Source organism: Pongo abelii, chromosome 6 (genome assembly GCF_028885655.2).
Source record: "Pongo abelii isolate AG06213 chromosome 6, NHGRI_mPonAbe1-v2.0_pri, whole genome shotgun sequence".
Classification (NCBI taxonomy): Eukaryota; Metazoa; Chordata; class Mammalia; order Primates; family Hominidae; genus Pongo; species Pongo abelii.
The window spans coordinates 72678329-72792686 of record NC_071991.2 but is presented as its reverse complement, the minus strand read 5'-3'; the positions used below and the strand labels follow the sequence as shown (position 1 = coordinate 72792686).

The 114358-nt window shown below is 36.8% G+C and overlaps 1 protein-coding gene and 2 pseudogenes across 6 annotated transcripts; all 3 read left to right on the top strand.

Moving 5' to 3' along the window:
- Positions 1 to 39453: 39453 nt before the first annotated feature.
- Positions 39454 to 40773, top strand: LOC100442179 (lupus La protein-like; annotated as a pseudogene).
- A 23114-nt stretch (positions 40774 to 63887) lies between these two features.
- C6H7orf78 (chromosome 6 C7orf78 homolog) lies at positions 63888 to 110720 on the top strand. Of its 6 annotated transcripts, XR_008527057.1 has the most exons (8): positions 63888 to 64115; positions 91454 to 91909; positions 94286 to 94370; positions 95592 to 95734; positions 97707 to 97786; positions 106821 to 107146; positions 107692 to 107834; positions 110503 to 110720. XR_008527057.1 is itself a non-coding variant. In XM_054559435.2 (7 exons), the coding sequence occupies exons 1-7, from the start codon at positions 64050 to 64052 to the stop codon at positions 106854 to 106856; spliced, it is 915 nt and encodes a 304-aa protein (XP_054415410.1). In that variant the 5' UTR covers positions 63896 to 64049; the 3' UTR covers positions 106857 to 108051. The 6 variants fall into 6 exon arrangements, 4 of the variants coding, with proteins under 4 accessions (XP_054415412.1, XP_054415410.1, XP_054415411.1 ...); XM_054559435.2 differs by lacking the exon at positions 110503 to 110720 and adding an exon at positions 105066 to 105114 and having other exon boundaries at positions 63896 to 64115; positions 106821 to 108051; XR_008527058.1 differs by lacking the exon at positions 91454 to 91909 and having other exon boundaries at positions 63911 to 64115.
- LOC134761704 (PC4 and SFRS1-interacting protein-like) lies at positions 65516 to 68950 on the top strand (annotated as a pseudogene).
- Positions 110721 to 114358: the final 3638 nt, after the last annotated feature.

The following is a 114358-nucleotide window of genomic DNA, read 5'->3' as shown; positions in this document are numbered from 1 at the left end:
CTGCAGCCTGGGCAACAGGAGTAAAACTCCATCTCAAAAAAAAAAAGAAAAAAGGTTTAATTGACTCACAGATCCACATGGCTGGGGAGGCCTCAGGAAACTAACAATCGTGGTGGAAAGTGAAAGGAAAGCAAGGCATGTCTTACATGGTGGCAGGAGAGACAGAGAGTGAAAGGGGAACTGCCAAACACTTTTAAGCCATCAGATCTTGTGAGAATTCACTCACTATCACGAGAATAGCAAGGGGAAAACTGCCTCTATGATCCAATAACCTCCCACCAGGTCCCTCCTTCAACACGTGGAGATTACAATTCAAGATGAGATTTGGGTGGGGACACAAAGCCAAACCATATCACCAGGTAACCAATTATTGCCAGAAGATATAATTTGCCTTCTATTATCAGATGCTGATTTCCCAAGGAAGGTGATCACACTTCCCAAAACACTCTCCTGTCACCTTAGGCCTCAGGGAAGAAAGATAGGAGGAGGAAATAAATATTAATGTTGCAACAATAGGATCTCTTTTCCTCTGCCTCTATGACAGGTTTCAGAAATGGAAGACAGAGGACACTTTATACAAACACATGTGGTTAATAATGATCTATATACTGGTGATTGCAAAAGCTTGTTCAGTGCTAACCACTACACTGAGTCAAGACCTATAAATCCAAATGCTTATTGAGCAGCTGCCTCGTAAACCTCAGGAAACCAATGTGTTCCCTCAGGACTTCTACACCATTCACACACCCACTTCAACATTTCTTTTCATGATCTCCTATTTCAGAAATCATTCCTTTATTTCCACTGAAACAGAAGCCTGGAAGACATCTTTGACCCTCTCTACTTCATTCCTGTAGCCATTCAGCTTTTAAAACATGTCCTTTTCCCTAATATCACTGCAGTCGATTCACTTTTTTGCCTTCTCTGACAATACATTATTGTATATCACTATTGCATCTCACCAGGGTGATGAGGACACTAACTCGCCTTCTTCTCTTTATTTGTGCTCTCTCACCTCTTTAAGCTCTTTCAGTGGCTCCACAGATAACCTACAGGAGTCTACAGTGTTGGCTACTCTTTAACCTTATTTCTTTTTAAGTCTCCTACTCCAATACAGCCCTCCAGTCACAGTAAACAACTTGAGATTATGGACACTGACCAATCCCTCTTGCATTTCCTCACAATATTGGATCTCTGGTCTCAAGTATTTCTCGTCTTCACCTCTACCTGGCTTTCTCCTATCTAAGCTTAAGCCTCAGCTGTAACATCTTATTCTCCTTAGAATTTTCTTAACCCACTAAGAAGGATTCTCACGGCAATTATCCTTAACATTCTCACAACTCTTTTACCCACTGCATTAAAAATCCCCCTTTTCCCATCTAATCCACCAAACTGCGAGGTCTGTGAAGATGACTGTTTCTGAGTCAACGTTATCCCCAGGGTTGGCTGAATGCCTGAGACACCATTGATACTCAACACAAACTTGCCTGATTTAATTGAATCTAGCAAAACTATGAATTTTACTTATGTGGAATGATAGGTCCGTGTCCTCAGCGGACAAAATTATTCAGCAGATTCAAAAGGGAGCTAGGAATAAAGTCCAGGCCAGAGCTCCAGCAGTCAGAGCTGCCTGTGTGGCACCAGCTGCGAGACCTGGCTTCAGATGCATGAGGGCGCCAAACTGCCTGCTAAAAAGCGGAACTGCTTTGTCCTCTCAGTTAAATTGTTCCCTTCAAATACTTACTAAACAAAGAGAAAATCTAGTTAATACATATGATCTTTCCAAATTGGCTCTAATTGCCTCTAGGCACTGTTAGGCATAGAAAATTTTCTATAGTTAAATGCATTTTCAAGAGTCCGGTTGTTTCAAGTCACGGTGTAGTCTATTCCAGACTACACTTTCTCAGCATTGCACTATTTTAGTAATACCACCTGGTCATGTAAAATCTCAATTATGGTTTCAGTAGTAGTGGAAAAATTAATTCTATTAAAATAGTTAGATGATCTAATTCTGAAGGGTTCAGTTAGAGCTTAAGTATACATGAATATATGAAGAAGAGTTAAGTAAATATGAAGGTATGATGTTTTGTGGAAATAAAACAACATTTTAAAGTCACTTTCCTATAATATCTATAAAATTTGTGCTAATTAAATCTTAATAAGTTTGCTATGATGTGGGTGGGGAGTACTGAACATGCCAGATGGTTAAATATATCAAAAATATGAAACACATATTTCAAAATAATGGAGGGTAGCTATTCCCCTGAGCTTATAAATTATATTAGAAAGCAATAATTACTTTAAAATTAGGTGTAAATAGCCTTAAATACATAGGGGAGTTTGGAAAGCAAGAAATAAAACTTCTCGAATAATTGGAAACATGAATTATCTCATAAACTATATTGGGATAAATGTCTAAACATTTGAGAAGGAAATAATGCTGAATTTCTAATTTATTTCTTACACAAAACAGAGCAAGATCAAAACCTCAAATATAAAAAAGTAAAATAATAAAAATAACACAAAGAAATTTTTTTTAAGTATTAGATTCAGAAGATTTTTCCAAGTCAAAAATTAAGCCCGAGCCAGGTACGGTTGGTCACACATATAATCCCAAAATTTTGGGAGGTTGAGGTGGGAGGCTTGCTTGAGGCCAAGAGTTCCAAGACCAGCCTAGGCAACACAGTGAAACCTCATCTCCTCAAAAAACAAAACAAAACAAAACAAAAAATTAGCCAAGTGTGATGGTGCACACCTGTAGTTCCAGCTATTTAGGAGGGTGAGGTAAATATTCCAGGCTTGAGCCTGGAAGTTGAGGCTGCAGTGAGCTGAGATTGTGCCACTGCACTTCAACCTGGACATCAAAGTGAGACCCTGTCTAAAAAATAAAGAAATAAAATAAAGTCCAAAGTCCAAAAGAGAATATTGTCACTGTGCAAAATTTGGAAACATTTAAATATCAAACAAAATCATAAATAATATTAAAAAGGTCACAAAGAAAAAACAAAATAAGAAACAAACGCTTGCAAAATGTCTATTCCCCAAAATTCACCTATGAATTTAGAGCTAATCTAATAAAAATACTAGTAAGTTCAACTGAGGATGTATTTATAGTTTATTTTTTTGTTTGTTATTTTTGTGTGTGTTGTGTATTGTTTTGAAGCCAATCAGTATTAAGGTAAAAATGAAGTTATTTTAATAGATTCCTTATTGCAATTCATAGCATATAGAAACTGTTTCTAATGTTTTAGATGTCTCCACCTGGTCATGTAAAACTTCAATTATGGTTTAAACAGTAGTGGGTCAGTTAATTAAATTAAAATACAATAGTTACATGACTTAATTTTAATAAGTTCCTGGAATTGATATTATATATTCAAAAATTAGATTAAAGCTATCTATATTTTGGAAACTATTTTAGGAATTAAAATAATATAAAATTTCAAATGTACCATCAAGTAACACATTCAACTAAAAGACATGAATCAGAATTATTTTAAAGAGAGAAAACACATCAGATGTCCTGTTCTACCTGTGGATGTTCAGGGGTTTGCTGCTTTAAACCTAAATCAAACCTGCACATCTCCCTGCTTTCCTGAGCCCTCACAGCTCACCCCCCCTACTGCCTTGGGGTTTTGAGGATGCAGGGGATGCCCTGACCCTCTAGGGCCACTGCCCTGGGCTGCATACAGAATAGTAGGCTCTAAGAGGTCACCTGCAAAAAGCTGGATTTCAGACTCTAACTCAGCCATTTTTGCTTATTATGATCATTTGATTTTCTTAGATCATTGAGCTTTCTCTCAGTTGACAGAGTTGCCAAACAACTCTCTTGAGCTATTTTTTCAACTTTGATGAAGGAAATGGTGTTTTCCAATTGTTACTGCAAGTCTTTGGCCATCATTCTGCAGAAGTCAACGTTTATATATTTGCATATACCTCGGGACGTTTCTATTTCTAAGCAGTTAATTCCCTTCTCTATTGATTTTCTGCAAAATTGCATTTCATGTTCTTGATGTAGTTCAAGCAGCGTCTGGTGCTTTAGCTAAAGCTTTTGAATCTAGCTTTCAAACTGTGTATTGTCAACACTGTGTTTACTCTGCTTAGAGAATTTTGACTTGAACTACAAGTGCTTCCTACATTTGATTTTATTCACATAACCTTTTAAATATTCTTTTTTTTCTCTCAAGTTTTTTTTAAAGGAAACATTTAACAGTATTGATGAGTTTCTTCATGTTGGCTTGAGACTGATACTCTTGGTCTTCATTTTCTGACTTACTATTTTAGTCTGGTTCCTTTTGTCTCATTCATATAATCTTCTCTTCAGACTTTAGCACAGTTTAGACAGAGATTTTAACTAGCTCTACTTATTATTTACAACCTGTTCTCTTATGTGCTAAGGTTTGCAAGCATTTCTTTCTGCTCCTTCAGTTCTTACACTCTTTCTTGTCATTCACATGCAGGGAACAAGCACCTTTAGGCTTTCCTGTAACTGGACATTTTTATCAAAGTTATTAGTTATACCCTTCTGATGTTGTTCTACATACAGGCTTCGGAGATGCATATATTGTTGGCCTTAATCATGGGACTGGTAGAATTTTGATGTCTCTTTGAGTGACTATATCTGTCCTTGAAAATGAGCCATCATCACTCTATTAAATGACATTTTAGAGGCCTTTCCCGCTTGTTCTTTGTCAAGGTCTACTGTATCTTCCAGTGAAAATGTGGACCTGTTCACATCTTTATTAAGTGCTGACAAACACAAAATTTCGAAAGTTCAGAGGACTAGTCTCCATTGCAGGTGACTTGAGGGCTTCAAAGGCATGTATATTCGGTCTAATCTTTAAACCGACATGACTGTATTCTTCAACTTGGGCAGAAAATCTTTTAGCTAGCCCTTATTCCTTCAATGTACATCAGCAATATACTATAAAAACAACCAAAGTTGCACATACCAAGATTTTCAAGGGAAGATTAATCCAGACAACATCATCAGAATACTGCAGACGCTCCAGGACTAGCCAGAAGGACATTCTTATGGTGATGGTAGGTTCTGCATGGCTCTGTGTGGGCACTGCAGCTCTGCCTCTGACCAACAACTGGTGAACTATAACTGCCTGTCTGGAATATTGTGAGCATTCTACCTCAAACCAAGCCAAGTACCTGGCACCAGCACTGACCATCAATGGAGTTGAAATTAAAAAGAAGTTTGTGTTATAAACTAGTGCTCATGAATTTTGGTCCAGTTACTGCCAAAATAGAAAGGGTTATTATTTGTATAGTACATTGTGTGGATGGAAAGAGCTGAATACAGCTAGAACAGATTAAACAGATTAGCCCATGAGCTGTGACCAGAGGCTACACCTGATCCTACAGAACCCAAGAGATCCAATCAGCACCATGTCACAACCCATGCTCCATACATGAGCTTTTCAAAGTATAATTGTAGGGCAGACTGCTGTAGTGGATTCATGTGCCCATGTCCCTGGGTAAGGCTCCTTCTTCTCTGGATTTTGAAAGTTCTGTCTACAAGATGTAGATGCCTCATCCATCCTGTTTGCTAAGATCATAGCAATTTCCCTCCTCTGGGAGGAATCACCTTCCTTCCTTTGTGTTTTGCCAGACACTGAGGAATGAAAGCCTTTAGAAAAAGTATTACCTTGCTTGGGTTTCAATTGTAAGAATTTGGGAGAAATCAGCCAGACCTGAAATGTCTTCACATTTCATGGATTTCCAGTGTTGCCAGCATGTCTCAGTACAATCCAGCAGTTCAGAGTGGGGGAGACTCTATTACCTGTGACCCAGTGACTCAAGATCCTTCCATCATTTGAATCTATCATCTTCAGCAATGGCTGTGTGAATCTCAGAGTGATCCGGGGATAGTTTCCAAACCATCTAGCCATCTTCAGATTTGGGGCTGCCTTTGGGGAGGGAGCAATCTTATTTTCTTTCTTTCAGTCACAGTCCCCAGTCCCTTTTGGCCATCACTTGAGACTTTGCTATAAACAACTACATTCACTTTTTTGCCATGAACAACTCCATTCTGCTTTTTCCTTGGAAAGAAAAGGGCTCTTCTTTTGTTTTTCTTCTTTTGTTTGTAATACGCTTTATATTTTAAAGCTGTAACTATTTTAAAAAATTAAAAAATAAAAACATTGTTCAGGCCAAAGAAACAGCACTATAAGACAACTGCCAATCAGCAACTTCTGCTGAAAAGGTTCTAGATGAGAGAATGGAGGATCAGAAATCTTCATGACTTCAGTAAGTCTGGCATAGTTTCTGTGACCTCAGTGTCTAAATGATAGTTCAATAATACAGCGATTTCTGATTTGAGATGTCTGATCTGATTGTGCAGAAATTAAGAGCTTAGACTTTACAGCTGGGAGGACCTTTCCAGAGTCCTAGTTGTGGGTCCCAATATGTCTCTGCTCCCTTATTTCTAACATAAGAGTATAAATATGTATGTCTTAGGGTTATGGTGAGGGTGAAATCGGATAGCGAATGAAAACCACTATCCCCATTCCTGCATGTAGTAATCACTTGATAAATTGAGCTATTACTAAATTTTAGATAGGAATGAAAATTTAAATGTGAGCTAGTGGGAAAATGTGAGCTACTAGGCACTGCATGCTTTTCTCCATGGGCCTAAAGAAGAAACCTCTCCAGTTTTATAGCATGAATCAGAAATATGTGCTTCGGCATTTTTTTGCAATAAATACAAATAAACAAACAAGCCCATGGATTTACATAGATCTTTCAAAAGAGGGGTGGAATAAGACTGTAGCTCTTGTTAATAACATTGTTAACACTGAACATCCAAGTGCACAAAATCATACAGGAGAGTGTCTTTGTCAGTTGACAAGTGAAACATTACACATCTTGGTTCACCCAAAAAGTCTGATGTTTGCCTCATGTAGTAGAAACTGCAGAGGTGGGCTCCCCATAGATGAAGCCTGACAGGGATCAGTTGGAAGGGACAGTGCCCCTATCATCCCTGCCCACACATCCTTAACTGTCTTATCTCCAGTGCTTGATTGTCCATGAAAATGACTGTGATTCTCAGAAGGTGTTCCTGCTACCTTCGGTCTCAGTGAGAAAGGTGGGAGGGAGAAGACTTTAATGTTGCAATAGCAGCATCCTTCTTTCTCTGCAGCATTCACAGGATTTTAGAAATGAAAGGAGAAACTTGACTCTATCCAACTTGTGTAATCAGTCACCACTTATATGATGATGATTCCAGAGCTCTCAGCTCAAACCTCTCTCCTAACTTCGTACTCATAGATTGAAATTCTTATTGAAGAGCTGCCCCCTGGCCTCTCAGACCACAATATGTCCAACCCTGGGCATATGTCCAACCCTGCACCATTCACACACCAGCTTGAAAAACTTCCCTTCATAATTTTCTATTGCAGGAATAATTCCCTCATTTCTCTTAAACTGGAAACCTTCAGGTCATCCTTGCCTCTTTTCATTGCAGCTCTCACTGCCTGGCAGTCCCCAAAACCTCTGTGCTCCCTTAACATCACTCAATTCCATTCATTTTCTTCCCTTCTGACACTGCATGGTTAGGCCACCATAGCCTCTCATCTAGTTTACAAACAGTCCAAATTCTCTTCTTGCTTTTGCCCACATTCCTGTTGAAAAGCTGCCAATTCATCCCAATTGCCCTTTGCATAAGCCCCATGCCCAAAAACTACAAGACTCTTCAGAGTGGTCCCATCTCCATTTTTGTTATTTTTTCCCACAAGAATATACCACTTTTCCCACACTCAACAACTTTCAGTTCTCTAACCTGGTCAAGCTCTTCCTCATATTTTTATATAGTGCTTCCCAGGCCAAAAGGCTTTCTGTTCCTTACCTTTTACCTGACTATCACCTACTCAGGCTTAACTCTCAGCTGACATATTAGTTTTTCCAGTGTTTTCTTGACCCACCAACAAGGACTCCCATAGCACCATATACCTAACATTTTCAGCTCTTACCTCTAACGACTGCATGAAAATTCCCCATTTCCCCATGTCTTTACTCCACTGAATAATGAGAGGTCCTTGAAGATAAAGATTATGTTTAGTCAAGATGTTATTCCCAGGGAATGGCTCAGTAACTGAGTCACTGATGACCCTAAAAAAAAAATTGGTCTGATAAAGTTGAATCTACTAAAACTCTGAATTGTGTTGATAAGGAATACAAAGGTGTGAATGGATACAGTTATTCAGTAGGTTGTAGTGGAGTTAGAAATGAGGCCCATGATTGGTCTTAGTAGACAGAGTTGCTTCTGCAACCCCCTAAGCTGAGAGACCAAGCTTAAAAACTCAGCCACTTTGTTCTCCAATTTTTTCTCTCAAATGTTTAAAACAAACAAGAGTTGGTAGTGATGAATACATTTATGAAATAGATTTTGGTCATGGTTTCACAGATGTATATATATTTCCAAATTAATCAAGTCATATACATTTTTTAAAAATCCAGCTTTTTGCATGCTAATCGTAACAAAATGGCTTTGAAAAAGGAGAAAACCTAAGTTGATATACAGTTATTGCCAAATGGCTCTATCAATTAAAAAATAATAATTAAACAAGTTCCCAAGAATTTGTCTATTGTTTTTCAACTCACACTACAATCTATTGCAGATTAAACTTGCTTAGCAGGACACAACTCAGTGGTATTATGTCTATACTATAGAATATCAGATGCTAAAAAGGTACCATAGACCATCCACCTTAATCCATTCACTTGACAGTTTAGAGAATTGTGATTCCTTCATACTCCTTTCTGTAACTGCAATGTATTGCACTGTGAGGTCAAATGTATCAGATGTCCTCATACTGCTGTTTCTTTGTTTATCCTATTTCTTCTTCCTAAGATACCTTTCCCAGGATTTCTTACTGACAAGACCCTTTAATGAATCAACAGAAATAAATCCAGTGTTAAAGAAGTTATAAATTCCACGCCAAAAGAAGTGGTCTCCACAGAGTTACATTCATTGCTCTCTATGCCCCCTTATTGTTGGACCCATTAATCTTCATTCATGCTTGCACGGTGATTGCCAAGCTGTTATTTTAATAAACTTTAACATGACTCTCTCCAACATAAAAAATGATTTATTTCTTGCAAATATATAAAAGTAATACCGACAGCTTGTGTTCAAAAAGAAATACTGTTGAACAGACAGTCCTAGAGCTATAAAGCAAATATGGCACTTTTATAAGTATTAATCTCAGTTGCACTCTGCTAAGTGAAGCTAAACAGACTTAAATGGCTACATGCTGTTTGATTCTATTTCTGTGTCATTGTTGCAATGGCAATACTATCTGGTCAGAGAACAGATGATTAGTTGCCAGGAGCTGGGAGTAGGGGATATGTTGAGTCCAAATGGGCAAAGAGGGACATTTTGGGGTAATATATGTGTATCTTGTTTGCAGAGTTAAGTACACACTGTTTATGTTTATGAACACTCTCAGAACTGTATACCAAGAGGATATATTTATTGTATGAAAATTATTGTATGTTAAAAGAAAAAACAAAAATAAATAGACAGCAGCCACACTGATGATTCATACCCATAAACCAGAATCTTACTTCTGCTTAAACTATCCAGCCCTCAAGGGTGAGGGCATCGGAGAAATTTGCTACCAATACTCTTTCTTTTGACTATGTTGCTGTAACAGAGAGATCTCTGTGGACTCAAATAGGCATTGTATAATTTTATTTCTTTTTATGTACATAGGTAATAATCTATGACATGAAAAGGTTTATGTAAAAAAATCTAACTCACAAATAACTTTATTCTTAAATTTCAGACTATAAAAAATATATCCCAAATCTCTAGAGATATAGACTAAATAAATGATAAATTCTGAGATAACACGTAACTCTAAAATTTGAGACACTCACAGAATTAAGTAAAATTAGAGAGCAGCAACTGAAATGTCAATATGTTATTTACCATCTGAAATAGCGAAGTGAGAAATGTAGTACCATGTTTTTATTTCTAATGAGTCTACAAAAGAACAGAAATAGGGGAGGGCACTAAAAAAAGAAATATATTGCTACTATAATAAAATAATATAAAAATGTGAATATTGTATAAATATATCTGTGTGTGTGTGCATCTGTGTGTTTGACATAGGAGTTTGTGGAACACAGAAGAGTGCTTGGTTTTTGTGGACATATTGCTTTAGTATTTTCTAGGTACTGAGAACTCTATTTAGTGACCAGGCTTCATCAGGGCGTGGGGCTCTGCTCTTCTTGTCTTGGTCATCATGGATGTGTATATCCCCTAAGTCTAGGCAGAAATACAACATCACTTTGAGTAATGCATCCAGTGCCCCACTTGCTGCTACTTTATAGTCATGTGGGGCACTGGATACATTACTAAAAGGTGATATTATTATGTTTCTGTCTAGACTTACCCTACATTCACTCTTTAAAATACTCTGACCATATATCTATCTTTTTCTTCCTCTTTAATTCTAAAGGAATCTGCTTCAGGTATGCCCATGTGTCTTTGGGTTTGTGTCAGGTGACAGGCAAAGGGGGATTTACTGTTCTCATCATCTTTCTCTCAAAAGTATTTTTATTTGCCCTCCAATTTTTCTGTCTCATCCAGGATTTAAAATTTCCAAAGTAAAGAGCCAGAATATACTTTAAAAAAAGTCTGTTCTCATTCTTTTAATAGTCATTTTATCAGGGATTATACAAACAACCTAAAGAAAGGAAAGATAAGGAGAAAAGAAAACAAAAATGGATTAGATTATCAAAATACTGTATTTTTAGAATTATGACAAAATGTCTAAAAACAAGCCTAAAAATAAATGTATGGTACATGAAGAAAATTCTAATGAATATAGAAAAGTCTTAATATATTTTTTTATTTATATTTATTATAATATAAAATAATAATATAAATAATATATAATATATAATAAATAAATAATTATTTATTCAATACATATATTTGAATATTATAATATTCAATATTATATTATGTTACAATACATACATTTGAATATTATAATATTCAATATTATACTATAATATATTACAATACATATTTGAATATTTCAACAAATATATAAACAGATATCCATTTGAACAGTATATAAATATATTACATACTGTGTATCATATATTATGTATTATTATATTATATTATGTATTATGATATATAATATATAACATATTATAATTATTATAATTATGATATGTATTATAATATATAAAATATATATGCAAATGTGTATTAAAAATATAAATACATGTATATGTAAGTATAAATGCATGTACAAAAATAAATAAGAAAAAGGAGAATGAAGACAGACTATATGACATATAGGACATAATAACATGACCACATATTCAAATTTTGGGAGATTTAGAAAGAGAAGAGATGATCAAAGGCATAGAAAATCTCTTTATCAAATAGAAAAACATGCTCCTAAATAAAAATTGGAGTCAATGGAGAAATTAAAGTGGAAATCAAAAGTATTTTGGAACAAATGAAAATGAAAACATGACATACCAAATTCTGTGGAATACAGCAAAAGTAATATTAAAAGAAAAGTTTATAGCAATAAATGCCTACGTCAAGAGTGGAAAGATTTCAAATAAACAACCTAACAATGTAAGAATGAGTCACACCTAAAATTAGTATAAGATAAATAATAAAGATAAGAGGAGAACTAAATGAAATAGAGACTGAAAAAATTTACCAAGAAGTGTATTTTTAAAAATTGACTTTTGGAAAAGGTAAGCAAAAACAATAAACCACTAGCTATAAAAAACAAGAGAAAAAGAGAGATGTTCCAAATAAATGAAACCAGAAACAATAAAAGGAGACTTTACAGCTGATACCAGAGAAATACAAAGTATTATTGGAGACTATTATGAACATTTATATACTAACAAATAGAAAACCTAGAGGAAATTAATAAACTCCTAGAACATGCAGCTTACAAAGGTTGAACCACGAGAAACAGAAACCCTGAATGGACCAATAACAAGTAACAGAGATTCAATCAGTAATAAAAATCTCCCAACAAAGAAAAGCCCTGGATTGCTTTACTGTTGAATTTTACCAAAATAGGAGGAAGAATTAACACCAATTCTCAAACTTTTTTTTAAAAATGGAATAGGTGGAAATTTTTTAACTCATTCTATAAGGCCAGCACTACTCTGATACCAAAACTCGACAAAAACATCACAACAATAGTAACAAAACCACAGGCCAATATCCCTAACAAACATAGATGCAAAAACCCTCAAAAAAGAATACTAGCAAACCAAATCTAACAACACATCAAAAAGATAACATAATTATCAAATGGGATTTATCCTGAGGGCACCAGGATGGTTCAACATATGCAAATCAATAAATGTGATACATTACATCAACAGAGTGAAGGACAAAAACTATATGTGTATCTCAATAGATGCATAAAAAGTATTTGTTAAAATTTAACATTCTTCAGGATGAAAACTTTCAACAAATTAGCCGTAGGAGACACTTACCTCAACATAATGAAGGCCATGTATGACAAACCAACAGCTAACATTGTACTGAATGAGGAAGAGCTGAAAGCCTTTTTTCTAAGAACTGGAACAAGAGAAAGATGCCTACTTTTACCAATCTTAATCAGCATAGTACTAGAAGTCCTAGCCAGAGCAATTAGGAGAGAGAAATACAGGGCATCCAAATAGGAAAAGAGGAAGTCAAATTGCCCCACTTTGCAGATGACATGTTCTTGTATTTTGAAAAACCTAAAGGCTCCACCACAAAATTCTTAGAACTTTTAATGAAATAAGAAAAGTTTCAGGATAGAAAATCAACCTACAAAATTCAGTAGGATTTCTATACATGAACAACAAACTAGCTGAAAAAAAAACAAGAAAGCAATTCCATCTAAAATAGCTACAAAAGTATAAAACACCTAGAATAAATTCAACCAAGGTGGTGAAAGAGTTCTACAATGAAACCTACAAAACATCAATGAAGGAAATTAAATGCTGAGCAAACAAATGATAAGGCAACCCATGCTCACAGGTTGGAATAACTGATAAAGTTAAAATGACCATGCTACCTAATACAATCTACAGATTCAGTGTAATCCCTGTCAAAATACCAGTGACACTCTTCACAGAAATAGAAAATAAAAATCTTAGTATATGTATGGAATCACAAAAAGACCCCAAATTGCCAAACTAATACTGCTCAAAAAGAACAAATAAATCTGGAGGCAGCACACTACTTGACTTTAAAATATACTATAAAGCTATAGTAACCAAAACATCATAGTATTGGTATAAAAACAGATACATCAAACAGTAGAACAGAATAGAGAACCCAGAAGTAAAACCACATGTTTATAGCCAACTGATTTTCAACAAAGGCACTGAGAACATAGATTGGAGAAAGAAATCCTCTTCAATAAATGGTGCTGGAAAACTGGACATCCTTATGCAGAAGGATGAAATGACCTCTATCTCTCATGATATATAAAAATCTACTCAAAATGAATTGAGAACCTAAATACAAGATCCAAAATTATAAAACTACTAAAAGAAAACTTGGAGAAAATGCTTCAGGACATTGGTCTGGGCAGAAATTTTATGGATAATAGGATAAGACCTCAAAATTACAGGCAACAAAAGCAAAAATAGACAAATGTAATATATCAAACTAAAAAGCTCTGTAAAGCTAAGGAAACAATCAACAGAGTGAAGAGACAACCTGTAGAATGGAAGAAAATATTTGCAAGCTATTCATCTAACAAAGGACTGATATTCAGAATATACAAGGAACTCAGATAACTCAACAGAAAAAACAAACAAAACCAAAACACAAATAATCTCACTAAAAAATGGGCAAATGATTAGTGACATGGTTTGGATGTTTGCCTCCTCCAAATCTCATGTTGAAATGTGATTCTCAATGTAAGAATGGGGCCTGGTGGGAGGTGATTGGCTCATGAGGGTGGATTCCTCATGAATGGTTTAGCATCATCCTCTTGATGATACGTGAGTTCTTGTCCAGTTAGTTCACATGAGATCTGGTTGTTTAAAAGAGTGTGCCACTTCCCCTTCACTCTCTCTTGCTCCCACTCTCACCATGTGACACATTGGCTCTCCTTCACCTTCTGCCATGATTATAAGCTTCCTAAAGCCCTCACCGGAAGCAGATGCAGGCACTATTCTTTGTGTACAGCCTGAAGAAACATGAGCCAATTAAACTTCTTTCCTTTATAAATTACCAAGTCTCAGGTATTTCTTTATAGCAATGCAAGAATGGACTAATACAGAAAATTGGTACCAAGGAGTAGGGCACTGCTATAAAGACAGGTAAAGATATGGAGGTGGCTTGGGAAATGGGTAACGAGCAGACGTTGCGAGAGTTTGAAGGTCTCAGAAGACAGGAAGACGGGGGAAAGTTTGCGACTTCTTAGAGACTGGTTAAATAATTGTGACCAAAATGCTAACAGAGATATATGGACAGTGAAGTCCAGGCTGACAAGGTCTCAGGTGGAAATGAAGAAGTTTTTGGGAACTGGAGTAAAGGTCACTTGTGTTACATGCTAGCAAATAACTTAAGTGCATTGTGTTCATGTCCTAGGGATCTGTGGAACTTTGAAGTTGTGACTGATTACTTAGGGTATCTGGTGGAATAAATTTCTAAGCAGCAAAGCATTGAAGAGGTACCCTGGCTGCTTCTAACGGCCTAGGATCAGATATAGAAGCAAATAAATGACTTAAGGTTGGAACTTATATTTAATAGGGAAACAGAGTGTAAAAGTTTGCAAAATTTGCAGCATGACCCTGTGGTAGAGAAAGAATCCAAGCAGGCTGTGGAGCAACCACTTGTTAGAGAGATTAGCATAACTAAAAAGGAGCCAGCTGTGAATATCCAAGATAATGGGGGAAAAGTCCTAAAGGCATTTTAGAAATATCTGAGGCAGCCCCTCCCATGATACTCCCAGAGGCCTAGAGGCAAATAATGGTTTGAGGGGCCAGGTTTAAGACTCTGCTTCCCTGCACAGCCTTGGGACACTGCTCCCTATATCTGAGCTGCTCTGGCTCCAGCATCGGCTCACAGGGGCCCAGGTACAGCTTGACCCAGGTACAGCTCTGGACAGTGCAAACCATAAGTCTTGGTGGTTTCCATGTAGTGTTAAGTCTGCAGATGCTCAGAATACAAGCATGAAAGAGACCTGGCAGCCTGGTAGATACTCTGCTAAGGTAGTGCCAGGGGAAATGTGGAGTTGGAATCCTCACACAAATTTCCCACTGGAGCACTGCCTAGTGGGGCTGTAAGAAGGGAGCCACTGCCCTCCAGACCCCATAATGGTAGATCTACTGGCAGCTTGTACCCTGCCCCTGGAAAAGCCACAGGCATTCCACTCCAATCCATGAGAGTAGCTATGAGCTGCTATGAGCTATGTCCAAGGAAGCCAAATGTAATTTAATCACTGCCTTAGTTGGTTTCATACTGCATGGAGCCTATTGCTCCTTTCTTTTGGCCTGTTTCTTCCTTTTGGAATGGACATGTATACCCAATGCCTGTGCAACCATTGTATCTTTGAAGTAAATAACTTGTTTTTGATTTCACAGGCTCCTAGGTAGAAGGAACTTGGTCTTGAGTCTCAGACAAGACTTTGGACTTTGGACTTTGAGTTGACACTGGAATGAGTTAAGACTTTGGGGGACTCTTGGTAAGGGATGATTGTAATTTACAATGTGAGAAGGACAGGAGATTTGGGGTGTCAGAGGTGGGATGATATGGTTTGAATGATTGTCCCTTCCAAATGTCTTGTTGAAATGTGACCTCCAATGTTGGAGGTGGGGTCTAGTTAGATCATGGAGGTGGATCCCTCATGAATGGATTGATGCCCTCCCTATTGTAATGAGTGAGTTCCTGCTCTCATGAGTGCCAGTTGTTTAAAGGAACCTGGCTCCTCTTCCTCATTGTCTCTTGCTCCTGCTCTCTTCATGTGACATGCCTGTTCCCGCTTTGCCTTTCACCATGATTGCAAGCCTCTTAATGCCCTCATCAGAAGTAGATGCTAGTGCTGTGCTTCTTGTACAGCCTGCAGAAACATGAGCCAATTAAACTTTTCTGTTTATAAACTATCCAGCCTAAGGCATTTCTTTATGGCAATGCAAATGGACTAGTACAATCAGAGTAGACATTTCTCAAAAGAAGACATACAAATAGCCAACAGATATATTTTTAAAATGCGCAACATCAGTAATCATCAGGGAAATGCAAATCAAAATCACAAGGAGCTATCATCTTACTCTAGCTAGAATGGCTATTATCAAAAAGACAAAAAAATTCTGTTGAGGACGCAGAGAAAATGGAATCCTTATACATGATTTTTTGGAATGTAAATTAGTATAACCACTACAAAAAACAGTATGAAAGCTTACCAAATAATTAAAAATAGAACTACTATATTATCCACCAATATCACTACCGAGAATTTATTCAAAATAAAGGAAATCAGTTTATCAATAGGATATCTGCACCCCCATGATTACTGCAGCACAACTCACATTAGTCAAGATATGGGACCAACCTAAGTGCCAATCAATGGATAAACAGATAAAGAAAATGTGGTATATAAACACAATAGAATACTATTCAGCCATAAAAAGTATGAAATCTTGCCATGTGCAGCTGTGTGAAAGGAACCGGAGGTCATTATGTTAACTGAAATAAGCCAGGCATGGAAAAATAAATAGTTTGTTTTCACTCATATGTGGAGCTAAAAAAGTTGACCTCACTGAGATAAAGAGTAGAAAGATATTTACCAGAGTCTGGGAAGAGTGGAGGGGATGAAAAGATATTGGTTAATGGGTACAAATGTACAGTTAGATGGAAGGAATAAGTTCTAGTGCTTGACCGCACAGTAGAGTAACTAAAGTTAATAATTTATTATGTACTTCAAAATAGCTAGAAGAGAAAATGTGAAATGTTCCCAACACAAAGTAATGTAAGTGTTTAAGGTGATGAATATCCTAAATATCCTAGTTTCATCATTATACATTGTATGCATGTATCAAAATATCATATGAACCCCCATTAATATGTACAATTATGTATCAGTAAAAAATTTAAAAACAAATATACATGTATGCTTTTGAGTGGATCTGCAGCAACATTTTTTTTTATTATACTTTAAGTTCTAGGGTACATGTGCACAACATGCAGGTTTGTTACATATTGTATACATGTGCCATGTTGGTGTGCTGCACCCATTAACTCATCGTTTACATTAGGTATTTCTGCTAATGCTATCCCTCCCCCCTTTCCCCACCCCATGACAGGCCCTGGTGTGTGATGTTCCCCACCCTGTGTCCAAGTGTTCCCATTGTTCAATTCCCACCTATGAGTGAGAACATGCGGTGTTTGGTTTTCTGTCCTTGCGATAGTTTGCTCAGAATGATGGTTTCCAGTGAAGCAACATTTTAAAAAGTCAACTCACTTAAGTTGATCTATAATATTATTACCAAGCCAGCAAAAATTCTTATAAAGAGGTTTCGCTATGACTAGAAGGAAAACTCAACCAAATGATATTGATTCATCTGCAAAATTAAGCATGTCCAAAAAAAAAGACAAAAATTCTTAAAGGGAATGAAAAATAACTATTAATAAGCATTTTTAAAACAATGAGGCGTTGATAATTTTTCAAATATAATGGAAATAAGCCTAAACACATATGGGATTTAGTAAATGATAAATGAGACATTTAAAATCTCTAGGAAAATAAATAATGCTGGATTTCAAAGCCATTTCTTATTGAAAACAGTAAGGACATCAATTTTTCTATTTTTAAATAGAAAAATAATGAAACTATGAAAACACTAGAGAAGAAGCAGTTTTTTAAAAATTCTTAAATTCAGGAGTTTCTGAGAAACAAAATTTAGAATATATCAGAGAAACATATCCTACTGCAAAAAATAGTAATTTTTTCCCACTAAGCACATCATGAGCAAATAACAAAGATTAATAAGAAAACAAACTGAAAAAAAGAATTGCAAAATATCAGTACCTAAAAATAAATTTAGGATGAAATGAACACAAACACTAGTAAGTTTAGCCAGGGGTTCTGTTTTTTGTTTTTGTGGGTTTTTCCTGTTATTTTTAGACCCAATCATTAACTATTGAAGTAAATATTGTTAGACAGAATTCTTAGTATATTTCATAGGACATAGAAATAGACATTAATGTTTCAAATATTTCCAGCTGGTCATGTTAAATTTCAACTATGCCTAAAGTAATAATGGAGTAACTTATTCATTTAAAATACTGGGCCGGGCGCAGTGGCTCACACCTGTAATCCCAGCACTTTGGGAGGCTGAGGCAGGCAGATCACGAGGTCAGAAGATCGAGACCATCCTGGCTAACACAGTGAAACCCCGTCTCTATCAAAAACACAAAAAATTAGCTGGGCGTGGTGGCGGGCGCCTTTAGTCCCAGCTACTCAGGAGGCTGAGGTAGGAGAATGGTGTGAACCCGGGAGGCAGAGCTTGCAGTGAGCCGAGATCGCACCACTGCACTCTAGCCTGGGCGACAGAGCGAGACTCTGTCTAAAAAAAAATATATGTGTATATATATATATATAAAATATACATATATTATATATTTATATATATTATATTTTGTATATATATTTTTATATATAATATACATATATTTTTTATATATACTTTATATACATATATTTTTATATATATATAAAATACTCATCCAATATAGTTCTAGGGGGTCCAGTGATAGAAAATTATCTATAAATATTTATTATATTGCAACCATCTATATTCTGGAATCACTCTTTTAGGAGTTATAATTACAACTTTGATAAAAGAAAATAAAACATTAATTTAGGAACAGTAGTTATACCAGAAAGAGACAAAGCAAATCCACTTATAGAGAAAAAAACATATGAGATATCTTTCTGTGTGTGTGGACGTTGGGGGTTTGGCTACTGTAAAACCTGAGTCAGTGCACATCATCCTGCATCCCAGAGCCCTCCCAGGTCCCCTCCCTCTTTCCTTGGGTCTTGGGCATGCAGAGGATACCCTGACTCTCACTGCTGCCATGGGCTGTAAGTGGAATTGCTGGTACAAAAGGGCCTCTTGGCAAATGCTGGTTTCTGAGCTCTGATTCAGCCAATTTTTGCCTGTTTTCACCATTTTCTGTCTTTGGCTCATAGAGGTGGAACACTCACAGGGTTCACTGAACTTTCTCTCAGTCATTGAGCTTTCTAGATCATTGAGCTTTCTATTGATAGAGCCAAGCAACTTCCATCAGATTTTTTCTCATAGAAGAAAATCCACCTTTGACAGAAGTGGTACTTTCCAATTGTTTCTACAGGTCTTTGTCTGTCTTACTATAGTCATCAAGCTTTTGATGTATAAGGCTGATCTTTTCATAACCTTTGAGACGTTTCTGTTTATTTTAAGCCAAAAGAAATTTATTCTATCATAGATCTGAAAGCCAGAAGTCAGAGATTAGGATTACTGGGCCAAAATCAAAGTTCCTACAGGGCCTCACCTCCTTCAGAAACTCTTAGGGTGAATTCCTTCACGGCCTCTTCTAGATTCTGGTGGCTGCAGGTATTCCTTGGCTGTGGCTACATTACTCCTATCAATGCTTTTGTTCAATTAGCAGAAATCTTTTGCCTAGTTCTTTTTCCCTCAAATCAGCTTTTTAATGATAAACACAATCAAAGCAGCATATTCCAGAATTCCGCTGAGAAATCTAAACAGACTTCAGCCATATGTCTGTAATTCAGACCCATCCATCAGAGCACCACACAGATGCTCAGGATTAGCTAGAAGGACATGTATGTGGCCATCAGCAGGTCCTCCCTGGCTCCAAAAGGCACCACAGCTCTGCCTTTGGCCAGTGTTTATCACTACAATGCTTGACTGGTACTCTGTGAGTGTTTTACATCAAAGCCAAACAGTGTCTGGCAACCAGGATAGACCATTAGTGGGCCTGGTAGAGAAGGGCAAGATTTTATAAACTAATGCTCTCTAACTGTGCTCTGGTACTACCAAGTAGAAAGGGCTGTTATTTGTACAGTACACTGGGGAAAGTGAAAATGATAAGGCTGATTACAGGGAGAAAAGAGTAGCCCAGGAACTGTGAATACTCTAGGCCCACCTGGCCCCATAGGAAACCAAGGGGATCCAATCAATACCTTAGGCCATTCTCCACACATGAACGCTTCATGATATAATTGCAGAGCAGGCTGAAAGTGGAAAACTTGTATTGGGTTCTTTGTTTTTCAGATTTTTCTTCTTTGCAGTCAGGAAGACTGATCCTGTCTACAAAGGTCACAGACTTATCATCAACCTAGGAGTAATCTCCCCCATTTGTGTAGTTGGACTAGATTATTAGACTCAGAGAAGAGAAAGGACACAAGAAAGATATTACCTCACAAATCTGGATGTCAATGGTAAGAACTCGAGAGAAATCAATCAGACCTAGTGTATATTCACACTTCATGGTTTTCCAGTGGAGTCAATGTGTTTCATTTCAATCCAAGCAACCTTAGATAGGAGGGATTCTCCTCTAATTGTGACCCGGTGAACCAGAAACCTTCAATCATGTGGACCTTCTACCTTCAGCACAAGAACACAGACACAAAGATTTTCCTGGGAATGGTCTGCAATTCATCATGTTGTCTTCAGAAGTGTGTTTGCGTCTAAAGAGAAAGTGAATCTTTCTTTCAATTAATTCAGCACCTCTCATATTTTTCAATATAATCGCATTGACCTAGCTTTTTTTCCTGCTATCACAAAAAGTACCACAGACTAGATAATTTATCAAAAACCAAAATTTATACTTTCACAGGTCTGGATACTGAGAAGTCCAAAATCAAGGCACTGGTACCTGATGTCTGGTGAGGGCCTTCTCGCTGTGTTCATTTTTGTTAATCATACAAAAGAGTATGTACTTGTTATAAATATTTTGGTAAACAGAAAAGTAAGGAGACAAAATTAACATGGCTTTAAACCATATTAATATTTCACCACCATTAAAATGATTGAAATGATTTTCAATTATTTTCCAATTTAATTAAGCTTACATAAAGGCATTAAAGTGTTATGTATAGAATTATTCGGATAGAAATGCCATTATTTATTTAACATTCTCCTATTAATGAATGTTTAATTCTTTTCAACTTTTTACTATTACAAATGTAAGAATGTTAAATATATTTGTACATAAAACTGTGTACATCTCTGATATGATCATTGTTATATTTCTAAAAGTGGATTTAGTAGATTAAATTTATTAATATTTTCAAAGTTTACATGATGGCAGATAGCTTTTTAAAATAAATACCAAATTGTACTTTCGTTACAAAGATAAGAAGCATCAGTCAGTACACATCCTCAAGTAGCACTGAGCATTATACATTTCCAATAATTTGATGGTTAATGAATAGTTACTAGAAAGGATGATTTAATATTTCCAGAATGCAGGACTCTCCTCTGAAACCCTTAGGTACATTCAAAGAACTTAAAGAATAGAGAATAGATACACTTTTAGGCATGTTACATAGTATTAAGATACGCACTTATTTAATATTTATTTTCTTTGGATACCTATCTAGAATTATTGGGTCCAAGGTATGCCGTTATTTTTTAAAACACATGCTTAGAATAATTATAGATATACAGATACATTGTAAAGTTAAGACAAAGTAGTCCTGTACACCCCACACCCAGTTTCCTCTATCATTAGTGTCTTACATTAGTATGGTGCATATGCCCCAATTTATAAACCAATATTGACACATTATTATATAAACAATAGTAGATATATTATTCATATTTTCTTTGTTATAATCTATAATATCCTTTGTCTGTTAGAAGATTCTATCTGGGTTACCACTTTATGTTTACATTACATTTTTTCTTCATGTCTCCTTAAGCTTCTCTTAGCTGTGATAGTTTCTCAGCTTTTTTCTCCCTTGTTTTGTTTTTATTTTTGTTTTGAAGACTCTAACAGTTTTGAAGTGTACTGGTCAGGTATTTTGTAGAATATCTCTCAGTTGGGATTTATTTGATGGTTTTCTCATGATTAGATTGGAATCAGGGGTTTGGGAGAAAAAGATTCCATAGGCACAGCTTGGGCGACAGAGCGAGACTCCATCTCAAAAAAAAAAAAAAAAATCCATAGGCAAAGAGAAACAGATGCTTTATTGTACTTAAGTAAAGTCCTGGAATTTGTGATATTTTTGGCATTAGGATATTAAATTTTGTGCATATATATATAAGGTATCATAGAAAGAAGAAAGAACACATGTTATCAGTTTCAATCAACTTTGAATCAAGTTTGGGATCTTATACTTTATAAGCTGGGTAATTTTGGACATGTTATTAATAGTTCACAACCTGTTCTTCTGGATTTTTGAAATAAGGCTCATAGTCCAATGATTATCTAGCTAGAGAGACTTTCAAGATTCCTAATTTATTGCCACATTCACTTTGTGACATCCAAATTGTTTTAAACCCATTGACACTGGTTGTACCTGATTGGACCAGGAATCCTCGACTGATTCACGTGAAGAGACCTGGCACCACAATTCTGCCCCATGGCATGTATTAGTCAGCTCAGGCTGCTATAGCAATATGCCATCACCTGGGTGGCTTAGGCAACAAAAATATATGTTCTCCCAGTTCTGGAGCCTAGAAGTTCAAGATGAAGGTGCTGACATGGTTGGGTTCTTTGGAAGGCTCTCTCTCTGGCTTCCAGAAGGCCACTTTCTTCTACGTCCTTGTATGGCAGAGATTCATTCTCTCTCTCTCTCTCTCTCTCTCTCTCTCCCTCCCTCTCTCTCTCTTCCTCTTCTTATAAGGCCTGTTCTATCAGCTTAGGGTCCCACCCTTATTTCACTCACCTAAGCTTAATTACCTGCTAAAGACTCTACTTCAGGTATAGTAACATTGGGGGTTAGGGCTTCAACTTATGAATTTTGGAGGAACACAGTTCAGTTCGTAGCAGATAGTTCCAAGACAGATTCTGATTGTCTAAACCCATTATGTCCTCACCTTTGAATTATTTGAATTCAAAAAATGAAAAATCAGCTGATTGAGGGATGAGTTTCAGCCAGGTCACTACTATTGCACTGAGAGCTACAGCGTTATACTCAAGAAGGAACAACATGAGGCAGTTTTACGCAGTGGTTAAGGCCACTTAACCTGGAATCAAAACGACTTCTTTTGAAAATTGGCTCTGCCACTTACCAACTAGGTAATTCTGGGCAAGTTAGTTAACTTGTCTTTGCCTCTGTCTCTATTTCTGTAAAATGGGGATAATAATAGTATTGCCTCATAATGTTATTGTGTGGATGAAATAGACAACACATGTGCAGCTTTAGCAAACCTGGCATGTAAAATGTGCTCAATAAAGAGTTGAGGCTTTTGTTATTGTTAGTATTGTTATTCCTCATGTGGTCTATCAATGGAATCTCATTAACTGAGCAAATTCATTTAGTGCAGCCAGAAATGAATTACACATTACTCTGTGAAATGGTCACGGACTAAAAAACTGCCTATGGCCTTTGTATACCACCCTTTCTCTTGTCTTTTGTTTTTTGTTTTTCTGGTTAACTCTTCTTCACCCACTACGAGTTATCTAATATATCACATCTAGCGAACTTACCTGTCCTCAATGGCTTCCATGGCTTCCTAATTTCAGTATTAAGAACTGAGGCTCTTGACATTGTTTGTGTTAGTTTTAATGTGACTTTAAGCATGTTACACAAAGTATCCAAGCACCATTTTCTCCTTCAGAAAATAGGAATATGTAATTGTCTGTCACTGAGACAGTATAAAATTTAAATAAATAATGTACATACAATAATAAGCATGATGCCTAGTGAGTACTCAATAATTAACAGAGATTCTTAGATTAGACACTAATCTTGCTGTGTCATTATTACCTGCACAATGATTGAAATATTCTATTCATTTGTAGGTGACATAGTAAATATGTGAATTAGAATATAAGATCTAAGATGGCAAACTACATCATCTTAGCCAAAGATCTCTAAATCTTAACTTCCCCAATTGAGCTAGAAGCATTTTGCTCTATAGGTTCTGCCTAGCTTTTGCTCTAGGCTTGTCAGTTTTTTTCTGTAAATGGTCACACAGTAAACATTTTTGGTGTTACTAGCCAGTCTTTTGCAGAGAATATTTCTCTCTGCAATGTGAAGCCAAAGCAGCTATAGGCAATCTGTGACCAAATGGGTACAGCTGTGTTCCAATACAACCTTATTTACATACATAGAACACTGTTGTATTTGGCATGCCAGCCATAGTTTGCTGACAGATTCCTTGCAGATTACACTGTAATTATCTATGACTGTTTTCCCTCATTTTCAACTATATGAACTTATTTTTCACTATATTGAAACTTCTGCCACATCTCTATTTTAGAACTTCTGTGTGTTCTAATCTGTACAATAATAAACCAGAGTAATATAATATTCCAATTATAACTGAATTAAAAATGAGTTTTTGTTAGAACTGGAGATATCTTCTTAGTGATTTTGAAGATTTTTTAATATGAAAAAATTCCAAGAAAAGTGGGTCTACTCGTTTTGTTGAAGATGGAATGAGAGTCCTGGAGCCCCACCCCCAGATTCTGGGACAGCTGCCAACTGGCAATCATACCCAGTAAGTAGGGCTGACTTAGCCAAAGAAGGTATTTCCTGGCAAAAAAAAAAAAAAAAAACAGGCAATTAGGTGAAACTAATAGAGCTTAGAATCTCTGAAGAATCTGATGGTGCATTGCCCTTGCCTACACTTCTCTGGCCTGGCAGTCCTCATAATTTATTTCCTCTATGTAGTTGTGTCATTTTGTCAGTAAAGCTTTCAGCACTTGGCACCATTAAAACCAAAATGTTAAATTTATTTTATACCAGATATTATGTTAATTTTATACATAAAACTCTACTTTGCAAACTGAGATTCAATAGTAACATCCTATTCAAAAAAACATGCTTTGGCTGGGCGCAGTGCCTCACGCCTATAATCCCAACATTTTTGGAAGCCCAGGCAGATGCATCACCTGAGGCCAGGAGTTCAAGACCAGCCTGGCCAACATGACAAAACTCTGTCTCTACTAAAAATAAAAAAAAAGTTAAAAAAAAAGAAAAAAAGAAATACAAAAATTAGTGGGGCAAGGTGGCTCCCGCCTGTAGTCCCAGCTACTCGGGAAATGGGCAGGAGAATCACTTCAACCTGGGAGGTGGAGAGTGCAGTGAACAGAGATCATGCCACTGCACCCCAGCACTCCATCTCAAACAAAACCAAACAAATAAACAAAGAAAAAAAAACATGTTTTTTTCTTACTTGCAGGTTTTATTTCTATAATTGAAAAAATAAAACTCAAGGGGGAAGGCATAAATACCAGTTAATACTGATCTTATATTCTACAATTAATTGTATGAAGCATATTAACTCACACAACTTAATACTATGCTCATTATACTACTATTAGTTAATGTTATATATTCTAGTGAATACATTATTTTTATATATTCTACATTTTAAGTTTAGTGGAAATCAGAAAACCTGATGCATTGTTTTATGCTGGTATTTTGTCTTTTTCTCCACAAGCGCCCATGTGATTTTATTAAATTCTTCTTCCTTTTTTTTTTTTTATTTTTGAGATGGAGTCCCCATCTGTCACCCAGGCTGGATGGAGTACAGTGGCGCAATCTCGACTCACTGCAACCTCCTCCTTCCGGGTTCAAGCAATTCTCCTGCCTCAGCCTCCCAAGTAACTGGGACTACAGGCATGTGCTACCATGCCCAGCTAATTTTTGTATTTTTAGTAGAGACAGGGTTTCACCATGTTGGCCAGGCTGGTCTCGAACTCCTGACCCCAAGTGATCCGCCTGCCTTGGCCTCCCAAAGTGCTGGGATTACAGGCATGAGCTATCGCTGCCTGCCTAAATTTTCTTAAGGATCCTGAGACATAGGAACAAATAATTTAAAATTTCTGCTCAGTGCCCTTAAGATCTCTTGTTTTACCCTTATAAACCATTTTCTGGTAGATTTCTTGCTCATTTGACTCCTAATTAATATGCTGTTAACTTCTCTTCTCTGTCCATTGCTCTTTTTTCACTTTGTCTACATCTTTTCTTGCATGATCCATTCTCTCCCATGGCCTATCTATTATTCTTATGCACCAAATCATAAATGTGTATCCCCAGTCCTAATCTTCTAACTGAGCCTAAGATCCATATAACCAACCTCTGACCCCAGCATGTCCAGGACTTCATATATACCACCCACAGCACACACAGTTTTCCGTGATTTGAGCTTTGTAAATTCTCAGACTCTACTCCTCACACTTCCTGTTTCACACTTACATATCATTAAAACTGAACTCCACTCCTGCCTCATTATACATTTGTGTTAACTACAGGGTATTAAAATTATATCCAACTTTATCTTACCTACTAAGCTATGAACTCATTGAGTTCAATACTTCATTAACTCCAAAGCTTTATTTATTTATGAAGATCCAATACCTAACTTGGTGTTTAATAATGATAATGAATATTGTTTGAGTTGAACCGAACTAAAATACATCAAACTCTAGCCTCCTCTGATATCCACAGTTACCTAGCTCACTGGTGGATGTTAGGGTGTGTTGGTGCAAATTGTAATACTCTATTCTTATCCATAGGTGGCAGCAAGCCCCTAAAATTAGGGGGAAAATGGGGCTGTGCATAGATAGGAGGATATCTGTATCTATCCAAAAATACTAAGCAAGGGGAAGAAAATACAATCTATTAACTTGGGAGCTCCTTAAGTGAGTGTTTCTGTCTTAATTACTCAATATCCCTAGGGTACCTACAAGACCTCATTGTCTCACTCCTTCCAGCCTTTTCTAAGTGCCATTGTGTTGGTCTCTACATCTGTTTGCTGGTAGCTGAGAACAACAATGAAGTTGATTAAATTTGGTTTTGGTAACATATTTTTCTCTGGACAAACCTCTCTCTTGGCTGTTCCTGAAGTACCTATCACCCATTCTATATGGCTTTTCCTGAATTATTTTTCATTTAATTTCTAATACATGTTAACTATTTTTTACATATTATTACATAGGATGTATTATCTATATATGTCCTATGAAGTATTTGTACCATAATACAGAATACTCTTTAAAAAAATAATGACAAAAGTTACCAAATTCTTTCCATTCTTCTATTTGCTAGGTAACCAATCCTTACCACATGGCATGCATCCTTCTCCATATTTATACACACTCATAAAAAGTGCACACACACACACACACAGGAATTTTAGGTGGTTTTGGTCCATTTTTTTAAAATGAGCTAGTGTTGTCTTAATTTGTGTAAAATAGTTTTCTACCTTAAAACAGATACTATACTTTCCTCCGGGTTCATATGTGTACATCTAACTTATTTTTAATAGATACAAAGTATTCCACAATGTGGACATGCCGCAATCTAACCAACATTTTATTCTTTATAGATAAACAAGTTAATATCAGTTTCTGAGAGCCCCCTCCCTCAGAGTTTCATCACACAGATATTTTACAATTTATCTGGAGAAATTGTCTTTAAGAAAAAAAAGAAATGGTCTTTTTCTCTCTGTGGAAATCATATATAAACAGAGACTCCAAAGCATTTTTTACTTTTAATTGTGTTGATATTGCCAAATAAGTTTCTGGAATGCAATAATAATTAATATTCCCATGAACATGATAAGGAGTAAACCCACAGCTAACATCATACTCAATGGGGAAATACTGAAAGCTTTCTCCATAACCCATTTATACCTGAGGTTGCAACTTTTTGAATTTTTGCAATCAGACCTTGACAACAACCTTGAGCAGTTGGATATAAATTATTCCCATATGCTTAGCGTTCCAATAATGGGACACTAGGCATAAATGGTTTTAAGCTCAAGAACAAAACAAGAATGTCTGCTCTCACCACTGCTATTAATTATTGTACTAGTAGTTCTAGCCAGTACAATTAGATAACAAAAGGCATCCAAATTGGAAAAGATTAAGTAAAACTATCTCTATTTATATATAACATGATCCTGCATATAGAAAATCCCAAAAAAAAATCACAAGAAAGCTATTAGAGCTAAGAAATGTGGTTAGCAATGTTGAACAATATCAATACACAAAAATAAATTGTGTTCCTATAATTTTTGCAGTGAACAATGCAAAAAGGAAATTAATAAAGCAATTCATTTACAATAGCATTTAAAGAATAATATACATATCTAGGAAATAAATTTAACCAAAATGTGCAAAACTTGTACTTGAAAACTATAAAGCATTGTTGAAACAAATTTTGAAAAAACTGAATAAATGGAGCAACAACTCATGCTCATAGGTAAGAAGACTTAATACTGTTAAAACATTAACTCTATCCAAAGTGATCTACAGGTTCAATGCAATCTCTATCCAAATTTCCACAGCTTTTTAGCAGAAGTGGAAAAGATGCTCCTCAAATTCATATGAATTGCAAGAGGCTTTGAACAACGAAAACATTTGTTAAAAACAAAACCATAGTTGACTCACACTACCTGCTTGTTATGGACTGCAGGTTTGTGTCCCCCTAAAACATTTTTTGTTGAAACCTAATCCTCAATGGTACGAAATTAAGAAGTGGGGCCTTTGGGAGGTAATTAGATTTAGATGAGATCTGCCTTTAAAAAGAGAAAGATGGCCAGGCACAGTGGCTCATGCCTGTAATCCCAGCACTTTTGAAGGCCAAGGCGGGCAGATCACCAGGTCAGGAGTTCGAGATCAGCACGGCCAATGTGGTGAAACCCCGTCTCTAGTAAAAACACAAAAATTAGCCAGGCGTGGTGGCACATGCCTGTAGTTCCAGCTACTCAGGAGGCTGAGGCAGAAGAATCGCTTGAACCTGGGAGGAGGAGTTTGCAGTGAGCCGAGATCATGCCACTGCACTCCAGCCTGGGTGACAGAGCGAGACTCTGTCTTAAAAAGAAAAAAAAAAAAAGAGAGAGAGAGAAAGAGACTAGAGTTCACTTTCTGTCCACCACATGAAAATACTGCAAGAGGATAACTATCTGTAGGCCAGGAAGAGGTCCCTCGTCAGTACTCAGCCATTCTGGCACTTTAATTTTGGACTTCTCAGCGTCCAGAAGTCTGAGAAATAAATTTCTATTGTTAAAGTCACTCAGTCTATGGTATTTTTGTCATAGCAGCCTGAATGACTAAACACTGCCCAAACCGATTAAAATGCTGGTTTTATTACAAAACTAAATAATCAAAACTGTGTGGCACTGGCATAAGGATAGACACATAAATAAATGAAATAGAATTCAGAATCCAAAAATAAACTCATACATCTATGGTCAATTGATTTTTAACAAAGACCACACATCTACAACCATCTGATCTTTGACAAACCTAAAAAAACAAGCAATAGGGAAAGGATCTCCTATTCGATAAACGCTGGGATAAGTGCTGGGAAAACTGACTAGCCATATGCAGAAAACTGAAAATGGATGCCTTTATTACACCTTATACAAAAATTAACTCAAGATGGATTAAAGACTTAAATGTAAAACCCGAAACCATAAAAACCCTAGAAGAAAAGCTAGGCAATACCACTCAGGACATAGGCATGGGCAAAGACTTCATGATCAAAATGCCAAAAGCAATTGCTACAGAAGTCAAAATTGACAGATGGGATCTAATTAAACTGAAGAGCTTCTGCACAGCAAAAGCAACTATTATCAGAGTGAACAGGCAACCTCCAGAATGGGAGAAAATTTTTTGCGATCTACCCATCTGACAAAGGTCTATTATCCATGACTTACTATAAAGACACATGCACATATATGTTTATTGCAGCACTGTTTACAATAGCAAAGTCATAGAACCAACCCAAATGCCCATCAATGACAGACTGGATAAAGAAAATGTTGTACATATACACCACGGAAGACTATGCAGCCATAAAAAGGAATGAGTTCATGTCCTTTGCAGGGACATGGATGAAACTGAAAGCCATCATCCTCAGCAAACTAACACAGGACAGAAAACCAAACACTGCATGTTTTCACTCATAAGTACGAGTTGAACAATGAGAACATATGGACACAGGGAGGGGAACAATACACACCAGGGTCTGTTGGGGGCTGGGAGACAAGAGCAGAAAACTTAGAGGGCAGGTCAACAGGTGCAGCAACCACCATGGCACACGTATACCTATGTAACAAAGCTGCAAATTCTGGACATGTATCTCAGAACTTAAAGTAAAATAAATAAATAAACAAACAAAGACACCAAGTCTAGTCAATAGGAGAAGAATAGTCATTTCAAGAAATGGTGCTGGGCAATTGAATTTCTACATGCCAAGGAATAAAGTTGAACCCCTTTCCCCATATTGTGTGCAAAAATTAACTAAAAGGTGGGCTAATTACCTAAATATAAGAGTTAAAGCTATAAAACTCATAGAATAAAATTTGGATTTGGCAATGAGTTCTTAGATATGACACCAAAAAACACAAGTAACAACAACAACAGAAAAGACAGGATGGACTTCATCAGTATTAAAAACTTTGTGACTCAATGAATATTATCAAGAAAGTGAAAAGACAATCTACAGAATGGGAAAATATATTTGGAAATTATATATATGATGAGCTTAATATCCAAAATATACAAAGAACTTCTACAACTCAACAACAAAAAACCTAATTACAAAATGGGAAAGAGCTGAAATAAACATTGTTGCAAAGAAGATATACAGATGGCCAATAAGCACATAAAAAGATCCTCAACATTGTTAGGATGTTTTTAGGAAAGATCCTATTAGGAAAACACCAATCAAAAGTGTAATTATATATAGCTATAGACATAATAGCGACCATAGCTGTATCACTTTTATTTATCATCTACCTTTCTGTCACTATGAAATTGCTTATACCTCATATTCTGTATAAATGAAGAGCTTCAATTGCTTTATATGGCTGAATAATATTCCATTAATGTATACATATTGCATTTTTAATTTAATTTTTTATTTCAAATAGCTTTTGGGGTCAAGTGGTTTTGGGTTACATGGATGAATTACAGGGTGGGAAATTCTGAGGCTGAGATTATAATGCATCCATCACCCATCACATTGTAGCCAATATGTAGTTTTTTATCCCTCACCAACTCTCCTCCATCCCCCTTCTGAGTCTCCAAAGTCCATTATATCACCCTGTATGCCTTTGCATATTCATAGCTCAGCTGTCACTTATAAGTGAGAACATACTGTGTTTGGTTTTCCATTCCTGAGTTACTTCACTTTAAATAATGGCCTATAGCTCCATCTAAGCTGCTTCAAGAGACATTATTTCATTGCTTTTTATGGCTGAGTAGTATGCCATGGTGTATATATACCACATTTTCTTTATCCACTCATTGGTCAATGGGCATTTAGGTTGGTTCCATATCTTTGCAGTTATGAATTAAGCTGCAATAAACATACACGTGCTTGTGTCTTTTTCATCTCATGACTTCCTTTCTTTTGGGTAAATACCCAATAGTGGGAATGCCAGATTGAATGGCAGGTTGACTTTTAGTTCTTTAAGTAATCGCCATACTGTTTTCCATAGAGGCTGTACTAATTTACATTCCCACCAGCGGTGTATAAGTGTCACCCTTTCACTGTATCCACACCAACATCTATTGTTTTTTGACTTTTTAATAGCAACCATTCTTGAAGGAGTAAGATGGTACCTCATTGTGGCTTAATTTGCATTTCCCTGATCATTAGTGACGTTGAGCGTTTTTTCATGTTTGCCATTTGTATATCTTCTTTTGAAAATGTCTATTGATATCATTTGCCCACTTTTTAATGAGACTATTTGTTTTTTCATGATTTGTTTGACTTTCTTATAGATTCTGGACACTAGTCGCTTGTCAGATGCATAATTTGCAAATGATTTCCTCCCATTCGGTGGCTTGCCTGTTTACTCTGATGATTTTTGTTTGTTTGTTTTTTGTTTTGTCTTTTTGCTGCGCAGAAGCTTTTTAATTAATCAGGTCTCGTTTATTTATTTTATTTTAGTTGCATTTGCTTTTGAGATTTTAGTCATGAATTCTTTGCCCAGGCCAATGTCCAGAAGGTTATCTTCTAGAATTTTTGTGGTTTCAGGTCTTAGACGGTAGGTCTTTGATCCATCTTGTGTTGATTTTTGAATAAAGTGAGAGACAGGGATTCAATTTTATTCTTCTACATGTAGCCAGTTTTTCCAGCACCATTTATTAAACAGGTTGTCTGTTCCTCAACTTATGTTTTTTTATGCTTTGTCAAAGATCAGTTGGTTGTAAGTATTTGGCTTTACTTCTGGGTTCTGTATTCTGTTTCATTGGTCTGTGTGCCTGCTTTTATATGAGTACCATGCTGTTTTGGTAGTAGCCTGCAATATTAAGGTAGGAGGCAAGACTTGACTCTGGAGGGAGGGCTCAGATACCAGACCAAAATGGAGAACTAGATAAAACAAGGCTGGGGCAGAAGCAGCTTTTCATAGCACAGGCCCATCAGTGTGCCGTGTCAGTTTACCATTGCCACATCAACACCTGGAAGTTACTGCCCCTTTCCACAGCAAAAACCCAACAACCCAGAAGTTTCCATCTTTTTCCTAGAAATTTCTGTATAAACCATCCTTTAATTTTCATATAAGTAAAACTGGGTATAAATATGAGTGCAGAGCTGCCTCTGAGCTGCTATTCTGAGCATACTGTCTATGAGGCGGCCCTGCTCCTCAAGGAGCAGTACCTCTACTGCTGCTGTACACTACCGCTTCAATAAAAGTTCAACACCACTGGCTCACCCTTGAATTCTTCCCTTGGAGAAGCCAAGAACCCTCCCAGGCTAATCCCCAGTTCTGGGGGTTGCCTGTCCTGCATCAGTATAATTTGAAGTCCAGTAATGTGAAGCCTCAAGATTTGTCCTTTTTGTTTAGGATTGCTTTGGCTATTCTAAGTTTTTCTTGGTGCCATTTGAATTTTATGATTGTTTTCTCAAATTCTATGAAAAATAATGTTAGCATTTTGATGGGAATTCCATTGAATCTGTAGATTGCTTTGGAAAGCGTGGTCATTTTCACAATATTGAGTCTTTCAATCCATGAACTTGGGGTGTGTTTTCATTTGTTTGTGTCATCTATGATTTCTTTCAGTAGTGTTTTGTAGTTTCCCTTTGTAGAAACCTTTCACTTCCTTGGATATGCATATTCCTAGGTATTTTATTTTCTTTTTGCAGCTGTCGTAAAAGGTTGAGTTCTTGATTTGATTCTCAGCTTGGGCATTGTTAGTATTCTTAATGGAATAATATTTCATTAATGTATACATATTACATTTTGTTTATTCATTCATCTGTTGATGGAAACTTGGAATGTTTTCATCTTTTGACTAATTTGAATAATGCTATAATCAACACTGGCATACAAGAATGTATATCTATATATTCATCTACCTATCTATCTAATTTGGATTCAATGAGAAAATAAGGTATGTGTGGCATGAACAGCCCCTCTCCCTAATCTTATAGTCATTTTGCTAGAGGCAACTCATTTTTTATGATCCAAGCTTTCTTTTGAGCTTGGCTGGTGATAATAATGTTATAGATCCCTCCTTGACCATGTCTTTGACTACCTCAGGGCACTTTGCTTTAGCTCACAGCTCACTTAGAAAGCTAAATTTGTGAGTTGCATTATCTAATAAATGTTGTGTTCAACATAGCTGTCCTCCTCAGTTCCATATCAGTCTTTTCCCCAAGCTCCCAAGTCTATTCCCACCACCAGAAGCAAAAAGCTAGTCTTCATCGAGGCACGTTCCACAAAATTGTTATACCAAAAGTTGGTATATCAACATCTCAGTTGTTTAACAGTTTGCCAAATTGTTATTGTCAAAGCTACTTGTTAGAAATTCAAGGAATTAAATTTTTGAGTAATCAGGCCACAAGTACCCATACTGTTACTTTTGATTTATTTTCTTTATACGTGCAGTCTATAAAAAACCTTGGTGCCTATTTTTTTTCCTAAGCTTCCCACAAAATCACAAAGCATAAAGAAATTCTCATAATAAGTAGTCTACACAACCTAGAGAGTAAAGCAGCCAGGCAGAAGAAAAAAGGAGTCGACTAAAGGTGAAGTTCAAGGATAATGATGGAGTTTGAGAATTACAGTAATAAGATGTTAATGAGCATGTGTCTTCTCTAAAGGAAGAGAGAAACATTTTATGCTGTTAAAAACCAAATAAAATCTTGTTTATATCTGCCAGTGTCTATAGTAATAATGGCTATATTTCATTCATTATATTATGTCAAAGTATCTATTTTAATTTAATTTAATTCAGTCAGTAAACATTTACTGAGACTATGGTATCCTAGGATCTTATGAATTTGAGAAATTTATGGTCTATAAAATTATGTCATAAGTTTCTTCCAGCTCCTTTTATACTGTAAAATGAGGTTCAGTAATAACATAGTATCAACATTAAGAGCAACAGCCATAGCAACAACAAAACAATTCTCAGGAAGGCTCTTCCTTAGACTATTTGGAAAAACAAATTAGAAAATTTTTTTATTTTATTAAATCAGCATTAGGTTCTTGTTTCTAATATATGCCTCAACATTGCCAAACATTTTACTAAGAAATAAATACCTAATGCAGCGATATTACCTTTCATGGGTTTACATATATAATTTGAATAGTCATAATTTTATTTCATTATTTAATGGCATTACTGTATTAGTATTGTTTACGTCATAAAATCAAAATGTTATTCCTAAAAGATACAATAAATTCCAAGAATTTTAAACTATAATGAATAAGAAGAAAATAGGTTTGTGTTTGTGTGTTTACACTTGTATGTGTGCCAATGTCAGTTTACAGCTGTAAATACTTTTTAAAAAGACAAAGCATGTAACTTATAGACCTGACATCTGATTCTCATGTGACTCACTCTGATTTATTGTGTGCCATATGGCTTATTTCACCATATTTTTAATTCTGGCATGCTATGAAACGCCTTTATTAATTATATTATAGAAAAACAGTCCCTCATTCATGTGAAAATAGAAAATATTTTGTTTCACCTACAGGCCCCACAAAAAGACTAATATTTCAACGAATAATTTTAATCTCTTCCTATCCTTTAGGTAGAAATAATAAACTTAGTCTATCCTTGGGCTTCTAAATTTTTTCCTCTTTTTAGTTAATAACTATATATTTAGAGAACATGAGGGAAACATTTTAAAATGACAACTCATTAAAGTTTAATATATCAAGAATAATATGATTTATTTTTGCCTGTCTTTATTTTCTTATTTTGTTTTGATAATAATGTCAATACATGCTTTGAAATAAGTGTTTTGGGAAGTCTGATATAAAATTCTAAAAAGCTGAAAAATATGACCAATAGTCACAGTAGCCAGAGACAACTACTCTTAACATTTTCTGTTTTTATTCACCCACTTTCTAATATTTTTGTTTGTTACATCATACTTGATCCCTCAGCATAAAAAAAAATTTGTAAACAGTGATGTTTTTGGATTTGGAGGTTGTTTGTTTGTTTGTTTGTTTGTTTGAACGTGGTAGATTCAGAGTAAGCAGACTTCTTACTGGGTGGCTGGCTCATCCAGAGCAAGCATCCCAAGAGAATGATGTGGAAGCTGAATGGCCTTTTCTGAAATCACATAGTATTTCTTTTACTGTGTTCTACTGGTGGAACTGGTTCATAAACTTGCCCAGATTCAGAGGCGGGTACAAAGACTTCCTCCTCTCAATAGAAACAGAGTCGAAGAACTTTGGTCTATGTTTTAGAACCACTATAATATGGTAAGACAAAATAAAACCCAAAGTCATAAATGACACTAATTTAATAGAAAAAAATCTATAAACGTTTCCACAGTGAAAATGTCTGTGCTGTTTCTTACCCTGTTCCTCTAAAAGAGCTCATATGATATCTTTCTTACATTTAAGTACGTGAGAATATTCATAAACTTCTCCAATAAAATTAAGTTCCACAATAGGAAATAGATTTTAGAGGTATTTTAGGAGTAAAATAGGAAAGAGAATTTAGAGGTATTTTAGGGGTAAAAATTTGGAATCTTGTCCCTCATAATTACTATGAATAACAGCCAAAATTACTAATAACTTGCTTTGTGCCACACAATGTGCAAATATATTTATTAGCATTATCTCATGTAATTTTCATAAGATATTTTAAAACACTTATAGTGAAAGTTATACTGTGGAATATTCTGCAATAAAGTAAATTGGATCTAATGTGTATTAATTTGTAGAAAAGTCCATCATATACCAAGTGAAAAAGGAAGTTTCACAGTGCATTATACAAATATTTATTTGTTTGCCACTGTAAATTAAAATATTCATGTCTGTCATTCTAAATGATGGTATTAGCTTAGAAAAATGTCTATAGGAATACTTATCAAATTGCTATAGTTGGTATCTTAAGGAGTTGGAAATGGAGTAGGAAAGGGCATTTTAATGTTTGCATAGACTTCAAATTGTTAGAATGCATATAAGTGTTTATATATTGCTTCTGAAGTAATAAAACAAATTAATGTAAAATTTTTTTTGAAGGAAAAGAATTGGGCCAAAAGAAAACTGAGAGAAGGAAACATAAAACAAAGCCAGGAGTCTAATCAGGAAGATGGCCAAGTTTTCCAAACCAATGTAAGAAGTGCTGTGGGAATCCGAAGTGTCTGTTAACAGATGACTGGACAAAGAAAATGTGGTAAACATATATATGGAATGCTGTTCAGCCACACAAAAGAATGCAATCATGTCTTCTGCAGCAACATGATGGAACTGGAAGCCATTATCTGAAATGAAACAACTCAGAAGCAGAAAAACAAATTCCACATGTTCGCCCTTATAAGTGGGGACTAGAGTGTACACGTGGGCACAGAGTGTGGAATAATAGTCGCTGGGGGCTCAGAAAGATGGGTTGGTCAGGAAGATGAGGGGTGAGAAATTACTTAATGGCTACAGTGTTCACTAATTGGGTGATGGTTACCTAAAAGCCCAGACTTCACTAACATATAATATATCCATATTACCGAACTGCACTTGTATCCCTTAAATTTATACAAAGAAAATAATAAAATGTTTTACTTGTCATTATTAAGGTTAAGAAGAGCTATTTCTTGTTTGTAATTTAATGGTTATGGTTTGGTACTTAGTTTGAAGGCTGTTAGAGCTTGATTATAATTTGTTAAAAATGGCTTAAAATATTACTACAAGCAGAAAACCCTACTCAGCCATTGGCAAGTGTATTTGGCAGTAAAATTTCTGACTATTTTCAAAGAAGAAAATTATTTATCAGAATCATTTTGGGCTTAAAATTTTTGACTTAGATTTTGGTCTAGACATGTTTAAGGACAATGCATGCTAATTCAGCTAACAGAAATAAATTTTAGTATAGCGTATATTGTTTACTATATATGCACCCAAAATGTCAATAGATTTGACTTTTAAACATCTGTTGATAAGGTGAAAAACAGCTCATAAGAAACAGTTATTCAAATTCTAAGATACACATTCAGTTAAATAACATCTTTGTTATATGTATTAAATGCACTGTATGTCATTCTCTCTCTTTTGTTTTTAATGACAGCCACTAAGGGTCATATGACAAATATATAAGGTCACTTCATATAAGGTCACTCAACCTTTTTTATTTTGGTATTTGAAAAAACTGCCTTTTGGCGAAAATACTAGCAGATCTAGCACCCTGAAATACAGGCAGTTCTTTGTGTTTATTCTGGGAAGGACCCCTGCGGAAGGGCCTGTTAGTAGCAGTTACTACTTCCTCATTGTTTCTGGGGAATCATACTGCAGTGAAATGTTCCAAAGCAGATGTTTCAGACCAAGAGACAAATGTCAAATCAAATGCAAGAACAGCCCATATGCTAACAATAATCCTTTTTCCCCAGGAGATGTCCTTAGAGATGCCTCCAGCCTAGACTGGAGGAAAAGTAGTTTAGCAGCGGCAGAACTGGACTTGAAAGAGTAGGTAATGTAGGCTGGACTGGGCGTGCTCCATTAATCATTGTGCATGTGTGTGTGTGTGTATTTGAGTACACATAAGCCAGGCTTAGTCAAACGTATCGCCATATACTTTGACAGTCTTTTCTGGGTCACAGAGCAGATTCTTCCCTGTGGTGGTGGTAGAGGTACCCACCTGAAGAAAAGGCATGTGTTTTTACTGTTAAGAAAACCAATAAGGGCCGGGCGTGGTGGCTCATGCTTGTAATCCCACCCCTTTGGGAGGCCGAGGCAGGCGGATTACTTGAGTTTGAGACCAGCCTGGCCAACATGGCGAAGCCCCGTCTCTACTAAAAATATGAAAATTAGCTGGGTGTGGTGGCACACACCTATAATCCCAGCTACTTGGGAGGCTGAGACAGGAGAATCGCTTGAACCTGAGAGGCGGAGGTTGCAGTGAGCCGAGATGGCACCACTGCACTCCAGCCTGGGCGACAAAGTGAGACTCCAACTCAAAAAAAAGAGAAAGAAACCCATTAAGAATTTAAATGTGAGATGGGAAATGAGCAAGGTTTTGACCTTGAGAGATAAGCGTTCGCTTTATCCTTGGAGAATAGGAGGGAATTGCGCCTAGACTCTGAGGTGAGAAAATGCCTGGAGCATTCCAGTGGTGGGTGAAGTGGCTTCTGTCTCAGAGAATGATGAATAGCTAGGCAGACAGCCTGCCTCTGAAGACTGAGGCAGGTGGAATTCACCCTGTAAGTTGTGTTTCTGTTTTAATCTAACACTGCAACAAATTCTAGATGTTAAAAGTCACAGCCCCTTCTCAGCTGTTCTGTGAAAAATATAAGCACACGGAGTCCTCCCTATATCAAGGCCTATGAGGCCATCAGCAGTGGTGTCTCTAGAAGAATAGCTGTGGGCATTGTTCCGGGCAACAGCCTGGAACACTGAAAAAGCTAGGAGAATGCTCAGGGCTGATTCCTAGTGGGGTTTAGAGCTGCAGTAATTACAATATAAATAAGCATTACTTTATCCTGTATCAGGGACCACAGTGGCCATATATAAATAAGGGTTCAAATATTCCAATAATGCATTTTCATACCATTTGTTAAATATTCTCACCAAAGAGAAGCTACAAAAGGACCCGCTTTGCTGGTGCGCGACGGCGTGTTTCTGTTCCTTATTGCCTCTCGCGGCGTCTGTTCGCCCCTCGCCTTCCTCAGGTTCAGGCCGAGCGCCGCGTGGGCCGCAGCCGGAGGTTGCTTGGCGGAGCGGGAGCAGGCGGTGGCCAGGCTGCCCCCACGAGAAATGTGGCAGCCTGGGGTTCCCCGCACGTGGCTGGTGCCCAGGCAGTTCAGCGGTCGCTTTGAGACGGGACTGTGGCTGCCCCCAACCTCACTGCGTCCTTTCGGTTTTTTACCTCCACCGTGTTGTAGTCTCACCGAAGGCTTGTGTCCATCTCTATAGCCACAATGGCTGAAAATGGTGATAATGAAAAGATGGCTGCCCTGGAGGCCAAAATCTGTCATCAAATTGAGTATTATCTTGGAGACCTCAGGTTGCCATGGGACAAGTTTTTAAAGGAAAAGATAAAACTGGATGAAGGCTGGGTACCTTTGGAGATAATGATAAAATTCAACAGGTTGAACCGTCTAACAGCAGACTTTAACGTAATTGTGGAAGCATTGAGCAAATCCAAGGCAGAAGTCATGGAAATCAGTGAAGATAAAACTAAAATCAGAAGGTCTCCAAGCACACCCCTACCTGAAGTGACTGATGAGTATTAAAATGATGTAAAAAACAGATCTGTTTATATTAAAGGCTTCCCTACTGATGCAACTCTTGTTGCATGAAAGAATGGTTAGAAGATAAAGGTCAAGTACTAAATATTCAGATGAGAAGAACATTGCATAAAGCATTTAAGGGATCAATTTTTGTTGTGTTTGGTAGCACTGAATCTGCTAAGAAGTTTGTAGAGACCCCTGGCCAGAAGTACAAAGACACAGACCTGCTAATACTTTTCAAGAACGACTGCTTTGCCAAAAAAAAAAAAAAAAGAGAAGAAAGAAAAAAATGAAGAAAGAAAACAAAATAAAGTGGAAGCTAAATTAAGAGTTAAACAAGAGCAAGAAGCAAAACAAAAGAAGAAGATGCTGAAATGAAATCTCTAGAAGAAAAGATTGGATGCTTGCTGAAATTTTTGGATGATTTAGGTGATAAGACTTGTAGAGAAGATTTACACATCCTTTTCTCAAATCATGGTGAAATAAAATGGATAGACTTCATCAGAGGAGCAAAAGAGGGGATAATTCTATTTAAAGAAAAAGCCAAGGAAACATTGGGTAAAGCCAAAGATGCAAGTAATGGTAACCTACAATTAAGGAACAAAGAAGTGACTTGGGAAGTACTAGAAGGAGAGATGGAAAAAGAAGCACTGAAAAAAATAATAGAAGACCAACAAGAATCCCTAAACAAATGGAAGTCAAAAGGTTGCAGATTTAAAGGAAAAAGAAAGGGTAATAAAGCTGCCCAGCCTGGGTCTGGTAAAGGAAAAGTACAATTTCAGGGCAAGAAAACAAAGTTTGCTAGTGATGATGCACATGATGAAAATGGTTCAACTGGACCTATGAAAAAAGAGGAAGAGAAGAAACAGACAAAGAAGAACCTGCATCCAAACAACTGAAAACAGAAAATGGTGCTGGAGACCAGTAATTTAGTAAACCAATTTTTTATTTATTTTAAGTAGGTTTCAAGCTACTTTTGTTTGTGGGGGCTTTTAAAAGGAAAACCGAATTAGGTCCACTTCAATGTCCACCTGTGAGAACGGAAAAGTTTTTTTGTTGTTTAACTTGTCTTTTTTTTGTTATCTAAATGAGAATTTTTTTGAATGTATAGTTCTGTGTTATTTCACGTGAATCAAATATCAGAAGGAAGATTCTTCCACTAAATTGCCTTTGTAATATGAGAATGTATTAGTACAAGCTAATAAAATATATACTACATGAAAAGAAAAAACAATTCTCACCAAAAATAGAAACCTATCGAGGGAAGTTATTTGAATTAGTGTCCTCATTTTACAGATGAAAAAATGACTTGGAAAATGGAAATTACTTGTCAAACATGTACCACAAGTAAACAACATAAAGAGCTTGAAAAGCCCAAATTGCCGGCCATAAAGTCCATGTCCATGCTACAATAAAACAGCTATCTTTGTATTTTCCATGTCTCTGTATGCTTCCTTGCAGTCTTATTAAAATATTCCATGTTTTGTTAATTTTCTTCACTCCTTTATTCTCCACACTGTTACCTTGCATATCCAGGATGTCAGCTACCCTGCTGTCCTGCATCCAGGCACTTACTGGAACCAGGCCTCAGTTCTTGTTCTAACCTCTCTCCCAAAAGGAATCCAAAGGAATCAGGACTGCACATCAAGCCAAAGACTTTTCTTAACATTCTCACACAGGAGCAAAAAGAGGGGGCCTATATTGTATGTTTCATAAGAAGAAATTAATACATTCTTTTTTTTTTTTTTTTTGAGATAGTCTCACTTGGCCATCCAGGCTGGAGCTCAGTGGCATGATTACGGCCCACTGCAGCCTCAACCTCTGGGCTCAAGGGATCTTCCTGCTTCAGCCTCCCAAGTAGCTGGGACTACAGGCACCCCCATGCCCAGCTAATTTTTGTATTTTTTGTAGAGACGGGGTCTTGCCATACTGCCCAGGCTGCTCTGGAATTCCTGGACTCAGGTGATCCACGACTTCAGCCTCCCAAAGTGCTGAGATTTCAAGTGTGAGCCACTGCACCCAGCCCCAGAAATTCTTATTAGTTACTTTGGTTCCTCCCTCCACCTTCCAACTCCTTCCATTTTCTCTCAAAGTTTCAGCCCTGCTCATTCTTCCTCTTTCTAGAGTTCCCTTTTGGAAAGCAATTTTCTCTTTCTAAAAGCTCTCTTCCTAAAAGCTTTAAAGTGAAGCAAGATAGGCCTGTGGAGGCTCAGTTTGAACTCCAGCACTGCCTTACTAAATCATCTCCTCCAGAAGAACAGAGAAGTTCTCTCTTCAAGGGGTCTCTCGCCAACAGTTTTGAGAGCGAAATTTTCTTCCTAGACGTGAATGGGAATTATCTCTCTGTGAAAAAATACCAGTATGCTTGTAGAGAGAAAACAAGGAAAAGAGATGCAGTCAGGAGGTTCTTCTTTTGTGTCTGGAAGGTTGGTTTTGTTTTGTGGAGACTTGGAACAAGGTGAGGTTGGCAGCCCTCTCCAGAGACAAGCCTTTATCCCCAATCATCCCTCGCTGGTTTCTCCAGAGGCCCATGTGCACAAGGAGGGGCCACAGAAGGAAGTGGGGAGGGGAGGATTCCAGAGATAATCAATCAAATGTCTCTCCACAGATTACTCCTACAGGATGGGAGATGCAAGATATTAATAGCTTGCAAGGAATAGGTTGTGCTTCCCTCAGAAAAAGATGCTCTATAGGCTTGAATATTTAGCATCTATCATGATTTTTGTTCACCTTCTTATTTTTTCACGCATTTAAAAGCTAAAATTGTAATTAATTATGTAGGTAATTCTAGGGCCTCTCAGTAAAAAGGCAATAATATAAACTTAAAATCTGTTTGAACTGTGCTAATGGGAACCACTCTCACCTTGTCCATGTTTGAGCCAAGTTCTTTAAAATAATAACTTTAATTTTTTTAAATAAAAGCAATATTTTTCAATGTAGAAAAATAAAGAATGCCAAAAGAATATATATTTTTAAAACTACTAATAATCTTACAATAAAGATGACTGATTGAAACAATTTTGATGCACTTCTGTAGGGGAGATGTAGATACTTAAATAAAGAGAAAGAAACCTATTCCCCTGCAGGCTGACCTTGGTGACAGTGTCAAGAATCAAGTTAGAAAGCCATAAGAAAAAAGGTCATTGGACAGCTTCTTCTTCCTTCCTCTCTGAACATTCACTGGCTAGCATTCTTCTTTGCAAAGTTCTCAAGTAAGAAGCAAAGCCAGGTTTTAGGAGGTCCGAAGCTTTGATTATCTGGACCCTCCTTATAAAAAAGAATGCAAAATTATTCATACAAAATCAGATACAATAGTGAATATTATTTAGAAAGAGAAAAATCACAACATATTGCATAATTTTAAAAGCTGACAAATATCATCTATGATACAAAATACAAACAAAATGTATATTTTTATTAATACTTCCTCACACACTTCTATAATACTTTTTCCTATTTTTTTGGCTATATACTTTTTGAGTATCTCCTCACATGACCAAAGTGTAATAACATTTTCTATAAAGAGAATAGGAAGATAAAATTCAGGCTTCTGGCATAGTTGATAGAAAATTTTTATTAATAGTAATTAAATTAGAAAAATTTATTTAAGTTTCATAGCTCATCACTAGTGCTATTGTGTAAATTTTTAAGGTTACTGTTTTCTTCTTTTATAAGCTGTAGAATTTGGACAAATTTCCAAAGACTAGCTTTTGAGTATGTGTATTTCAAGACCAAGTTTTTCATCATTACACACGTTTCCACTGTCTGATACTGTTGAGCATGTTTATACAGTGACATGCCTCTGACTCGGATGTTGACATCCTTGAAAACTGACACCACCTAAATTGGAAAAGAGGATAATAGAACGTCATTCCTACACAGTGAAAGCTAGTAGTAATGACATAGGAGTATCCATGGAAGAGACTGTGAACCACATAAATATATCATAGTACACTCAATTTCAATGCATCTTCAGCTTCCTTTTAGCCAGATCGCAAAAATGACTGCAATCACTCCAGTTACCATAGTGTACTTCCCATGAGAAAAGTATAAAGAAACTGAAGTGAAGAGAGAACTGTCTTAACTGATTTCATACAAAACACTGTACTTTTGGGAATGTTACAAAAGCAAATACTCACAGGCATTCCTAAGGCCGCTTACAAGGACTTGGAAGTAAGGGGTCAGTAGGAGGTTGTGAAAGTCCTCAAAGCTTGTGCTTCATTGGTTTCCTGGTAAATCTGTCCCTGCCTAGAGAGCTATGTTTTGTTTTACTAGACACTTATCCTCTGAAATTCCTCTCTCACCCACAGTTGATAACTCTTCGTGGACATCAACAGAGCTGTGTGGCACAAAGCATCTATGTAGTTTCATGAATATTAACCCAGCTGAGCAGGTCTTTTCATGCCAAAGACTATTTCAGTATTTTAGTGAATTGCACTAATAAATTCAATCATGGTTTTAAATGCTGATCATTTGTTTACATCATAAAAGCAAACAATAATAATAGTTAACTCACATATAATGATGTTCCCTGATGCTTATATGATGTTTTTAACTTTTCAATGTACATTTCCATAGAGCACTATGGTTATTAACTAGATTCACTGTCACCAGTAAAAATCCAGACAATTCATGTAAATATGGATTAGTAAAAAGGCCCATCATCTCACTTATTTACATAGAACAAAACCTGCATTTACCTACAGTATGATGGTTTAATGTGTAAGCACACACAGCAGGAACTACAACGCCTCCCCGTGTAAATATGGGCCATTCTGTATGTACAAACTACTTCTATAACAACATGAAGATTCAGTAAATAGAATTGAAAACCATAGTGCACTATTTTATCTTTATAAATATGTCATTTAAGCACTTTAAAGTATTCTAAAGAGCATTGTTATTAGAACGTTTTATTTCAAATAAAATATATACAAAAAATGAAAATGAGAATATAAACAGAAATGCACAAAATAGGCATGGCATTCTGCTTTTTGTTTAAGTGATAATTCATCTCAATAGATCAATAGCCTGTTACTCAAACCAGAAAAAAAAATGTCCCAATACCACTTTAACTAAGGGAACACTACCTTATCTGTGTCAAACTGCTTATTGAACCTAAATCTGTATTCTGAACTCACATTATATGACACAAAAAAAGCTGTTTTTTTCTAAGCAAATAGTGGTCATGATTGACTCTGGGAAAAATTGACTTGAAAAGCTATTCGATAAAAACCAGTTTGATTTCTTTTTAAAGCAAAGACTTTCTTTGACTACACCAAAGAAAATGTTATGATCATATCTCATTCAACTAACACTAAATTAAAGTCTCACAAACTTATTTAACATTAAAATTAACCTTGAAAATAAGTAAATGTAGATCTGACCAAAAGAGTTTTTTTATTTATCATTGGTAATTTTTAAAAAGGTAAAACCCATAGATTAAATAACCAAAGATCTTTTTATTACCATGCCCCCGATATGTCAAAATTCCAGCTGTTTTAAAATGTAGCTATTATGATCTCCTTATACCTATATCATTTTTTTTTCTTAGGACAAGGATCTTAATCTGGGTTCTGTAATTTATGAATCAACCTCAGATTCTATGAAGTCTCTGAAATTATAGCCATAATTTTCTTTGAAGAAAAATACTTTTAAAGGAAGGTAGTTCATAGTGTTCATCAGAATCTCAAATGGACTGTGACCCACAAGGCCTCAGCACCTAATTGGCATCACTGTCAGCTGGAGTGCAAGAAAGCAAAAAACTAGAATCTAAGAAGGGCACGGGTGCCCCAGGAAACCATGCTTGAGTGTCTGTCTTCAAATGAATTTTTTATATTGATAAGAGTTAACTTTCTACATAATTTTATTTGTTTCACCCAAGGTAGATTTCCCTCTTCCTTCACTGGGATCCAGTCACCTATCACAGAAAATACTTAAATGAAGAAATAGAACTCTTTCACTTAGTGTTTCTGAAAAATTACTAAAATCTAAGGCTACATATTTTTCTCTTAGTTTCAAATAATTTGTAATAAGATTTGCAATTTCTGTTTCAAGTAAACATAAAGAATTCTCAAAATGGTTGGCTCATTTTTTAAACTTAACATAATAGGCTACTCTAAAATATGAGACATAAGAACGCTTTTTGGTTCTTGTGGTGTGTGTGTCATTTGCTAGAGAGGAGCCTTCATATATATAGTCCATACTCATTTTTTCCACTTAACATCTCATCACTCTGTTACTCATTTTCTAAAAAGCTCTTAAAATTTGCTTGCCATTTCTTTTAGGCATATTAATTGTTCGTATCCACTGATATTTACCTTATTAAAAAATTGACCGTTGAAAAACCATCAATATATGCAGTCAGGATTTCATATTTTAAGATATGACTTCTAGAAATTCATTTTAATGCAGAAAACCTTCTGTGTTGTGTTTTGATTTCCCTAAATTAGGAGGGTACTTCACTTCACATTTTCATTGTTGTTTTTGTTTTGCTTTATTTGCTATTCTTTTTTTGTTTTGTTTTGTTTTGTTTTTTGTTTTGTTTTGTTTTGTTTTGTTTTTTGACAGAGTCTTGCTCTGTCACCCAGGCTGGAGTGCAGTGGTGATCTCTGCTTACCACAACCTCCGCCTCCTGGGTTCAAGCAATTCTCCTGCCTCAGCCTCCCAAGTAGCTGGGGCTACAGGTGCATGCCACCACGCCCGGCAAATTTTTTGTATTTTTAGTAGAGATGGAGTTTCACCATATTAGCTACAATGGTCTCAATCTCCGGACCTTGTGATCCACCTGTCTCAGCCTCCCAAAGTGCTGAGATTACAGGAGTGGGCCATCGTGCCCAGCCTGTTTGCTGTTCTTAAATGTGTAAGACACTGTGTTCATTTTTTTCCCCATGGGATTGTATTTGGCTTCCAAGTAGTTTGGTATTTGATCCCGAGTTGTAATATATTTAGTTTCTTAAGAAAATAAAAATGTCTTCTACTGATATCACCATTATTATTAATTTTTGCAATTAAATTGTAATATCCAGAGTTCAGAATGCAAAGATAGAATAATCCTTATTTATGAACAACATAATAGCCCATTGGGTCTTCCAGGCCCTTCTGTGCTAGTAATATCATTCTTATCAAGTGGTTTTGTTCATCAATTACTCACTTTCAGAGAAAGGTATAATTCATTTAAGATTTTAAAAAATCAGAGCTTTTTAAAAAAGTTATTGACTACATTAAAACTTCTTAAAAATTAATCTCATAGGATACTGAAATATCTACAGAAAAATAATAGTCTTTGATATTTAATATTAATAGCAGTGATTTTGAGATTGTTTTAAAGTTTGAATGATAAATTTGCTTGTCATAAAATATATATACACTTCAACCAAGAAGAAACTATTACAAAGTGAATTTATTGGGAGAAAAAAAAGCATTTTTTAAATAATGTTGAACAATATTGATTTTAATGTTGTAAAATTTTCTGAACTCTGCTATGTGAGAGGACTAATTAAAACCACTTGAAATAACTGAAGCATCTTATAATTTCTCTATAAGTTATTGATAAATCGACTGCCTGGAGCAAGTGGAAGATATACAGATGGCTTAATTCAGCAAGTTCCTAATGTGAGATGTTTCAAAAGCTCAGACAGAGAAGAATTTCTTATTAATGTACTTTCTTATTAATGAATTCCACAGAAAAGCAGGAGTATATTTGGAAATTTTTAAAAAATAGATTTGTAACATGTTTTGTTTTGCATATAAGATATTTTTCTCACTTCATTTCTATTCATACATATGTAGATGACTTCACTGCTCTTTCCAAGATTTTGATTTTATCATTATGACTGACCCTCAGCCTGGTTTTCACCACTGGCACCAGAAGAGAGTCTTTCCTTGGAATCTAGAGTCTCAGCTTTGCAGTTTTACAGGAGAAATCCTTCCTTCACCCATCATAACACACACACTATAGACAGACAGGCACCCTATATAAGAGGGATGTGTGTGTGTGTGTGTGTGTGTGTGTGTGTACATACATTTTTAATTCAAAATAAATTTTAAAAACTGTTCCATTATAAAAAGATTTGATTAAATGTACTCTTTTCACCTAGCTGTTGTAAACTATCAATTTAATGTGAGAGAAATTTTATGAAATCTATACATAATTCATGAAACCTTATTTTAGGTACTAACTTTAATACATTTCCTTACCCAGGGGACCAATAGTGCAGGGAGTAAAATTAATTGATCATATTTCATCTTCTTTTTTATCCTATTCTCTATAGAGATACTAACAAACAGTGAAATAAACATGAGATAACTAGATGAAGCACTGTTTATACCATCAGTCTATGATGCTCTTTATCAGTGTAGCCCAGATAAGCAACTAGGAGCTGAAACCTTTGGCAGAGTACTTTACCAATTGTACCTCTCATACTCACCAGGTGATTTCCAATGTATTCTGAGCTCCATCTGAAGATGGTGTTTTAAAAGGTATTGCAACATTAAAAAGCAAAGCATAATAGCTAAATTAAAGAATTCCTATTAGAACTTCTTTTTACAAAAAATGTAACAAGTTTATCTTCCCCCAAATAAATATGGAGTGACATTTAGTTACATATAAAGAATTAAGTTTGCCTTTCTAATTTTGAAACTGTTAAAAGCATAAAGACCAGAAGAAGTAGTCAGGCATGGTGGCCATGCCTATAATCCCAATGCTTTGATAAACTGAAGCAGAAGGATTGCTTGAGGCCAGGAGTTCAAGACCAGCCTGGGCAACATAATGAAATCCACCCCATCTCTAAAAAAAATTAAAAATTAAAAACAGGCAGCAGATATAAAGAGATGATTCACAAAAAAGAAAATTTCAGTGGATAAAACATGTATCTAAAAAAATTCAACCACATTTGCAATAAAAACACAAATGAAATTAAATTGAGTGTCATCTTCCCTATCAAATTTGAAAATGTCTTTGAAAGATTACACAAAATGCTGCTAGATGTACAGTAAAACAGAAATGCTCATATTCTGCTGATGGGACATAAACTGTTACAATTTCTCTTGAAACAATGGGGCAGTATATATCCTGAACTTAAAACACAGTTACGTACTCTGATTCACTCCTCCATCCCAGTCTAAGGAGATAATCAGAAATGCAATCAAACACTTGTGTGCAAAGATATTCTACTTAATATTAAATAATCGAAAATTGGAAACAACTTGAATGTCTAACAAATTTAAAATATTAATTACTGTATAACTATATTATGAAATTGTACTTACCTATTGGAAATAAGGTTTTGGTAGAATATTTTACACCATGAGAAAATGCTCACTCTATAATGGAAAGAGAAACAAGTTATGTCAATGAGTCGGTTGTCTATTAATGTACGACATATATACATAGAACCCCTTTAATAGTAAATATATATAGAATGATTATGACAACTGTTTTCTTTTTCAAAATAAAAACAATGTAAAAGTATTGAAAGTCTATGCAACTGTAATTCTAGACCTAGATTTATTATTAATCTATATTTAAGCCAAAAATATTTAGCAATTATAAGGCTTACGTTCTTAGAACTATGATTAGCTTTGACAGAAATTTTTAGTTTTTATTTGGAATATTGACAGCTAGGAAAATAAAAAATGTGCTTTTAACCATGCCAAAATACTGAGAAGTTTTATTTATTTGTAATCTGTCAATTCTAGTGACTGGTAAGGAAACAGGAGGGAAAAGGGGAATCTGGTTGCACTCCAGAAAGCACTAAGAGATGCTGGCTCTGACAGTCACAAAGGAAGTCAGATACAAGGGAGTAACTGTGGGCCAATAGTGTCAGACGAGCTGCCAGGCTTTTGGGGGAGAGAAGAAAATATTAGCTTCGGATAGGCAAGGCCTAAGCCACTAGTTGGTAGAGGAATATGCTCTAGAAAAGGAGACTTTAGACCAGAATGTTCTACTTGTCTCATATTCTTCATTTCCAGCTGCTTCCTCTACCATTTTTTAAACATAGCCTTAATAAATACAATTTCAGCATATGATTTTACAAATTTGTAAAGACACCACTTTCAAAGAAAATGCACAAGGGAAGCAAATATTCCCTCTGCTCTCCCTCCTTTAATTTGATAAAAGCCAAAGTTATAGCCAAGCATCTTATTTATTTCCTCCATTATGATGCAAGTCTTGATTGCCTGCTTACAGTAGAAAGGGTTTCATTTTCGAGTAATGCTTTGCCTACTATTCTAGGTTCCTTTAGTCTGAGTTGACATTTAAAGAGAAATCTTTGCATAAGTGAAACTTCACGTACTTAAAAATTTGCCACGAGGGTAGATCTTAAGATTAAGTGTTCTAACCACAAAAAGAAACAAAGGGAATGAGAGGAAGTATTTGGAGGTGATGCGTAAATAAGTTTATGGCATTGATAATAGTGATGATGGTTTTAAGGGTATATAGTTATCTCCAAACACTACAAGTTATATACATTAAATATCTACAACTTCTTGTATGTCAATCATAAGGCAATTTTTTTAAAGCAGTCTTACTCTCAAGAGGTTGACGGTAGAGAAAAATAGCCCTGAATTGTTTTTTCTTCCTTTTTAGGGCCAATATAAAACATGTTTTAGCCGTGCTGGCATGCATAAAGGATAGAACCAGTTTTAGCTGCTTATTTCCCAAGCTAGTGTGGTGCTAACCTTAATCCAAAATATGGTGATTGGATGCACTTTTTTAAAGTTATGGTGTGACCATGGGGATGGTATTTAAAATATTGATGACTATATCATTAATAAAAATAAATGAGAAAAAGATACAAGCCATAGACTTTGCTTTCACTTTTGTAGAGGAATCTGTGTAATAGAAACCATCGTTATATTGAACTATCTTTTTAACAAATATTGTTAAACTTTCTAGAAAGAGTCAGGGCATTCATAATTTTAGTGATATTTATTCAACTGATCACAGATAACCAAACAATCATGAATACATTATTATGCAAAGTTTATGGTGAATGGATAGATACTCTTTTTAATTGGAAGAGAGCTGCTATAGCCGAAATACTTCAAGGAAATTCTCAAGATTTTTACTCGTTTTCCTCTATCTATTACCAGCAACCATAAAATGTTAGAAAAATCAGAATATATGTGTTTAAAACAAGCAACCTGCATCTAATCCAAATGAAAAAAATATCAGTCCCAGAAAGCTAGTCTTCATGATTGAATGTCAATTAGAGTCTATTTCCTAGAATCTGTATTGTATCACCAAAGGGCAGAATGGTACTAAGTACACATATTTTGATGCACACCACACTAAAAGGTATTATGCATGTCATCTTGGAAGAAGAAACATTTCTACTCTATTCACTAGTTTTTAGATGTCACAGTCATAAATATATACTAGCTTGATATTTTCAATTCAGAAGAAATGTGTCTCTTAGAAATGCTGGTATTTGTATATGGATACTTTTTGAGAAAATGATCAATTTATACACAGTACTGTGAACATAACCTGATTAATTTCCTTCTGATTTAACACAGAAGGCCTACTTGACCAAATCTGTATGAAAATCAAGGAAGGGTGGTACCACTTTTTCTCCACTTGTGGATGGACAGATCATCATATGAACTAAAAGTTTCATATATTACCACTTCTACTTATCAGTTCTGAAATGTCACCAGAGTTGGGCATGGAGCTTTTCATTTTCTACAAAGGTTTTCTCGAGACAGCACCAGTTAGATTTGAGACAAGGAAAAACACACTTTGATTAAGGTTTTGGGATTTCTCAAAGACAAAGAACAGAAGTCGATCTCATATTATGCACAGTCCAAATTATCATACTAGAGCTAAAGAAGATAAATGGTGTTGATGTTTTAACTCATTGCTGATTGGTTTCTAGCTGCTACAAATCTTTCATTCTAAGAATATCTCAGGCCAGGTGCGGTGGCTCACGCCTGTAATCTCAGCCCTTTGGAAGGCCAAGGAGGGAGAATCATGAGGTCAGCAGTTCGAGACCAGCCTGAACAACATGATGAAACCCCATCTCTACTAAAAATAAAAATAAAATAAAAAAAAAACTAGCTGGTCGTGGTGGCGGGCGCCTGTAATCCCAGTGACTTGGGAGGCTGAGGCAGGAGAATTGCTTGAAACCAGAAGGCAGAGGTTGCAGTGAGCCAAGATTGTGCCACTGCACTCTAGCCTGGGCAATAAGAGCAGAACTCCGTCTCAAAAAAAAAAAAAAAAGAAAAGAAATCTCCATGAGAGGACCGGAAATGGCAGCAGACATATATTTCTCCAACAAATTGCTGTATGTTTCTCTTATTATTTTGAGTCTGGAGTGTCTCCTGAAGAAATACAAAGGTAAAGGTCGATCTTATGTTGGAATATGGCCACCTTGTATATGGAATGGATATTGAAAAATAGATATTGAAAATAAGCTCTGAAAAACGGACAGATAACTATAAAACTACTTAAATACTGTATGTTTATTCAAACTTCTTGAAGCAATTTGTTTTTCAAATTGGGCTAAGTAATAGCAACCTTTCACGATTTTTAAAATGATTGTTCTTAGGTGTGTTCTGAACCATGATTTGAAGTTGTATTCTTTTTATATTTCAAAATATGAGATGGCTCAATTATGGAGGAAATGTGACTTAATATATCTAAAAAGTATTCATTTGTGTATATGCAGATCAAAACATTTCTGCTTCTGTCATGTACTTTCTGATTAAATTTACATAAGTTACCTAACATCTTGACTAGTTTTCTATCTCTGCAACAGAGATAACTCTTCTTTCTGCAAATAACAGAAAATTCAAAGAATTTAAATAAACTCTCTGTAGTCATTATTTTAGTAGAAAATGTATTATTTAATTCTACCCTATTTGGTTATTTTCTTATAATGTCTCAATTTGTATGTATAATGTATAATGTGTACATTTATATATTATGCTATTACCATATATTCTGCTATCAGTCGCTTTTTGTGATTACATGCATGCTGTCATGGCATGTCATACATCTGGAGATGGGCTACAGTCTATCTCAGGTTGGAGGTGTAATAGAATAGAAAGCATGTTGTACTTTTATTAGTACAGCATTCTAAATACTTTTTTCTGATTCTTTGGACTAAAACTCTCTACTTTTGTCTGCTTCTTTTATGTTACTTGGCATTTACTCAGTTGCAATAATTTTTTTTTAATTTAAATGCTTCTCCCCCAAATTTGCCTCTGTTCTATCATCTTCGGTAAATATCTGTCCTCGATTAGCTCACAGCAACTATTTTATATTTTGCATCTTTGTGTGACTTTCAAAAGTATTGCATTCTTAATTTTTTCTTGGATTAAGTGGTCCAAAGGAATAATAAAGATGAATTTTTGAAACAGCTTTTCTCTACACCATCATTCACTAATTGCCTGAGATCCAAATTATAATTTGCACATAATAGGGCCTCTAATGTTGAATTTCAGTAGACATTATGCTATCAGCTGGGTTGGAAGGAGTTGAGAATGGGATTGACTCATAAGGAGATAGATCCAATAAATCATTAAATCATGAAATCCTCTTTTTTACCTCTCCTAGATGAGATATAGCTAATGAAAAGGTATCTCCACTGATTCAAGGTTTTAGCAGATGACTCTGAAAATGCTGACAATATCAAAACTAAATTTTCGTGTTTTTCTTCTACACATTTGTTTTGCCTAGAAGGAAATGTAACCCCAGAAAATTAAAGTGGCCTATACAAGTTCAGCCAGTATTGACTTATATAATCTTGAATACATTACTGAACTTTAAGATTCCAACATAGCTTTCTCTATTAAATAGGAATAGTTATGGTGGAATATAACTCCATTCCTTTTAGCATTAAAATTTTTATGAGTCCTAGAAGTTCTATAGTTCATATAAAGTTCTATAGTTCATATGAATCCTGTAAGTTCATATGCATTTAGTTGTATCTCATTTTCCACACACTATTCATTCAACAATATTTATTGAACATCTACTATTAGGTTTTATTTGCTCTTTGGTGCCTTAGTTCCATAGCATCTAGGTGCAGTCTGATATGCTAACAATACAAGGTCAATATTTTATAGTTTCATCATTTTATGAATAATCTCCTAGACAATGTATTAAATTTATTTTTTCCTATTTCTGTATATAGGGAAGGAAAAGATTATGGCCATTAAACTGTGATTTTTTTCCATTGATTTTACATTTTTAAAACTATTTTGATGGAGCAAAGTATTTCAATCTAACATACGATAGTATTTTAGTCAACATTGTGGGCTCTGGATAGAGTCACATCACCTGTATTCAAATTTGTATCTGCACTCTCCTTCAGCTTCATTCTCTGTACTTCATTATCTTCTGCATATCAGATAATATTGTAATTTTGCGGTAAGAATGAAAAGATAGTAGTATGTAGAATAATTTCTTGAATATTTTAAGAATAAAACTACTGTTTTCTAATATTACAGCAAATAAGCTGATAAATTATTATCAAATCAAAATGTAATTATCAAGTATCCTTAATTTTTATAATTTAATTTATACACCTACTTTTTTTTCACAGACTAACTTCATGAGTACAATTTAACATATCTCTAAGAAGTATCCATTTGTGTATATGGAGATCAAAACATTTCTGCTTCTGTCATGTATTTTCTGATTAAATTTAGGTAAGTTACCTAACATCTCAAGACTAGTTTCCTATCTCTGCAACAGAGATAACTCTTTTTTCTACAAATAACAGAAAATTCAACAAATTAAGTGAGATAATTTGGGGAATAATTTTGGCAGCTTGGAATATAAGCCTGATGATCACTCTATTTGGATTTTTCATCCACCTGATACTTAATGTTGTTATTCTAGAAACTTGGGAAGAGAAGTCAGGGACTAAATTTTACAAGCCTGTCTTTGAGATCAAAATCCATAGAGACAACCTATTAGAATACTGAAATAAACTCAAATAAAAGTAAGACTACACTGATCCTTTAGAAAAATGAAGATATGTTTACGGCCTTCAAAATGCAGTTTCTCCAGTGCCTGGCATCTGGTCTCAGCAAGGAGACAGCAAACCAATGTGTGACCAGGGTGTCTTTTTAAACCATATAAACTCCTCCTTTTATTTCCTGTGACCACATAATAACAACAAAACAGAATGTAAGTGAAATTTTGGGTCAGTTCTTTACAGAAGGCTAAAAAATATTTTGAGTGTTTTTCAAGGAATTAAACTAATACTTAATGTTGTTATTCTAGAAACTTGAATGTTGTTATTCTAGAATCCAGCAGATTAATTTGGACCAATAAAGGATTCAGTCTTTAAAGCCAATTCTCTCTGCAAAACTTCAATAGCAAAGCCAGTGTAGTGGAAAAATTGCAAACAAAAATATTTTCAACTGAAAATATGAAAACAGATTCAGTCTCCTTTAAGTGATCTATAAGGTACTTAGCCTCATCACTGGCATGTAGAACAAGTCAGTGTACTTGTTTAAAATTTTTAAACATTTGTGCAGTTATAACCAATAAGAACCAAACAAGCAGCTCTCTAGCATGGGAAACACCAGGTCATAATATCAATAAAGTATATTCTAATTTGCCAACTAATTTATGGACATTAGCCCATCATCTTAGAATCGGAAAACTCTGTTACCACATTTTTCAAAGAAAACACAAAAAACTCTCTACTGGAAGTATGCCAATTCTCAAGTATCATGTGAGCATTTAGAAGAATACATATTGATTGGAAGGTGACTAAGCTGAAATATAGTTTAGCGAATTATAAATATTCAGTGCCCCTGATAGATATTATTTTTCTTTGAAAAGAAATATGTAATTTTCATAAAACTTTCAAACAGTGCTTAATTTGAAAACCATCTATCTTCATTTGGCCACTGCCTTTCCCAAATCTCTAACAAGACTATGAATTAGTAATTTCAAGACAGTGTAACTCACCATTAAGTTTCCTATATCTGAGAAAGAGCTCTTCATTAAAACTCTGCTTCCAAAATGAGATTCAATCATGGCAAATGCAAAACAGTCCACATATGACAGGAAAATCACAAATGCAAATACAAACTAAATTGTAGCTTACTGTCAATTATACTTTTAGAATAGTTATTGGAAAAATCAAGCTTTTTCTTCAATTAAATGATGTATATAGGGAGGCAAATGAGAGCCGGAATCTAGGATTTCAGAATGAAACAAGTTCTAGATAAATTCAAATCTCATTGCAGAATCATTTAGCCAACAGCCCATATGGCCAGCTGCACCTTTATGAATGTGACAAAGGCAGAGTGGTTTGAAACAGCTCAGCAAAAAAAAAAATATAAAGCACTTGGGCATTCAATGGGGATAAATTATAGCTTATAAATTATGTATTTATCTAAGAAGTGAAATTCAAAAAGAATTGCTTAAAAGTTAGATTCATAGCATATATGCATTCTGAGGTAGCTGTTGTAAGAAAGTGCAATTTTAACAGTGAAATGTTTCTTGTAAAGTATTATTTTCAGAGAAATTAATCTTAATTAAATCCATATGTGTGGAGGGAGTTTGGTTGGTTTTTTGTTTTTTTTTTTTTTGGCTAAGAAGAGTTTCCATATATTTGACTACCTTTTATTGCCCTAGTTTGCCCTGGAAATTTGAAAGAAAAGACCATAGAAAAGGAATACCCAAATACTGGTTATTATGGTGAAGATATTTGCAATATAAAAGGATTCTCATTGTTGCACTAGAATAAGACGTATTGGGGCATATTAAAATATCATTTTCATAATGGTTTGTAACAGCGTAGACAAAAAGCAAGGGACATCTGTTATGAAAAAGATTACCTCAATAGTCAGTATACATTTCAAGATTTTTAGTCACATTACATCGTTATTAATAATTTGGCATGTATATGTCATCTGGATGGTTATTTATATGCCATTGTTTTCCCTTATTTGCTCGTGTCTTTAACTCAGCAAGTTTATTTAATGAAACACATTCATAATAAAACATTAATGGAAACAGAATTTTTGAAAAACGGAAGACTGAGATTGATTGAACTTTTATTTTAACTAAGAAGCAGAATTCTGTATAGGTCTACAGTATTTGAAAACTCAGTAGATCCTTTTAAATGTAAACAATATATATAATTAATCTCAGAGAGGTAACTTAGGACATTAAGTTATAAACTATGCAGATCCCACTTACTTTTCATTCACCCCATGGTCATGACACTGGTCTAGGGCTTGGATTGGAGCCGAAGTTTCTTCACCTGCATCTAGAAGTGGGAATGCCTTCAGGAGGCTAGAGGGCAAGACAAATACTATTTGCTGGGTAAAGTAAGGGTTTATTAACAAGAAAAGCCAAGACCAAAAACCACAGGCAAAATTGCTATGTAGGACATAAAACCAGAATTTTAGAAGAGATGTGGATAGGACCAATATTGCTGCATTTTGGACAGCAGTGATATGTAGAAGATGGGTGGGGAAATAATGAAGCTGGCAGGAGAAAGTGACAGGTGGCATTGACATTTGCTTTCAATAGCTAGTGGATGTACATTTCATGGAAGACCCTGGGGGGTCTCTAAAAGCCATGATTGGTGTAGACGGTGGGTGCTAAGTCCAGTTCTTTCATTTTTGAAATTTTCCATACTATCACAATCTTATATTTAGCCTTTTTTGGAAAATATTTCTATATAGAATTGTTAGTTTCTTGCTGTGGTAAGCACAGTACAAGGACAGACATTTAATAATATTAATAGCTAACATTTTTTGAGTGGTTAGTATCACCCAACCAGGAACTTAGCACTTCGAGCACCATATCTTATTCTACAAAGTAGTAGTCTATTTACATTTTACTTCTGATGTAACTGAAGTTCAGCAAAATTGTATGATTACCTGCTTGTAATCATAATAGAGGGATGATGCTCACTTTAACATGATAATTATGCCCTCTGCTGGTAGTTAATAGTTTTTACATCATCTACTTTTTGAAATGATGCTTGTAAACAAGAGCCCAGGACGATGTCATCATGTGAATTAATTATGCACTACTTTTACAACTCTGGTTTGCTATTCATAAGGTCAACATTGTATCAAGAAGGCCATGAAAACAGGATATATTTCAGGGGAAGGAAGATTTTTATTAAAAAGTTATATTCCAGGAACTGATTTTCAAGTCTGGAAAGGAAATTGCCTTTAGTAGGGGTAGGATATGGGGAGGGGAAATTTTATTAAAGTGTCTTGAAATTATTATAAGTCAAAAAGTGTGCCGGGGAAAGAGCTATCTTTGAGACTGGATATTTGTGGCAGTAATAGGAAATAAGTATCTGTCTTCAGGATGCAGCATTTAGTATTAGGAAAAAAATAAAAGACAAAAACAAAACATCAATAACCAAAGCAAAACATACTTGTAATCAGATTTCTGTTTTTTTTTTTTTTTTTTTTTTTTGCAAAATTGAGCAAGAGTCAGAATGGAATGGTGCCAAGGGAGCAATTTTTCTCAGGATGTAATTGGAAGACCTATCCATCATTCAAATCTTCAGATTTGCATTGCTCCAGTTTCATCTGAAGAGCACCAGATTCAAAGAGTAGTCTCTGATTTTCTTCCTTAGAGGAAAAGCTAGTGTAAGGCTCTACCCATGATACAGAAGCTGGCAGAAGTTGAGATTTCTCGGTGCTGTATGTTCCCATTTGCAAGATCGTCTGGAGGAAGTATTCAGGACCATCTACAAAGAAAAGCTAAGACTTGTCTTATTTAGAAAACATGGCCTTGTCTTTTTCAGCTATTCTTCATATTATCATCATGTCAGCAGAATTCTTCACAGGGATCACAGTAAATGGATTTCTTATCACTGTTAACTGTAATGAATTGATCAAACATAGAAAGCTAATGCCAATTCAAATCCTCTTAATGTGCATAGGGATGTCTAGATTTGGTCTGCAGATGGTGTTAATGGTACAAAGTTTTTTCTCTGTGTTCTTTCCACTCTTTTACGTCAAAAAAATTTATGGTGCAGCAATGATGTTCCTTTGGATGTTTTTTAGCTCTATCAGCCTATGGTTTGCAACTTGCCTTTCTGTATTTTACTGCCTCAAGATTTCAGGCTTCACTCAGTCCTGTTTTCTTTGGTTGAAGTTCAGGATCCCAAAGTTAATACCGTGGCTGCTTCTGGGAAGCGTTCTGGCCTCTGTGAGCATTGCATCTCTGTGTATCGAGGTAGATTACCCTAAAAATGTGGAAGAGGATGCCCTCAGAAACATCACACTAAAAAAGAGTAAAACAAAGATAAAGAAAATTAGTGAAGTGCTTCTTGTCAACTTGGCATTAATATTTCCTCTAGCCATATTTGTGATGTGCACTTCTATGTTACTCATCTCTCTTTACAAGCACACTCATCGGATGCAACATGGATCTCATGGCTTTAGAAATGCCAACACTGAAGCCCATATAAATGCATTAAAAACAGTGATAACATTCTTTTGCTTCTTTATTTCTTATTTTGCTGCCTTCATGACAAATATGACATTTAGTTTACCTTACAGAAGTCACCAGTTCTTTATGCTGAAGGACATAATGGCAGCATATCCCTCTGGCCACTCAGTTATAATAATCTTGAGTAATTCTAAGTTCCAACAATCATTTAGAAGAATTCTCTGTCTCAAAAATAAACTATGAAGAAGAAGAAAAATGTGAACTATTTCTTTCCTTGATTTAGATTCAATGGACTTACTTGTGTTTTGTATGCTGACTCTCCCTCTCTCTGGTAATTTTCTGCCAGTGTCTGACCCCCAGGACAAGTGAGGCACTAATTTTGATGTTGGATGGGTGGGATATGTCTTTTTTTCACGACTTATATACTTAAAACTATTGTGATGGTAATACATTTAAGTAACAATACTTGCACTGGAGTATAGTTACATTTTAGAAATAAAAAAAATACTAAGACCATTTGGCTGACCAAGGTAGTTCTTTTAATCTCTCTACCCAAGTCATTGGGAAGCACCTGCTTTAAACAAGAAAAAGTATCTTGATTTAGTTCAAGAATTGAAACAAGAAAATAATTTGGCTTTAAGGACATTTAAGTATTTTTCAAAGAGATTCAAATTTTATGTTGAAACTGTCTGTCATAGCAATGTCCCCAGCAATACTGGTTATGGTCTTATATTGCTTTTGATTTCAGATTGGTAGATGATAAGATGCAAATTGAGTTGGCATGCATATGCATACATAAACACAATCCAAAGTCTCAATTTTCTTACAAAACAGAAATATTTTTCAACTCTCAGGAGTACTAAACTCACTCCCAGAGAGAATGTTGAGGAGGTTGCTGACAGCCAAATCCCAGTGAACAAATGTTCAACAACAGGTATCAACTTCTTTCCAACTAAGAATTTTGTCTGGAGTATGGCAGCATCAAATGCCTTGAAGGTCAAAAGTAAAACAGATCTCTGTTTACTCTTGAAATCTATTGCTAGATTTGCATTGATTCTGCTCTTTAAGGATCTTGAATAGTCTTACTTTAGGAAAGAAAAGTATGTTTTGCAATATCTGACACCACTTAGGATATCTGTTTAAACCTACAAAATCCACGCTGGTGCGGTGGCTCACGCCTATAATCCCAGCACTTTGGGAGGCCGAGGTGGGTGGATAACTTGAGCCCAGGAGTTTGAAACCAGCCTGGGCCACATGGCAAAAAACCATCTCTACAAAAAATACAAAAACTAGCCAGACATGGTGGTGCATGCCTGTAATCCCAGCTACTTGGGGGCTGAGGTGAGAGAATTGCTTGATCCCAGGAGGTTTGAGTGAGCCAAGATTGTGCTATTGCACTCTAGCCTGGGCGGCAGAGCAAGACCCTGTAAAATAAGTAAGTAAATAAATCTATAAAATCCTTATTGGCTTTTGAAGATAAAAGATATGTAGTATTTTAATTGTAAATAAATTTCTATTAAAGTAGATTAAAAGTTGCTGGGATGAGGAAAAAAACTAAATATGTGTAGGAATGTGTGCAATGATTTGCTACCAGATAAAATAAAATTTAGAATCTGTATTAGCAATTCCCTGACTATACGCTGAGGGAAAGGTTCTCAAAGTTGACCAGACATCGGAATCCCCTGGAAGGCTTGTGAAAACACTGATTGCTGGGCCCCACCTCCAAAATTTCTGACTCAGCAGGTTTGAGATAGGGCTTAAGAATTAGCATTTCTTATGAGTTTCCAATGATACTCATGCTCTTGGTCTGGGGCCACACTTTGAGGACTGATTTAGTCACTGTACTACAGAGATTAAGAACCTGGCCTCAGGCCAAACTGGATGGGTTTGCCTCTTGACCCAGCTGCTTATTAGATGTATAATCTTGGGCAAGCTGTTAGACTATCTTTCTCCATTTTTTCATCGGTAAAATGAGATAATAAAAGTAACTACTCCCAAAGATTGCTGTGAGATTTTGCTGGCAAGTATAAAATACCTAGAACAGGGCCTGGTCCACAGCAAAGATCAGTTAAGACCAAATATTGTTTTAAGTCAAGAAAAATGTTCAATTGCCACTATCAGGAAGGCACGAAGACTATTTCTTAAACTTTTCTAGTGTTTGAAATTGGGCAAATAAAACTAAAATTCTACATTAGTACTGGAGAAAAAGAGGTGAAGTCTACTTCAGTTTAGAATGGTAAATAGGGTTAGTATTGGATAAGTCATAAAAGAGAATAAATGAGCATTTTGGAATGCTGTAAAAGGCAACAGGCTAAATAAGGTAGTGAAACAGGAATTATAAACCACTGGAGGATGACAAATAGACTATAAGCATCTTAGGGTGGGAGTGGAGGAAGGGACCAAGAGGCTGAAAGGTGAGGTAAAAGTGAGGAGAGAAGGCAATATTGACCATTTTGCCTGGGTCCTTTGGAAAAGCTGCTGATGGTGGGATCCACACTGGTCTCAGCTGTGGTGCACTGTGGTGTACATGATGCATGATGGATGCTTGACCTGGTAAGTAAATATGGAACAAGATAATTCCTTCTTTGAAGTATCACTCCCACTTAGTTAAGGGAGCATATTTTAATCTCTGTGACTTGAACATAGATAATTGAGGAAGGAGGTGTCTAACTATAATAAATTTAAGAGGCTCCTTAGAAAAAAAGGGAGAAAAAACACAAATTAACAAGCAAGCTTTGAACATCAGAAGCGCTGACACAGACAACCTCAGACTTGAAAAGCAGCCAAATTTATTATAGGCACAATATGATAGCATCGTACATTATTAGGTGTATTTTACTCATGCATAGCCCTACTTTGTAAACAAATCTACCGTGAATTGACCTCTATTTCCCTACAGCAATCACTGATCATCTGTTTAGAAATACATACTCTAGAATTTATTGAGGTTCTGTGGTGCAATAAGCATGACTGTCCTAAAATGACATTGAGAGCTCACCTTTGGCTGCCTCGACACTGAGAAAATTAGAATTTGGGGCTGCTACCTCCCCCTAGTGGTAAGGCTGCTTTCAAACTCAACCTAACACTGAACTGTTAGCCCTTTCCCTTGAAAAAGAGGAATGCAACTTCACACAGGTCTCCAAGTCACCAGGTACCGATCGACAACTTACCCAAACAACACCTCCACCCGCAGTTGATATCCAAACTCAGTAAAGATGGTGCCCAGATAACCTGTTAGTCAATCTGTTCTGCCCGTCTTCTCCCATTGATAAAATTGCTCTCAGGCTTGCTCTGTGCTAAAGGAGAATGTCAAGAGGAGGAATTCTTACCACCCAAAATGTTCACCCACCATGTGTCCAACAGAGTGTCCTGGGCCTGGTCATTTATCCGGGGGATATTAAAAGGATTAGACCTCACAAACACACTCATTTTTTTCCTCATCTTACGTTGTAAATTTGTTACTCATGAAAGTCTATTCCCTATCCCATACTGTGTGACATGTCAGATGGTGGCCACAAAGTGGCTGCTTTGCACAGCTCTTTCAAGGATTAAACTCAGGCATGTCTAATCTCTAATGTCCAGTCTTAAAGCACCTCACCTTCCCAGCAGGTTTCCAAAGGGTGCCAGCTCATTTCCCACTGCCAGTCCTCTTATCGTGCTGATATGTAATATGGCTTCATGAACCTGAATTTATGTAAATATATTATTTTATTATCCTCTCACCTTTCTTAAGCTTCAATTCTTACCTAGTTGTGTTGGTTATTTCCAGTTTGGAAATCCCCTTTGAAAGAGAAAGAGACAAAATAAGAGTTAGACTGTTTAGCTACATCATGGCGTTAGTTGATATTATTTATTCTTTCCAAGTAAAGAAAGTCTCTTGTTTTTATTTTCTTTTTGGGAACATTATTTAAAGGCTATTTTACTTCTTTTTTAACTTATAGAATATTTCAAGTCGCAATTATCTGTTATATGAAAAAATTATTACTATGGTAAATTTTAAGTTATTCCATTTATACAAATATATGTAATATTTAAAAAACTTACTTAAAAGCGAACATGTTCTTTAATGCCTAGAAATACAGAAATCAGAGTGTTGAGGTTTTCATTTGCCACAACTTGTTGCGTTCCCAAATTTGTGGAGCTGAGAAACTCAAAAAAAAAATTTTTTTTTTTCTGAGACGGAGTTTCGCTCTTTCGCCCAGGCCGGACTGCAGTGGCGCGATCTCGGCTCACCGCAAGCTCCGCCTCCCGGGTTCACGCCATTCTCCTTGCCTCAGCCTCCAGAGTAGGTGCAACTATAGGCGCCCGCCACCACACTCGGCTAATTTTTTGTATTTTTAGTAGAGACGGGGTTTCACCGTGTTAGCCAGGATGGTCTCGATTTCCTGGCCTCGTGATCCGCCCGCCTCGGCCTCCCAAAGTGCTGGAATTACAGGCGTGAGCCACCGCGCCTGGCCGAGAAACTCAAAATTTCTAACTCTAAATTTCTAATTTGGAAATTCAGAAATATACATTCAGAATTACCTACTGAGAGGAGAGCTTTGGATGGTTCTACATATAATTGAAGTCAGTTGGCTACAAAATAATGTTTACATATCAGAAAATTCCAAGAATGCATTCATGAGAGCATTAAAGAAAACTCCAGAATGCTGCTTATGCTGTTCGTCCATCCAAACTCCTTTCCCTTCTTCTCACCTTTTATTAAGTACTCTACAGTCATCAAGGGTTAGTAATGATCTCAGATGCTCTAAGAAATCTTTGGAGACATTCTCAAGCTTCAGAGACCTTCCTCTCACTAATTTCTCATGAGAGTAACCGTCCGGACAAATCACTTGACATTTAGCACCTTATCTCGTGATGTATTCTTACAGGTTTGTATCTTTTCTAGCCAATTACTTATAATTTACTTGAAATCTGGAGTCATAATCTATTTTTGTACCCCAAACAACTAAAAATAGTGAACTAAACATAAGTAGGTATTTGTATATATGCTTTTGATAAAGAACCATATGTATCTCTATGCAAAAAACAATGAGGCATAAATCAGATAGCATGAAGATAGGTTAATTCTATTTCCAAAACTATAAGAGATTTAGTCAATTCAACTTTACTGCCGTTTTCATTATGAAAAAAAAAACACCTTAAAATTGAACATCAGGGAAAATAATACAGAAAAAATTTTGGCTTCTTAGTTTATGAACTAGGACAAAATTATAAGTAATTTACTGCCACCTGGTGGCAAACTTTCACTTTAAATAAAACGAACAGTTAAAAGAAAGACTCCAGCCATTATGGATCTTTGTCCAGGAAATTTTATATTCCATTAGAAAAATATTAGAAGAGAAGTTAATACCCAAGTCATAGGAGATTTTGGACCAAAGAAGAGTAAATAACTAGCCCAAATCAAATAAAATGTAATGAAAAAATCAAAATTATTTATGGGATTTATGAGATAATTGGAAATTTGAATTGTGGATATTCAATAATACCAATGAATTGATGTTCATTTTTTAGATGTCATAATGGTGCCTATGTTTTAAAAATAAAAGTGTTCTTGTCTTTTGGGGGTAACATTCTGATATAATTACTGATAAAATATTATGATGTTTCAAAACAATATGGGAAGGGGAAAAAGTTGGAGATATATTTGAGGCAAGTGTGTGAAATAAGATTAGCCATAAAAGGTAATTTTTTAAACTGGATGATGGTTACATGGGGGATTCATTACACAATGTCTACTTTTGTATATATTAGAAGTTTTCTTTCTTTCTTTTTTTAATTATACTTTAAGTTTTAGGGCACATATGCACAGCGTGCAGGTTTGTTACATATGTATACATGTGCCATGTTGGTGTGCTGCACCCATTATATTTGAAGTTTTCTATTTTAAAAAGTTTTTTTTAACTTACCAAGAAATATGTATCTATTGAGTGTAGGATTTGATTAATAAAAAGGAGGAATTTTCCACATAAATTATGTAGCAGAGGCTGAGTGTCGTAGCTCACACCTGTAATCCCATCAATTTGGGAGGCCGAGGTGGGAGGATTGCTTGAAGCTAGGTGTTTGAGACCAGCCTAGGTGACAGAGCATGACTGTGTTTCTGAAAAAAAGAAAAAGGAAACAAAAAGAAAATTAAAATCTGTAGGTTGAGCCATAGATTAGAAAGAACTTGTAATCTTTATTTGTTTTTAAAAATGTCCTTTGAAGAAATTAAGTCAATCTTCTTAAGCCCAAGGTGAAAACTGCCTCTCAGAATCATGTAATATATCACATGTCAAACTCATATCACTTTATAAAGCAGATTACTAAACAATTACAAAAGGTGAGTTCTCAAGACTTAGTAAAACTGAATTGGAGTTCAATTATTCATATGCTCTCTTTCTGTGTATTTACTGAGTATTGAGCTTGTTGTTGTGCTGATTTTCAACCTTTGGAAATAAAAGCATGAGATTTATTGCTTTGTTGCTAGGTTTTAGGCAACAACCAGAGGCCCTAGTTTTACTTTTCTTTTTCTACTCTGACTTGAGTCTGGTAGAAAATTAATTCGGTTTCTTAGCAACCCAGATGAGCAAAACTTAAATATACTTTGGCTTCTTTTGTAAAGCAAAGGATAATGTTAAACTGTTAGTCTCTCTTGGCTTTACAGAAAAGATTTGCTGAGATATATTACTCTAAAACTTTTATGAAAAGCTATCTTTCAAATGGTAAGTGAAGTAACTGGTTTTCTAGTGAATGATCCTGCCTTTTGTTTTTATTTTGAATTCTTCTTGTTTGTCAAACTGACTAGCTCTTTGGAGCCTATATGTTTTATATGTTAAGGTATATAAGATGAATTCACTTATGAGAAAAGCAATTCATTTATCCATGATATAATAAATAAATAAGAAATTATGAAAAGTATATTAAGAAAGAGAAAGCCCTGCTAAAAGACAGTGTTGAATTTCCCTTTATACAAGTTTACAAATGTGCATGAATATGTGGTCTAAAAAGTTTACTGTGATCACGATAGCAGATTATATTACCTTTTTTATATTGACAACTTATCAAGGTATCAAGTGTATCTGTATCTATTTTTTCACCTATCTACCTCCCAAATTTAATGTTGTAAAATTAAACTCATGTATCTAAGCAAAGGAACTTTAAATTTGCATGTATTTACTAACTAAAGAAATGTATTTCTTTTTTTATTAGCAAATTTAAAAGCAGATAACAAAAATATTTAGTGACTTTCCTGGAGAAAATATTTGAGGAAGAAATTCAAAAGAATGTTTTTTGTATTGTTACTATTATGGTGAAGTTCTTCATTATTTAGAAAAAAATATGATTAGATGTTTGGGTTTTACATACAGTTTTCAAAAGGTGAATATAATTTTCACAATTTGGCAAACATAGTTATTATGATTGAAATATATAAAATTTGCATTTTTATAAGGTTGAAAATGGTTGAATAACAATTTCACACAGCTCAATCTAAAACATGGAGAACTATGCATAGAGTTTGTAGAGATAGAAATCCTTGTCTTAATTATTTTATAATCTAATTAGGAGTTGACATAAATAAATTATCCAGGTACAAGTTAAAATGAAGATTTGAATTCCATTGTTGTATTCAGAATAAGAAAACATAAATCCTGATACAGAGATTTGAAAATGCTTTGATTGGAGGCAGCATTTAAACTGATCCTAGAGGTATAAATATACTATCTTAGGTGGAGAATAACTCTGCTTATTGAATGCAAATAAAGCCATTCTTTTATTTTCAGTGAAACATCTTGGACAACCTATAGCTTTTATAAAAGCAACATTTACTATTAAATCTTTAAATGAGAATATTACTAATTTATTTTTTCCTTAATTTCTCAGTCATATATTTCATAGCTTTGTATTTCTCTAATCTTTAGTTTTTTCCATGTACAAGGAAAACTATGGTGCACTATTCCATTATAGTCTTCAATTATTCAACTAGTCCTCCAGTTGATTATTTCTGCCTGGGAACTACAAAGACATATGTGATTCTGTCATTTATATACAATAGAAGCTTAATTTTATATACATATTATTCAAAAGGATAATATGTAATAATAAATTCATAATATAAGGACAAAATAAGGTATCATAGAGAAGTGAAACAAATTTATTCTCTTTTAAAATGTGGCATAGTACATTGAGGCCTTGAATGTATTTGCTTCACTTCAGAATACAATGCAACAAGCTCAGAAACAGAGATGACTATCAAAACCACAATGAGATATCATCTCACACCAGTTAGAATGGCGATCATTAAAAAGTCAGGAAACAACAGATGCTGGAGAGGTTGTGGAAAAATAGGAATGCTTTTACACTGTTGGTGGGAGCGTAAATTAGTTCAACCATTGTGGAAGACAGTGTGGCGATTCCTCAAGGATCTAGAACTAGAAATACCATTTGACCCAGCCATCCCATTACTGGGTATATATCCAAAGGGTTATAAATCATGCTACTATAAAGACACATGCACACATATGTTTATTACGGCACTATTCACAGTAGCAAAGACTTGCAACCAACCCAAATGTCCATCAATGATAGACTGGATTAAGAAAATGTGGCACATATACACCATGAAATACTATGCAGCCATAAAAAATGATAAGTTCATGTCCTTTGCAGGGACATGGATGAAGCTGTAAACCATCATTCTCAGCAAACTATCACAAGGACAGAAAACCAATCACTGCATGTTCTCACTCATAGGTGGGAGTTCAACAATGAGAACACATGGACACAGGGTGGGGAACATCACACACTGGGGCCTGTCATGGGGTGGGAGGCTGGGGGAGGGATAGCATTAGGAGAAATACCTAATGTAAATGTCGAGTTGATAGGTACAGCAGACCAACATGGCACATGTATACCTATGTAACAAACCTGCACATTGTGCACATGTACCCTAGAACTTAAAGTATAAAATAAAAAGGAACAGAGATGACTACTGCACTGAAAAAATACAGCAATTCCAAGTTTGTCAGGTTATCGTAGAAAAGTCTACAATGTTGTATAACAAGTTCAAGAACATGTTTTTGGTTGGTGAAGGAGATTCCACAGTCACATAAAGTGCTGAATAAATCTCTTGCTGAACAAAGACAACAGGAGGAAGCAAACAAAACCAAAGATTAAGGGAAGAAAGAGCCAAACAAAAAGCTAGAAAAGGGCCGGGCGGGGGGGTGTCTCACGCCTGTAATCCCAGCACTTTGGGAGGCCGAGACAGGCGGATCAGGAGGTCAAGAGATCAAGATCATCCTGGCCAACATGGTGAAACCCTGTCTCTACTAAAAATACAAAAAAAAATTAGCTGGGCGTGGTGGCGGACACCTGTAGTCCCAGCTATTTGGGAGCCTGAGGCAGGAGAAATCACTTGAAGCCAGGAGGTAGAGGTTGCAGTGAGCCAAGATCGTGCCACTGTGCTCCAGTCTGGTGACAGAATGAGACTCCACCAAAAAAAAAAAAAAAAAAAAAGGCTAGAAAAGGAATGGATACAAGGACTCTAAGTGGAGGATCTGATGCTCAAGACAGTAATTAACCACAACACAATGGAGAGAGCAATGAAGAAAGCAGACAGCCATGAGGCCAGCACTGAGAAAAAGCCATCCAGTGATGAGAGAGAGAGACGGAAATATCTCTGATGGATTCTACATTAGATAGCAAGGTTGACATACCTGGAATGTAGAGAGTGCTTGAGAAGTTTGTAAAGTTTTCATTTGACATATTTAGACTGCTGAAAGTTTAAAAATTTTTATAAGCATAGGTTTTGATGTTGAAAACTTGTTTTTAGGGAGAAAATCCCTATATCTTTGTTTAAAGGTAATTAAAAAGTATCACTAACTGTTCCTGTGCAGTAATAACAGCCACATTATATAGTAAATGTGGGGCAAAATCCATTTGGAAAATGTTAAGCTGCATTTCCAGACAGGGTTGTAGTGTATTTTTAATTAGTGCATGTATGTTATGTGTAATTGCTAGTAGAACAAAGTTATATTTTTAAAACTATTACTTGTAGAAACCTTTCCAGTTTTCCCAAATACCATGGGTTTTGTGCATAGTTTATACAAATCTTTAATTTACCAGACTGTCTTTTCAGTTTGTGGGTTTTGTGGAAGTTAAGCATTTTTAGGTTAGACAAAATGTTACAAAAAGTACTCACTCTCTTCTTTTATCAAAAGTTAATTTTAATCTCAGTCTACATCGTGCTACGTTCTCTGTCTTCTTTGAAATAATGTGTGGTCTGTAAGCCTTTTTGTATGACAACTATTAAAAGATAAACAACTGACATGAACTGACTGAGAATTGTAAGTATAAAATTCATGTTAATTTTTGAGGGTCATTTAGTTTTGTGACAGGGCATTCGGTAAAGTCTTCTGACTTCCCTGCAGACAACAGGCTGAGTATACATGGGAATGAATCTGGCTTTAGGGCCCAGTCATTTGAGATCTTTTATAGGCAGCCACAAGTAACTAAAACTGAAAACTAAATATGCTTATTTTTGAGAAATGGCTCAAGTTTCTAGGTTTTTTTAAAAAAGTTGTACTCATTAAGGAAGTCACTAGATAGCATTTCATTGGAAAAAAAATCAGTCCATGATGCTTATGTGGTAAATATAAGAAAATGCTATGTAAGGAAACCAACCTATTTGAAAACATGGTTATATTAGAAGAAAAATTTTATTTTCATTTCTATATCATACACATGGAAGAATTGCAAAAATACAAACATGAGTTGCTCCAATGTAATTTGATAGTTTGTATATTGGCATGTATGGACTAAATCAGGGTGAAACCAATGTTAACACAAAATTTAAGTGTATGTTAACTAAAGCAGGGGCCTCCAACCCAAACCACGCCACACAACAGGAGGTGAACGGAGGGCCAGAGAGCAAAGCTTCATCTGTATTTACAGCCACTCCCCATTGTTTACATTACCATCTGAGCTCTGCCTCCTGTCAGATCAGTGGTGGCATTAGAGTCTTATAGGAGCGTGAACCCTATTATGAACTGCACATGTGCTCCTTATGAGAATCAAATGCCTGATGATCTGTCACTGTCTCCCATCACCCCCAGATGGGACAGTCTGGTTGAAGGAAAACAAGCTCAAGGCTCCCACTGATTCTACATTATGGTGACTTGTATAATTATTTCATTATACATTGCAATGTAATAATAATAGAAATAAAGTGCACAGTAAGTGTAATGCACTTGAATCATTCTGAAACCATCTCCCCATCCTTCCTCAGTCTGTGGAAAAGTTGTCTCCCACGAGATCACTCCCTGGTGCCAAAAAGATTGGGGACTGCTGAACTAAAGGATGGTATTTCTAAGATATTTTGAATATTAGGTCATTTAATACTTTTCAATATGTAGGATATTTACTATGTTTTGAAACTATATGAATGTGGGAAAATGACTTAAGACTAATGTTTAGGTGTGACATTGTATGGCTTGACCCTCTAGGATAATTGCTTTTCTCTACAGATTAGAATTTTTGAATTATTTCAGTAATTAGGTTTTTGCTTTGGAAAGATCTTACGATAGAACTAGGAATTACTGCTTTAAGAGAACCTGTGTATGTACTGGTCGTTATCTATTAGGTCCTTAATACAATTTTAACTTGTACAGATTTATTCTAATTAACCCATAAGAGTCAACGTGTAAACTTGTTTTGATTAAATATACTAAATATTGTTGCTAAGTATAGTCAACCTAATCTGCTATGAAACATCAGAATTTATTTCTTCCATCCTACTGTATGTTTTTACTCATTAACCAACTTATTCTCATAACCCCCCTTACCTACCCACTCTTCCCAGTCTCTGATATTCATCATTCTATTCTCTATGTCCATGTGATCAAGTTTTTTAACTCCCACGTATGAGTGAGAACATGCAGTGTTTGCCTTTCTGTGCCCGGCTTATTTTGCTTAACATAATGACTTCTATCTCCATCCATGTTACTGCAAAAGACCAGGATTTCAGCCAGGTGCAGTGGCTCATGCCTGTAATCCCAGTACTTTGGGAGGCCGAGGCGGGTGGATCACCTGAAGTCAGGACAAAAATTAGCCGGGAGTGGTGGCGGGCGCCTGTAATCCCAGCTACTTCGGAGGCTGAGGCATGAGAATCACTTGAACCCGGGAGGCAGAGGTTGCAGTGAGCTGAGACCACGCCATTGCACTCCAGCCTGGGCAACAAGGCCAAAACTCCATCTCAAGAAAAAAAAAAAAAGACAGGATTTCATTCTTTATTTTATGGTTGACTGGTATTCTATTATGTGTATATATACTTTTTTTTAATCCAGTGTTCAATTGGTGGATACAGCTTGATTTTATATCTTTGCTAATTTTGGCGGGGGGGTTCTTGAGACAGGATCCTACTCTGTCACCCAGGCTGGATCATGATCCAGCAGTGGCAGGATCATGGCTCACTGCAGCCCCAAACTCCCCAGACTCAGGAGATCTTCCTACCTCAGCCTCCCAAGTAGCTGGGGTGACAAGCACATGCCACCATGCCTGGCTAATTTCTGTACTTTTTGAAGAGACAGGGTCTCACCATATTGCCCAGGATTGTCTCAAACTTCTTTTCCTTTGGAAAAATATTCCGCAGTGGGATTTCTGGATATTATGGTAGTTGTGTTTTTACTTTTTTGAGAAATCTCCATACTGTAGTGAGAATGTACTAATTTACATTCTCACCAACAGTGTATACATAGTTTCCTTTTTTCTATACTCTTGCCAGCATATGTCATTTTTTGTCCTGGACAATAGCCATTCTAACTGTGGTGGTTTTGATTTGCATTTCTATGTGATTAGTGATTTAGAGCAATTTTTCATATATCTGTTCGTCTTTTGTATGCCTTCTTTTGAGAACTGTTTATTCTTGTGCCTTGTCCATTTTTTAATAGGATTGTTTGGGGTTTTTGCTGTTGAGTTGTTTAAGTTCCTTGTATATGTTGGATATTAGCTCTCTGTTGGATGATTAGTTTGCACATATTCTCTTCTATTCTGTAGATTATCCCATCACTCTTGTTTATTTTGCTGTGCAGAGCCTTTTAGTTGAACAGAGTCCCATTTGTCTATTTTTGTTTTTGTTGGTTATGCTTTTGAGGTTTCAGCCATAAAATCTTTGCCTAAACCAATGTCCTGAGGAGCTTTCCCTGTGTTTTTTGTAGTAGTTTTATAATTCAGGTTTTATGTTAAAGTCTTTAATCCATCTGGAGTTGATTTTTGCATATGGTGAGAAATAGGGTTCCAGTTTCATTCTCCTGCCTGTGGTTATCCAGTTTTCCAACTATGTATTGAAGAGGGTTTTTGTTCCCCAATATAGGTTCTTGGTGGCTTTGAGGAAGATAAGTTAGCTGTAAATATGTGGATTTATTTCTGGATTCTCTATTCTGTACCTGTGGTATATGCATCAATTTTTATACCAATACCATGCTGTTTTGATTACTCTAGATTTGTAATATGTTTTGAAGATAGGTAGTGTGATGTTTACAACTTTGTCCTTTTTGCTCAGTATTACTTTGGCAATTTGGGATCTTTTATGGTTATAAAGGATTGTTTTTCTATTTCTGTGAAAAATGTCATTGGTATTATGATAGGGATTCCATTGACTTTGTAGATTGCTTTGGCTAGTGTGGTCATTTTAATGATATTGATTCTTCTAATCCATAAGCATGGGATATTTTTCCATTTGTGTCATCTACAATTTCTTTTGTCAGTGTTTTGTAGCTTTCCTTATAGAGATCTTTCACCACCTTAGCTCAATTTATTCTTAGGTATTTCTTTGTAGCTATAGAAAATAAAATTGCCTTCTTGATTGCTTTTTTGGCTATTTCATTATTGGTGTATAGAAACACTACTAATTTTGTATGTTTATTTTGTATCTTGCAACTGAATTTGTTTTTTTTGGGATTTTGTTTTTTGTTTTTGAGATGGAGTCTTGCTCTGTTGCCCAGGTTGGAGTGCAGTGTGGCATGATCTCGGCTCACTGCAAGCTCCGCTTCCCGGGTTCACACCATTCTCCTGCCTCAGCCTCCCGAGTAGCTGGGACTACAGGTGCCCACCACCACGCCCAGCTAATTTTTTTTTTTTTTTTGTATTTTTAGTAGAGACGGGATTTCACCATGTTAGCCAGGATGGTCTCGATCTCCTGACTTCGTGATCTGCCCTCCTCAGCCTCCCAAAGTGCTGGGATTACAGGCGTGAGCCACCACGCCTGGCCTGAATTTGTTTATTAGTTCTAAGAGTTTTTTTAATGGAGCCTTTTGGTTTTTTTAAATGTAAATATAAAATAGAATTTGACTTTCACTTTTCCAACTTAGATGTGCTTTATTTCTTTGTGATTTCTCTGGCTAAGACTTCCAGTATTTTGTTGAATCACAGTGGTGAAAGTGGGTATTTTTGCCTTGTTACACTTCTTAGAGAAAAGACTTTCAACTTTTCCCCATTTAGTATCATGTTAGCTGTGGGTTTGTCATATACAGCTTTTATTATATTGAGGTATGTTCCTTCAATGCTTAGCTTATTGAAAGTTTTTATCATAAAGTGGTGTTGAATTTTATCAAATTCTTTTTCTGCATCTGTTGAGATGATCAAATCAATTTTGTCCTTCATTCTGTTGATGTGATGTATTATGTTTATTGACTTCCACATGTTGAACCATCTTTTCAGCCCTGGTATAAATCACACCTTATCATGGTGCATATCTTTTTGATGTGCAGTTGGATTTGGTTTGCTAGCATTTTGTTGAAGATTTTTGCACCTCTGTTCATCAGGAATATTGGACTACTGTAGTTTTCTTATTTTCTTGTATCCTTTCCTGGCTTTTGTATCAGAGTAATGCTGATCTTGTAAAATGAGTTAGTTTTCTTCAATTTTTTGGAATAGTTTGAGGATGATTAGTATTAGTTCTTTACATGTTTAGTAGAGTTTAGCAGTGAATCCATCAGTCTTTGTATTTTCTTTGCTGAGAGGCTTCTTATTACGGATTCCATATCACTACTTATTAGTCTGTTCAGGTTTTCTATTCTTCCTGATTTAATTTTAGTGGGTTGTATGTCTCCAGGAATTTTTCCATTTCCTCTTGGTTTTTCACTTGATATGCATATAGTTGTTAATAATAGTCTCTGATGATCATTTGTATTTCTCTGGCATCAGTTGTAAGTCTCCTTTTTAATTTCTGATTTTGTTTCTTAGAGTCTTTTCTCTTTTTTTCTTGGTTGTTCTATCTAGTGGTTCATCAATTTTATCTATCTTTTCAAAAACTCAGCCTTGTATTTCATTGATTCTCTGTATTTCTTTTAGTTTTTATTCCATTTAGTTCTGCTCTTACCTTTTTTCTTTCTTTCTTTTTCTTTCTTTCTTTTGTCTTTCTGTCTCTCTGCCTTTCTTTCTTTCTTTCCTTCTTTCTTTTTTGTTGCTATTTTTGGGTTTGGTTTATTGTTGCTTTTCTAGTTCTTTCAGGTACAGCCTTAAGTTGTTTATTTAAAATCTTTGTTTTTTTGGTTGTTGTTGCTGCTGTTGTTGCTATTGTTTTTATGTAGCTGTTTGTGCTATAAAGTTCCAGCCAAGTACTGCTTTTGCTGTATCCCACAGCTTTTGGTATGTCGTATTTTCATTTTCATTTGTATCAAGAAATTTTTAAATTAAAAAAATTTTCTTCTTTGACTCATTTGTTGTTCAGTAAATTTTGTTTAGTTTCCATGTATTTGTATGGTTTTCAGAATTCCCCTGGTATTTATTTCTAGTTTTATTCCATTGTGGTTGAGAAAAAATATAACTTCAGTTTTAAAATTTGTTATGACATCTTTTGTGGTTTAACATATGGCCCATTTTGAAGACTGTTCCAAGTGCTGATAAGAAGAATGCCTATTCTGGGCTGGGTGCGGCAGCTCATGCCTGTAATCCCAGCACTTTGGGAGGCCGAGGCGGGTGGATCACGAGGTCAGGAGATTGAGACCATCCTGGCTAACATGGTGAAACCCTGTCTCTACTAAAAATACAAAAAATTAGCCGGGCATGGTGGCGGGTGCCTGTAATCCCAGCTACTCGGAAGGCTGAGGCAGGAGAATGGTGTGAACCCAGGAGGCGGAGCTTGCAGTGAGCTGAGATCACCCCACTGCTCTCTAGCCTGGGCGACAGAGTGAGACTCCGTCTCAAAAAAAAAAAAAAAGAAAAAAAAAGTAAAATGCCTATTCTGTAGTTGTTGGAGAAAATGTTCTGTAAATGCCTGTTAGGTTCATTTAAATTCAATGTTTCTTTACTGATTTTCTGTCCACATGATCTGTCTAATGCTCTGAGTGGGGTGTTCAAGTATCCCACTATTATTATATTGGAATCTATGTCTCTCTTTAGATCTAGTAATATTTGCTTTATAGATCTGGGTGCTCCAGTGTTGGGTGCATATATACCTAGAATTGTTATGTTCTCTTGCTGAACTGATTCCCCTTTACCATTATATAACAATATTCTTTATCTTTTTTTTTTTTTACTGTTTTTAACTTAGTCTGTTTTATCTGATATAAGTACAGCTACTCTTCTTTGCTTTTTTTTTTTTATGGAATATCTTTTCCCATACCTGTATTTTCCATGTATGTCTTTACAGATAAGTTGAGTTTCTTGTAAGCAGAATATAGTTGAATCATGTTTTTGTGTCTATTCAGCCAGTGTAAATCTTTTAAGTGGAGAGTTTAATTCATTTACTTTCAAGGTTATTATTGATTTTTGAAGTTTTCTTTCTGTCATATTGTTCATTGTTTTCTGGTTGTTTTATATATTCTTTACTTGTTCTTTTTTCTTTTATTATTTGCCCATAGGGTTTTGTAGTTTTCTGTTGTGGTACTATTTGACTCCTTTCTCTTCCTCGTTTGTGTGTTTGCTTTACCAGTGATTTTACACTTACATATGTTTTCATGATGATGACTGATCCTTTCCCTTTCAAGTTTAGGACTCCCTTGAGCATGTTTTGTAGAACCGGTCTAGTGATGATGAATTCCCTCAGAATTTGCTTCTCTGGGAAAGACTTTATTTATCCTGTATGAAGGATAATTTTCTTAGATATAGTATCCATAGGTGATAGGATTTTTTCTTTTAGCACTCTGAACATATCATCCCATTCTTTCCTTTTCTGTAAGGTTTCTGATGAGAAATCTGCTCTTAGTCTGATGAAGGTAACTTTATAGGTAACTAGAAGCTTTTCTCTTGTTGTTTTTGTAATTATTTGTCTTTAGACAGTTTAACTACAATGTGCTGTCTCCATTTGGGGATCACTGTGCCTTCGCTAACACTATGTCTTGATGTCAATATGGTTTGGCTGTGTCCCCACCCAAATCTCATCTTGAATTGTACTCCCATAATTCCCATGTGTTGTGTGAGGGACCCAGTGGGAGATAATTTGAATCACGGAGGCAGTTTCCCCCATACTGTTCTCATAATAGTGAATAAGTTTCACGAGATATGATGGTTTTATCAGGAGTTTCTGCTTTGGCATCTTCCTCATTTTCTCTTGCCATTGCCATGTAAAAAGTGCCTTTCACCTCCCACCATAATTCTGAGGCCTCCCCAGCCATGTGGAACTGTAAGTCCAATTAAACCTCATTTTCTTCCCAGTCTCAGATATGTCTTTATCAGCAGTGTGAAAATGGACTAATACACTAAATTGGTACCAGTAGAGTGGGGTGTTGCTGAAAAGATACCTGAAAATGTGGAAACAATTTTGGAATTGGGTAACAGGCAGAGGCTGGAACAGTTTGGAGGCCTTAGAAGAAGGCAGGAAAATGTGCAAAAGTTTGGAAATTCCTAGAGACTTGTTGAATGGCTTTGATCAAAAGCCTGATAGTGATATGGACAATAAGGTCCAGACTGAGGTGGTCTCAGATGGAGATGAGGAACTTGTTGGGAACTGGAGCAAAGGTGACTTTTGTTTTGTTTTAGCAAAGAGACTGGTGGCATTTTGCTCCTGCCCTAGAGATTTGTGGAATTTTGAACTTTAGAGAGAAGATTTAGGGTATCTGGCAGAAGAAATTTGTAAGCAGCGAAGCATGTAAGACGTGACTTGGATGCTGCTAAAGGCATTCAGTTTTATAAGGGAAGCAGAGCATAAAAGTTCAGAAAATTTGCAGCCTGACAAAGTGATAGAAAAGAATAACCTATTTTCTGAGGAGAAATTCAACCTGGCTGCAGAAATTTACATAAGTAACAGGGAGCCAAATGTTAATTCCCAAGAGAATGGGGAAAATGTCTCTAGGGCATGTCAGATGTCTTCACAGCAGACCCTCCCATCACAGGCCCAGAGGCCTAAGAGAAAATGGTTTTGTGGGCCAGGCCCAGGGTCTCTGTGCTACGTGCAGCCTAGGGACTTGGTGCCCTATGTCCCAGCTCCTCCAGCCCTGGCTGAAAGGGGCCAATGTAGAGCTTGGGCAATGGCTTCAGAGGGTGCAAGCCCCAAGCCTTGGCAGCTTTCATATGGTGTTGAACCTGCGAGTGCACAGAAGTCAAGAACTGGGGTTTAGGAACCTCCACCTAGATTTCAGAAGATGTGTGAAAATGCATGGATGCCCAAGCAGAAGTTTGCTGCAGGAGCGGGGCACTCATGGAGAACCTCTGCTAGGACAGTGCAGAAGGGTAATGTGCTGTGGGAGCCCCGACACAGAGTCCCCACTGGGGCATGGCCTACTAGAGCTGTGAGAAGAGTGATACCATCCTCCAGACCCCAGAATGGTAGATCTACTGACAGCTTGCACCATGTGCCTGGAAAAGCCACAGCCACTCAATGCCAGCCCATGAAAGCAGCTGGGAGGAAGGCTATACCCTGCAAAGCCACAGGGGAGGAGCTGCCCAAGACCATGGGAACCCACCTCTTGCATCAGTATGGCCTGGATGTGAGACCTAGAGTCAAAGGAGATCATTTAGGAGCTTTAAAATTTGACTGCCTAGATGGATTTCAGACTTGCATGGGCCCTGTAACCCCTTTGTTTTGGCCAATTTCTCCCATTTGGAACTGCCGTATTTACCCAATACCTGTACCCCCATTGTATCTAGGAAGCAACTAGCTTGCTTTTGATTTTACAGGCTCATAGGCAGAAGGGAGTTGCCTTGTCTCAGATGAGACTTTGGACTGTGGACTTTTGGGTTTAATGCTGAAATGAGTTAAGACTTTGGGAGATTGTTGGGAAGGCATGATTGGTTTTGAAATGTGAGGACATGAGATTTGGAGGGGCCAGGGGTGGAATGACATAGTTTAACTGTGTCCCCACCCAAATCTCATCTTGAATTGTACTCCCATAATTCCCATGTGTTGGGGGAGGGACCTGGTGGAAGATAATTTGAATCACGGGTGCAGTTTCCCCGATACTGTTTTCGTGGTAGTGAATAAGTCTCACAAGCTCTGGTGGTTTTATCAGGGGTGTCTGCTTTTGCATCTTTCTCATTCTCTCTTGCCACCACCATGTAAGAAGTGCCTTTCACCTCCCACCATGATTCTGAGGCCTCCCCAGCCATGAGGAACTGTAAGTCCAATTAAACCTCTTTTTCTTCTCAGTCTCAAGTATGTCTTTATCAGCAGCATGAAAACAGATTAATATGATGTCTAAATCTCTTGCTAGACTTTGGAACTTTTCAGCTATTATTTTGCTAAATAGGTTTTTGAACACTTTTGTCCTCTCCTCACCTTCTGAGATACCAAAAATTCATATGTCATTTGCTTTATAGTGTCCCATATGTTATGAAGGCTTCATTCATTCTTTTTTATTCTTTGTTTTATCATTTTTGTCTGACTGGGTTATTTCAAAAGACCTGTCTTCAAGTTCTGAGATTCTTTCTTCTGCTTAATCTATTGTTGGAGCTTTCAAATATATTTTGTAGTTCATTAAATGAACTCTTCAGTTCTAGAATTTCCATTTGGTCTTTTTTATAATATTTGTCTCTTTGGTAAATTTCTCATTCATATCCTGAATTATTTTTTCTGATTTCTTTGTATTGTTTTTCAACATTCTCCTGTATCTTGCTGACCTCCTTTAAAATCAGTATTTTGAATTCTTTTTCTGGGATTTTGTGAAATTTCTTTGATTGGGATCTGTTGCTGGAGAATTATTTTATTCCTTTGGAGGCGTCATATTTCTTGCTCTTTCATGTTTTCTGTGTCCCTACATATCTATGCATCTATGTCTTCTTTGAATTTTTTGAATTTTCTTTTGAGTTTAGGGCTTTTTCCTAAAAATTTATCTGTGATGTTTGTTGGGGCCATTTGGCTTTGATTCTGAATGTGTGCAGTAGTGTAGTCTCTATATGATTTCTTTGCCTACAAACAATGTTAGTGGTATCTGTGATTTCCTCAGTGGCTTAGGGTCATTAGTGGAGGCTGTGGTGGAGATTTTCTGGGAAAAGGGATTGCAGGTAGGTCAGTCTTCAGGCCCAAGTGGTTGCAGCAGTAGGCTGAGTATACCTGTCCTACCTGTCCTTTAGCATCCTGGGTGGTGTATGCTGGCACTGGTGTTAGTTGTCCAGTTGGGCCAATTATCAGGCCTCCACCTGTCTTTCCCAGATGCTGGTAATGGCAGTGGTGAGCCAAGTGGGTGTACTGGTTTTCAGTAGGCCATGGCAGTAGCAGTGGCAAGATGACTGTCATTCCTGATCAGTGCTCACTGGTGTTGGCAATGGCTGTGATTGGCTGGGCAGACCCCTCCCCGAGCTCCTAGATGGCACATGTGAGTGTGTGTTTGTGCTGTTGGCAGCAAGGTGAGTGGGCCCATCTTCAGGTTCCTAGGGGGATAAAATAGATGGTATAGGTGGTGGAATAGATAGAATAATCACCAAGTCCTTGGGTGGTGTGCTCAGGCTTGGAGGTGTGGTGCCAATTTGGGAGTGTCTGTCCTCAGGCCCCTGATGGTGTGCAGGGGGATAGGCTGTAGTAGGCAGGCTGAGACAGTCTGTGATGGTTGGTGTGGATACCTGACCTTAAGGCTTGTGCTAGAAAGCATAGTGGCCCTGCTGTTTGTATGGGTAGGTTGCTATCAGCAGTCTCCTACAAGCAGCTCTCAGGCTCTGGGAAGTGAACATTTAATCTCTGGCAGCAGCAGTGACTGCAGTGGTGAGTGTGAGGAGCCCGATTTGAGGATGTGCACTAGAGTACAGAACCTGTGCTGTTGGTATGGGTAGGACTGGCACAGGGAGTCTCCAGTTCTAGGTTGCACTTGTTTCAGCTCCCTGCTGCAGTAGTGGCTTCAGCACTCTGCAGAGGATAGAGATGAGGATTCTACCCTCTATTGGTAGCCAGAGCACATGACCATATGGCCAGGGGGGCAGGGTCACCACCCACAACCCAAACATGCAGCTCTCAGACTTATTTGCTCTTGGAGGCAGCAGCTGCAACAGCACCATGCAGTAGTGAGAAAGAACCCCACCCTCTGCGAGTGAGCTTTAACACAGGCCACACTGCTAATGGGGACATGGTTGCAACTCACAGCCCCAGACAAGCAGCCCTCTCTTGCCCATCCAGCCCCCGGTGGCAGCAAGAGCAGCTGCAGCTGCAGTGAAATGCAGAGAAGGATAGAGATCCCATTCTCTATACATAAATCCTAGCACAGAGCCCTCTCTGCCAGCAGGGTTGTGGTCACTCCTTCCAGCTCCAGTCAGACAGCTCTCAGGCCCGCTTGCCTTGGCTCCCAGTGGCAACAACTGCTATGGCACTTTGCACATGTAGAGGGAAAGATCCCACTCTCTCACTGTGAACCCAAGTACAAAAGTACAATATGTGACACAGCTAGAGGTGGAGTCACTTATCAAAGCCCCAGATAGAAAGCTCACCAGCTCTGGAAAGCATGTAATTTGGTTTCCTTTGTGCCCAGTGGCCGCCTCCTTGGTGTGCTGCACCATTTTTTCCCCCAGGGAATAGTACTCTATTGGACTAAAGTACTGGGGACCCCAAGCATCTTTGGGCTCACCCAGTGCTGTGCCTCTGTAGCCCTCTGGGTGGACACCAGGGGATATAAACAGAGGTTCCCAGGATGTCGAGATGTGAGAGCTGTTGTTCCCAGAGCAGGATGCAGAACGGTGATGGCTAGGCTCTCACAATGGTGCCATGCTGTAGCCACTTAGATCTCAGGAGTGTGTGTGACCCAGTGCATTTTCTATCTGGTACAATGCCCTCATTGGGTCTCCAGATGAACACCCACACTAGTCTTAGGGTTAATATGGGTAGAGGAGCTCTCCAATGGTTGGGATTGCAGCAGTCCACAGTGAGGATGTAAGCCAATGAGGGTCTCCCACTTACCCTTTCTCTGCAAAAAGGAGCCCCTATGGGCTCCCAGCCAATCTTGGCCAAGCTAGCCACTTGCTTTCTTCCCCTTCTGTGTCTCAGATATTTCTCTGTTGAACTCCAGTGTTCTCTACTAGATGTTTTATCTGAAATGTGACTATCTATTTGGTTAAGTTTTGTTTCTTCTGTCTGGAGAAGGCAAGTGCCCGATGCTTCTAGTCAGGATCTTGAAGCTGTCTCTACATTCAAGATATTTCTAATTTATTGATGCAGATATTTATTGCTGTAAACTTCCTTCTTAGAACTGCTTTTGTTGTATCCCATAAGTTTTGGTGTGTTGTATTTCCATTTTCATTTGTTTCAAGAAATTTTTAAATTTTTTCTTTGCCTCATTTGTTATTCAAGAGCATGTTGCTTAATTTCCATGTATTTGTATAGTTTCCAAAGTTCTTTCTGTTATTGATTTCTAGTTTTATTCCACTGTAGTCAGAAAAGATACTTTCTAGGTCTTTAATCCTTTTTAATTTGTTTAGACTTGCTTTGTGGCCTAACTTATGATCTATCCTGGAGACAGTTACATTTGTGAAAGAGAAGAACATATATTGTTAGTTACTGGGTGGAATGTTCTGTAAAAGTCTGTTAGGTTTATTTGCTCTAGAATGCAGTTTAACTTTGATACTTCTTCATTGCTTTTGTCTAGAAGTTCTGTTTATTTCTAAAAGTGGAGTTTTGAGGTCCCTTACTATTATTGAATTGCTGTCTATCTCTCCCTTTAGATCAAATAATATTTGTTTTATATATTTGGGTGCTCCAGTGCTGGATGCACATATATTTGCTATTGTTATATCTTCTTCCTTAATATACTTCTTAATCATTATGTAATGGCCTTCTTTGTCTCTTTTTACATTTTTTTATTTGAAGTCTATTTTATCTGAAATAAGTATAGTTACTTCTGTTTAGCTTTGGTTTCCATCTGTATGGAACATCATTTTCCATCCCTTCATTTTCAGTCTATGTGTGTCTTTACAGGTGAAGTGAGGTTCTTGTAGGCAGCAAATAATTGAGTCCTTTTTTAATCCATTCAGTCAGTCTATGTTTTTTAATTGGGGAAATTAACTTGTTTACCCTGAAAGTTATTGTTGACACTTGAAGACATACTCTCTGACTTTGTTAATTTTTTTCTGGTTGTTTTGTATATATTATTTTTTCTTTCTTCCCTTCTCATTGTTTATCTTTGTGGCTTGGTTGTTTTCTGCAGTGATAAACTTTGATTCCTTTCTCTTTTTCATTTGTGTTTCTAATGTCATTTTTTTCTTTCTGATTAGTATGGGGCTTACATTTTATTGAAATCTACCCATTATGTGACCTTCTTTCATAAACTGTTTCTTCTCCTTTATTCCTTATTTTGGTTAATAAACTGCAATATATTTGAAACAAAGCTCAAGATATTAGATTTGCTAAGTAGCTCATAAGAACAACCTCCCTTTCTCATTTTCTTTTTTTTTTATGAATTCAAATTTATTTATTTATTTATTTTTTGGTTTACATAATAACAATATACGTCTACTTAAGAATTTTAAATGCAGATTTTGCTTTCTGTATTATAAGCACATTTTGAGCAAGAAATAATCATTTTTAAGCTATGGGGAACAATACATAGATGCTTGAAGTGACTCTGCATTCTTTTGTGTCCCAAATCCCTCACTTTCATCTTAGTTTCCCTTCCTTTTGTTTCATTCCTTCACAGGAGTTCCTGCCATAGAGCTTAACAGCCAGTAAATTCTTCCTGATTAGTTTCAAAGACAGAAGTCTCTTGATAGGCAGTGAGTGGATCAGGTTCTCACCTAATCTCCAGAGAGACAACATGTAAGGGGAAGAAAGGGTTTGACACTTTATCCATTATGTGCCTCTCTGCTTTGCCAGACTAACCCAAGTCTTTTCGTTGAATTGCATGTCTGCAAACATTAGGCAATTCATTCCTTGGCACAGCCCTTTGTACCTCTGCAGTGGAAGTTGTTACCCCATCTTCTAATTTAGTTGTTTCTATGGGTAATATTAGTATATGAGTTATACTATAGTTTATATGTGTTATCTGCATTTTTGTATGTGTTCCCATTACTAGATTCTAAGATTCTTGAGGTCAGGGATTGAGTCATGGCAAAAACACCATACTCAAGGGCTGGCCCATGATGGTTAAGAACTTGAGGTGGGTTGGTTCTGGGTACACTTCTCTGCTCCTCCACTGACTACTTGCTGTGGTCCTAGACAAGTTACTTTTTTTTTTTTTTCTTTTATTATTATTATTATTATTATCATTATTATACTTTAGGTTTTATGGTACATGTGCGCAATGTGCAGGTAAGTTACATATGTATACATGTGCCATGCTGGTGCGCTGCACCCACCAACTTGTCATCTAGCATTAGGTATATCTCCCAATGCTATCCCTCCCCCCTCCCCCAACCCCACAACAGTCCCCGAAGTGTGATGTTCCCCTTCCTGTGTCCATGTGTTCTCATTGTTCAATTCCCACCTATGAGTGAGAATATGCGGTGTTTGGTTTTTTGTTCTTGCGATAGTTTACTGAGAATGATGATTTCCAGTTTCATCCATGTCCCTACAAAGGACGTGAACTCATCATTTTTTATGGCTGCATAGTATTCCATGGTGTATATGTGCCACATTTTCTTAATCCAGTCTATCATTGTTGGACATTTGGGTTGGTTCCAAGTCTTTGCTATTGTGAATAATGCTGCAATAAACATACGTGTGCATGTGTCTTTATAGCAGCATGATTTATAGTCCTTTGGGTATATACCCAGTAATGGGATGGCTGGGTCAAATGGAATTTCTAGTTCTAGATCCCTGAGGAATCGCCACACTGACTTCCACAAGGGTTGAACTAGTTTACAGTCCCACCAACAGTGTAAAAGTGTTCCTATTTCTCCACATCCTCTCCAGCACCTGTTGTTTCCTGACTTTTTAATGATTGCCATTCTAACTGGTGTGAGATGGTATCTCATTGTGGTTTTGATTTGCATTTCTCTGATGGCCAGTGATGGTGAGCATTTTTTCATGTGTTTTTTGGCTGCATAAATGTCTTCTTTTGAGAAGTGTCTGTTCATGTCCTTCGCCCACTTTTTGATGGGGTTGTTTGTTTTTTTCTTGTAAATTTGTTTGAGTTCATTGTAGATTCTGGATATTAGCCCTTTGTCAGATGAGTAGGTTGTGAAAATTTTCTCCCATTTTGTAGGTTGCCTGTTCACTCTGATGGTAGTTTCCTTTGCTGTGCAGAAGCTCTTTAGTTTAATTAGATCCCATTTGTCAATTTTGGCTTTTGTTGCCATTGCTTTTGGTGTTTTAGACATGAAGTCCTTGCCCATGCCTATGTCCTGAATGGTAATGCCTAGGTTTTCTTCTAGGGTTTTTATGGTTTTAGGTCTAATATTTAAGTCTTTGATCCATCTTGAATTGATTTTTGTATAAGGTGTAAGGAAAGGATCCAGTTTCAGCTTTCTACATATGGCTAGCCAGTTTTCCCAGCATCATTTATTAAATAGGGAATCCTTTCCCCATTTCTTGTTTTTGTCAGGTTTGTCAAAGATCAGATACTTGTAGATATGTGGCATTATTTCTGACGGCTCTGTTCTGTTCCATTGATCTATATCTCTGTTTTGGTACCAGTACCATGCTGTTTTGGTTACTGTAGCCTTGTAGTATAGTTTGAAGTCAGGTAGTGTGATGCCTCCAGCTTTGTTCTTTTGGCTTAGGATTGACTTGGCAATGCGGGCTCTTTTTTGGTTCCATATGAACTTTAAAGTAGTTTTTTCCAATTCTGTGAAGAAAGTCATTGGTAGCTTGATGGGGATGGCATTGAATCTGTAAATTACCTTGGGAAGGATGGCCATTTTCATGATATTGATTCTTCCTACCCATGAGCATGGAATGTTCTTCCATTTGTTTGTATCCTCTTTTATTTCCTTGAGCAGTGGTTTGTAGTTCTCCTTGAAGAGGTCTTTCACATCCCTTGTAAGTTGGATTCCTAGGTATTTTATTCTCTTTGAAGCAATTGTGAATGGGAGTTCACTCATAATTTGGCTCTCTGTTTGTCTGTTATTGATGTATAAGAATGCTTGTGATTTTTGCACATTGATTTTGTATCCTGAGACTTTGCTGAAGTTGCTTATCAGCTTAAGGAGATTTTGGGCTGAGACAATGGGGTTTTCTAGATATACTATCATGTCATCTGCAAACAAGGACAATTTGACTTCCTCTTTTCCTAATTGAATACCCTTTATTTCCTTCTCCTGCCTAATTGCCCTGGCCAGAACTTCCAACACTATGTTGAATAGGAGTGGTGAGAGAGGGCATCCCTGTCTTGTGCCAGTTTTCAAAGGGAATGCTTCCAGTTTTTGCCCATTCAGTACGATATTGGCTGTGGGTTTGTCATAAATAGCTCTTATTATTTTGAGATACGTCCCATCAATTCCTAATTTATTGAGGGTTTTTAGCATGAAGGGTTGTTGAATTTTGTCAAAGGCCTTTTCTGCATCTATTGAGATAATCATGTGGTTTTTGTCTTTGGTTCTGTTTATATGCTGGATTACATTTATTGATTTGCGTATATTGAACCAGCCTTGCATCCCAGGGATGAAGCCTCCTTGATCATGGTGGATAAGCTTTTTGATGTGCTGCTGGATTCTGTTTGCCAGTATCTTATTGAGGATTTTTGCATCAATGTTCATCAAGGATATTGGTCTAAAATTCTCTTTTTTTGTTGTGTCTCTGCCAGGCTTTGGTATCAGGATGATGCTGGCCTCATAAAATGAGTTAGGGAGGATTCCCTCTTTTTCTATTGATTGGAATAGTTTCAGAAGGAATGGTACCAGCTCCTCCTTGTACCTCTGGTAGAATTCGGCTGTGAACCCATCTGGTCCTGGACTGTTTTTGGTTGGTAAGCTATTGATTATTGCCACAATTTCAGCTCCTGTTATTGGTCTATTCAGAGATTCAACTTCTTCTTGGTTTAGTCTTGGGAGGGTGTATGTGTTGAGGAATTTATCCATTTCTTCTAGATTTTCTAGTTTATTTGCATAGAGGTGTTTGTAATATTCTCTGATGGTAGTTTGTATTTCTGTGGGATCGGTGGTGATATCCCCTTTATCATTTTTCATTGCATCTATTTGATTCTTCTCTCTTTTTTTCTTTATTAATCTTGCTAGCGGTCTATCAATTTTGTTGATCCTTTCAAAAAACCAGCTCCTGGATTCATTTATTTTTTGAAGGGTTTTTTGTGTCTCTATTTCCTTCAGTTCTGCTCTGATTTTAGTTATTTCTTGCCTTCTGCTAGCTTTTGAATGTGTTTGCTCTTGCTTTTCTAGTTCTTTTAATTGTGATGTTAGGGTGTCAATTTTGGATCTTTCCTGCTTTCTCTTGTGGGCATTTAGTGCTATAAATTTCCCTCTACACACTGCTTTGAATGCATCCCAGAGATTCTGGTATGTTGTGTCTTGGTTCTCGTTGGTTTCAAAGAACATCTTTATTTCTGCCTTCATTTCGTTATGTACCCAGTAGTCATTCAGGAGCAGGTTGTTCAGTTTCCACGTAGTTGAGCGGTTTTGAGTGAGATTCTTAATCCTGAGTTCTAGCTTGATTGCACTGTGATCTGAGAGACAGTTTGTTACAATTTCTGTTCTTTTACATTTATTGAGGAGAGCTTTACTTCCAAGTATATGGTCAATTTTGGAATAGGTGTGGTGTGGTGCTGAAAAAAATGTATATTCTGTTGATTTGGGGTGGAGAGTTCTGTAGATGTCTATTAGGTCCACTTGGTGCAGAGCCGAGTTCAATTCCTGGGTATCCTTGTTGACTTTCTGTCTCATTTATCTGTCTAATGTTGACAGCGGGGTGTTAAAGTCTCCCATTATTAATGTGTGGGAGTCTAAGTCGCTTTGTAGGTCACTCAGGACTTGCTTTATGAATCTGGGTGCTCCTGTATTGGGTGCATATATATTTAGGATAGTTAGCTCTTCTTGTTGAATTAATCCCTTTACCATTATGTAATGGCCTTCTTTGTCTCTTTTGATCTTTGTTGGTTTAAAGTCTGTTTTATCAGAGACTAGGATTGCAACCCCTGCCTTTTTTTGTTTTCCATTTGCTTGGTAGATCTTCCTCCATCCTTTTATTTTGAGCCTATGTGTGTCTCTGCACGTGAGATGGGTTTCCTGAATACAGCACACTGATGGGTCTTGAGTCTTTATCCAATTTGCCAGTCTGTGTCTTTTAATTGGAGCATTTAGTCCATTTATATTTAAAGTTAATATTGTTATGTGTGAATCTGATCCTGTCATTATGATGTTAGCTGGATATTTTTCTCGTTAGTTGATGCAGTCTCTTCCTAGTCTCGATGTTCTTTACATTTTGGTATGATTTTGCAGTGGCTGGTACCGGTTGTGCCTTTCCATGTTTAGCCCTTCCTTCAGGAGCTCTTTTAGGGCAGGCCTGGTGGTGACAAAATCTCTCAGCATTTGCTTGTCTGTAAAGTATTTTATTTCTCCTTCACTTATGAAGCTTAGTTTGGCAGGATATGAAATTCTGGGTTGAAAATTCTTTTCTTTAAGAATGTTGAATATTGGCTCCCACTCTCTTCTGGCTTGTAGGGTTTCTGCCGAGAGATCCGCTGTTAGTCTGATGGGCTTCCCTTTGATGGTAACCCGACCTTTCTCTCTGGCTGCCCTTAACATTTTTTCCTTCATTTCAACTTTGGTGAATCTGACAATTATGTGTCTTGGAGTTGCTCTTCTCGAGGAGTATCTTTGTGGCGTTCTCTGTATTTCCTGAATCTGAATGTTGGCCTGCCTTGCTAGATTGGGGAAGTTCTCCTGGATAATATCCTGCAGAGTGTTTTCCAACTTGTTTCCATTCTCCCCGTCACTTTCAGGTACACCAATCAGACGTAGATTTGGTCTTTTCACATAGTCCCACATTTCTTGGAGGCTTTGCTCGTTTCTTTTTATTCTTTTTTCTCTAAACTTCCCTTCTCGCTTCATTTCATTCATTTCATCTTCCAGGGCTGATACCCTTTCTTCCATTTGATCGCATCGGCTCCTGAGGCTTCTGCATTCTTCACGTAGTTCTCGAGCCTTGGTTTTCAGCTCCATCAGCTCCTTTAAGCACTTCTCTGTATTGGTTATTCTAGTTATACATTCTTCTAAATTTTTTTCAAAGTTTTCAACTTCTTTGCCTTTGGTTTGAATATCCTCCCGTAGCTCGGAGTAATTTGATCGTCTGAAGCCTTCTTCTCTCAGCTCGTCAAAGTCATTCTCCATCCAGCTTTGTTCCGTTGCTGGTGAGGAACTGCGTTCCTTTGGAGGAGGAGAGGTACTCTGCTTTTTAGAGTTTCCAGTTTTTCTGCTCTGTTTTTTCCCCATCTTTGTGGTTTTATCTACTTTTGGTCTTTGATGATGGTGATGTACAGATGGGTTTTTGGTGTGGATGTCCTTTCTGTTAGTTTTCCTTCTAACAGATAGAACCCTCAGCTGCAGGTCTGTTGGAGTACCTGGCCGGCCGTGTGAGGTGTCAGTCTGCCCCTGCTGGGGGGTGCCTCCCAGTTAGGCTGCTCGGGGGTCAGGGGTCAGGAACCCACTTGAGGAGGCAGTCAGCCGGTTCTCAGATCTCCAGTTGCGTGCTGGGAGAACCACTGCTCTCCTCACAGCTGTCAGACAGGGACATTTAAGTCTGCAGAGGTTACTGCTGTCTTTTTGTTTGTCTGTGCCCTGCCCCCAGAGGTGGAGCCTACAGAGGCAAGCAGGCCTCCTTGAGCTGTGGTGGGCTCCACCCAGTTCAAGCTTCCAGGCTGCTTTGTTTACCTAAGCGAGCCTGGGCAATGGCAGGCGCCCCTCCCCCAGCCTGGCTGCCGACTTGCTGTTTGATCTCAGACTGCTGTGCTAGCAATCAGCGAGACTCCGTGGGCATAGGACCCTCTGAGCCAGGTGCGGGCTATACTCTCCTGGGGCACCGGTTCCTAAGCCCGTCGGAAAAGCACAGTATTCGGGTGGGAGTGCCCGATTTTCCAGGTGCCGTCTGTCACCCCTGGAAGGGGAACTCCCTGACCCCTTGCGCTTCCCGAGTGAGGCAATGCCTCGCCCCTGCTTCGGCTGGCGCATGGTGCACTCACCCACTGACCTGCGCCCACTGTCTGGCACTCCCTAGTGAGATGAACACGGTACCTCAGATGGAAATGCAGAAATCACCCGTCTTCTGCGTCGCTCGCGCTGGGAGCTGTAGACCGGAGCTGTTCCTATTCGGCCATCTTGGCTCCTCCCCCCCTTTCTCATTTTCATGCTACATCTTTGTTTAGGTTTTTTATCATCTCACCTAAATTGTTGCTATGTTGGGTTTGGGCTTTTTTTTTTTGGCTTAGCTTTCATTTTTTATTTTGAGGCCACCTTCCATACTGCTATCACACTGATCTTTCTGAAATACAAACAACATGCTAACCATTTTCCTGTTTAAAATATTCTTTAATAATAATAATAATAAAAAAAAAGGGGGGGAGGGATAGCATTGGGAGATATACCTAATGCTAGATGACGAGTTGGTGGGTGCAGCGCACCAGCATGGCACATGTATACATATGTAACTTACCTGCACGTTGCGCACATGTACCATAGAGCCTAAAGTATGATGATAATAATAATAATAATAATAATAATAATAAATTCTATTTGTTCCCTTTTGCCTCTTGGATGAATTTAAAACTTCTTAGTGTGACATAAAAGACTTTTAATACTATGACTCAAATTTTTCTAGTTTTTCCTATCATATCATTTTTCACTGCCTCCTCACAGAGAAGCTATGCTCCTTTTACATGCTTCTTGTTTTTCTCTCCATATGGCATAGTCCATTATAAAATAAAAATATTTATAAGAGTATTTGAAAAACAATCCATCACTGCAAAATATTACAAATTTTTGAAAATGGATATTTTCAACATATCTGAAGAGTAGTTTCCTTTCATTCATAGTAGTTTCCCTTCACTTGCAACTTTAGCATATTGAAAATTAACATTTAGAATTTTGATGATCCTCTATTTTGATGTTATTATGAAACAACACAAAATTCTAGCACAAGACAAGGAAATTCATCCTCACCTCAGGTCTTTATTTCCCAGGAACCAGCATTGTTGTATTATTTCTACTTCACCAAATATATTCTAATTGGTAATTAGCCTTTCCAAGGAGATTCTGAATTCATTGAATCATCCAGTAACATATTGATAATGTCATTAAATCTGAGAAGTGTAATAATGATTTCCACATCACTGGTTAGCTGGTCAGCAAAAAAGCAAATGCATGATTCTCATCTATAGTTTCAATAGCAGTAATTACTATGTACTCATTATGGTTTAGGCAGGCATAGATATCCTAGAAATAGGTAATGACAAATTTCACATACTTTCTATTTCTAGGTCAAATGTTATTGCCTTCCTTTACCACCTGGAATGTTTCTACTTACCTCTCAAGATAGGTCCAAATAACAGCTTTTGACATCATGTCTATTTTCTTGATAAAGCTAGCTGACCAATCTCCTTGCTTCTCATAATACTTAAAATATCTATCCTATTACACAGGTTTTATTTTTGGCTTTTATGTTTGTCTTTTAAGTAGCATCTCAGTTACTTAAGGACATGGATTTTACGTCAATCATTTAAAAAATTACCAGTCCTTAGTGCAGTGACTGCTGTGACAAAGGTGCTGAATAAATATTTGCAGCAATGATACTTTTTTCCTGCTCCTCCATACACATTTCCTGTCATTTCTGAGCTTTTTCCTGCTTCATAAATTTTTCAAAGATTAACTTGTCCTGGAGAGAAAATGTTGAGTACACCATTGCTATAGTGACAAGCTTCACCTATTTCCATGTGTGTTGCAGATTCCTCCATGTGAAAACGCCCTCCACATAATGTACCATGAGTCTCAGAGAGGCACAAGAGATAGGGATATTGCAAAGAGGCTGCAACATCCTTCACAACAGTATCTCAACTCCAAATGGAAAAAAAGTGTTCTGCAACCTCCACAATGTAAAACTAAAGTTAATGTGTGGGAAATAAAGCCTCCTGATTTTAGCTACAAACTGTATACATCTTTGAGAATTCCAGAAAGATCATCAAAACCAATGAAGGAAGAAAAAAGGAGGAAAAATATCAGTTTTCCAGAAACAATGCTTCACTTGCCCAGCATAAGAAATCATCCTAAGGAGGTCACAGCTCCTAAATTTATAACTACATTTCCACGTCTGGATTTACAAAAAGCAAAGTTAATGTTTGTGAAGAGTGGACAATATCCAAGGGGTGTTTCTGTCAATCCCAAACCACATGACTTTCGACAGGTACAAAAGAGCATTTGAATAAAAACAATTTAAGATAGACAAGGGGAACTATGTATTATTTTTTATTCATTTCTTAATGAGAAAAACTATTACATAGAGGAAAAAGGTGTGTGTATATAATGTGTATCATGCTGCCTTTTTTTCTCACGGAACAATACAATTCACATTTAGCAATAAATGATAGAACAGAGAGGTAAGAACCTGATTGATTCTGATGAGGTTTTATCTGCCAGGTCAAGTGGCCAACTCTGAGATGGGCTTTCTTAGGTTTCAAGAGAACAGGTTGGGTTTAGATATGATTGGAGAACAGACATCAGTTGCCAGGAGTTTATAACCTACTAATAATAAAATAAATTTGTGGAATAAATTGGTGAATGAATGAAAATAATTAAAAAGGGATATTCTATTACTTTAATGAATCTTTTGGATGATTAATAATTTAAATAATATATGGGCAATAATTAGATTTATAATTTAAAAGGGTGATGAAAAATATGGAGATGCAAATAAGGTCAAATATTTATGCAAAATATAATTCCACTAAAATGTGAATATATTCTATTCTTAGATCTATAATTTAGCACATAAACGTGACTTGCTAGGCAGAGAGTTAAACAGTAGAACTGACAGAACAGGATCTAGAAATAGTAAGATAAAAGAATAAGTGTATTCCAGTGGGAAAATGTAGAATAGTAGTGAAGAGCATGGCTTCTAAGATCAGAGTATCCCTGTTCTTTTATTTTCTAATAACTTTAGACAAGATACTAAGCCTTTTTGATTATTTATAATGTGGGTTAATAATGCTACATACTTTTTATGGTTATTTTAAGTAATGAACGAAACAATCTATGCAAAGCACAACCGAATCTGAAATGTTGAGGCATTCGATGAATGTTAACTCTATGAGCTATTAGGATAAAATTTGGAAAATACAGGGAGCCATAGTCAATAACTCTCTTTACTTATTCAGGGCATCTAAATATTTTCATTCATAGTAAATAGTATATGTTACCTTTTAGAGATGAGGGAGGTCATGTAAATATTTCCATTCATAGTAAATAACATGTTACCTTTTGGAGATGAGGGAGGTCATTTAAATATTAAATGTTACTGGTTTATTTAAATACCTTACTAGGCCAGGAGCAGTGGCTCATACCTGTAATCCCAGCACTTTGGGAGCCCACAGTGGGAGGATCATGAGGCCAGGAGTTCGAGACCAGCCTAACCAACATGGTGAAACCCCATCTTTACTAAAAATACAAAAATTAGCCAGGTGTGGTAACACGTGCCTGTAATTCCAGCTACTCGGGAGGCTGAGGCAAGAGAATCGCTTGAACTCGGGAGGTGAAAGTTACAGTGAGCCGAGATGTCACCACTGCACTCCAGCCTGGGCGACGGAGTGAGACTCCATCTCAAAAAATAATAATAATAAAATAAATAAATAAATATTTTACTAATAACAGACTTAAAAACTTGAGTAAATAAAATTCACAGAATAAGGAATATTTTTATTTTAGCTGAATTAACTTGCTTCTATTAATGACTGAATTGGAGACAGAGTGTTATAAATTGTGTAACCACCGGATGTCAGTATTGTTACAAATTAAACCTCAATGAAGGCTTTTTGAAACGAACTTGGTCTCATGTTGTATTCAATTAAAGAGCGAAAAATCTTGTATTAGAGAATCTCCTTCTTTGGAACTTTTAATATTGTTCTATATGCTTGTGGCAGGTCACTCATTAAGAATATAACCCTGTTTAATTTCTGCTTGGTACCCTCACTGTTTTATGCCATGTTTACTTAGCTTTTGAGTAGAGACCTTTGTGATGTTTTATTTGATCAGTTCTTGGAGCATACAAATTCTATTTCAGTTCAAATTGGTTCACTTAAACCACTAAAAAATCTACTTTGTTAGTAGCTTATAAAAAAAATAGTAACTCTATTCCAGGCTTGATAAATTATTTAGCTTTGTTCAATGTTTTTGCTATGTGTCTGAAATAAGTTCAGCTCCAGAAAACAATATGTAATTCTATGTGTCATAAATTACAATCAAGTTTAAGATCAGGTTGCCAAATTTTGAATAGACTCCCTTAATTCCACACTGTTTAAGATACTAATTCTGATCACTTCACAAAAGGGTAATTGAAGTACTCCTCTCCACCACAAAAATGAATTGTGTATACACTATTTAAATCTTAGATTATTTTTTCAAATTTTCATAAACAAGTTTTAAATGCTACATTTGAATGCCACAACAAAATCATCAAAATTATATTTTGCGAAGGAAATATTTAATATTAGGAAAAATCAAACTCCAACTACAATAAGAAACAATATGTATTAGTAATATTGCAATCTTTCCTTTACGTATCTAGTACCAACCTGGTTTACCAAACTTTGAGACAACTTATGAAAAGGACCCCTTTGGATTAAAATGTAAATCACAACCCTTAAGTACAGGTAAGCTGTTAAGATGTTATGAATATTGGAAAAAAAACCTCTCTGCATTATATATTAGTAGTAGTAAATTCATAGGCTTAAAACTAAATAGGTGGATTTTATTATCACCTTTAATAATATGGTAAATTTTTAATGCCCTTTTAATTATTTGCAACAATACATTTACTTTTCTACCACAACTGTTAACATATTATTAAAGATGATATTTGTAAATCAATGTGTCATGTATTGAGAATAAATAGAGTGTAATGCTTAAGAGAATAAACTCTTCTTTATTCAAAGCTGTGCAACCTCTTTATTCAAAGATTCAAAGCTGTGCAACTTTGTATCTTGGCTTCACTGCCCCAAATCACCTAAACTATCTATCTATTGATTTCCTCATCTGGAAATGCAGATGATAACAACTGAATCTACATCATGGAATTACTGTGAGCATTAAATCTGCTAAAAGCACTTAGTAATGTATTAAAAAGCACATGGAAATAACATACACACATGCATGCTATAATTACTGTTATGGTGCCATTTGTTAAGTGTTAATTCAGACTTAATTTGTATTATTTAGCATTTCTTATTTGGATTAGGATGGAAAATATCTGAATGCTATATTTACATATTATAATTATATATAAATTAAACAATAAGATGTTAACAGTGTTTGTCTCTGGATAGTGAGATCACAGTTACATTTTATTTCTTCTTTTTCAAAATAAGGAGCAAATAATTTTATACCTGTAAAACTAAGATAATTTATTTACAAATGTCATACACATTTTAGCATGTGTTATACTTATAAAAGTGTCATCTAGCTGTGTAATTAAAATGGAACATGTCAACTTTCCTAGTATATGCTATGTGTAACTCACTTTGGTAGAAAATGCCAAAGATACCTTATAAGACCCAGCCCCTGACCTCAAAAATATTTTAAGTAAAACGTAAGGTAGAGTGCAAAATATACCATCCAATAAGAGACACTTTAGAAAGACGGGTCCAGAGAAATAAAAGGTGGGTTTGGAATTGGAGTTTGAAGAAAGACAAAATTAACTCCAGCAGGACTGGCAGAAAGAATAAGAAAAGTTTTGTTTAGATTTACATCTATAAATTATCCAGTGACTTACCACTACTGGGTCCTGATCTCCAAAAATGATACCATATCTGAGAGACACCATGAACAAAGACACATGCCATTGCTAAGCCTTTCATTTGTCTTCGTATCTCTAGTACATGGGTACCAGTTGCCGAAAGATGATAAACAGAAGAATACTACAGAAAGATTTATCACCCACAAGCATCGTGAATGCACCTGGGATTCAAAATTAATTTTGACGAAAGCCCCATGGCCTGTTAGATCTGCTTCATATACAGTGAGTTTGACTTTCTCTATAGCTGTTGGAAAATGTCTCCAGCACTGTTGTCGACAATTGCTTTAGTGCAGGAATTTTTTATTTGTTGTGATGTAAAATATATTTCTGTCTTTAAAAATAAAGCATATAGCCGCTGCTTTTTTTTTTTGAAATACAAATAGTGGATTATCTAGAATTTTGGATTTTCTTTTCTTTTATTTCTAGATCTTGATAAAAGAATAAGTGTATTCCAGTGGGAAAATATAGAATAGTAGTTAAGAGCATGGCTTCTGAGATCAGAGTATCCCGGTTCTTTTATTTTCTAATAACTTTAGACAAGATACTAAGCCTTTTTGATTATTTATAATGTGGGTTAATAATGCTACATACTTTTTATGGTTATTTTAAGTAATAGCTATAGTGGAATACGGTGTTGATGAAAGAAGCCGAACTCTGTAAAATATCTGAAGAGGTTTATTCTGAGCCAAATTGGTGACCACAACCTGTAACACAGTCTCAGGAGGTTCTGAGAACATGTGGCCCAAGGTGGTTAGTTTACAGCTTGGTTTTATACATTTTAGGGAGATAGAAGTTACAGGCAAAGACATAAATCAATACATGTAAGGCATTGGTTTGGCCTGGAAATGCATGACATCACGAAGCTTGGAGGCTTCCAGGTCATAAGTAGATTTGATGCATGGCGGGCAAGCCCTAAAACTGGGGCATAACCGGGAACGTTCTTGGCTTCACCCAAGAAAGAATTCAAGGGCGGGCCTGTGGTGTTAGGTGGCATCTTTTATTGAGTACAGCAGCAGAGGTACTGCTCCTCGTGAAGCAGGACTACCCATAGGCAGTGTGCTCCGCGTACAGCTCATGGGCAGTTTTGCAGTCATATTTACACCCACTTTTAATTACATGCAAATTAAGGGGTGGGTTATCCAGAAATTCCTAGAAAAGAAGTGGTACCTTCCGGATGTTGCCACAGCAATGGTATACTGTCATGACACTGGTGGGGCTGTCTCGTGGAGAGATGCTTTCAATGCCTCTTCCCTATTTCAACCAGTCTTCCATCTGGTCTGGAGTTGAGTCCCGCCTCCTACCTCAGATTCAAAGATTCCCCAATTGGCAACTGGTTGAGAGTTAAGCTTTGTCTGTTAAGTCAGCTTGAGTTAAGGTAAAGAGTGGGGGTTGTGGAAGCCAAAGTTCTTGTCATGTAGTAGCAGGCTTCAGAGACAATAGATGTGGAGGTCTCTTCTCAGACCTTAAAAGATATGAGACTGTCTGCAAAAGAGAGGCAGCTTTGCAGGGCCATTTTGAAAGATGCCAAAAAAGTATATTTGGGGGTAAAATACTTTTATTTCCTCCAGGGTCTGCTATCTGTCATATGATGCGACACTAGAGTCAGGTTGAAATTGGTATTTTATTGCTGCAAAGAGCTGTTTGTTTTGTCAGTCTTAAGATCTCTGTTTTAATGTTAATGCTGGTGAGTTGCGCCTGAATTCCAAAGGGAGGAGGGTATAATGAGCCATGTCCCACCTTCTCACCTTCTCTTCCCATCAGGGCCTGAACTTTTTTTTCAGGTTTCTTTGTGTCCCCTCACTCATGAAGGGGGTCCATTCATTTGATTGGGGGCCTTAGAATTTTATTTTTGTTTTACAAAGGCTTAAATATTGTAAGAAATTTTTCCCAAATTTCCTCTTATCTCATTGGAAATCATGAGAAGTTTAGTGAATGACACTCACATGACAAGGCCTGAAAAGACTCTCGTAGAAAAAAATGTGGAGAGCACATACTTTTACCCTGGCTGAAATTCTGCCCTAGTCACATAAGGATGCTTCGTAAGCCCTTTATGTCTAAGCAGAACAAGATGTGAATCTGGAATACAGATACACTGTTAAAGCAAAGATTATTAAATAGCAAATTTTAACAAGTAAGCAATTAAAGTTAATACATGTCTGCTTTTACTAACTTCCTTTGTACCATCTTCCTTCAGAGACATAGAAGGCAGCGTGATGCATACAGTGCATTTATGGATCGTGTGGAAGAAAAGTTTACAAAGATATGCAAGAGCAGGTGGGCAAAAAAAAATAGGATTTGTTGTTAAATATTTATATTAACTCTTTACTACTCAATTTCTGTTTAAATAAAACATATTTTATTATATAAGTGCTCTACTCTCATAGGAACTATAAGTGAAATAGTTGCATGGTGCTTAACTGTTTTAAGTGGAATCTGAAAGAATCCAATCCCATTATCAAATAATTATTATTTGAGAATTTCATTGCAACCTGTTTCCTAGGTGCATAATCACCTCTCATAGCTCCCTTTATTCACATGTCAATGTCATCTCTGAGAATTGAGGAGGACGGCAGATTAATGTAGTAGAGTTTGGGCTTTGAGTTTCGTGAAATGAATTCAAATTAAGAGTAATCCACCCATAATTTGTGATCTTGGATGATTTGCTTAAATTTTCTGATCCTATTTTCTCAGGTTTTTGGAGAATTAAATAAGATGACATATACAAACTGCTGGCACAGTCCCTCATATCTTCTTGATTCAATTATGACTATTATTGTTAATGATAATATAGAGATATGGCCTTGCATGACCATGGAAAAGTAACATTACCTGTGGCTTAGTTTTCTCATCTGTAGAATTCAGTAATAATAGTACCAACTTTGCAGAGTTACTATTGAAATGGCTGCATTGTCTGGGGAATTAACGGTGGTTCATTGTCGTGTTGAGAAAGAATTCAGGACACAGACATGTGTGGGTGGGTTAAGGAGCAGAAAGTTTCATAGAAGGAAGGAGAAAGGAGAGCAGCTCCTTTCCAGAGAGAAACGTCAGAAAAAGGGGAAGGTAGGCCTACTGCAGCAGATTTTATAGGCAGGCTGGAGGAGGTGGTGTCTGATGTACATACAGCCCACAGATTGATTCGATCAGATATGACATTTACATAGCCTACAGGAAGGCTGGCCACCCCACCCTAATCTTATTATGCAAATGGACTCTCCACTGACCAGTGCCATCTTGTCTGCTCCTTACTGTACACGTGGATGGCAAAGGGAAGGGAAGATGAAGCCGCCATTTTGAACATGGCTGGTCGCAGGTAGTTATTTCCTACAGGCCAGCATTCACCAGTGGAAGCTTCTAGCTTGCTTGTCTGTGTCTGCAGCTCAATTTTACAGGCTGCTCTTTGTTAGGAAATGATTTGGGGCTGCTTTTCATTAAAAAGAAAAACCTGGCCGGGCATGGTGGCTCACGCCTGTAATCCCAACACTTTGAGAGGCCAAGGTGGGTGAATCACTAGGTCAGGAGTTTGAGACCAGCCTGACCAACATGGTGAAACCCTGTCTCTACTGAAAATACAAAAAATTAACTGGGTGTAGTGGTGGGCACTGGTAATCCCAGCTCCTCAGGTGGCTAAGGCAGGAGAATCACTTGAACCTGGGAGGCAGAGGTTGCAGTGAGCTGAGATTGTGCCACTGCACTGCAACCCGGGTGACAGAGTGAGACTCAGTCTCAAAAAAAAAAAGAAAAAACTTACTGAGGCCTCCCATACCCTATCTGCCTAATTAATTTTTTCTTAACTCCTGTATCACTATGAATAGTCGAAGTTTGTATTTGTGAAACACTTGGAACATAGCACATGACACTTAGTAATTGCTAAGTATTTTATGAATAACAATTCAAAACTATGCTTTTTTTGCGTACAATATAAAATATGTATAATGTCTAGGGACTAACGAAGTCAAGAGCTTTCTGAAAGAAGAGAGAGGCTACTCAGTAAGATTAATCTTTGGATTTCTATGAGGGAGTACACAGAGTGAACAGTCAGCAGACAGCTATCTTTAGGAGGACCACAGGACAGATGAATATTAAAAAAGTAGATATGTGACCAGAAAGCTGTCTCCAGATGGGCAAGAATTTGTTTTAAGTGGTGGGTATAGAGTCATCCTACTAATGATTTAGGATGTAGACTTATCCTTACCAAGTTTACAAAATGGTTATCTTAAATTGCAAACATCCTGCTGTACATATATAAAATTCTTGATTCCTGTAGCATAGTGGGAGCTTCTCCTCTATAACTGATGTGCTTGAGCTTGGTAATTGGTGGCTCAACATAAAACAAAATGACATGGTAGTCCATCACCAAAAGTTTCTTTTTTTGTTGTTGTTGTGTTGTTTGTTTGTTTTTGAGATGCAAACTTGCTCTGTCACCCAGGCTGGAGTGCAGTGGTGTGATCTCGGCTCACAGCAACTTCCACCTCCCAGATTCAAATGATTCTCCTGCCTCAGCCTCCTGAGTAGCTGGGATTACAGGTTCCCATCACCACACCCACCTAATTTTTGTATTTTTAGTAGAGATGGGGGTTTGCCATGTTGGCCAGGCTGGTCTCGAACTCCTGACCTCAGGTGATCAACCTGCCTCAGCCTCCAAAAGTGCTGGGATTACAGGTGTGAGCCACAGCGCCCAGCCACCAAAGGTTTTTTTTTTTTTTTTTTTCTTTGAGATGGAGTCTCACTCTGTTGCTCAGGCTGGAGTGCAGTGGCACGATCTCAGTTCACTGCAAGCTCCACCTCCCAGGTTCATGCCATTCTCCTGCCTCAGCCTCCAGAGTAGCTGGGACTACAGGTGCCCGCCACCACACCCAGCTAATTTTTTGTGTTTTTAGTACAGACAAGGTTTCACTGTGTTAGCCAGGATGGTCTCGATCTCCTGACCTCGTGATCCACCTGTCTTGGCCTCCCAAAGTGCTGGGATTACAGGTGTGAGTCACCATACCTAGCCCCCAGCCACCAAAAGTTTCTTATAGTGGTTACAGAAAATCATAGATCATTACTGCTGCCTGTAACACTATGAATTCATGGCCTCTAGCCTCAGTCAGAACTTCAACTTTCATAGGTGTCACTGGGAAGCATACTTCAAAAGCAAATCTACCTCAGTATTTCACAGGCTTCTCAAAATAGAAATGTTGTCATCTGAAGTTGTAGTTCCTCTTATTTTTTCATTTTTTAAAAATATTTGATATATTTAGCACACAGATCCCTATGAAGGTTCAAATAAAATGGCTTTATTTTTCTCAAATCATGAATTTTAAATATGCTGTGTTGGATCTCCCTCCCCTCAGCTTGAGAACAACTTTGGCAGAGCCTATAGATTTTCAACACTTCATTTGTACTAGCCTGTCATTTCTGTAATTTAAATTCACATTCAGCCATGAAAAAGCTATGTAAGTAAATTTAAAATTTTTCTGTAATTTAAGATTATGTTCAGCCATGAAAAATTCAGGATAAGAAATATATATGACTTCTATTTCACATCGTGCATAAAGAAATAAATTCATGTGGATTACAGAGCTAAATATGAAAGGAAAACAATGACATTCCTGCAATACATTTGGAGAATTAAATGATATCTTTAAAAGAACCACAAAAGCACTATCTATAAAGAAAAAATTATTGAATGTTCTACTTGAAACATTAAAACTACAAACTTCTGTTAAAATACATCATTAGGAGAGTGAAAAGGCAGACAGAGAGCTTAGAGAAAATATTTGCTACTCATATAAGCAAGAAAATGGTTTATATTAATAATATATAAAGAACTCATGCAAATAAATAAGAAATAGGCATGCAATCCAATGGAAAATAACAGGAGGCTGGGCATGGTGGTTCACTCCTGTAATTCTAACACTGGTAGGCCAAAGTGGGAGGAACTCTTGAGCCCAGGAGTCTGAGACCAGCATGGACAACATTAGGAAATCTTGTCTCTACAAAACATTTAAAAAATTAGCCAGATGTGGTGGTACACACCTGTGGTCTCAGCTACACTAGAGGTTGAGGCAGGAGATTTACTTGACCCCAGAAGGTTGAGGCTGCAGTGTTCTCTCCACTGCATTCCAGCCTGGGGGACAGAGCAAGACCCTGTCTCAAAGAAAGGGAGGGAGGGAAGAAGGAAGGAAGGAAGGAAGGAAACAGATTTCATACAAGAAGATCTCTAAATGACAAAACATGAAAATGTGTTCATCTTCACAAGTAATCAGGGAAATATGCAGTAAGACGCACAATGGACTACTATTGCACACCCACCAAAATAGCCAAAATAAAAAGATAAATAACAGGAAGCATAGGCTTATTCATCCATTTTCATGCTGCTGATTAAGACATACCCAAACTGGGCAATTTACAAAAGAAACAGGTTTATTGGACTTACAGTTCCACATGGTTGGGGAGACCTCACAATCATGGTGGAAGGCAAGGAGGAGCAAGTCACATCCTATGTGGATGGCAGCAGGCAAAAAGAGAGCTTGTGCAGGGAAAGCTTGTTTTTAAAAACCATCAGATCTCATGAGACCCATTCACTATCACAAGAACAGCATGGGAAAGAACTGTCCCCATGATTCAATTAGCTCCCACTGGGTCCTTACCACAACACATGGGAATTCAGGATGAGATTTCGGTGGGGACATAGCCAAACCATATCATTCCACCTCTGGCCCCTCCCAAATCTCATGTCCTCACATTTCAAAACCAATCATGCCTTCCCAACAGTTCCCCAAAATTTTAACTCATTTCAGCATTAACTCAAAAGTCCACGGTCCAACATCTCATCTGAAACAAAGCAAGTCCCTTCTGCCTATAAGGCTATAAAATCAAAAGCAAGTTAGTTACTTCCTAGATACAATGGGGGTACAGGCATTGGGTAAATACAGCAATTCCAAATGAGAGAAATTGGCCAAAACAAAGGGGCTACAGACCCATGCAAGTCTGAAATGCAGCACAGCAGTCAAACCTTAAAGCTTCAAAATGATCTCCTTTGACTCCATGTCTCACATCCAGGTCATGCTGACACAAGAGGTGAGTTCCCATGGACTCGGGCAGCTCCACCCCTGTGGCTTTGCAGGATACAGCCTCCCACCCAGCTGCCTTCATGGTCTGGTGTTAAGTGTCTGTGGCTTTTCCAGGCACACAGTGCAAGCTGTCAGTGGATCTACCATTCTGGGGTCTGTAGGACAGTAGCCCTCTTTTCACATCTCCAATAGTTGGTGCCCCAGTGAGGACTCTGCATGGGGGCTCCCACAGCATATTACCTGTCTGCACTGCCCTAGCAGAGGTTCTCTATGAGGACCCCATCCCTACAGCAAACTTCCGCTTGGGCATCCAGATGTTTCCCTACATCTTCTGAAATCCAGTCGGAGGTTCCCAAACCTCAATTCTTGACTTCTGTGCACTCACAGGCTCAACACCATGTGGAAGCTGCCAAGTCTTGAGACTTGCACCCTCTGAAGCCATGTCCCGAGCTCTATGTTGGCCCCTTCCAGCCATGGATGGAGCAGACGGGACATAAGGCACCAAGTCCCTAGGCTGCACACAGCACGGGGACCCTGATCCTGGCCAATTAAACCATTTTTTCTTCCTAGGTCTCTGGTCCTGTGATGGGAGGGGCTGCCACAAAGTTCTCAGACATGCCCTGGAGACATTTCCCTCATTGTCTTGGGGCTTAACATTCAGCTTATCATTACTTATGCAAATTTCTGCAGCCAGGTTGAATTTCTCCTCAGAAAATGGTTTTTTTCTTTTCTATCACATTGTCAGGCTGCAAATTTTCTGAACTTTTATGCTCTGCTTCCCTTATAAAACGGAATGCCCTTAACAGCACCCAAGTCAAGTCTTAAATGCTTGGCTGCTTAGAAATTTCTTCTGCCAGATACCCTAAATTATCTCTCTCAAGTTCAAAGTTCCACAGGTCTCTAGGCTGGGGGCAAAATGCTGCCAGTCTCTTGGCTAAAACATGACAAGAGTCACTTTTACTCCAGTTTTCAACAAGTTCCTCATCTCCTTCTGAGACTACCTCAGCCTGGACTTTATTGTTCATATCACTATCAGCATTTTGGTCAAAGCCATTCAACAAGTCTCCAGGAATTTCCAAACTTTTGCACATTTTCCTGTCTTCTTCTGAGCCCTTCAAACTGTTCCAATCCCTGTCTGTTACCCAGTTCCAAAGTCACTTTCACATTTTTGGGTATCTGTTCAGCAGCATCCCAGTCTACCAGTACCAGTTTACTGTATTAGTTCGTTTTCACACTGCTGATAAAGACATACCCAAGACTGAGCAATTTACAAAAGAAACAGGTTTACTGGACTTACAGTTCCACATGGCTGGAGAGGCCTCACAATCATGGTGGAAGGTGAAAGGCACATCACATGGCAGCAGACAAGAGAAGAGAGCTTGTGCAGGGAAACTCCTGTTTTTAAAGCCATCAGATCTCATGAGACTCATTCACTATAACAAGAACAGCGCAGGAAAAACCTGCCCCCATAATTCAATCACCTCCCCCTGGGATTCTCCCATGGCACATGGGAATTGTGAGAGTTGCAATTCAAGATGAGATTTGGGTGGGGATACAGCCAAACCATATCAATAGGCAAGGGTATAGAGCAATTAGAACTCCTATACACTACTTGAGGGGGAAGAATTGGGACAAGTACTTTGGAAAAATATTTTGCAATATATTCTAAAGTTGAATGTATACATACATATAACCTATGACACAAAATTCCATTCTAAATGCTGTATAATTAGCTGATATATATATTTGTATGCACTAAAAGATATATATATAGGAATGCTTATAGCAGAATTACCTGTGATAACCTTTACATTAGAGATAAGCCCAATGCCAATAAATAATAGAATGGATACATAAAGTATCCATTTATGGTATATTTACACAATAGATTATACAGCAAAGAAAATGAACAAAATGTTGCTATATGCAAGCAACAGGGATGAGTCTCACAAACATACCTAGGAGTTTTTTAAAAGCCAGATGCTCTATATATGTACAACGTATATATATACATATTTGTATATACTGCATTATTATTCCATTTATATAAAGGAAAACTCTTGTCCACATGTAAGAAATCAGGAAGTTGGCTTCCTTTGGTTTGACGGAAGGAGTACAATAACCTTCTGGGTCCTGGAAATGTAGTATTTTCTGACCTTGATGTTGGTTACATAGATGCATCCACTTTGTGATACTCCATAGAAATATTTATTTAATATCTATGCACTATTATATATACATGTAAAACTTTAATAGTTTTTTTAATTGGGAGATTCTTTGTAATTGTTTTAAATTTCAAAAAGAAAGAAAGAAAGCCTTATTCATTCTAAATTAACATTCTAATCTCACATCCAATTCAAAATTTGTTTGCTGTTTTCAACAAAAGCCTGCCCTGTAGCTCCGGGATCTGGGGAAGAGAACATTGTCTCTTGTTTCTCTCTTTCTGCACCTGTCTCAATCACACTCCATTGCTTCTTGGTCTGCCTTTTATCTCCAAGGTGTTGGTGTCCAGAGGAGAAATGGAAGAAACAGGGGCAAAAAGCTCAGGTAACAGAAACTACTGTAATCAGCCATAACATCCTCTGTGTAGCTGATGTCCAAATAGTGACTGCTTGTGGAGGACATTTTTGCGCATTATTCTCTGTCCTAGACAGAGGCCTCATTTGGCACAGACCTCTGAGAACCAACGTCCAGCAACTTGCCCTAAGTCTCTGCCTCAGCCCACTACCTCTTACAGGTCTGATAAGAGGCATCTTATCATTGGTGGGATTACTCACAAGATGGCTGGAGCTCATCAATTTCATTAATTCACTGTGTTTACAGAACCCTCCATACGGCTCACCAAATGGCGTGAGTACAGAAGACCCCCGTTTTCCTTTCCCCTTTCCCTCACATTGTGAGCCACCCATTTTTACATTTCTAGATACGAAGTAGGCAGGATGCTCTATGATCAAATGCACATCCTTAAAACCTCTTGGGACATATATGAAACCACTCCTCTACCAGGAGCTCCCCAAACACCTTGTACTAAAGGGCTCCACAGGTGGCCCCTGCAGTTCTGTAGCTCAGCAAGCATTCATCCAGAGCAAGCCTGCTGGTTTCCTTCACTCATATGCACCCTTAATCTTTATAAATGATAATCCTGAGCATTCATGAATTGGTTTTGCAGGGATTACCTTATTTTTTCCTTTCTCACAGAAATCAGAAATGGGTATTCCTCAGGGCTTTCCCCCAAGGGTAATGATGCCTCCTTTAAAAGACAAAGCCTTTAGGGCCGGGCGCGGTGGCTCACACCTGTAATCCCATCACTTTGGGAGGCCAAGGTGGGCAGATCATGAGGTCAAGAGGTCAAGACCATCCTGGCTAACACAGTGAAACCCCATTTCTACTAAAAATACAAAAAATTAGCTGGGCGTGGTGGCGGGCACCTTTAGTCCCAGCTACTCAGGAGGCTGAGGCAGGAGAATGGCATGTGGCATGAACCCAGGAGGCGGAGCTTGCAGTGAGCTGAGATCCCACCACTGCACTCCAGCCTGGGTGACAGAGTGAGACTCTGTCTCAAAAAAAAAAAAAAAAACAAAGCCTTCAGATGTTTGATTGTTTAATTCCTTAATTCCTTAATTTGGATGGAAGAGAGGGTGAGAGTAGGTGGTCTGGCCTATTTACCTTTTAAAAAGCCCCATGGGGATAGAACTTCTAGCAGTTTCTTGATGGTGTTACCAAAACACCAGGGGTTTAGTCTAGGTCCTGCTGCTCACCACGCAGAAAGCCAATCACTGAGACAATGAGTATTGCCAAGGAAGAAGTCTTTAATTAGGTGCTGCAGTCAAGGAGATGAGAGCTCAGGCTCAAATCCATCTCTCTGACTGACTAAACCTATGGGTTTATATAACATTCTTCTGTAGAAAGAAATGTAACAATGTGTAAGAAACAGGAACTAGGGAGGGGCAAGGATGCAATCACGATGAATGAGGGCTCCAGACTTCTCACTGTTAGGATGTCATGATCTGGTGAGTTTCAGTTCTTGGATACCTTTTGAAGAGGCCTGAAGGTCCTTTCCTGAGGAAGGAACTCAGATAAAACAAATGTAAGCTTCAAGCTTTAAGACCAGAAAGGTCAATTTCTATGTGTATCAAAAAGAACAGTCTATGGGATTATTGGGTTGGTTTCAATGGAATATAGGAGTTTATATAAAGGAAAACTCTTTTCCATGTGTAAGAAATCAGGAAGTTGGCTTCTTTTTGTTCATTTAGATAGCTGATGGACCAAAACAGCATAGGGCTTCCTGAACTCTGGCCTGAATGTTCATCTCCCGTGCATTTCCCAGTGAGAACATTGATGAATTCTGGCACTTTCCTGGATTCTACAGAAATCTGCACTCTCCCAGAGGCATGAGAAAGTGCTAAAACAACAAATGAAAGTTGCATAATTTGAAATTCCCTTGTTGCCACATGGATCAGAATCCAATCATCAGGCTTTTAATTTAGTTTGTGAAAGTTAGATCTTGCAACTATGAGTGGAAATGCTGATAATGTGCTTTCTGTTAATGTCCAAAGTTAAAGAGATGCTCTAGTCTCAGGTAAAGCTAATGTGAGACAAACAACAATAATGCTTACTAATTTTGACCACCATGTTTCTCAAGGCCAAAGATTGCAAATTTTATCTGTTTGCATCCTTCATAGAAATAAGAATTCTCTGGATATAGCATATATTCTACTAAAGGATGACTGTTATGCTGTGTGGGAAAGTAATAGTTAAAAATCAAATATTTTTACTTTAAAAAATAGAGAACAAGGTAGCAACCAGAATTGAAGTCATTCAAATATAAATGGGGCACTTTCCCAGAAGATGTCATCCAAAGACAAAAAAATAGGAAAGTTTAATTCATGACACAGTGAAGTTCTTCTATGGTTTAAATTGTTCCTAGAAATAGATTTTATTTCAGGAATCATAGGATGCCAGATGGTTAGTGATAGTGTTTATTTCTGAAAAAAAAAAAAAGAAAAAGAGTATATGTATGAGCTTTGTGTCCACATATACAAGGTGGCATAGGTTGAAACAATCAACATTTATTTAGTATGTTTATGGCATATTGAAATCAATATTTGAATCTTCATTTTCCAGTTTTTTCTAATACACTTTAAGAAGCTTCTCTGAGACACTCAAGTATATCAAAAGAGAGAAGATCTCCAAGTAACAGAAATACTAAATGTCCTTCTTAAAGAACACCAGGCTTGGAGAATTTATAGTTCCAACTAGAAGGAAAGGTCTGTCTTTTAACATGTTAAAATAATCTTCTAAATTTTTGTTTAAATATTTTGAGGGAAAGAAAACAAATGACTTGAAACTTCTTTGTTTCTGATCAAGATTTGATGATTATAATTGAAAATTAATAAAAAGGGAGGGTAGGATTTAATGCTATTGCCAGTTTTATCGAATGGATTATCCTATCACCTTTCCAATTTCACTATGAAAACTACTGAAATAAAGGCAAGTACATATTTAATAGCTCTGTTTACGTGAGCAACATTAAGTGGAAAGATGAGGCAATGAAATTAAATCATTTCCCAAAGGATATTTTGCATAATTTAAGTTCCCTGGAATTTTAATGTGTAATTCATGAAAAGAAATGTGCTCTTTAGAAAAATAAATGCAGCAAATACTGGATTAAATAAATCAGATACCTGAATTTACTCAGGTTATGCGAGTAGAAAGGCTGAAATGCCCCAGGACTTAATCCTAGGCCTGATCTCTTTCCTATCTATATACACTCTCTTGGTAATCTCATCCATTTTTTTTTTATTTTATTTTAGAGACAGGGTCTTTCTTTCTTGCCCAGGCTGGAGTGCAGTGACACAGTCATGGCCCACTGTAAACTCCTAGCTTTGCTTCTCCCACCTCAGCCTCCTAATGTCATTCATTCTTATTGGTTTAAATGTCACCAATAAGATGTTCACACCCAAGACTTCCTAATATATATACTCAGCACTGAAATATCTTCCAAACTCCAGACTCTTAGATGCTCACCTAGGACAACTTACTTGACATCTCCCCATGATCTCTTATTAGACATTCTCTCAAACTCACCAGATCCAAAATTTAACCCTGATATTATTTGCCAGTTCCTGCACAGTCTTGTTTATCTCAGTTAATAGCAATTCCATTCTTATACTTGCTAAGGCAAAAAATAAAAATAAAATGGAGACATCCTTTTTTCATTTTTTATCTTATAGCCTATATGCTGTTATATCATGAGCCCAACAAGTTTCTGCTGCCTCCAGTAAATACATCAGTCCAAACCCTGTCATCTCTTGCTTTAATTATTACAATAGTCTCCGATCTACATGTCCACTGGAGGTAACACCCACCTCAGTCTATCCTCAACACAGCAGCAGAGTTGTCTGTCTGACTTTTTTTAATGCAATTTTTATCATATTATTCTTCTGCTTAGAACCCTCCAATGTCTTTACATCTTAAGCCAAAGTTCTTCTAATGCCCTTCATTATGTAGTCCTGGTTATTTCTTTGTGTTCATCTCCAACTACCCTTTTCCAATTACTGGGCTTCTCCAAATAGTAGAGAAACCTCATGAAGGAAGGGATTTTGTCGTGTGTTTGCTGTTGTGTCCCAGTGCCAAGGAGAGTAGCTGATGTACAGTAGATGCTCATAAATAGTTTTCAATGAATGACTTCACTCAAATAGTCTGAGAGCTGTATAAAGTAGAGATAACTTAGTTATTGATTCCCACTCTGGGGAGCCCACAAAAATCAAAGTCATCCACTAGCAGTTGAAGAGAACTAAGTTTGATTTCTAGGTAAGAACTAACTTTTATTTATAAATTAACACCTCTGTGGAGTCATATGCACTTCCACTGTTTTGCATCTGTCAGGAACGTTAAAATTTTAAGATTCTTGTTCACTGCACTTAAAGTAGAAATACCACTGCATGAGGTAAAAAATGAAACTTTTAAGGAAATGCTTGCACTTAAATTATTGGTAAGTCTATGTCTTTTCATCAGAGCCAGACAAATACCGGCTTAACTTTAAGGCTTGCTGAGAACATTAATGATTAGCTGCTCAAAGCAGCATGAAAGAAATAGCCTACATTAACATAAAACTATGATATCTATGCTCACATCCTTGCAAACAATAGATAACAGCAATCTATAAACTTCTGGTTATATTTGTCTTTGTGTAGTTTGTGATTTCTGGATTACAAAGTGACTTTCAGAACAATATTAGATTATGTCATAGCTGGATTTAAGGAAAATATCATGCTGTTAGTTAACAGAAGAAGGGCAGTAAAAGCCAAGCTAATTTAACGTTATTATATATTTGTAATATAATAAGGACTTACCTGCATCAAAGTATGTAATTTTCAAAAAGTCAGACAATAACTTTCATGTGTATCATTGGTTGAAAATGAAATATTTTAAGCCTTCTAAAATATCTATTAAGCCGGGTACGGTGGCTCACGCCTGTCATCCCAGCATTTTGGGAGGCTGAGACAGGCAGATCACTTGAGGTCAGGAATTCAAGAGCAGCCTGGCCAACATGATGAAACCCATCTCTACTTAAAAATACAAAAATCAGCTGGGCGTGGTGGCCTGCACCTCTAATCCCAGCTACTCAGGAGCCTGAGGAGGAGAATTGCTTGAACCTGGGAGATGGAGGTTGCAGTGAGCCAAGATCACGCCACTGCACTCCAGCCTGGGCAACAGAGTGAGACTCTGTCTCAAAACAAACAAACAAACAAACAAAAATCTATTAAATCACTAGCCTGAACACACAGCAAAGATTTATAACTCTTTAATGAGGGAATCAAGAAAATAAGAAAGGTGGATAAAAGGCCATTTTGAAGTTCTGGATATTTGTACACATTTAAAAAATGTTTTTATGGGCTTCCTAGGTTATTTACAAAGCTGCTTATCTTTCAGGACAATAAAATCATAACCGGTGGAATTATCCTCTCTACCAGAGAGACATCATTTGCATTCCTACTGGAATGAAATCTACCACGTAACGTGTAATTTTACAGAGTCAGGACCTTGGTTAACGGTAAACAGTGAGTCATACAGAGCTGCATTCCTTTAAACTACCACCATCAAATAGAAGTATAATTGAAGCCACTGTGTGATTTGAAATTCTCTAGCAGGTACGTTGAAAAAAAAACAAGTGAAAACAATTCTAACAAAAAAATTATGTAACTCAATATATCAAGAATATTCTCAGCCAGGCGCAGTGGCGCACGCCTATAATCCCAGCACTTTGGGAGGCTGAGGCGGGTGGATTTTCTACTAAGATTCTTTGTTCATTGCATTAAAAATGGAAATTGTATTTGTACTCCAAAATTTTGCACTTAAACCACATCTCACTTTTGACTAGCCACATTTCAAGTGCTCAATAACCACATATAGTCAATGGCTAAAATATCGGACAGTGTGGCTCTAAATAATTTGATATTAATTGGATGGGCGTATTAACCAATTCCCCAGGTTGATGTTGAAAGGTCATGCTGTACTTCATTGGCCTTATCTCCAAGTTTTTGGTGATTTTTAAAAATCTTTTCAACCACAAATTTTAGTCTTTTTCATTGGATCCCAGGACATTACATGATAGTAAAAACCTACAGCATTATTTCGTTTAGCAAAATAAATGTGTCTTTCAAAAAGTTATTTTGAAGACATTTTTGTCAATCAGGTATATTATGTTGCTTAAACTTTTAGCTAAAGATTCTTTACATTATAACTGAACTCTTCTAACAATAAACATCATAGCGCAGATAATAACTAATATGAAGATTATTGTGAGACAGCTGTTCTTAACTTACATATATTCATCACCTAATTTACTTCTCACAAAAAGTCTCTAAAATAATAATACCATTTTACAGATGGGGAGGCTAAGATAGTTTACATAACTTGCCAAAGGCCACACAGCTTGTAAAGAAAACCTGGATATAAAATCCAGGCTTATTAACTACAAAGCCTGAGCTAGAAAGCACTATGCTATATGCAGAGATTACTTCAACATAAGCTCTTCCAACCCACATGTATTAGATAACTAAACATTTGCTATACAAATTAATATTAAAGGTGGCACACAGTGGCTCATGCCTGTAATCCCAGCAATTTAGGAAGACAAGGTGGGCAGACCACGAGGTTAGAAGTTCTAGACCAGCCTGACCAGCATGGCGAAACCCTGTCTCTACTAAAAATACAAAAAAATTAGACTGGCATGGTGGCACACGCCTGTAGTCCCAGCTACTCGGGAAGCTGAGGCAGGCGAACTGCTTGAATGTGGCAGGCGGAGGTTGCAGTAAGCCGAGATCGCACCACTGCATTCCAGCCTGGGTGACAGAGCAAGACTCCGTCTCGAAAAATATATATATATATTAATATTAAGGATTCAGGCCAGGTGCAGTGGCTCACACCTATAATCTCAGCACTTCTGGAGGCCAAGGCAAGAAGATCACTTAAGGGTACAGTTCAAGACCACCCTGGGCAACATAGCAAGACTCCTTCTCTACAAAAAACTTTAAAAATTAGCCAGGTGTAGTGGTACACACCTGTAGTCCCAGCTACTGGGGAGGCTGAGGCTGGATAGCTTGAACCCAGGGGTTTCAAGTCTGCAGTGAGTCATGATCACACCATTGCACTCCATCTTGGGTGACAGAGGGAGATCCTGTCTCTAAAACAAAAGATTCATCATATGAACAAAAGTTTTTCCACTCTTTCTTTACACTAGATAAATGATTTTTCTGTTTTCCAGAATGAATAGCAAGAATTTATTTTAAAATGTTTTATGACTAATTATAAAAACTGTCATCAGTAGTTAAAACATTACTAAGGGAGAGAAGTGCTAATATTAAAATTTTTGTAGTGGAATAAAATTCAGCACTTTTGTTCTCTCAGTACTATTTTGTAGGTTTGACTTGTAAATTGCTCTTATTTGATAGATGGAAAACAGAGGGAACTAATTCTTATTCTCATTATAAAAAATACAATTCTGAAGGCCTTTTAAATTGAAAAGGAAATAGAAATTGAAATAGAATGGAAGTAGGAAAAGCTCCTTGCTTAATGGTTTTGAAAGGTAAAAGTCTTCTTGAGGAAATGTGGCCAAGGGCAATAAAATGTGGCCTCCTAACAACACTTTGACATTTTTTCTCTTTGCCTATTTTTGATTAAACCTGTATGAAATAGGGATTAATATTGTTGCATGAATATGTAGTAGGAATTGCCCATAGACTTTTCTTTTTCTGGTACTTCCTAAGATAAAAACATTTTCAATAGTAATTCAATATATTTAGTGGCTATTAGTCTATTCAAGTTTTTTTTTTATCTTTTACTAATTTTGTCACTTTACATTTTTAAATCATTTGCCCATTTAATTTGGTTTTCTAATGTATTATCAAATTATTATACTAGTCACAACTTGATGTTTCATTATGTCTTTTATATCTTTCTTATTTCATCTACTAATACTTTATTCTGTGTTTTGTTTACATATACATTCTTACTAATGATCAGTCTGTTCAAATGCATGTCTGGCTCGCTAATCTTTTTGAAAAATAACTTTCAGTTGTGGAAATTACCTCTCTGTTTTCCATTTCCTTTTAGTGACATTATCTTTATTATTCCCTTATTTCATGTTTTGTTCTTTAACTATGTTGTGGTTCTTTTTCTATCTGCTTTATTTGAAGGTTTAGATAATTAATATTTTTTTCTATCTAAACATTGTTTTCAAACCATATATTTACTTTTAGTTATTGCTATAGTAGCTTTGAATTATCTTCTTGAATGCCAGGTAAACATTCTATAATGGTACATCATACTTTCTTAGATCCACTTGCTGCATTGATCTAGTATTCTTTATTTCTTTCAAATACTTGTCCACTCACAGGGAAAAATTGCTCAATAACTTGAACTTACATAATTTATTCATTCCACCCCAGATTCCTGTTCAAGGAAAATATTCTGGTTTCTTTCCAAAGTGGTGATATTTTTTCTAGCAATTTGACGCTAGTGTTCTCAAAAAGTGAGGAAGAAAACATAATTGTTAAGAATTGAGAAAAGTTTTAAAAAGTAAAATCATGTGAAAGAGATACATCCTTTTCAAAGGGCAAAAGCAAACTGTAAGTTGAACTGCCATCAGTCTTTCCAGGTTTTATTGCTAAACACATAATTTTCAATTACTCTTTTAAGTCATAAAAGTAAATTTAAAAAATAAATATGTTCATTATATTAATTTTGTTCAAAAACTGCATATGTATATATAAAACTAAAAAAGATATAGATGAAAATATTTAAAGTGATTATGTCAGAACACAATTTTTCTTTTCTTTTTTGAGATGGAATCTTGCCCTGTTGTCCAGGCTGGAGTGCAGTGGCATGATCTCAGTTCACTGAAAGCTCCGCCTCCCGGGTTCACACCATTCTCCTGCCTCAGCCACCCTAGTAGATGGGACTACAGGCACCCGCCACCACGCCCAGCTAATTTTTTGTATTTTTAGTAGAGACAGGGTTTCACCATGTTAGCCAGGATGGTCTCGATCTCCTGACCTCATGATCCGTGCACCTCGGCCTTCCAAAGTGCTGGGATTACAGGCGTGAGCCACCGCACCCAGCCCATAATTTTTCTTTACCCTTTTATTTTCTAAATTTTCTTCAACCAATATGGCTACTTCAGCAACTAAAACTGAAACAACAATAAATGCTAATAAATAATGCTAACAAAAATTAAAACAACTCCTCTCAAAAACAAACTTGTGGCCAGGTGTGGTGGCTCAATGTC

Excerpts from the sequence above, each read along its gene's own strand:
- C6H7orf78 (XM_054559435.2), top strand. The coding sequence starts at position 64,050 with ATGAGAGTAACCGTCCGGACAAATCACTTGACATTTAGCACCTTATCT. Across the intron at positions 91,910-94,285 it reads AACCACATGACTTTCGACAG|TACCAACCTGGTTTACCAAA; the intron begins GTACAAAAGAGC and ends TTACGTATCTAG. Across the intron at positions 95,735-97,706 it reads TTAGATCTGCTTCATATACA|AGACATAGAAGGCAGCGTGA; the intron begins GTGAGTTTGACT and ends ATCTTCCTTCAG.